General features: G+C 47.0%; 2 protein-coding genes across 15 annotated transcripts, besides 17 other annotated features; one reads left to right on the forward strand and one right to left on the reverse strand.

Moving 5' to 3' along the window:
- Positions 1-1,285: 1,285 nt before the first annotated feature.
- Positions 1,286-99,851, reverse strand: CMTM4 (CKLF like MARVEL transmembrane domain containing 4). Of its 6 annotated transcripts, none has more exons than XR_933209.3 (6): positions 99,448-99,851; positions 39,513-39,689; positions 26,512-26,610; positions 25,170-25,330; positions 1,782-1,948; positions 1,291-1,415 (listed from the first exon to the last, which is right to left on the reverse strand). XR_933209.3 is itself a non-coding variant. In XM_017022954.2 (5 exons), exons 1-5 carry the CDS (start codon positions 99,631-99,633, stop codon positions 1,906-1,908), a joined length of 666 nt encoding a protein of 221 aa, XP_016878443.1. In that variant the 5' UTR covers positions 99,634-99,851; the 3' UTR covers positions 1,286-1,905. The 6 variants fall into 6 exon arrangements, 4 of the variants coding, with proteins under 4 accessions (XP_016878443.1, NP_848933.1, XP_011521184.1 ...); XR_933210.3 differs by having other exon boundaries at positions 1,293-1,412; XM_017022954.2 differs by having other exon boundaries at positions 1,286-1,948.
- CMTM3 (CKLF like MARVEL transmembrane domain containing 3) lies at positions 7,104-17,000 on the forward strand. Of its 9 annotated transcripts, none has more exons than NM_144601.5 (6): positions 7,104-7,663; positions 7,839-8,060; positions 11,417-11,572; positions 12,543-12,638; positions 12,991-13,111; positions 15,717-16,995. In NM_144601.5, exons 2-6 carry the CDS (start codon positions 7,914-7,916, stop codon positions 15,743-15,745), a joined length of 549 nt encoding a protein of 182 aa, NP_653202.1. In that variant the 5' UTR covers positions 7,104-7,663; positions 7,839-7,913; the 3' UTR covers positions 15,746-16,995. The 9 variants fall into 9 exon arrangements, 8 of the variants coding, with proteins under 8 accessions (NP_653202.1, NP_001350852.1, NP_001350847.1 ...); NM_001363923.2 differs by having other exon boundaries at positions 7,104-7,590; NM_001363918.2 differs by having other exon boundaries at positions 7,104-7,557.
- Positions 7,697-8,536: a silencer, noted in NCBI's record as "silent region_7561". NCBI's record gives its function as "represses an Ori minimal core promoter by ATAC-STARR-seq in GM12878 lymphoblastoid cells {active_cell/tissue: GM12878}" and the evidence as "EXISTENCE:reporter gene assay evidence [ECO:0000049][PMID:35858748]".
- Positions 8,597-8,816: a silencer, noted in NCBI's record as "silent region_7562". NCBI's record gives its function as "represses an Ori minimal core promoter by ATAC-STARR-seq in GM12878 lymphoblastoid cells {active_cell/tissue: GM12878}" and the evidence as "EXISTENCE:reporter gene assay evidence [ECO:0000049][PMID:35858748]".
- Positions 12,108-12,919: an enhancer, noted in NCBI's record as "H3K27ac-H3K4me1 hESC enhancer chr16:66642903-66643714 (GRCh37/hg19 assembly coordinates)". NCBI's record gives its function as "activates a minimal SCP1, AML or CMV promoter by ChIP-STARR-seq in naive H9 embryonic stem cells {active_cell/tissue: H9 hESC(naive)}" and the evidence as "EXISTENCE:reporter gene assay evidence [ECO:0000049][PMID:30033119]".
- Positions 22,990-23,491: an enhancer, noted in NCBI's record as "H3K4me1 hESC enhancer chr16:66653785-66654286 (GRCh37/hg19 assembly coordinates)". NCBI's record gives its function as "activates a minimal SCP1, AML or CMV promoter by ChIP-STARR-seq in naive H9 embryonic stem cells {active_cell/tissue: H9 hESC(naive)}" and the evidence as "EXISTENCE:reporter gene assay evidence [ECO:0000049][PMID:30033119]".
- Positions 46,840-47,018: a silencer, noted in NCBI's record as "fragment chr16:66677635-66677813 (GRCh37/hg19 assembly coordinates)". NCBI's record gives its function as "represses an EF-1alpha promoter that drives an FKBP-Casp9 reporter gene in an ReSE screen in K562 erythroleukemia cells {active_cell/tissue: K562}" and the evidence as "EXISTENCE:reporter gene assay evidence [ECO:0000049][PMID:32094911]".
- Positions 54,094-54,388: an enhancer, noted in NCBI's record as "tiled region #8452; K562 Activating DNase unmatched - State 4:PromP". NCBI's record gives its function as "activates a minimal TATA promoter and a strong SV40 promoter by Sharpr-MPRA in K562 cells {active_cell/tissue: K562}" and the evidence as "EXISTENCE:reporter gene assay evidence [ECO:0000049][PMID:27701403]".
- Positions 78,038-78,241: a silencer, noted in NCBI's record as "fragment chr16:66708833-66709036 (GRCh37/hg19 assembly coordinates)". NCBI's record gives its function as "represses an EF-1alpha promoter that drives an FKBP-Casp9 reporter gene in an ReSE screen in HepG2 liver carcinoma cells {active_cell/tissue: HepG2}" and the evidence as "EXISTENCE:reporter gene assay evidence [ECO:0000049][PMID:32094911]".
- Positions 79,816-80,317: an enhancer, noted in NCBI's record as "H3K27ac hESC enhancer chr16:66710611-66711112 (GRCh37/hg19 assembly coordinates)". NCBI's record gives its function as "activates a minimal SCP1, AML or CMV promoter by ChIP-STARR-seq in primed H9 embryonic stem cells {active_cell/tissue: H9 hESC(primed)}" and the evidence as "EXISTENCE:reporter gene assay evidence [ECO:0000049][PMID:30033119]".
- Positions 94,756-95,435: an enhancer, noted in NCBI's record as "H3K27ac-H3K4me1 hESC enhancer chr16:66725551-66726230 (GRCh37/hg19 assembly coordinates)". NCBI's record gives its function as "activates a minimal SCP1, AML or CMV promoter by ChIP-STARR-seq in primed H9 embryonic stem cells {active_cell/tissue: H9 hESC(primed)}" and the evidence as "EXISTENCE:reporter gene assay evidence [ECO:0000049][PMID:30033119]".
- Positions 95,436-96,115: an enhancer, noted in NCBI's record as "H3K27ac-H3K4me1 hESC enhancer chr16:66726231-66726910 (GRCh37/hg19 assembly coordinates)". NCBI's record gives its function as "activates a minimal SCP1, AML or CMV promoter by ChIP-STARR-seq in primed H9 embryonic stem cells {active_cell/tissue: H9 hESC(primed)}" and the evidence as "EXISTENCE:reporter gene assay evidence [ECO:0000049][PMID:30033119]".
- Positions 96,116-96,795: an enhancer, noted in NCBI's record as "H3K27ac-H3K4me1 hESC enhancer chr16:66726911-66727590 (GRCh37/hg19 assembly coordinates)". NCBI's record gives its function as "activates a minimal SCP1, AML or CMV promoter by ChIP-STARR-seq in primed H9 embryonic stem cells {active_cell/tissue: H9 hESC(primed)}" and the evidence as "EXISTENCE:reporter gene assay evidence [ECO:0000049][PMID:30033119]".
- Positions 99,054-99,893: an enhancer, noted in NCBI's record as "H3K27ac hESC enhancer chr16:66729849-66730688 (GRCh37/hg19 assembly coordinates)". NCBI's record gives its function as "activates a minimal SCP1, AML or CMV promoter by ChIP-STARR-seq in naive H9 embryonic stem cells {active_cell/tissue: H9 hESC(naive)}" and the evidence as "EXISTENCE:reporter gene assay evidence [ECO:0000049][PMID:30033119]".
- Positions 99,054-100,083: a biological region, named in NCBI's record as "H3K27ac hESC enhancer GRCh37_chr16:66729849-66730688".
- Positions 99,364-99,653: a silencer, noted in NCBI's record as "silent region_7563". NCBI's record gives its function as "represses an Ori minimal core promoter by ATAC-STARR-seq in GM12878 lymphoblastoid cells {active_cell/tissue: GM12878}" and the evidence as "EXISTENCE:reporter gene assay evidence [ECO:0000049][PMID:35858748]".
- Positions 99,744-100,083: a silencer, noted in NCBI's record as "silent region_7564". NCBI's record gives its function as "represses an Ori minimal core promoter by ATAC-STARR-seq in GM12878 lymphoblastoid cells {active_cell/tissue: GM12878}" and the evidence as "EXISTENCE:reporter gene assay evidence [ECO:0000049][PMID:35858748]".
- Positions 100,324-100,383: a silencer, noted in NCBI's record as "silent region_7565". NCBI's record gives its function as "represses an Ori minimal core promoter by ATAC-STARR-seq in GM12878 lymphoblastoid cells {active_cell/tissue: GM12878}" and the evidence as "EXISTENCE:reporter gene assay evidence [ECO:0000049][PMID:35858748]".
- Positions 100,414-100,493: a silencer, noted in NCBI's record as "silent region_7566". NCBI's record gives its function as "represses an Ori minimal core promoter by ATAC-STARR-seq in GM12878 lymphoblastoid cells {active_cell/tissue: GM12878}" and the evidence as "EXISTENCE:reporter gene assay evidence [ECO:0000049][PMID:35858748]".

Raw genomic sequence — 123,376 nt, forward strand, 5'->3', positions numbered from 1 at the left:
AGTTAGCAGTTTTAACATACCTGTTTTAATAAGTTAATACATCAAGTAAAAACAAAAAGTATGCAGAGGGTTTAAATTACACAATTAGCAAAGTATGTCATAGATATACAGATAAACTTTGTACCCACTAAGAGAGAATATTCAGTCTCCTGTTTTTGTTTTTGTTTTTTAGTGAGACAGGGACTCACACTCTCAGCCCAGGCTGGAGTACAGTGGTGCTATCATAGCTCACTGCAGCCTAGAACTCCTGAACTCAAGCAATCCTCCCACTTCAGCCTCCTGAGTAGCTGGGACCACAGGGGTGCACCACCATGCCCAGCTAGTTGTCAAAAATGTTTTGTAGAGGCAGGGTCTCCATATGTTGCCCAGACTGGTCTTGAACTTCCAGGCCCAAGCAATCCTCCTGTCTCAGCATCTCAAAGTGCAGGGATTACAGGCATGAGCCACTGCACCCAGCCTTATGTGTTTTAATGTATCAATTTTTAAAGAACAACAATTCAAAAGAAAAGCCAAAAAGGATGTGAACAGTCACTTCTCAGAAAAGGAGATGCAAACGGCTCTTACACATGTGAAAAATGCTTAATCTACTCATAACCAGAGAAATGCAAATTCTCTAATGCAAACTGCCCAGAGAGACCTTGGCTTCTAAATATCATTCTCCAATGAAAAGAACAGAACTTTTTGGAGGAATGGGTGATTCTAGAGCTGGGATGCAGAGAATACAAAATGAACCTTGAGCATCTTACAGTGTCATAAAATAAGGAAGTGGGGCGGGGCGAGATGGGAGGCATGTTAAGTACACAGGAGCTCACTTACATACTGAATGAAGTCCCTAACGAAGGGGGCCTAGGGGCCAAATTGAAACAACTTAGCTAACAAAATTAAGTATGATGGGTTTTGTTTGTTTGTTTGTTTGTTTGTTTGTTTGTTTTTGAGACAGAGTCTCGCTCTGTCACCCAGGCTGGAGTGCAATGGCACAATCTTGGCTCACTGCAACCTCCGCCTCCCGGGTTCAAGCGATTCTCCTGCCTCAGCCTCCCGAGTAGCTGAGATTATAGGTGCACGCCACCACGCCCAGCTAATTTTTTTGTATTTTTTAGTAGAGACAGGGTTTCACCATGTTGGCCAGGCTGGTCTCAAACTCCTGACTTTGTGATCCACCTGCCTCGGCCTCTCAAAATACTAGGATTACAGGCATGAGCCACTGTGCCCGGCCAGTACGATGGTTTTTAATTATAACAAATGAATTAAATAAATAAATGAGGAAGAAAAAATTCTTCCTTACCGGAGGCATGTAGAGGAAATAGAGCCACCCTGCCTTCATTCCATAGCAGACATTTCCTGATGTCATCCTATGTGACAGGCTCTGGGCTGGGGCTGGGCTATGACAGTCCCCCTCAGGAGATCACAGTCTGCTGGCAGGATGGATGGTGACATCATGAGTGTGCAGTTAACTTATATACAGGCACCCACCCACTTCTCCTCTTTCAGCTTCTCTAGTTCAGTGCCATATTTTGCTTTTTCTCGGTACCCTTTTTGCAAATTGAGATATAAATTACATGAAATAAAATGCACCCATTGTAAGTATATAGTTTGATGTGTTTTGACAAATGTAGGTCCCTGTGTAACCACCACCCCAATCAAAATAAAGAACACTTCTTAGCACTCCAGGAAGCTTTCTCCTGCCCCCACCGCAGGCAACCACCGATCTGATTTCTGTTACTGTAGCTTACTTTTGCTTGTTCTAGAATTTCATAAAAATGAAATCATGGAGTATGTACCTTTTGAGTCTGGCTTCCTTCCCTCAGCATGCTGTCTGCAGAATGCATCCACATTGCTTTGTTTATCAATGGTTCGTTCCTTTTTCTTGCTGAGTAGTATTCCATTGTATGGATGGAAGTTTCTTTATCCCTTCACCTGTTGATGGCCATTTGGTTTCCAGTTCAGGCTATAAAAATTACGAGGGGGTCAGGCAGGGTGATTCAGACCTATAATCCCAGCACTTTGGGAGGCTGAAGGATCCTTTAAACCCAACAGTTCAAGACCAGCCAGGGCAACATATTGAGACCCCATCTCTAAATTAAAAATTAAGAAAAGAAATAAGAGGCTGGACACAGTGGCTCACGTCTGTAATCCCAGCACTTTGGGAGGCTAAGGCAGGTAGATCATTTGAGCCCAGGAGTTCAAGACCAGCCTGGGCAACATGATGAAACCCTGCCTCTACTAAAATTACCAAAAAAAAAAAAATTTAGCCAGCTCTGGTGATGCACACCTGTAATCTCAACTACTTGGGAGGCTGAGGCATGAGAATCACTTGAACACAGGAGGCAGAGGTTGCATTGAGCTGAGATCTTGCCACTGCACTCCAGCCTCAGCAACAGAATGAGACTGTCCAAAAAACAAAACAAAACAAAAAACAGAAAGAAAAAATATAAGGGGACCTCCAAAAGTTCATGGAAATTGAATTAAAATATAAAAATTTTTAAAAATGAATTTTGTTTCTCAACATAAGCTCCACCAAGGTCAAGACACTTTTTCTTTCTTCTTTTTTTTTTCATGGAGACATGATCTCATTGTGGTTTTGTTTGCTTGTTGTTTGTTTGTTTGTTTGTTGAGACAAGGTCTCACTCGCTCACTTTATTGCCCAGACTAGAGTGCAGTGAGGAGATCACAGATCACTGTAACCTGGAACTCTTGGGCTCAAGTGATCCTCCCATTTCTACCTCCCAAAGTGCTGTGCTATTAGGCATGAACCACCACACGTGGCCCTCAAGATACTTTTTAAAATGAGGATACTAGCCATTTAGTTCATCCCTAAAGAAATGAGGGAATTTAACCATGTCTATCAGTGTGGTCTTTTTTCCAGTATTAACTGGAGAAAACTAAGTGTCTTTTACAGATTTTTTTAAGATTAGGAAACGAAAAGAAGCCAGAAAGAGCCGAACCAGGACTCCACAGGCACAAGTGCCCCAGCTCCCCACATCCTCACCAGCAGCTGGTAGTGCCCCCTTTTGAAGCCATTTCAGTAGACATGCAGTAGTATCTCATTGTGGTTTTAATTTGCATTCCTAGATGTCTCATGATGTTGAGCATCTTTTTACACGCTTATTGGACGTTCATATATGTCTTTTAGTGAATTGTCTGTTCAAATCTTTGGCCCATTAAAAAAAATTGGGTTGTTTTCTTCTTATGAATGAGTTGCAGTTCACAGCCATCCTTTTGTGTGTGTGTGTGTGTGTGTGTGTTTTTTTTTGTTTTTTTTTTTTTTGAGATGGAGTCTCCCTCTGTCACCCAGGCTGGAGTGCAGTGGCACGATCTCAGCTCACTGCAACCTCAGCCTCCCAGGTTCAAGCAATTCTCCTGCCTTAGCCTCCTGAGTAGCTAGAACTACAGGGGGCACACCACCACACCCGGCTAATTTTTTGTGTTTTTAGTAGAGACAGGGTTTCACCATGTTGGCCAGGCTGGTCTCCAACTCCTGACCTCAGGTGATTAGCCCACCTCAGCCTCCCAAAGTGCTGGGATTACAGGCATGAGCCACTGCGCCCAGCCCAGGGCCACGTTTTTAATAACACCAATGGGAACCAGATTTCTCTCTGTTAGAACCCTCACCTGGCCTCCTCCTAGGGAATTGTCCGTAAAATCCAAACTCCAGGTTCTGGTCCTCCCAGTCTAGCCCTGCCCCTTTTCTGACCAGCTCCCCCCATCTTCCCCCACCCTTCCCCCCAAACACCTTGGCTCAGTCCTTTCTTTGACACTCCCTTCCTGGCTGTCCTCCCAACCAGCCAGACATCTGTTATCTATTACCAGGAACACCTTATTCAGGATTCTCTGGATATGTTTAGTGTTTATTCCACCACCATCACCAGCAGCAGCAGAAAAAGCTGGGGCCTTGCTGTACCCTAGGCACTGCTGTTGGATGAATAAATGAATGTCAAGAAAGGCTTCTCTGAGGAAGCAATACTGCACTATAGTCACTGAAGAATAAGGAGGAGTTAATTAGAGAAGAAGGTGGAGAAGCATTCTGGGTAGAGGGGTCAGCATGGACAATGGCTCTGTGGCAGGAGGGACCATAGTTTGTTCCAGGAACTGTAAGAGGTCCATGGGAGAGGCAGGGGAGGGAAGCACAGCAAAGAGTTATATTTTCCTTCTATACTAAGACCCTGTGCAGGTTGGGAAGCTCCCATGGTTTGTGTGTGTGTGTGTGTGTGTGTCTGTGTGTGTGTGTGTGTGTGTGTGTGTTTATCTTTGTGGGGAGGAGATGGAAGTGTTACAGGATCTTTGGGGTGTTAATTTTCTGGTTGGAAACCTCTGTGGCCAGTGGCACCTTTGCCAGAGTTCTTGTCTTGCATCCAGGAAGAATGAGGTACACAGACAAGTGGAGGGAGAACAAGTCAACAAGGAGGTTTACTGAGTGTTAGAAAGCTCAGAGGAGACTGACAGTGGGTAGCTCTTCTCTGTAGGGAGGTCATCCCGTTGAGTGTTCAGCTCTCAGCAGAGAGGAGGCCCTGGAGAGTGTGGCTCCTCTCTGTACCTGGTCCTCCCAACCTCTGCTCAGCTCTGGCTGAGACTGGGGCTTTTATGGGCCTCAGAGTGGAGGAAGTGTGAGCCCAGTTGATCTATGGGCAGCCATGGGTGGGTCAGAAAAGGAGGTACAAGTTCCCACTCTGGTCGGTCGGACTGGCAGCCTGGCCCCCAGCCTTCAGGCCCTCCCTGGCCCAAAGGTGGGGCCTCAATGGGACTTGCCCCCTTCCACCCAGGAATCTGTCCGCCTCCTGCTGCCATTCATGAAGCCCAGGCTTGCCCCAACTTTGCTCCCAGATCAGAGCACGTGTCCACAGCAGGAAGAAGCCAGGCAGCAGGAGAAGGCACTTCCGAGCCTGGGAGGGCAGGTGGGGGCCTTCCTGGGCCCCTAAGAGTACAGGGATGCCTGAGCCTGCAGCTGTGGTTTGGGCAGCTGTAGCTGTGGGAAAGGGGGTCCCAGGGCTCCTGTCTGCCCCATGGAGGAGGCCCCATTCTGCAGCTGCAGTTTGGGTAGCTGCAGCTGCACCTGGGAGAGCAGGACTCCTGCCTGCTCCATGGAGTGTGCAGCCCAGGCCATGCCTCCCTGCTGCAGCTGGGTGATGATAGCAGCAGGTTGTCTGGAGCCACGGCTGCCATCAAAAGTGATCAATGACTGGTGATTGTCATGAGTGGTACAAGGTCAAGAGATAATCAGGTCTGGCCAGGTGCGGTGGCTCACGCCTGTAATCCCAAACCTTTGGGAGGCCGAGGCGGGAAGATTGTTGGAGGCCAGGAGTTCAAGACCAGCCTGGCCAACATGGCAAAACCCTGTCTCTACTAAAAATACAAAAATTAGCTGGGTGTGGTGGCACAGGCCTGTAATCCCAGCTACTTGGGAGACTGAGGCATGAGAATCCCTTGAATCTGGGAGGTGGAGGTTGCAGTGAGCCAAGATCATGCCACTGCACTCCAGCCTGGGTGACAGAGCAAGCCTCTGTCTCAAGAAAGAAAAAAGAGATAACTAGGTCCACACGTGTTTGTGTCTTTCCACAGTGTCAGATTTTTATTCACCCTATACCCAAGGGTAAAAAAAAACAAAAGCCACAAGCTATCCCAAGGAGCCAATTTGCTTCTTCTTCTTCTTCTTCTTTTTTCTTTCATACAGAGTCTCACTCTGCCGCCCAGGCTGGAGTGCAGCTGGAGTGCAGTGGTGCGATCTCAGCTCACTGCAACCTCTGCCTTCTGGGTTCAAGTGATTCTCATGCCTCACCCTCCCAAGTAGCTGGGGTTACAGGCCTGTGCCACCACGCCCAGCTAATTTTTGTATTTTTAGTGGAGATGGGTTTTCGCCATGTTGGCCAAGCTGGTCTCGAACTCCTGACCTCAGGTGATCTGCCTGCCTCAGCCTCCCAAAATGCTGGAATTATAGGCATGGGCCACTGCACCCAGACCCAAGGAGCCAATTTTCCTTAGTACTTCCCGTTCACTCAGTAGTGAGCACATGGGCTCAAGCCACTCCACAAGTCAGTCAATATTGCAAACCATATATAATAGTATACTTAATCCACATGTAAATGTTATAAACATTCCACAACAAACAAAGTAGCATTTAACATCAAGAGAAAAAGAGATAGGAGAAAGGGTTAAGGAACCAGTTCCAGGGTAAGGAAGAAGACAAAAGGAATCCTGGTCTGGGCTTGAGGGTCTTGCAGAGTCTTTGAGGGGCAGAGCCTTGGGAGGCAGATGCAGAGTTCTTATGAACGGCAGTGGGATGGTTGTCAGTTAAGGCTGCTGGGCTGCTGTTTTGTAGTCACAGAGTGCTCTGGTGAGAAATGGTAGAGGAACAGTGTGCTTCTTTGTGTCCTTATGTGGTTGGACGCAGTCTTTATTTATTTTTTTTTTTATTTTTTGAGACAGAGTCTTGCTCTGTCGCCCAGGCTGGGGTGCAGTGGTGTGATTTTGGCTCACTGCAACCTATGCCTCCCGGGTTCAAGCGATTCTTGTGCCTCAGCCTCCTGAGTAGCTGAGATTATAGGCACGGTGCCACCACGCCCAGCTAATTTTTGTATTTTTAGTAGACACGGGGTTTCACTATATTGGCCAGGCTGGTCTCGAACTCCTGACCTCGTGATCCACCCACCTCAGCCTCCCAACGTGCTGGGATTACAGGCATGAGCCACAGCGCCTGACCTTCTATTTTTTATTAAACAAAACATCTTGCCCTTGTTGGCAAAGCACCCTATGAAATATAAAATGAAGTCTTTTTCTAAGATGGAGTTAGTTATGTCAAGGGTGCGCAGTACTGTGCCATAAGCTCTCCCCCGGCTGCCCAGAGAGAAAACCTAAGGGCCTCTTAAAGACACCATCACAGCAGTTCAGCGGGGAGCAGGCAGGAATGGTTTCGGATCTAGTGGTGGTGAGAAGTAGACAGAGATCAGAGAAAGTTATAGGAGGTGAAAGTGGGAGGACCTTGGTTACAGACTGCCGGTGAAGAGGGACAAGGACAACCCGCAGGTCTCCGCTAGTCAGGTGGAAGGAAAGGAGGGGGCAGTGCCCTTCGCAGAGGCACAGGAAGCTGGGTCTTGATCACGCTGAACTCCAGACGCTCTCTAGATGTGCACGCATGTGCGTGTGGAGTGTGTGTGTGTGTGTGTGTGAGAGAGAGAGATGTGTTGGGGTGGGGGGACTGCAGGTCAGGAAGTCCTGCAGATGTGCGTGCCTGTGTGTGTTTGCGCGCGCGCGCGCGTGTGTGTGTGTCTGTGTGTGTGCCTGGAGCTGCGCTTGCAGGTCTGAGAGTCCTCTGAGAATGGGTTGGGGGAGGCGGGTGCAGGACCGAGGCCTGGAACAGCCAACAAAGAGGCCCTGGAGGAGGGTGGGGCTGGCCGGGGACAGGAGGGGTGGCCAAGAAAGTCGCAAGAAAACTCCGGCCCCCAAGAAAAAGAGAGGGCATGGGTTGCGGAGCCGACATCACGGCCGGGGTCTTTGCTGTTTAGACGCCTGGGTTCCCGGATCCCAGACACGCGCACGGGCAGGAAGTTAGACCGGAGACAGCGAGTATAGACAGCCCTTCTGGATAGGGGCAGACGGGTGGGAGCTCCGAAGGGGTGCCGGGGCGGTGATCGGGAGGTCTCCAGCGGCCCGAACCAGGGTGAAGAAGAAGGTGGAGTCTGCGGAGGCCCCAGGCCGGGGAGGGGGCGGGTCGGGCCCAGCATCCCCCGCAGCCGGGGTCCGAGGGGGAGGGGCGGGCTGGAGGAGCGGGTGGGGGCGGGGCGGGGCGTGGCGGCGGGGGATGCGCCCCTGCGCGAGCCAGTGTCGCCTGCCCTCCTTCCGCACAGCCCGGGTTTCCGCTTCCCTCCGGGCGCGAGAAGAGGGGAGCCAGGCCGAGCCCCGGCCCTACCGCCGCCGCCGCCATGTGGCCCCCAGACCCCGACCCCGACCCGGACCCCGAGCCTGCCGGCGGCTCCCGTCCCGGCCCCGCGGTCCCCGGGCTCCGCGCCCTGCTGCCGGCGCGGGCTTTCCTCTGCTCTCTCAAAGGCCGCCTCCTGCTGGCCGAGTCGGTGAGTGCGGCGGGACCCTCGGCCGCCCCGCTAGGACTGCGCGGCTCCTTTCGGAGGAGGACGTCGGGGCGCGGGTGGGGTCCGGGGGCGGCCGCCGTGCTCCGATACCCCCTCTCCGCGCCGCCTCGGCCGACTTCTCTCGGGCGCCTGGCGAAGTTGGGTCGAGGTCCCCAAACTTTGGACGGCGGGGCGGGGCCCGAGCCCAGGCCATCCGCGGCGCTGTCCCCGCGAGTCCAGAGCTGGGGGCCGTGGGAAGTGGGTGGGGCCCGGGGATGTGGGTCCTGCTGTGTGAGCCAGGCGCCCCCGCCCTCTCTGGGCCCCGGGGACTCGGGCAACTCGGACCTCCGGGACTCCCGGGCCGCAGCGGGGTCCGCTTTCCTGCGAGCGGGTAGTGCGGGCCGGGGCCTCGACCTGCGGGGCCGAGCCGGCGGGGGGCCGTGCGGAGCGGGAGGGATCCCCCACCCCCGGGACTGGGTGAGGCGGCCCCGCGGTGACTTCATCGCCCTCCTCCCCTCCGCGGCCGGGCTCCTTCCTACTCCGCCCTCGCCCCCACCCCGGCCGGTGGGGCTTCTTTGTCCTCTGGACACCGGAGGCGCCCGCACTGTCCGCTGTGGGGTAGGGGTGGCGCTGGGCCGTTGGGGATGGGGAGGGAGAGGCCGGGCCGGAGACCGGGGGAGGCGGGAGGAGAGAGCGGCGCACGGCGGCGGCCACTTGTTGCTTAGATCCCAGGAACTTGGCGCTTCCTGCCCTTGTCCCCACTTTACAGATGAGAGCGCTCAGGCGCCTGATTTGACAGGTGGCTCAACTGAGGGGCCCAGTGAGAGCGGCCAGGAGGGTGGGGGCAGGAGGAAGGGGGATTCTGCTCCGGGACCTCTCCCTGGTCACTCAGGGCAGAGGGCAGAAGGTGGTCCTGCAGCCTCTCCCACGGTCAGCCCAGAGGCCACCTGCCCAACGCCCAAGTGAGACACCAATGCCACACTCCGAGCCCACACTCCCAGCCCCACCCTGGAGACCACTGGGAGCCACTTGAGGGGAGAAGCCTCGAATCCACCGTCCCCAGAGTGGCTTGAACCCCCCCATCCCCACCCAAGACCACCTCATAAGAGGGAGGCATATGTCCAGCAGGAGCATAGAGGCCACCCTGGGCCCAGCAGATGTCAGGAATCCAGGTCAGGGAGGATAAGGAAGGGTGAACGGTCAGCACTCAGGGTTCACAGGAGCCGCTGAGGGCACTCCTGCCTCCCTAGTCCCCTCACTCCCACCCCCAGGCCAAGCAAGTGCAGAGGCTGAGATGGACAGAAACAGAGAGAGGAAGTGGCCCCAGAAATCGCGGGATGAAAAAACAGGAATTGAGAGGGGAATCCCCAGAATTAGGCTTTGGGGTGCAGGCATAGGAGACAGGAAGGGGAGGGCCAGAGCTGGGTCAGTCCCATGGAAGGCCTTCCTGGGAGGCCCCAGCAGCCTCCCAGCCCGTCTCTATGCCTTAGTCTATCTTTCCAAAGGGGGCTCAGCTGCACCCAAGGCCATGTGCAGAGCAAATGGGGGTGCTCTGGGGACCCCCTGGGATCCCTGCAGTTCATTTGTCTGAAGCAGCCACAGTGCTTCCTGTGGGGCATCTGGGTGTCCCCATGGGGACTCCTGCACCCACTAGAAACTACTCAGCCATAGACATGTTCAAACGCAGCCACAGTGACAGAAACCAGGGACAGATGGCCTCCCCAACACCCACAGGGCCAAGTTGCTTAAGAACTCTACCTGGGCCGGGCGTGGTGGCTCATGCCTGTAATCCCAACACTTTAGGAGGCCGAGGTGGGTGGATCACCTGAGGTCAGGAATTCGAGACCAGCCTGGCCAGCATGGTGAAACCCTGTCTCTACTAAAAATAAAAAAATTAGCTGGGTTTGGTGGCGGGCGCCTGTAATCCCAGCTACTCGGGAAGGCTGAGGCAGGAGAATCACTTGAACCCCGGAGGTGGAGGTTGCAGTGAACTGAGATCGTGCCACTGCACTCCAGCCTGGGAGACGGAGCAAGACTCCATCTCTGGGGCGGAGGTAAGATAACTCTATCTGGGGGGTCAGCCAGCCCTGGGTTCAAATTCTAGTAGCCTCTGATTAGCCATGTGACAGAGTCTTCTCATCTGTCAAGTGGGGCTGTGCTCATGGGTGGATGTGAGGGTCAGAGGAGATGCCCGTGAGCCTCAGGGTACCAGGCACTGTGGAGCCCCAGGCTGGCCAACAGGTCACCTTGGCCTGCTCTGCAGCGTACCTGGGCTGCAGGACTGCCCAGGGCTCAACATCCTCCTGCATCAGCTCTTCCCACCTACAGAGTTGTGGGCAAGACCACAGTGAACATTTTGATTCTTGTAGTTCAAGTACAGCTGGCCCCACCTTTCACAGCTGGCCCTGTATGAATAAGGCAGCAGGGCCTGAGGTGTCAGTGCCAACGCACCCTCTGTTAGATGTTCCTTTCTTATCATTATGAAAATTTGCAAATACATTAAAACTCCAAAAGATTTTTTTGCTTTATCTATCTGTCCATCAAGGCATTTTATCTTTTAACACAAAATAAATTGCAGACATCAGGACATTTCAACTCTGAACACTTCAGGACGCATATCATTAAGGTTCAAGGTTTTTTCTTTTCAAGGTGAAATCTACATTCAGTGACGAGCACACGTCTTTGGTGTTGGGTGTTACTTTTTGGAAACTGGTTCCTGCCTCGCTTTGATTTCCCTCCGCAGGGCACTGAGTGGAGTGCATGTGCTTGGAAGGCTGGGGCTTTCTGACTAGGTCCTGTCAGGGAGCTGGGGTGGGGTAAGGTGAGGACTCAGGGCCATGCCCAGGACTGGGAGGCAGCATAGGTGTGAGCCTGGGCCATGCTGGGTTTTTTTTTTTTGTAGGGGCGGGTGCGGACAGGGTCTCTCTCTCTCTCACCCAGGATGGAGTGCAGTGGCCTGATCACAGCTCACTGCAGCCTCGACCTCCCCGGGCTCAGGTGATCCTCCCACCTCAGCCTCCCAAGTAGCTGGGATTTCAGGCACACACCACCATGCCCGGCTAATTTTTGTATATTTTGCCGAGATGAGGTTTTGCCATGTTGCCCAAGCTGGGGTCAAATTTCTGGGCTCAAGCAATCCACCTGCCTGGGCCTCTCAAAGTGCTAGGATTACAGGTGTGAGCCACTGTGCTTGGCCTGGGATTCTAATCTGGCTCTGCCACTTCCCAGCTGCGGGACTGTGAGCAGTTGGCTTCCCCTGCTGGAACCTCCTCTATCCTGACCACAGGGCCTGGCTCAGAGGAGCACTGGACAAGGAACATGAAAAGGCTCTGACTTCACCTCAAACTCCTTCCCCGCAGGGTCTCTCATTCATCACTTTTATCTGCTATGTGGCGTCCTCAGCATCTGCCTTCCTCACAGCGCCTCTGCTGGAGTTCCTGCTGGCCTTGTACTTCCTCTTTGCTGATGCCATGCAGCTGAATGACAAGTGGCAGGGCTTGTGCTGGCCCATGATGGTGAGGACAGGGGCCCCAGGAGGGAGGGGTGCCCTGCACAAAGTGGCCAGATGAGGAGTCCAGAGTCGTGCACTTGGGCCCTTATCCTTTCTCTAGTGTGCTGGAGTTTGCAGTTGGTTAGAACTGGATGGAGAGACCCAGCTTCAGATCATCCCAGCTCCACTACTCAGCAGCCCTGTGACCTCAAGTGGGCTGTGGTGCCTCTAGAGCAGGTCTGTGAGGCAGGGAACCCGGAGAGGGGTCTCTGGCCACCAGGTGGCGCCGGTGCTCCCCACCGGGCCTACAGGAATGAGCTGCCGCCACAGGAATTCAAGCCATTTCCACGTGGGCAGGACAGGTTAACTGAGGACTTGCAGGGCTTACCCAGACTTCAGCCATCGGCAACCCTGACCTCGTTTTATCACCTGTGAGGGCCCAGACCCCAGTGGACCTCGCTGAATGAAATGTGTCCTAGAGAAAGGGCAGCAAAGGCTCAACTTGAACCCTTGTCTCTTGACTTCATATCCAGCATCTGCTGCCTCAGGAGGGCTGCACCCTCTGTGTCCCCATCTTAGGGACGGATAAGCAGAAACTGTGGTCCATGAATGGATCGGCCACAAGAGTGTGACAAAGCCGAGGCCCAGAGCCAGATCTCCCCAATGGAGAGCGGGAAGGGAGCAGGTGGGGGTGTTTCCAACTTCTGCTTCCACCGCATCGCAGGGCAGGCTGCACCCTGATCCACACAGTTTTTTGCCCAGAGCTTAGGACAGCAGCCCCGCTGGACCCGGGATAGGGCAGTGTCAGCTGCTGGCAAGGCAGCAGAGGCACCTCGGGGGTGGGACAAGGGCCTAGGCATGTGGGTGGGGCCAGGATGGGATAGGAGCCCTCAGGTGCTAGGCCTGGGGCTGGGAACACGACCAGGCTGCCAGGCCTCCTCCCCATGCTGTGCTCAGCTCCAGGGGCTCAGGGCAGCATGCCCCTCTCTCCCCAGGACTTCCTGCGCTGTGTCACCGCGGCCCTCATCTACTTTGCTATCTCCATCACGGCCATCGCCAAGTACTCGGATGGGGCTTCCAAAGCCGCTGGGGTGAGCAGCCGCCCCACCCCTCTGGAAACTGCAGATGCCCCTCTAGCCCCTCATTTAGGGTGGGACCTGGGGCAGAGCCTTTCCCTGCTGGGGCCCCCCTGGGGTCTCATGTGGGTCCCGATGATGATTCCAAAGTCCTCTCATTAAAGACTGACTCTACCCGGGGTTTTGAAAGGCTGTTTGTCAAACCAAGTTCACAGCTCATTTTCCCACTTCCGTTACTCACAGGGGTCTGTGCCTGACACTCGGGCTGTTTGTCCAAGCAGATCTGAAATGGGCCGTGAGGCTGGGGCAGCAGCCTCCCGGAGCAGGGAGTCAGCCCTGTGATGCATCCCATCCACCCTGTCCACAGGTGTTTGGCTTCTTTGCTACCATCGTGTTTGCAACTGATTTCTACCTGATCTTTAACGACGTGGCCAAATTCCTCAAACAAGGGGACTCTGCAGATGAGACCACAGCCCACAAGACAGAAGGTAAGCGGCTGCCCTGATCACCCCAGCAGTGCTGCAACAGGGGCCTGCCCTCCCTCGGGGATGCCAGCTAGTTTGAGGCTGGGGTGGGATCATTTCCTCTCTCCCCATGGCAGGAAGTGTTTTCACAGCCCATTCTCACCTACCCTCATGCAGCACTGATCCAAAGCCAGTCCCATTCGCCTCGTGCACCCTCACCCCAGCCTTTCTAGGAGGGGCAAGCAGTGGGCATGGCTGAGCCTCAGGCCAGGCCGGCAAGTCTCCCTGGACGACCCCCCTGGGCAGCCAGTCACTCTCGGGCACCTGTCCACCTGGGATCCAGAGTGGCCATCCCCCAAACCCAGCCCCTCTGCTGTCTTACCCATCCAGGCCTGTCCTGGGAAGCTCAGAGCCCAGAAAGGAGTCAGACCCAGAAACCGTGGCAAGGGACAGATGATGTGTCCCGTACCAGGGGAGGGGCCAGATGGGGCAGCAATGACGACAGTAAAACAGGAGCCGATAGAGGGAGGGATACAGTAGCTGAAAGCAGGCCCACGCTGGGTGTCAGCTGGCCCGAGGCTCTGGAGGGGACACTAGAGCTGGGTACTGACAGATGGCAGTAGAGGAGTGTGCAGGCAGAAGAGACCAGGCCGGTGTAGGGAAGAAGGCTGAGAGCAGAGACAGCAGGCGCTTCTGCCTGGGGAGATGCTTCTCTGGACCAGGCGGATGTGCCCCTGTGCTGGCAGTGCCTGTGGCTGGACAGGTAGACAAGGGCAGCTCTGGAAGGGCCTGCAGGCCCCACCCTGTGGTTGGGATCTTCCCTAGGCAGGACCAGTAGGTTAGGCTTAAGAGCCACTGGTTTCCTAACAGCCAGGTGCTGGGGCCATGGGGATTTGTGAATCCCAGAAACCGTCCTTCTGCTGAAAATGAATGCCACTCATCCCATCCCGTCCCTTGGCAAATATTAGGTTAGAGCTCCCAGGCGGTTTCCTCAGGCTCTGCAACCTGCTCCCAGTTGCCCGCAGCAAGTGATCCCAGACAACCAGCCCAGGGACCAATTAGTAAACGTCAGTGGAAACTTGGGTGGTTTTATTTTGTTTTTTTTGTTTTACTATTTGGAGAGTTTCACATATGTAACAATTATTTTGCTGTAAAATTATTCTTGACTTATATGTTAGAATTGAATATAGCAGCCAGGCACAGTGGCTCACGCCTGTAATCTCAACACTTTGGGAGGCCGAGACGGGTGGATCACTTGAGGTCAGGAGTTTGAGACCAGCCTGGCCAACACGGTGAAACCCCATCTCTACTAAAAATACAAAAATCAGCCAGGCATGGTGGTGCCCGCCTGTAATCCCAGCTACTTGGGAGGCTGAGGCAGGAGAATCACCTATGGGAGGCAGAGGTTGCAGTGACCTGAGATCAAGACATCGCACTCCAGCCTGGGCGACAGAGTGAGACTCCATCTCGGGGGGAAAAAATTGAATATAGCAAAACCCACAAAATCTGACGAGTGCAGCCCAGGAACCGGAGTGAGGGACAGAGCTGGGGTTTAGGGACTAGGCTGCCCACACCCCAGCCCTGAGCCCAGCCATGAGCCAGCGACAGCTCATGGGGACTGACTGGGGTTCTGAGAGACAGAGGCTGGCCAGGGAGGGGATGAGCATCAGGAAGTAGCAACCAGCACTGGGGTGGGGTTGGGGGTTAGTGACTCTGGTGCTTTTCCTTCTGGGGTGGAGGTTCCAGAAGGCTCTACAGAGCTCCGAGACAGAACTGGGATTTCAGGAACCCTCGAGGTACACCTCATAGGCAGGCCCTTACCATTATAAAATTGTTTCTGATTACAATATTAAACAAGGATTGGGGGAGGGGGATTGAAGATATAAAATGGCTAAAAAGAGGCTTGCTGATTTTCCAGTATATTTTAGTTTGGGGGACAAGAAAATAGCTGTCCTCACCTTGTCCTGCTGAACCTGGGGGTGGGGGTAGAGCTGGAATGCAGAGGTACAGCCCTGACCCACCCAGCTGAGAAAAGCCCAGGGAGACTCCGGAGGGGCTGGGCCTGAGGAAGGGGCACCTGGGCTTCAGTCTTGGGGTGGAAACACCCCCACCTGCACCCGCACCCACACCCTGGAGGTGCAAGTGGCTTCTGCGGCCGGGCACGGTGGCTCACGCCTGTTACCCCAGCACTTTGGGAGGCTGAGGTGGGTAGATCACCTGAGGTCAGGAGTTCAAGACCAGCCTGGTGAAAGCCCATCTCTACTAAAAGTACAAAAATTAGCCAGGTGTGGTGGCACACGCTTATAATCCCAGCTACTCGGGAGGGAGGAAGTTGCAGTGAGTCGAGATCCCGCCATTGCACTCCAGCCTGGGTGATGAGCAAGACTCTGTCTCAAAGACAAAAAACAACAACAAAAAAAAAAGAGAGAGAGAAAGTGGCTGCTGCCTGTGGAGGGCCTCAGGCCCGCGGCCTGCCCTGATGCCAGCGATCACTGGGAACGGTAGAGTCAGCTGCAGGAGGCCTGCACCCAGGCTCCTGCCAGCAACCCAGCTGTGCTTCCCCAGAGACCGTTCCCAGGCACCGCTGCCCTGAGCCTCCTGCCAAGCATCCTCTCTGCTTTCCTTTCAGAAGAGAATTCCGACTCGGACTCTGACTGAAGGCCTGGCGGGTGCCTTGGCAACCTGAGCCACACAGGCCTCCACCCCTGCGCCTCACAGGGGTCGCTGGCGTTGGAGCGGAGGCCTGGACTTCTGAGTTGCAGAGGGGGCTGCGGACACAGCAGGCCCCCTACAGCCTCAGGTTCTGCCTGAGCCCAGCCTACCAGGCTTGCCCCTCAGCTCAGCACTGTTGACCACGCTGCGTATGAGGGCATCTTGGGTATCCCACTCCTTCTCCCCATTTCTGTCCCACAGGCCTTCAGCCCTTTAACGTCTCTGCCAAAAACCAGCACAAGGAGACAAAGCAGAGCCTTGTCTGTATCTGGGCAGCAGGTGTTCCATGCTGCTAGGTGGCGGGGGTCGGGGGTCTTCTGTTTCACTAACAGGAACAAAGACAGAAACCATGACAGGGCTGCCCCGCCAGGCCCCGGTGGGTTTGTCTGCACTTGGTGCTCCTGCCCACACCAGCCACTTTGGTGACAATGACCCTTCCAAGAATCTTTGGTTCAAGGAGCACCAGTTCCCTCTTCATTCTTGAAGCAGGGAGAAATTGACCTTTGCCTTGTCGCCCAGGAAGTGGGGCTCGGCACCCATAACTAACACCTCCCACCCTTGGAAACCATGTCTTCTGGGGGTGAGATGACCATTCTGGGTCTAAGACTGTTTCAAAGAAGAGCTCATAGACTGACTGGTCCAGAAGACAGAGGGTACAACAGTGGCATCACAGTGACAGTGTCATGGGGAGCTGGGCGGGCCCAGCCAAACCCTCCTTCTTCCTAGAGCCCAGCCAGCAGGCAGGAGTTCCTGGACCCTCAGGACAGTGAACTTCCAGACCTCAGGGCAGGTCTATGGGCCACTGCAGGAGATGAGACCAGCCTTCTGTGTTCACCTAACGATTTATACTGTGTATCTGTCTTTGATGGAATTTTGTAACTTTTTATATTTTTTTATGCAAAAGCAGCTTCTTAACAGATGGCATTTTCTGTGACTCTAGGCCTCACAAAAGAGCCAGAGTTCTGGACCCATGTTTGGAGCATTTGTAGCCTTATTCTCTTGCGTGTGAATCTCTTACCCTGAAAAAAAGCCATAATGAATTAAGCCAGACTGACCACTTGCTTGGAGTGTGTGCTTGAAAAAACCAGAGCAATACTGTTGGGTATTGTATCAGGCTTCAGTACAAACTGGTAACACCAATGTGGATCCTGACAGCTTTCAGTTTTAGCAAAAATACACGTGAAATCTGACTACCATTTAATCCTTTATTTCCCTAACCTTTTTGGCACCAGGGACCAGTTTCGTGGAAGACAGTTTTTCCATGGACTGGGGGTTGGCGGGTGGGTTGGGGTGAGGGTGGGAGGGGATGGTTTCAGGATGAGACTGTTCTATCTCAGATCATCAGGCATTAGATTCTCATAAGGAGCACACAACCTAGATCCGTAGCATGCACAGTTTACAATAGGATTCGCATTCCTATGAGAACCTAATCCCACTGCCAATCTGACAGGAGGCAGAGCTCAGGCGGTAATGCCGTTGCTTGCCACCCACCTCCTGCTGTGCAGCCTGGCTCCTAACAGGTCCCATGGTACCAGTCCACTGCCCAGGGGTTGGGGACCCCTGCTCTAGTTCTCACACTACCCTGTTTTATAAACAAAGAAACTGAGACAGAGGTCGGGTAACTGGCCCAGGGCCCTCTCACTTACACATCAGGATAGTGTCTCACGGCAGCCTCAGGCAGCCGGAACCCTGGGGCTCTCCTGGTTTGGAAGCTGGTTGCATAACAGCCCAGAGGACTACAGCCCTGGAGGACCCGGGTCCGCATTCTTATCCAGGCTGATGGGAAAAGACAAGACATTCCACCCAAACTGTCACACACCACATGTGCTGAAAATGGGTAAGAAAGCTGGGTGTGCAGGAGTGGAGAGGCCCCTGGTGGAATTTACATTCCACCTTGTAAGCCCTGGCAAAGCGGCAAAGCTGGTGTCACAGAGGCCTTGTTCCACCCTGAGGATCGTGGCTCTGTTCAACCTCCACACAGCAGCCCTATTTCAGGAACTGGATCCGTAACGTTTAAGGGGCAGAGGAGGCCACTCAGAGTGAGGAGAGACAACGACATCCTTACACGTCCATTTATTAAACAAGTTCCTTCATGACAATTTAATACAATAGTTATTAACGATTAGTGTTGAGAAAATTATTTCCCTCTACATACAAAAATACAGATTTGAACACTATGAAAAAGATCAAGACAAGTACCATGAAAAACTGGTCCTTCAAATGAAAGGGGGAAAATTGAGGGCAATGTGAGGCTTTGCCTGCTGTCGGGGACAAATCAATAGCAGCAAAGCTTTGGGGCCCCAACCCACTCCATACATACAGACTTGAACCCAAAAGCCAGGCCAGCCAGGGGACGCCCACCCAGGGCTTCCACGTCAGCTGAAAAACCAAACACATAAACCTAAGTTTGCCCAACGGGCATCGCCTCAGAAAGCCCACAGTTGTGTCTTTAAACTGCCGAAATGAAAGAGACTTGATGAGTAAAATGTGATAGTTGTTAACATTGCCCCCCAAAAGTGCCACCAGGTGAAGTACCACGGAGAAATCATATTGGAAAGTTACTACTTAGCCATCTGACTTGACTTCCTTGGTTATCAAATAATTACATATTCTGACCCTTCAGAAGGACACCAAAAGCTACAATTTTATGTTTCAATCCATCTGTACCTTCATTTGCAATGGCTCAGCTAGTTTACTCAAGGGTTTTGGGACCAGACATAACTCACGTCCTGCAGGAAGGAGAAGCAAAAGGAGCCGGTGAAGAGTACGTGTCTGTGTCTTGGTGTCATCTAGCTCCTCACAGCAAACAGCCTGTTTTGTTCAGGCCTGAAGCCTGGAAAAGGCCGCCGAGCCTAGCCAGAGCATCCACAACGAACCAATCTGAGATCCGAGTGGAAGATGAGAGCCCCGGAGCTGGCTGAGGTCCCCCAGGAAGCTTCCCACTCTGCAGTGGCAGGAAGGCCATGCCTCTGCAGGACGCTCGCACTGATTCTGGAAGGGGCCCAGGCCAGAGAATACACTTGGGCTCAGTTCACCAGCCCAAACCACAGGGGAAGGAGCCGGACACCGGCCTCTCACCATTTTACACCCAAAGACAGGAGGTCAGGGCTCTGATGCTACTCTTCTGTTTGTAAAATATGGAACCACTTTCTTTGTACTGTTTGAGGTGAGCAGTGGCTCCAAACTGAGCAAGTGGTTAAAAAATGCCAAATGCAATTATACTGACTTATAATTATTTCACAGAAATATACTCTTACTCTCAGACTATTTAAATAAGCAGGAACAAGATGCAGGAGAAGCAGCAGCAGAGAGGAAAGAGGAATAGCCAGGGAATTTTTTTTGTTTTTTTTCTTCTTTAAAATACATACGAAGTGTAAAGAGAAAATGGCCAAAACCTCAAAACTACCATTGTTGAAAACAATATTAAAAGGACACAATCTAAAATCATGCTACAAAAATAGTGTTATCTTGTTTAACTAAATGTACATCTTTTTTTCCAATTCCATGATTGACAAGAGTGCTTATGCGACGCATGGAAGGCACCAGAGGTGAAGTGATTATTTGCCTTAAAATATACAAAGAATTGCCTACTTTGAAAAAAAAATAGTCATACTTGTAAATAAATAGTTTAGTGTTTCTGCCATGGGTTCCTGAACCCCTACAAATTTCAACATATACAAATAGTTTCAATTCCTACCATTCTCTTAGAGGGAACCACGTCAAACAAAATCAAGTTAGGAAAAGCACTGATTTTATCCAAGTAGGTCAATTTGAGGCAAGATTCAAAAACTCATTTTAAAATGGGTTACAGAGTGAAAGAGTTGGGAACAGGCAGCCCCCTTTGGGCCTGGGTCAGCCTACGAGTCCATCCCAGGTGTCCTGCCCTCACATCTGCCAGCCCTCAGGCCGGCCAGGTCTCCCTTCAAACCCTGAGTATTTGCCTTCCTCACTTCTGCGAAGAGGGGAACAGAATCTTGAAGCTTGCAAAATCGATTCTGGAAAAAGCAGGCAAGCAAAGCAGGGCCTGTGGGGGGAAGCAGCGTGAGTCAGGCCTCACCCTGGTGCAAGGGCACCAGCAGGTCTCCCTCCTCTCCCCTCCTCACCATCCCTACGCGTCTCCTCACCATCCCTACGCGTGACTGACTTTCCTGATAAAAATGGGATACTTCCTACTGGGTGTCAGCACTGTCATCCTAAGGCAACTCAGACGTGATAGTTTTAGACTATGATCAAATCTCACACAAACCATTATCAGAATCTTGTTTCACACCATCTCTCTTTTCAGGCAGTTATGAAAAGAAACTCTGACCTGGCCCTAAATCCCATCAGCAAAGCTGACTAAGGTGGTCTGAGATATGTTCTTACTCCTAAACTCAAACTTTAAAAGTTTCAATAGCTCCCTGGGGGTCCAAGCCAAAGGCTCCCTGGCCTTTGTGTATTATGCATCCCAAAGAAAACACGCCACCCCAGGTGTCTAGATAGCAAGTCACCTGAATTAAAGCCTCAGCATAAAAAAACAAACATAGACAACAAACTTACCCTATGAAATAGATACACAGTTCAAGGACCCATCATCTGAACTTTTCTAGGCAAGTTGCCAGTGATTCAAACTCAGCAGGTTTGTGGGTGATTTTTTCCTTACTGTTACGTTTGTGGAGTAGGAAAAACTAGAAAGGAAAAAAAAATCCCAAAGGTTGAAAAACTGTATCCAAATGGAAAAAGAATATATTCCAGACAAAAGAAGGGAAAATACAATAGGACCCACTCCGCTTCAAGCTAAAGAGTGTACAAAATGCCACTCACTTGCATGAAGAAGAATTAAACAGAACATTCACTTTCGGAAGAAAATTTTTCTAGACCTAACAGATATTGACGGTATTTTCTCTCACAGTTTCTAAATAAAAGAAACATAAAAGGTCAAATATTTTAAATTACTTTCTCAACCAGACAGTTCTTGTGACTTGAATGATATCTGCTGAGAAGAGAAGAAACACAAGATTCTACAAAGCGCCAGGGAAGTTTACAAAGCTAAAAGCTGAGGGTGTCAGGCCTGCGTCCTGTCTGAGATGGCAGCCAAGCCAGCTTCAGAGTCACCTGCTGGACCCACATGTTCCTGAGCCAGATGCCAGGAGCTCACCCACAGGACGGGAAAGACCTGTCCCCAGCATCCCACTCTTGCCCTCAAGCTGACTGTGGAACGCGAGACAGCTTTCAAAGACAAGAGGACAGGAAGGCAGTTAACAAAGTACACGTTTCCAAGACAGCCTGAGCTGTCTAGTGCTGATAGCAGACAGGTGGGGTGTTCCAGGCCACTGCTTCCTCCCTTATCTCCCAGACCTGGCCGTGTGTGGACCTCACCAGCCTACCAAGCTGTTGGGCCTGGACGTGGGTGCTGATAAAATAAGACAAACCTGGAAAAAACCCTGGATTCTGCAACTTCACTAGGAAATAACAAGGCACCTAGAGACTTCACAAGCTAATGGCAGTCCCTGGAGCAGGAAGCAACTTGTTATTCTGCTCAAGAGAATCCACCAGCAGCTCTTGGCCTAGAAACTTTTTCCCCTTTCTGATACCTGTTTAACGTCATTATTACTCTGTAAACAAGATCTGGAGAAGATGACAGTCAGGCAGTGGCACAAAGACTTCATGACTGTTTTGTTTTGAACACAGATGAGACAATAGGAACCCTTAAATCATCACTGCCTTGCAGAATCACTAAATTGTTCAGGTGTCTCCATGCTCTATTCATCTCCTAGGTGCTAAGACCAACCCACAGAAAATCTGGCACAGAAAGGGATTAGACCTCAGTCCACCTCTCAGAGCACATGGATAGGTGACGGGTTTCTCATGTGAATCTACAAGAAAAGGTACGCCTGGGCCACACGCAGGACATGGCACCCACTAGGGTTGTTCAGGTCTCATTCACTGCAAGCAAGAATTCACGTACATGAGTGCACAAAGGTGTTGGAGCTTGGTCTCCTCAGGCTTAACCCAAGGCTGACTCACTAGGACAGCTTCCAAGAACCACAGATGTAACTGCAAACTTGAAGAGAGTCAGAATGTTTTCAACTGAGTCACGAAGCTGTCCCAGAAGCACCCGACATAGGGTGGAGGTCAGACACATTCCCTGGCTGCCCACAGGCGTGAGCCTTCCTGCCAGGGGACAGTAACAGGGCCCGAAGGGCTGGGGGTGCCGCTGGCTTCCCAGGGCCAAGCGCTCAGAGCTGGGCCGGACTTGCCCATGCTGGCTTCAGCTCACATTGCCAAGGAAGATGTGTATTGGGGCTGTGCAGGCTGCCACATTCTTGCTTTTTCTGTAGACAAAAGTCACCTCCCTCGGATGGCTGTTTACTTCAAATCAAACTTCTCTGACGAGATTTTAATCTGAAACTGCATCTGTTCTTCCCAGCTTTATGTGGGGCCAACAAGTATCTCCAGCCTTTCATGACTGTAATCCCTCTTTAAGGCAGGGAAAACATATTTCCCTCCCATGCCTTCAGCAGTGTGAAAGAAGGATATCAAAGAGAATCAGAGGGAAAAAATACCAAATCCACCCAATCAGTGCCAAAATAAACTTTCTCTGAGGACATCAGTGTTTGCATCCATCTAAAACCACCAGAGGTTCCACCAAATGCTTGAGGGTTTCAGCTGTACAGTGTCCAGGAAAAAACCCAAATGCACACAGCAACTGCAGTTTCTTCAAGTTTTGCTTTAAATGTGAAAACCAATATCGTCCCACCAGAACACTGAGAAAAACTAAGGTCGCTCAGCCTTCAAATGCCCCAAACCAAACTGATATTGGTCCCTATTGAAACTATTAAACGCAAAAACGCTTCCTTCAATTTGCCAAGAGGTCATTTTAAGGCCCCCAGATATCGATTGTCTTCTGTTTGCATATAGAGGCAATATAAGAAAAATATAGGCGTCTTCATATTCACCTTGGATAACCCTATTCCCTCCAGAACTTTCGTCACCACGTGGTCTATACATGATGACATGTGCAACCACACATTACATCAACTAGAAAGCGTCCATAGCACCACTTCCGGTTCTAGTGGGAGTTAATTAAATACAAGGAGAACATTTACAAAACCACCGAGGAGCCTCACGGCACAAAGGATATTAAATAGTTACAGGGACATAAATAATTCTGAAGAGTCTATCACGAAGATGCAAATTAACTCCTAAGTCACTCTCTGGCGTGTCATCCTTTTTGGTCATTCATCTGCATTTAGTTTCAGTGACTTCAGAACTATTTCTTGCAGCTGACAACATATCCTCAGGAGGCCAACCACCTGCCCCCCTCTTTCACCAGATGATCAAGTGGTTTTACTGAAGTGAGCTGGGAAAACTTGGGCAACAAGCCCACCTGAATGGTGTTCTTGTTTTCAATCTCACTTCAAAGATGGCCTTTTTTGGGGGCCAAGTAACATGATTCCCAGCAGGAGATTTCTGATAAAGCTCAGGATGGTCCTTCCAAGTGGGCCCCATTTAATGCAAGGCTGAGCCTTTGTGGCCCTATTTTAAAAGGAACTCTCAAAGAGAGATAAGCCCAATTTTGACTTTGCAAACACACTCAACAGACCTGACAGGCAGCACACCCAGCTGTGAGCTGGCCTGGCTGCCCTCTCTGTGGGAGCAGAGGGGAGACGAGTTGTTAACAGGCTAGCAGGGTCAGCCCCTGAGGCAGACGTGGTGCTCAGCCACATAGCCTGGGACACTGCTCCCAACTCAGATCGTACTGAAGGTGTTGGTGCAGGAAGCTAACCCCAACTCCGACCCCCAGCCCAGCAGTGTTGCCTGATCAACACTGTGAGCTCAGATGCTGTCCTTTTCTGGGGAATGAGACGCCACATGTCCATAAGGTGACGCTTTCTTGCACAGACCCCCCGCCGCCCCCTCGGAGTTATTTATTACACAGTACGCTGCTAAAGCTGTCAACATTTGTCAGCACTTGATCTTGGGGATTTCTCCATGTTACTGCAAAATCTTCCTGCCACAGTAAGTGCTTTTTGGTGAGGGCTAAACACAAAATGTTAGAGCTAAAGTGAGGTTTGTAAACATTAAAAACAGTTCAAAGAGGGAAAACCTGACAAACTAAAACAACTTTTTTCCATAAAAGATATAATTACTCTCTAATTTTTTAAAAAAACTACTGCATCATGGGGACTCACTGAACTCATTCACCACACACAATAATCTTCACTTTATCAAGAATCAATCAGAAACCTTAAGTAGCTAGGATTTTTCCCCCCAACAACTCCCAAGAATGATGTCTACAGTTATGACACTGAGGCGCCCAAAGCGACAATTAGTGCCTTCTGAAACATGGGTGGAAGGGTGTGTTCTGGTGCAAATTCAAGTATTTTCAAATCCTAGACGAATCTGCTCAGAATCATTTTAGAACTCTTTGCAGGCATTTAGAAAATTAGCACACATCCCTAAAATAGAGGGGTGTGTGTGTGCATGTGTGCGCGCACGCGTGTGCATGCTGTTTTTTAACACAAACACCTCCCACCTGCGGTTCATGAAGCCAGCAAATGGGCAAGTGCTTTGGCTGGTGGAGTAGGCTTGTTTCTTTCATGGCTTTTACCTGAGAAGGTAAAATGACTGAAAATCTGCAATTCAGCCTCAAAGTATTTAGGGTAGGCAGGAAACTGGAAAACAAGATAGTCCCCATAACAAGATGGCCCCCATATTCCTGGAGAAGAATCTGGGGTTCAGGAAGGTGATTCATTTGAGGAAGAATCAAGTGATTTCTCAGCAGAGTAGGAAACAAAAGGTCACCCTTCCTTGAGTCAGAGGTCCCTGGGAGCCATCCTAACAGGACATCAGCTTTCCCCAGCCCTGTGGCCTTTGGGCTGGTGCTGGCTGCCTGGGGGCCCTGGCATGGAAGATGAGGAGTGGGCTGGATCCCAGCACGCAGACTCAACACTGACTTGGAGCAGGTGGTGCCTAAGGCTGCCTGAGAACCACTGCCGACTGACCGTTCCAATGCTGTCCCTTCATTCCTTCATATTTCCCCCCTCTTAGCAGCCCCATTTAATCCAAAGTCTTGTTACAAATACACACGACAAGGTGGCTCAGAGTCAAAGGAAGCCTGTGCTTCAGGGCAGGTAAGACCTCAAGTGGACCTGGGCAGTGACGCCGGCTGCTCCACAGCCCCAAACGCTGAGGAACGTGGGCCTCCCAACTCCACCGCGGACCCGCCCACTGGGCCACTCGGGAAACCCTTTCCCAAAATGAACTTTTACCAAAGAGGACAAAATTCAACTGAATCACATGGAAATCTGACAGGACAAGGGAAAGAAAACTTGACTGAGAGACAGGCACGAGGACGGGAGGGAGGAGGATCCAGGCAGGTCCTCACGTGTCCAGGCGCTGGATCTCAGGGCGACTGTCCACATCCCTGGACTCCGTGCGGGCTCGGATGTAGTCATTGGTGCTCTGCTGGCGGACGCTGACTCTCCATTTCTGCACTGCCAGGAATGTGTTCACTGCATATGCCGCAGTCGCCAAGAAGCCAAATATCTAAAAACACACCAGCACAGTTAGTCCTCGGGCACGTGGCCTGGCCCCTCAAGGCTTCTGTGGTGACCCAAGCCACATGCAGCCCCTTCCTGCTCTGCCAGCTGATCATTACAACCCTGTGCCTTCATTCCTTGATCTCTTCCCCCTCTCAGCAGCCCCATTTGATCTAAAGTCTTGTTTCAAATACATATGACGGGGTGGCTCAGAGTCAAAGGGAAGCCTGTGCCCAGCCCTGCTGGATGTGTGGCTGTCACACCACAGCTGAGTCTCTAGTCATGTGACACACAGAAAATCTTGCCTGACCTAAAGACAGCCTAAGGTTTCTTTTGAAGTATTTTGGACGTATAAAAAAATAAATCACAAAAGTACCTCTTTTACTGCAACTTCAGGGCCTCTGGTCCCAGATGAGAAAATACAGTGCAGACAAAATGTAACATAGACAGAAAATCAGGGTTTCGCATGTGGGTCCCAAATCAAGCCACAGGGCCAATGTTCCACATCACAGCCCCCATCCCACACCTGCCTCTCATGGGGCAGCTCCAAGTAAGCAGCTCCAGAGTAAGAAGCACAGAGTTTTAATTATTAAGACTTACAAATCGCCTGAGTGGCACCTGGGAGAGCAGTTCGTTTAATCATTTATAAACCTTTTAATCCCCCCATTACAAAAAGGATAACTGTTCCTCATAAACTGAGAACAATACAGAAATGCAGGGCATGGAGAGGGGAAGTCCTACATTATCTGGTCCCCACCTGCCGTGGCATTTCCACCTTGAAATGTCATGTGACTGCTAAATGGTGTCATGACTGCATTCAAGAACCCTCCCTTCCCCAGGCAGATAAGGCTCTTAGACATCAAGGACTGTGTTGGAAACGAACCAAAGCAGGGGTTCTTGAACTTGAGAGCACATCTGTATCATCCAGAGGGTTACTTCAAATACATTTCTGACTCAGTAGCTCTGGAGCGGAGCCTAAGGATGTCTAACAGATGCCAAGGCTGCTGTTCTGGGGCCCATACTTTGAGAACCACAGCACTGAAGGGACTGGGACCCCCACTGGCCCAGTAACATCATCTTTAGCAAAGAAAAGCCACAGGAGGGGGAGCAGGACACATGCCAGGGACAGGCGAGCAGGTCACAGGAGGTCCCCAGATCAGCTTGCTTTAACCATTTGAGTTTGCTTACCACGGCAGCAATTTCTGCTCCGGCTCTATGGTTTAAAGCAGCCAGTACGATTGAAGCAATAAAGAAAAGGAAAGCGCTGAGTCCAGTGTTGACCAAATCCTAAAGGGAGAGACAAAATAAACCAAGTGAAAAGAACCATTCCATCTTTGCTCTAAAAGCAACTGGAGAACTTTCAAAATAAGACCCACGATACCCAACCTCCCTGGTGGCTCCATATTTCAGTCTCAATGTCACAGGGTTACTGGTCACACAAAAGAAGGCAAAGTTAACAGTTTATGACACTACTTGATAAATCACCACCACAAAATCTACATTTTCACCAACCCCACTACCCTTTCTGAAGAAATAGTAACCAAAATTGCTAACACTAATTACCATTTAGAGGTCTGGTGCCATCTTTTAAAAACCACACTCAAATCATCTTGCTATGGACAAAGCTCCCCAAGGATCCAAATGTACTAAAACTGGTGAAATCCCTCCAGCATTCCCTGCACTCACATGTGACATTCAAAACAAACTTTCACACAGAGAGCACACTTAGCCAGACTTCACGCTCTTTCTCAAGCAGTCTTTCAAGCCTCTATGTCACTAAAGCCTGGAGAATTTTCTCCTAAGCTTCTTGCACAGCATGCATCCACCGTTTCACAGATTTAGCTCGTCTTATTTGTAGAAGGGAACATAGCAGGGTAATGAAAGGTCACAGCTTGACCAGGGTCCAAACCACCCATATGACTTTGGACAAGCTACTTTGTTTCTGTGCTTTACGTGAGAATGTACCCCCTTCCTCCCAGAGTTGTTGAAGGAATTAAATGGAACCATACAGGTGAAGAGCCCAGCATGGTGCCTGGCCCACAGCTACAGTGGCCTACATATTTACTGTCACTTCTGTTATTACTACTTTGGCATGAGGCACCCAGTAGCCTGGGTCATACCAGAGTACCTCTAAAACCTCTATAGGAAAAAAATTCAGGAAAAAGCCCAAACTGCCTGAGTGCCAGGCTGATTACACTATCCACACCTGATGGATCCTCTGGTCTGGCCTAGCTCCAAGGTCGATTTCCTCTTTTTGAAGATGTAAAGATGGCTGGTGCGGTGGCTCATGCCTGTAATCCCAGCACTTTGGGAGGCTGAGGCGGATGGATCACTTGAGGTCAGGTGTTCGAGAACAGCCTGGTCAACATGGTGAAACCCCATCTCTACTAAAAATACAAAAATTAGCTGGGCATGGTGGCGCATGCCTGTAATCCCAGCTACTTGGGCAGCTGAAGTACGAGAATCACTTGAACCCGGGAGGCAGAGGTTGCAGTGAGCTAAGATCGTGCCACTGCACTCTAGCCTGGGTGACAGAGCGAGACTCTTGTCTCAATAAAATAATAAAATAAGATGTAAAGAGACAATGCTGGCATCATAACAGTGCTGAGTCTTGCAGCAGACACCCAACCTGCTCCTGGCTCATGGAAAGCTCTGCTCAGACGCATCTGCCAGCAGGATGGGTTTCAGCTATGACCTGCGTAAGCCAGGGCAAATTTTTCACAAATTCAAACCAGGAAGCGTTTAGTTACACTCAGCTCTGGGTAAGATGCTGTAGGGGTAAAAAAAGAATATAAAATATACTTCCCAAAGCAAAGACTATTCAGAAACGAGGGGAAAATACAATACACTGTGAGGTCAAACATCAAATAAAACAGTATCAACATTAACAGTGACTACATAAAAACAGAGATGCAGCAAAGGGCTAGAAAACAAACAGGCCGGGCACGGTGGCTCATGCCTGTAATCCCAGCACTTTGGGAGGCCGAGGCGGGCGGATCACCTGAGGTTGGGAGTTCGAGACCAGCCTGACCAACATGGAAAAACCCCGTCTCTACTAAAAATACAAAATTAGCCGGGTGTGGTGGCACATGCCTGTAATCCCAGCTACTCGGGAGGCTGAGGCAGGAGAATCGCTGGAACCCGGGAGGCGGAGGTTGCAGTGAGCCAAGACTGCGCCGCTGCACTCCAGCCTAGGCAACAAGAGCGAAACTCTGTCTCAAAAAAAAAAAAAAAGAAAAAGAAAAAAGAAAACAGTCAAAAATTTTAAAGTTGTAGGAGTATCAGTAGTTTTAAATTTGCTTTAGTAATGATCATTAACAGTAGTGAGTGAAGAATGAGATGATGAATGGGAACAGCAAATACAGGGAAAAAATATGTCAAAAAGCCTATTTTAAAAAGATAAAAAATAATCTTTCAACATGATCTGAGGCTAAGAAACCAGATTAAACCAGGGGAAAAAAACGCCAGCAACTGCTAACAAGAGCATAACATATCTGCCTCCTCAAATCCCACTGAATCATATTTAAATACTGAAGCACTTGCTTAAAAGATGAATCTAAATATAATTGAGCTTCTAGGACTGTGCTGTCCAATAGGGCAAACACTAGCCATATGTGACTGAAGTTAAACTAATTCATATAAGATAAAAAATTTCACTCTTCAATCACACTAGCCACAATTCGAGTGCTCAGTGGCCACATGTGACAAGTGGCTGCCTCAAGGGCACAGCAGATCAGAAAACATTTCAATTGTCAGAGCAGCTGCTATAGCACCACACTGCCCTGAGATCAATGACTAGGTCACAGAGAAAATGGGGAAAGAAGGACATATGAAACACTACCATGAGGGTGCATGCAGCCAACTCAACTGCAAGACCCTCTACAGGATAAATGACCCAGTTTTTCTAACAAGTCAACAGAATAAAAAGAAAAAGGGAGGCCAGGCACAGCAGCTCATGCCTATAATCCCAGCACTTTGGGAGGCCGAGGTGGGCGGATCACCTGAGGTCAGGAGATGGAGACCAGCCTGGCAAATATGGTGAAACCCCGTCTCTACTAAAAATACAAAAATTAGCTGGACCCCGTCTCTACTAAAAAATTAGCTGTGGCCAGGCGTGGTGGCTCACATCTGTAATCCCAGCACTTTGGGAGGCCAAGGTGAGTGGACAGCCTGAGCTCAGGAGCTCAAGACCACCCCTAGGCAATATGGCGAAACCCCATCTCTACTAAAACACAAAAAATTAGCCAGGCACGGTGGCATGCACCATGTAGTCCCAGTTACTCGGCAGGCTGAGGCAAGAGAATCGCTAGAGGCCAGGGGGCGGAGATTGCAATGAGCCAAGATCTCGCCACTGCACTCCAGCCTGGGCGACAGAGTGAGACTCCCTCTCAAAAAAAAAACAAAGTTAGCTGGGCATAGTAGCACATGCCTGTAGTCCCAGCTACTCGGGAGGCTGAGGCAGAAGAACTGCGTGAATCCAGGAGGCAGAGGTTGCTGTGAGCCCAGATTGCGCCACTGCACTCCAGCCTGAGAGACAGAATGAGACTCCGTCTCAAAGAAAAAAAAAAAGAAAAAAAAGGAAAAAAAAGAAAATCATATTGGGGGCCAGGCATGGTGGCTCCTGCCTGTAATCCCAACACTTGGGAGGCTGAGGTGGGTGGATTGTTTGAGCTCAGGAGTTCGAGACCAGCCTGGGCAACACAGCAAAACCCTGTCTCTACAAAAAAATTCAAAAAAATTAGCCAGGCATGGTAGTGCGTTCCTGTAGTCCCAGCTACTTGGAAGGCTGAGGTAGGAAGATTGTTTGAGCCCAGGAGGTCGAGGCTGCAGTGAGCGGAGACTGCGCCTCTGCACTGCAGCCTGGGGGACAGCGTGAGACTCTGTCTCAAAAAAATAAATAAATAAATGATATAAGGCAAAAAGGTCTAAGTATAAGGAAGCAAACAAAGTGCTCAATAGGGGAGTTGTTCAATAAAATGGTATTTCCATAATGGAACACTATGCAGTCATTAAAAATAATCACGTAGTTATATATTTAACATGTAAGGTACAATAATTTAAATGAAAAAGCATGATTTTAATGGTTCCATTTTTCTGCACTCACATATCACAACACACATGCATACGCAAAAGACTGTCTAGAGAGAACAGTTTAGAAGGATTTATACTCAAGTATTTTAAGTGGTTACCCTTCATTGGGTCATATCACGTATTTTTAAACAGCTTTATTGAGATATAATTCACATACCATAACATATACCCAATTAAAGTATATAATTCAATCACAATGTAATTTTAGAACATTTTTAGCACTCCAAAAAAAGCCTCATACGCATTAGCAGTTATTTCTCATTCCTCCCCCAACCCTAAGCAACCACCAATCTGCTTTCTGTCTCTATGGATTTGCCTATTCTGGACATTTTTTTTTTCCTGTGTGTGAAATCTGCCACAAATATTCTGGACATTTCATACAAATAGAATGACATAACATGTGCTTTGTGCCTGGCCTCTTCTGAAGGCGTGGCCTGCCCCTCCACACCAGTGGGATATCTCGTCAGGTGGGACGAGAGACTGAGAAAAGAAGTAAGACACAGAGACAAAGCATAGAGAAACAACAGTGGGCCCAGGAGACCGGCACTCAGCATACCAAGGACCTGCCCCGGCACCGGTCTCTGAGTTCTCTGTTTTTATTGATTATTATTTTCATTATCTCAGCAAGAGGAATGCGGTAGGAGAACAGGATGATAATAGGGAGAAGGTCAGCAAAAAAAACATGTGAGCAAAGGAATCTATGTCATAATTAAGTTCAAGGGGAGGTACTATGTCTGGATGTGCACGTAGGCCAGATTTATGTTTCTCTCTGCCCAAACATCTCAGTGGAGTAAAGAATAACAAGGCAACATTGCTGCCAACATGTCTCGCCTCCCGCCATAGGGCGGTTTTTCTCCTATCTCAGAATTGAACAAATGTACAATCAGGTTTTATACCGAGACATTCCGTTCCCAGGGGCAGGCAGGAGACAGTGGCCTTTCTCTATCTCAACTGCAAGAGGCCTTCCTCTTTTACTAATCCTCCTCAGCACAGACCCTTTACGGGTGTCGGGCTGGGGGACGGTCAGGTCTTTTTCATCCCATGAGGCTGTATTTCAGACTATCTCACGGGGAGAAACCTTGGACAATACCCGGCTTTCCAAGGCAGAGGTCCCTGTGGCTTTTAGCAGTGCGTTGTGCCCCTGGTTTATTGAGACTAGAGAATGGCGATGACTTTTACCAAGCATACTGCTTGTAAACATTTTGTTAACAAGGCACGTCCTGCACAGCCCTAGATGCCTTAAACCTTGATTCCATACAACACATGTTTTTGTGAGCTCAAGGTTGGGGCAAAGTGGCTGGGGCAAAGTTACAAATTAACAGCATCTCAGCAAAGCAATTGTTCAAGGTACAGGTAAAAATGGAATTTCTTATGTCTTCCCTTTCTACATAGACACAGTAACAGTCTGATCTCTCTTTTTTTCCCCTACATCTTCCACTTAGTATAATGGTTCTAAGGTTTATTCATGTTGTAGCATGTATCAGTACTCATTCCTTTTTATTACTGAATAATATTCCATTGTATAGATACACCACGTTATTTATCCTTCATCAGTTGATGGACATTTATTTCTACTTTTTGGTTATTATAGATAATGTAGCTATGAACCTACAAGCTTTTGTGTGAACAAGTTTTCATTTCTCTTGGGTCATCAGATGATTTTTTTTAAATTATCTATTATCTTCTAGTTTTTGGGGTTTTTTTGTTGTTTTGTTTTGTTTTGTTTTACAATAAGCACTTATTACTCACACAACTTGAAAGGCTTAATACTGGAATACTGCAAATCTTAAGTCAGCATCAAGCACTTGAGTTCCTGGGCCATGAAACAAATCAAGGCTGAACTGATCACAAATGAAATATTTGTACACAGAATCAGCTGGGGGCTGTCACTGCAATCCTGGTTGGCCCCCAAACCAATGTGCTAGGTGGCTGGCTCTAGCCTCTGTCCTATCCATCCAGGAGACAAGAACGTTTGCAAGCACTCGACCCATCCTTTGCACTCACTTGTGCTTGAATGGCCCCAGGATCAAAGGGACAATTATAATGTTGATGACAGTAGCAGCTACCATCTATGGAGTCACTGTGCCAATCATATCGCTCCCAGTGAATTCTAACCTAATTATGATCCAAAATGCCCACAAGACAGGACTTGTTATTTTGCTCTACTTTCATGGATGAGGAAACTGGGTCCCAGAAAGAATGAGTGTGCTATAATGAAAAATATTTAATCAAATCCTTGAATCTCTTGAGTGATATGAGCATCTTTTGTTATTCATAATGAGTCCCTTTCAATCATACCCGAGTTTATGCTAACGAAGTGACTTTTGTGGGAAGAGGGTGGTAGACAGTTTCAGGATAGGGGCAGGTCACCAGAAAAACCAGCCAGGTGATTAGAGAGTTGGAATTTTCAGCCCCATCCCCTGGACCTCCAGGGAAGTTAGAGGAGCTGGACATTGAGTTCAATCACCAAATGGCCAATCAGTCATGCCTACCTAGTGAAATCTCCAGAAAAAATACCTGAACGATGGGGTCTGGGGAGCTTCTGAGTGGAGCTCATTCTGACTCCATAAGGACAGAGGCTCCTGCATCTGAGGCCCTCCAGACCTCACCCTATGCATCTCTCCCATGTGGCTGTTCCTGAGTTGTATCGTTTAAAACATATCAGTAATTGTTTAAGTAAAGCCCCTTCCTGAGTCCTGTGAGTCACTGCAGAAAATGACTGAACCTGAGGGGTGGTGGAAACCATCGAATCTGTACTCAGCCAGACAGAAGTGCCTGGGCACCCCTTTTGCAGCTGGTGTCTAAAGTGGGGCCATCTTGTGGGACTGGGCCCTCGTCTGTGGGATCTGTGCTAACTCCGAGAGTTAGTGTCAGAATTGAACGGAATTGTTAAACACCCAGTCAGTGTCAAAGGATTACAGAACAGCTTGGTGTGGAAAATGTATTTGGTGTCAGAAAAAAAAAAACACAAGACTTTCCCTCTCCCTCTCCCCCTCCCCCTCACCCTCCCCCTCCCCCCTCCCTCTCCCTCTCCCCACAGTCTCCCTCTCCCTCTCTTTCCACGGTCTCCCTCTGATGCCGAGCCGAAGCTGGACTGTACTGCTGCCATCTGGGCTCAATGCAACCTCCCTGCCTGATTCTCCTGCCTCAGCCTGCCGAGTGCCTGGGATTGCAGGCGCGCGCCGCCACGCCTGACTGGTTTTCGTATTTTTTGGTGGAGACGGGGTTTTGCTGTGTTGGCCGGGCTGGTCTCCAGCTCCTAACCGCGAGTGATCCGCCAGCCTCGGCCTCCCGAGGTGCCGGGATTGCAGACGGAGTCTCGTTCACTCAGTGCTCAATGGTGCCCAGGCTGGAGTGCAGTGGCGTGATCTCGGCTCGCTACAACCTCCACCTCCCAGCCGCCAGCCTTGGCCTCCCAAAGTGCTGAGATTGCAGCCTCTGCCCGGCCGCCCATCGTCTGGGATGTGAGGAGCCCCTCTGCCTGGCTGCCCAGTCTGGAAAGTGAGGAGCATCTCTGCCCGGCCGCCATCCCATCTAGGAAGTGAGGAGCGTCTCTGCCCGGCCGCCCATCGTCTGAGATGTGGGGAGCGCCTCTGCCCCGCCGCCCCGTCTGGGATGTGAGGAGCGCCTCTGCCTGGCCGCGACCCCATCTGGGAGGTGAGGAGCGTCTCTGCCCAGCTGCCCCGTCTGAGAAGTGAGGAGACCCTCCGCCCGGCGGCCGCCCCATCTGAGAAGTGAGGAGCCCCTCCGCCCGGCGGCCACCCCATCTGAGAAGTGAGGAGCCCCTCCACCCAGCAGCCACCCCATCTGGGAAGTGAGGAGCGTCTCTGCCCGGCAGCCACCCCGTCCGGGAGGGAGGTGGGGGTCAGCCCCCGCCCGGCCAGCCGCCCTGTCCGGGAGGGAGGTGGGGGGTCAGCCCCCCGCCCGGCCAGCCGCCCCGTCCAGGAGGGAGGTGGGGGGTCAGCCCCCCGCCCGGCCAGCCGCCCGGTCCGGGAGGGAGGTGGGGGGTCAGCCCCCGCCCGGCCAGCCGCCCCGTCCGGGAGGTGAGGGGCGCCTCTGCCCGGCCGCCCCTACTGGGAAGTGAGGAGCCCCTCTGCCCGGCCACCACCCCGTCAGGGAGGTGTACCCAACAGCTCATTGAGAACGGGCCATGATGACAATGGCAGTGTTGTGGAATAGAAAAGGGGGAAAGGTGGGGAAAAGACTGAGAAATCGGATGGTTGCTGTGTCTGTGTAGAAAGAAGTAGACTTGGGAGACTTTTCATTTTGTTCTGTACTAAGAAAAATTCTTCTGCCTTGGGATCCTGTTGATCTATGACCTTACCCCCAACCCTGTGCTCTCTGAAACATGTGCTGTGTCCACTCAGGGTTAAATGGATTAAGGGCGGTGCAAGATGTGCTTTGTTAAACAGATGCTTGAAGGCAACATGCTCCTTAAGAGTCATCACCACTCCCTAATCTCAAGTACCCAGGGACACAAACACTGCGGAAGGCCACAGGGTCCTCTGCGTAGGAAAACCAGAGACCTTTGTTCACTTGTGTATCTGCTGACCTTCCCTCCACTATTGTCCTATGACCCTGCCAAATCCCCCTCTGCGAGAAACACCCAAGAATGATCAATAAAAAAATAAAATAAAATAAAATAAAATAAAAAAACACAAGACGAGTCACGCCCTAGGGCTCAGGGCTCAGCCAGTGGCCCCTGTGGGTAACTGCCAACTGTTCTCAACCCACCACAGCACCCAGCCTGGGTTCTGAGATAGAGGCCTAAGAGGCCTCCAGGGCCACAGAGCCCACTAAGAAAGGGTGACCAAAGCGGAAGAAGAAAAACAGGACAGTGTGGGGGCCCAGGATGCAAGGTGAGAGAGTATGGCAGGAAGGACAGAGTGCCCCATAGCAGACACCACCAGGATGTTGAGTGGGGTGAGAACCCAAGAGCAACCAGAGGATCTAGGAACACGGAGGCCCCGTCCCAGGCTCCTGACCAGGGGACTTTCAATGCTGCCAGACTGGAGTGGGCTGAAGATGAATTGCGGAAGACCACCACATAGTCAGGATGGTGGACTGGGGGAAGGGGCAGGGGGTGTGTTTAGCTGGAAAATACACATGGGAAGCTTTTGGGGTGTTGACAATCTCCTATTTATTGACCCAGGTGGTGGCTGTATATTAAACTCCATATTTACTTTCATAATTTTTTCAGAATTTGACAATAAGAGATTAGAAAAGTGAGATTAGGAGAGGGGGAAGTAGAGAAGGCAAGTGCAGACCTCCTCTTCTGGGAAGTGGGGCTGAGCTGGCCCTGGGCTCTGGGGCCAGTTGAGTGGGAGCCACTGGCAGGCTTTTGGGATGGGGGAGGATCAGACACGCCTTTTAGATAGCGCCACATCCCAGAAGGGAAGGGGAGGAAAGGAGGAGCCCCGTGGCACTAATCAAAGTAAACAGGGGTGGAACATGTGAGTGTATGAGCTCCTAGGACACAGAGAAAAACAAATATCGCCAGGCACGGTGGGTCACGCCTGTAATCCCAGCACTTTGGGAGGCTGAGGCGGGCAGGTCACCTGAGGTTGGGAGTCCAAGACCAGTCTGACCAACATGGAGAAACCCCCTCTCTACTAAAAATACAAAAAAATTAGCCGGGTGTGGTGGCACATGCCTGTAATCCCAGCTACTCGGGAGGCTGAGGCAGGAGAATCGTTTGAACCTGGGAGGTGGAGGTTGCGTTGAGCCAAGATTGTGCCACTGCATTCCAGCCTGGGCAACAAGAGCGAAACTCCGTTTCAAAATATATATATATAAATATATATATATATAAATATATATATATAAATATATATATATATCAAAGTCCCACAATCCATCCAAAAATAAACCCAAACCAAAAACTTGACATTAACAGAATCATTCAAATTCCATCAAATTATGCTTGTAGAAAATTATGCACTGTCCTCCTTATTTATCATTTCTCATCCATATTTATGTCAACCTGGGCTCCTGGAATGACCTGTGTTTTTAAATCTATACCAATCACACCCTATTTTAACCATCAGGCTGGCTCTGCTGGAGACAAAAATACTCCCAATACTCCCACCACCTTGTTACAGAAACACAACACAGCCAAGGCCAACCCTTCTGTAGCGAGTTGATGAGCTGAGATCGGCCGTGAGGAGCTCACTTTTTCACCCCTCTCAGAGAACACTGGACATGAGCTGCCTTTAATAGATACCATCTTGGCAGGGTGCAGTGGCTCACGCCTGTAACCTCAGCACTTTGGGAGGCTGAGGTGGGCAGATCACCTAAGATCAGGAGTTGGAGAACAGTCTGGCCAACGTGGCGAAACCTCGTCTCTATTAAAAATACAAAAATTAGCTGGGCACGGTGGCACATGCCTGTAATCCCAGCTACTCAGGAGGCTGAGACAGGAAAATCACTTGAACCCGGGAGGCAAAGGTTGCAGTGAGCCGAGATCGCACCACTGCACTCCAGCCTGGGCGACAGAGCAAGACCCCATCTCAAAAAAAAAAAAAAAAGGTACCATCTCCTCAAGTTCATGTAAGGTATATGCCCTTTTGTTGGGCAAACACACAGCCTTTATCTGCTCCAAAAGAGTGGAAAGTCTAGAACGGATCCCAAAGAACAGGATCGTGTTCTCAAGTGACCACATCACCAACACCCAACCACAGGCCCAGGCCACCACCACCCAGAGGAAAAGAACGAGTATCAACTTCCCTGGGGAGAGATGCACCTCAACATGACCGGTGACATGGTAGTGTGGTAGTCAACAAGTGGAAAATCTTTCATGATTAAAATAGAAAAAGCAGAATTCCAGAAAGCTCACTAAATAGGTATTTCTGGGCTGGGTGTGGTGGCTCACACCTGTAATCCCAGCACTTTGGGAGGCTGAGGTGGGTGGATCACCTGAGGTCAGGTGTTTGAAACCAGCCTGGCCAAGATGGTGAAACCCCATCTCTACTAAAAATACAAAAATTAGCTGGGCATGGTGGTACATGCCCATAATCTCAGCTACTAGGGAGGGTGAGGCAGGAGAATCGCTTGAACCCGGGAGGCGGAGGTTTCATTGAGCCGAGATCACGCCACTGCACTCCAGCCTGGGCAACAGAGCAAGACTCTGTCTCAAAAAAACAAAAAAAAAAACCCAAAAACAACAAAAAGTAGGTATTTCTGGGGATAAACGCTGGTATAAATTAGTAAGAAATCTGAAGCATGAAGTCTTTTAACAGGTTAATGGCTGTCAGATAAATGGACAAAACAGAATTAAGGGGGTCAAGTCAAACCTGGTGGAAGTAAACAGGGGAACAGTGTGGGTAACATAACAGCAGCGTGCCAGGACACCTCTTACTCAGGTGAGATGAACATTGCTGCACTGGCCACAGCGCCCACTGGTTTGAGGCCTTACCAGATGCCTTTACACCCATTACCTCATTTTATACTTAAAAAAAAACCCTGCAAAAAAAAAAATTATTATCTCCACTTTACCAGTGCTGACACTTCACCAATGTAGGGCTCTCAGTGACTAGCCCAGGGTCATGCACAGCCTGTTTCAGCAGCTACCTTGGACTTGAACCCAGCTCGGTCTGTCTGACTCAATGCCTATAGTCTTAACCTTTCCAGCAGCTGCTTCTTTGTCAAACAGGTCCTCCCGCAGGGTTTCACAGCCCAGCCCCTTACTCAACAAGTATTTATTGACAGGCCTCAGGAACACTAGGCAAGTAGGATAGCAATGAACAAGATGCTGACCTTGACCTTGACCCTGCATCCATAGTATGAGCATTTTAACTGGGGGAGGTTTGCAAAGTTCTCTTAAACAGTCTACTACATGCTCTGTAAGCATTTTCTTATGGATAACATAAACCTCATTTTAAAAATAGTTGAGACATTACAACCTGTCACAAAAACTCAGACAAAATGCTTCTAGTTATCTTGAGGTTTTAGAGCTTAAATTTAAAATACCACCACATTTTTCTCAGCTTCCAGTGCTAAGACAAAAAACAGCTAAGTTTTCAACTGATATCTACTTTTCTAGATCAGCAACTCTCCTTTTTTCCTCCTTTAGGAGTCTGTGCTGGTTAGGACAACCCAGAGAGCACCTGTAAGGAGGACCTTCCCCACCCAGGGCACACCAGGAGAGCAGCCCTGACAGGGAGGTGGCAGCTCCAGCCTCCTCCTTGGGGCCCACACTTTCTCATGGGCCCAGCAGCAGCCAAACACAGACAGAGCCACGTGTGGCTTCTGTGTGGCTCCCAATCTCAGGCAAGGGTAGCTGGTCTGAGGCGCTCTCCTCCTGCTTCCCCCTCAGCAGCTGAGGTGCCCACGGCGTTCTCATCCCACAGGCACAGCAGTGTGAGGCAGCCGACTGTGCTTACGTGGATCTCCCTGACTGACTCCCTTTGAGCTCTTGCACATGCTAATTTGTAAATAAATATCAAGAAAACCAAATGATATTAAAATCCTCTTCTCATTCAGCACAGTAAGGACACAGTCTAGGAAAGGGGGTCTAGGACTGACCAGCCCTGTGCTTCCCATCTGATTAACAAGGGTGGCCAAACAGAGCTAAGAACCCAAACCATGGGGAGAAGGGGCAGGTTTCCACTCAAGACTTTCTGATCAAACCACCAAACCCCCCCAGGTCCTCCTAGTTGCTTTGAATTTAATAATATTCCTAGGCTCTGTAAGTTACTGGCATTTTCATTCATATTTTCAATTCTTCCAGAATCAATATTTTTATAAATGGCTTTTAGGTCCAGTCTGAAAAGTATGTAAATGTCTACACTGTATTTTATTTCCCATATTCTCCAAATATCAACATGACCAGTCTTCTCAGATGATTGCAAAATTGAAATGACATCTTTAAGGTGGCCAAAATAATTGTTATGATGTTTCTCCCATTAGTTAAGATTCAGTTTATTTTGTAGTTTTACTTAACCCAGTAAAGAAATTTAAAATTTCACAGTTGAATTATAATAGAATATTTAAGGATCAAAATGAACTAGAACCAAACATGACCTGGAGAGATTCCAGCTTTTCCTTGGAGCCAACAGGCACGTGATCCTTTCATGGCCAGAGTGGCCGCTTGTACTCACTGTCAGATTCCAGTTGATCTGGGGGATCCTCATGTGCAGGTTGAGACTGAACATAATCAGCAAGACGCCAGTCACCACAAACGCACTGCAGCTCACAAACTCAAAAAAGTAGAGGCCTTCACACGGGGAGCATGCCATGATGGTCTCTATGCAGATGAATGCAATCAGGGCCAAGATCTAGGAAGAAAATTGGAAACATATATGTACGTATATGTTTAGTATACATCTGCGGACATACGTACCTGCCATGCTTATATAACACTGAACAACAACATACTGCCACTGAGTTTTCCTCTGGGACAGCAGTGTAACTGTCGGAAATCAGACCTGCTTCAATTCTTACCTAAAGAATAGGTGCAGGGGTCTTAATGGAAGGATCAAATTACTAATGTAAACAGTGAAGGCCCCACCACATACACTGAAATCAATCTGGTGTGATGTGGCCCCCGGGTGTAAACTGCTGGCCCTTGGGAGGAAGCAGAAACATCTCTACAATGTTTCTAGGTCTTCTCCTGCCACCAATAAGTAAGTGGGTGTTGCCTATGTGTGTTTCTAATTCATGGTCTCTACCACAATTATCCCAAACACTGGGAGAGCAGAATTCTGATGGTGTCTGACTTGTGCCATCTGCAGTTACCTTGGTGGCTCCTGCTAAAGTCACACAGGTTAACTGGGACTCCTGACGGCTTTAAAACAATGATTGGTATAATCTCCTTTTCCCCCAATTAGGTGGGAACAAGAGGCGCACCTAATTAATTCATATGGTTTTAAAAAATATATTTTTTGAACTTGATCACAACAAGATGGCAGCTTATTAAAAAACATTAAGAAATCTACCAATAATAGAATAAATTTCTAGGCTGGGCACGGGGGCTCATGCCTGTAATCCCAGTACTTTGGGAGGCCAAGGTTGGCAGATCACCGGAGGTCTGGAGTTCAAGACCAGCCTGACCAACATGGAGAAACCCCCTCTCTACTAAAAATACAAAATCAGCCGGGTGTGGTGGCGCATGCTTGTAATCCCAGCTACTCAGGAGGCTGAGGCAGGAGAATCGCATGAACCTGGGAGGTAGAGGTTGCAGTAAGCTGAGATCGCGCCATTGCACTCTAGCCTGGGCAACAAGAACGAAATTCCATCTCAAAAAAAAAGAATAAATTTTTTTCTGAAGGACCAAAGTACCATTCTGGCAATATGTCCTAAGAGTTCATAGATCATAAAATCAAATAGATATTGATAGAAATTACCAAGTGAACTTTTAAAGGGGGATTTCAGGAGAAGGAGGAGGCCCAAAGGCGGAGTTAATGGCCCTGTGATCAAAGAAAGGTTTCGAGCACCTAAAGCCAGATCAGTCTCAGGCTCCCGCTCCGCCCAGTTCAGTGGCATCTGAAGCCTATGCCGCTGCTTCCAGGCTGGCCTCCACCTCAAAAGTCAAGGAAGCAGAGGCAGGCAGCTCTGTGGTCCTCTAGAGACTTGTCCTTTAGAGCTTGTGGGAAATGCAGAATCTCTGCTTCCTCCCCTTGAACTACAGAATCAGAATCTGCTTTCTGATGAGATCTTCAGATGATTAAAATGCCAGCAGCATCCAAGGCACGGGCTGTTCTGGGGCCTTTCTCCACCTGCTGAAAGTCCTACTCATGCTTTCCAATGCTCCACTTGATGATGCCGCCACCTCCTCCCCATGTCTTCCCTGACTGCTTCTCCCTGCCAGACATCAGCTTATCCCACCCTCTCCCAGGAAAGCTGGTTCATCTGTGATTGCATTCTATCCTTACCATCTTGCAGCCTCTGCCTCCGGAGCTTTTAGGGGGCAGGGTAGTCCATCCCCATCTACCCCCAAGGCACCAAGCACAGTAACTTTCACATAGCTGGCAGATGGGGGCTGAATGAGCCATTAGAAAACCCACATCTACAATTCCTGGTTGCCTGGTCAGTGTCTTCAGGCGAATGGAAGAGTGGTTCTGCCTTTCCCATTGTCAATACTTCTACACAGAACCTCTTTCCTAACAATATGTGGTCTTTTCTAAGTCAACACATTAAAGACATGGGTCTTCTTGGTCAAAGGATACAAAATTTCAGTTAGACAGGAAGAATAAGTTCAAGAGATCTATTGTACAACATGGTGACTTAGTCAACAACAATGTATTGCATTGTATTGTTGAGAGGAGATTTTAGGCTGGGTGTGGTGGCTCATGCCTGTAATCCCAGCACTTTGGGAGGCTGAGGCAGGTGGATCACCTGAGGTCAGGAGTTCGAGACCAGCCTGATTAACACGGTGAAACCCCGTCTCTACTAAAAATACAAAAATTAGATGGACATGGTGGTGGGCGCCTGTAATCCTAGCTACTTGGGAGGCTGAGGCAGGAGAATCACTTGAAACCCGGGAGGCGGAGGTTGCAGTGAGCTGAGATCGTGCCACTGCACTCTAGCCTGGGCGACAGAGTGAGACTCCATCTCAAAAAAAACAAAAACAAAAGCAAACAAACAAACAGAGTAGATTTTAAATGTTCTCACCACAAAAAAAAAAAACAAAGGTAAGTATGTGAGATAATGCACGTTACCTCACTGGATTGAGCCATTCCACATTGTATACACATTTAGAAACATCATGCTGTACACAGTAAATATAGAGATTTTTACTTGTCAATAACACAAAAGATATGGGTCTTTAAATATACACACTGTGCTTCTCCTAATAGCTCTTCTTATAATTCTCTACTGCACCATAGACTTTAATTCTCCATCTGAATTACATGCCTAACTTGCAATCAATTCACAAAAGAAATAGTTCACATAAGGGAAACTCCTAAACTTTCCCCTTTTTTTCACCCCAGTAATCAGATCTAGTAATCTTGGGCAAGAAATAACACACTGTACTGATGAGTTACAAATGTTTCTGGTATGCTAACTTCAACCATATTTGTGTGGGAAGGTAACACCTACATTCTTAAATATTAACATAAAAATGGCTTCACGGATATGCAAATCTAATAGACCATTTGTTGTGGCAGTGAACAAAACAGACAAAAACTCCTGCTCTTAGCTCACAGTCTAATAAAGGAGTTGTTTTTTTTTAAATTACATTTAAAAAGAGTGAGTTAGTGATAAGAACGAAGGAGAAAAATGGAAGCAGGGAAGGTGAACAAAGCATAGCTGGGGCAAAGGTGTTCGAAAGTTTAGACACAGAGACCAGGAAGAGTGGCTCATGCCTGTAATCCCTTTGGGAGTACAGCACTTCAGGAGGTTGAGGCGGGTGGATTGCTTGAGGCCAGGAGTTCCATACCAGCCTGGCCAACATGGCGAAATCCTGTCTCTACTAAAAATACAAAAAGTAGCTGGGCATGGTAGCACATGCCTGTAATCCCAGCACATCAAAAGGCTGAGGTGGGTGGATCGCTTGAGGCCAGGAATTCCAGACCAGCATGGCCAACATGACAAAACTTTGTCTCTACTAAAAATACAAAAATTAGCCAGATGTGGTGCTGCACACCTGTAATCCCAGCTACCAGGGAGGCTAATGCATGAGAATCCCTTGAACCTGGGAGGCGGAAGTTGCAGTGAGTGGAGACTGTGCCACTGCACTCCTGCTTGGGTGACAGAGTGAGACTCTAAAAAAATTTTAACATAAAATAAAGTTTAGGGCAGGCGCAGTGGCTCACAGCTGTAATCCCAGCACTATGGGAGGCCGAGGCGGGTGGATCACATGAGGTCAGGAGTTCGAGATCAGCCTGGCCAACATGGTGAAACCACTAACTGGGCATGGTGGCGCACGCCTGTAATCCCAGCTACTCCGGAGGCTGAAACAAGAGAACTGCTTGAGCCTGGGGGCGGAGGTTGCAGTGAGCTGAGATCGCGCCACTACACTGCACTCCAGCCTGGGTGATAGAGTGAGACTCTGTCTCAAAAAAAATAATAAAAATAAATAAAGTTTAGACAGAGTGTCCCTGGAGGGTGCTATTTGAGACAGAGTTGCCGAACATATAAGGGACAGCTGTCTGGAGAAAGAGCACTGGAGGCAGAGTGGGGAGCAAGGTGAGATCCCTGGGAAGGGGGTCAGGTGGCCCCTAGGGAGAATCACAGGAGGGAGGTCAGACCCAAAGAGCGCTTGGGTGCAGTGAGGTATGCGGCTCTCACTCTGAGTGTGATGGAAGCACCAGAGAGTGGCAGGATCTCCTTTGGGTCTTAAAAGGGCCACCAGCTACTTTGCGGAGAACAGACTACAGTGAGGACAAGGGCAGAAGCCAGGAGGAGAGTGACAAGACCCTTGCAACAATGAATAGGGCTGACCTATTACCTTGCAGAAATGACTTCACAGGTGTGTGACTGCACAGGCTCAGTCAGAAAAGTTAGCATGGTTCCTGCCTTGCTCTCTCTTAGACCACTCATGATGGGGAAAAACCAGCTGCCATGTCTTGAGGGTACTCAAGCAGCCCTATGGAGAGGTATAGGTGCCAAGAACTAAAGCCTCCTGCCAACAGCCATGTTGAACAAGCCGTCTTAGACATAGGTCCTCCAGCCCCAGGCAAGCCTTCAGATGACATAGCCCTAGCCAAAAGCTTGACTGCAACCTCCTGAGAGAACCAGAGCAAAGCCACCCCCCAAATTCCTGACACACAGAAATGAAAAGAAAAGAAAGATCTGATTCTTGTTTGTTTGCTTTTTTAAGACAGGGTCTTCCTCTGTCACCCAGGGGGTGCAGTGATGCAATCATAGCTCACTGCAACCTTGAACTCCTAGACTCAAGTGACCCTCCTACCTCAAACTTTCGAGTAGCTGGAACTACAGGGGCACACCACCATGCCCAGATAATTCTTTATTTTGTAGAGACAGGGTCTCACACAGGCTGGTCTCAAACTCCTGGCCTCAAGAGATCCTCCCGCCTCAGCCTCCCAAAGCACTGGGATTACTGGTCTCAGCCACTGTGGCCCGCCTAAGATGTCTTGTTTTAAGTCACAAAGTTTTAAGGTAATTAGTTATGCAGCAATAAATAATATATCAGGGAGGGAAAACTCTTGTTGTTATAAAACATTAATATTCTACTCATTACTCATTGATTACAGGTACATACAAATCAAACACCTTATAGGCACTTCTTGTTTTTTATCATTTAGTTCCCCAGTACAACCTTATGAGGTAGATATTAGCCCCATTTTACAGATAAGGAAATTAAGGTTCTGTGACATATAGATAGCAAGAAGCGGTGCCAGGATGTAATAGCCAAGATTTGATTCTCAGTCTCTCCAGTTCTTACTGCCCCACTATGTTATTTCCCTATTAGCTTCTCACCCATAAAATTATACCTGCCTCCTTTCCAAATCTCAAATGGTCACTGTGTTCAAAATCCAAACAAAAATATATGTAAAAGGGCTCTACAAATGACAAAATGCTATATACAAAATAAGAAAATAACATGTTATAACCTACACCTATTTAAACCATAAAATACCTATTATATATCTTATTTTCCAGCCCACTTTTTCTGCTAAATAGTGTTTCCACAGGTATGTCCACATATAGATGTTACTTTTAATAATTACATGTATTCATATGTAATTACATAGACAGATACATAAATACACACATATACACCTCTATACACAACCACAATTTAATTGATCCCCTATTGATAGGCATTTAGATGGTTTCTAATACTCTGCTGTTACAAGCAAAACATTTTTTTGTCTGACATTGGACACAGCAAAATGTCAACATTTTCTCTAGCACAGTGAAATCTAATCACTGCTGAAATAAAAACTACCTATTGACCAAGAAGGGCTCAGATAAAGTGATACTAGAAGCCAACAACTTCAAGGGAACCAAAGAGTCAAAAATAGTTCAACTTATAACAACCTTGAAGTGAGCAAATGTCACGTGAACAAATTATACAGAGATGTCCAAAAAGATGTATATAAGAAAAAACTTTTTTGTTTACTAATCATGCGATTATGGATGCCCTTGGAGAGAGTCCTTTCCAGGTGGCAACTACAAACTGACCAGAGTAAATATTTTAATATTTGATAAGTAAACTGGGCCAGGTACAGTGGCTCACACCTGTAATCCCAGCACTTTGGGAGGCCAAGGGAGTTGGATCACTTGAGGCCAGGAATTCCAGACCAGCCTGACCAACACAGTGAAACCCCTGTCTCTACTAAAAATACAAAAAATTAGCTGGGTGTGGTGGCACATGCCTGTAATCCCAGCTAGGCAGGAGGCTGAGGCATGAAAATCACTTGAACCCTGGAGGTAGAGTTTGCAATGAGCCGAGATCGCGCCACTGCACTCCAGCCTGGGTGACGAAGGGAGACTTCATCACCAAAACAAACAAACGAACAAACAAAACCAGAATTGATATTAACAGGTTGTCAGATTTCCACAACTGTGGCAAATTATGATTGGCAGCATCTAAAAGCAGGAAGAGAAGGAAAGAGAGAGGACTGGCTGATGAAGTTACCATAATAGTCATCCTTCCACTCTAACTTTCTGTCACAGCTTCTTGTGCCAGGCAATAATGAAATAGCAATTTTTGGTTTTGTTTCGTTTGTTGCCAGAGTCTCTGTCGCCCAGGCTGGAATGCAGTGGTGAGATCTTGGCAAGTGCAACCTCTGCTTCCCGGGTTCAAGTGATTGTCCTGCTTCAGCCTCCTGAGTAGCTGGGATTACAGGCACCTGCCACCAAGGCCGGCTAATTTTTGTACTTTTAGTAGAGACAGGGTTTCGTCATGTTGGTCAGGCTGGTCTCAAACTCCTGACCTCAAGTGATCCACCCACCTCAGCCCTGCAAAGTACTGGGATTACAGGCATGAGCCACTGCACCCAGCCACAGTGGGCATTTTTGGCATTCAGCTAACTGGAAGTTGAGTGAGGGATACATTAAATTTGGGTTTAGCTGCCGGTTCCACGTGTGGTTAAGCTACCGTAGCACTCCCAGTGGAGGAATGGCTTTCACATATGCTCTGACACCACTGCACAGGCTCATCTGACATTATGACAATGGAACAGACCCCAAACTTCATGAGATAAACTGTCCTATGATGACCAACTAGAAATATGTGGGTAGTAGAGGAGAAATAGGGTTTGAAACATACGGAGCCAGAAGCTTGTCTGTGGGAAATTCTTCAGATCATCAAATGCATAAAATTGTAAGTACAGAATTCTATTGTCATCAGTGCCTAAATGAGAGTTGTGTCTTATCAGGAAAATACTCAGTAATGTAGTGTATGCAACTATAAATGCACTAAACGTTTTCTCCCTTTTTTGATGGGAGCCACATGAAATAGAATTTATCAGAATTCCAGGGTGTGTAGGGCACAAAACTGTGGCAGTACTATAAACAGCAAGTACTTCTTATTTTTATTATTATTATTATTTTGATATGGAGTTTCGCTCTTGCAGCCCAGGCTGGAGTGCAATGGCATGATCTCGGCTCACCGCAACCTCTGCCTTCCGGGTTCAAGCGATTCTCCTGTCTCAGCCTCCCAAGTAGCTGGGATTACAGGTGCCCACCACCACACCCAGCTAGTTTTTGTATTTTTAGTAGAGACGGGGTTTCATCATGTTGGCCAGGCTGGTCTCAAACTCCTGACCCCAGGTGATCCACCCACCTTGGCCTCCCAAAGTGCTAGGATTACAGGTGTGAGCCACCGCCCCCGGCCAACAGCCAAGTACTTCTGTGCAGGAGTTTGGAGTTTTATGTCTCCCAATGTACCAGATCGCATCTTGATACAGCTGATGAATTTTAAATTGACAAAGTCTGACAATCCCAAATAAAATGGCACACAAAATTGCTTCCAACTCACTGAAACAGCATGAAGAAACAAGTGTTCAGTGACAAACTCCTACACATGTTCATCAATAAACCAGTGAATGGGGCCTCAGAACATATTGACCGTATAATGACATGACGTTGCTCGAAACAATGTAGTGGCAACCTAAAATCTGAACTGCACTTGTGTACACCGAAATGTCAGGTAGACTTTGTATACTTTTTCAGAATTACTGATCATACTGAAGTTCAAATCTACGAAGGATCTATTGCAGTGGAGGCCAAAACAAAAACAGAAAGAAAATGCTTTTTAAATTTGTAATTTATTGTTTCCTGTTGGATGTCAAAAGAAGGCCCCCCCTTTGTCATTTAGTGTGTTTCTTATTTTAAAACAATATTCACTATTGTACCTGTCTTGTGTTTTTGTCTTTCTTTTTCCAAAATCATGAGTCTTAAGCTCCTCAAAACCTGTACCTACTGCTAGGTTTGGACAATGAGGTGTGAGTGGGGTAGACCCCTGTCGTGACCCTTGGCAGCAGCCTTTTGGAACTACAGACAGTTCCACCATGCTCCTTCCCTGCCACAGCAGCCTGCAATGTTCCAGACCCAGGGCGGGGGAGGGGAATGACCAATAAACACATCAACAGATGCTCAACTTCACTTCCAACAAGAGAAATGCAAACTGAGGTACCCTTTTCATCTACTCGATTCATAAAAATTATAAAGTGATATCCCATACTGGTGAGAAAATGTCAAATCAGGCCATTTTCCACACTGATGGTGAGGGTACAGACCAGCATGGCATGCAGACAGTGATCTCCCAATCCTTGTCAAAATTGGCCGGGCACGGTGGCTCATGCCTGTAATCCCAGCACTTTGGGAGGCCAAGGTAGGCGGATCACCTGAGGTCAGGAGTTTGAGACCAGCCTGGCCAACATGGTGAAACCCAGTCTCTACTAAAAATACAAAAATTATCTGGGCATGGTGGCAGGCGCCTGTAATCCCAACTACTTGGGAGGCTGAGGCAAGAGAATCACTTGAACCTGGGAGGCGGAGGTTGCAGTGAACTGAGATTGCGTCACTGCACTCCAGCCTGGGCAACAAGAGCAAAACTCCATCTCAAAGAAAAAACATGGCCAGGCACAGTGGCTCACGCCTGCAATCCCAGCACTTTGGGAGGCCAAGGCGGGTGGATCATGAGGTCAGGAGTTTAAGACCAGCCTGGTCAAGATGGTGAAACCCTGTCTCTACTAAAAATACAAAAATTAGCCAGGCATGGTGGCGGGCACATATAATCCCAGCTACTCGGGAGGCTGAGGCAGAGAACTGCTTGAACCCGGGAGGCAGAGGTTGCAGTGAGCCAAGATTGCGCCACTGCATTCCAGCCTGGGCGACAGAGACTCCATCTCAAAAACAAAAAACAAAAAACTGTAACTGTGCACACCTTTAGACCCAGAAATTCTAGGACTATGTACCCTATGAATAAATGCACATGTATGACGCTGCACTGTGTGTCGTATTAAAAAGTAACCAGGCCGGCTGTGGTGGCTCACGCCTGTAATCCCAGCACTTTGGGAGGCTTAGGTAGCTGGATCACCTGAGGTCAGGAGTTCGAGACCAGCCTGACCTATATCGTGAAACCCTGTCTTTACTAAAAATACAAAAATTAGCCGAGTGTGGTGGTGGGCGCCTGTAATCACAGCTACTCGGGAGGCTGAGGCAGGAGAATCACTTGAACCCAGGAAGTGGAGGTCACAGTGAGCTGAGATTGCGCCACTGTACTCCAGCCTGGGCGACAGAGCGAGACTCTGTCTCAAAAACAAACAAACAAACAAACAAAGCAGGAGAGCCATGGTGAATAAACAACAGCACATCTACATACAGTAAGAAACACAAGGCAGAGAGATGGGGGATTCTGTGGACTGGCGGGGAAAGGGTCCAAGGGATACTTAGAGAAAGAACAGAGTACAGCACACAAGGCATAAAGTGACCCCATTTTTGGTGAAGAACAAAAAATAAGCATATTTGTGTTTACAAACACATTTATGTGCATTGAAGGATTTAAGCTAAACAGTAAAAAATCAATACCTCTCTATGGATTAGGATTAGGTGGGGAACAGGGGAATCACAGAGATTTTACCTTTTTTAATTAACACTCCTGTCGTGTTTGAATATGTAAGAAATATACATATTCATACATATATGTATTTATAATACATGCATATAATATATACACATATATGTACACATTGTATATAACTGCATGTATGTAAATATATCACATGTATATATTATAGATTCAGGAAGAATCTATAGTAAAATATTGATAGTAAACCCATCTATATGGTAGAAATGTGGATAGGTTTATTTTCATTGAGCCCGCTTTCATGTTCCAAAATTTCTACAAAGAGTATATGTGTTTTTAATTAGAAAAAAAAATTAAATGCCCTATGTATGGACACTTTTTTGAAACATCCAGGTTATGAGTTAAATTTTAGTGACCTCTAAGAACCAATCCTTACTTGTTTTGAAACCATTCATGAATTTTTTTTTTTTTTTTTGGGACACAGTCTCGCTGTGTTACCCAGGCTGAAGTGCAATGGTGCGATCTTGGCTCACTGCAACCTCCACCTCCTGGGTTCAAACGATTCTCCTGCCTCAGCCTCCTGAGTAGCTGGGATTATAGGTGTGCACCACCACACCCGGCTAATTTTTGTATTTTTAGTAGAGACAGGGTTTCACCACGTTGGCCAGGATGGTCTCGAACTCCTGACCTCAGGTGATCTACCCACTTCGGCCTCCCAAAGTGCTGGGATTACAGGCGTGACCCACCACGCCCAGCCTGGTCAGGACTTTTTAAAAGCCCTTTTGACCAGGTGCAGTGGCTCACACCTGCAATCCCAACACTTTGGGAGGCCGAGGTGGGTGGATCATGAAGTCAGGAGATCAAGACTATCCTGGCTAATACGGTGAAACCCCGCCTCTACTAAAAAAAAAAAAAATACAAAAAAGTAGTCGGGTGTGGTGGCAGGTGCCTGTAGTCCCAGCTACTCAGGAGGCTGAGGCAGGAGAATCGCTTGAAATGGGGAGGCGGAGGTTACAGTGAGCCGAGATCATGCCACTGCACTCCAGCTTGGGCAACAGTGCGAGACTCTGTCTCAAAAAAAAAAAAAAAAAAAAGTCCTTTTAAAAAGTACACAGGCTTCACAATTATAGCCTGTTTTCACAAAAGAAAGTTCTCTTTTTAGTCCAGATTTAATCTTGTCAGTCATCTGAGAAGTCAAAAACTTACCCTGTTTTTCCATCTAAAAAAGCAATCTATGACATCACCTAGAAATACGTGAGCATTGCTTCTGATACACCATTGGGGGTAAGGAAGGTGTGCGCAGGGCCAACTGTGAGGAGACTGGGGAAGAAGTTGGACAAAAGAGCAAATGAGGAATGTGAACATCTATCTCTCTGAGTGCTACTCAGAGAAGTTCAGGATCCAGCCTTAATCACCCACACAAAACACCAGAGAACCTAACTTCAAACTATTGTTCTTTCTTTTTTTAAAAAAAAATGAGTCTCACTATGTTGCCCAGGCTGGACTCAAACTCCTGGCTCAAGAGATCCTCCCACCTCAGCCTCCCGAGTAGCTGGGATTACAGGTGCACGCCACCACACCCAGCTTTGCTGTTCTTTGATTACTCATTAGACATCTGTGTGAGAGAAGTTGTGAAATCATTTGATAAAAGTGGTATTTTTATTTACAGTGATGGTGACCCACTGCTTTAAATGCACTTTGTCTGTATTCACTTGAATCCAAAGCAACTCTCATCCTATAAAAGACAGCTGTCATTAGGGTTGTAGGAGTCATTAATGCTGGCTGCCAAATATTTGTGGTTCTCCACCATCCAGCACCTTCCCCGCATCCTTTGAATTTGTGTGGGGCCACAAGACTACTTCTGGCTAATGAGCTGCCAAGTGCATCACTTTCAGGTGGAAGACTTTGTTGCCAGTATGAGATGTTCCAGAGACCTCCCTTCACCACAGTGCCCAGCAAGCTCTGAAATGTAGCTGCTCTACCAGCAGTGAGGACACATGGGCTAGAAAGAGTAAGCAGAAAAATGAACCTTGGTTGTTACTACCTAGTATTCTTGCTTTTCCCAACTGCTACGAGGATGGTGCCTTCATCTGTTTGGGAATGAAAATATTTTTCCTGGATCTGAGTTTTTCCTCATCATTAATATCTTAAGAAATCTTAGCACTTTGGGAGGCCGAGGCTGGTGGATCAACTGAGGTCAGGAGTTCAAGACCAGCCTGACCAACATGGTGAAACCCCATCTCTGCTAAAAATATAAAATTAGCTGGGCCTGGTGGCGCATGCCTATAATCTCAGCTACTCAGGAGGCTGAGACAGAAGAATCGCTTGAACCCGGGAGGCGGAGGCTGCAGTGAGCCGAGATCACGCCATTGCACTCCGGCCTGGGCAACAAGAATGAAACTCCGTCTCAAAAAAAAAAAGAAATAAATCTCAGCCCCCAGGCCGAGCACGGTGGCTCACGCCTGTCATCTCAACACTTTGGGAGGCTGAAGCAGGCTGATCACCTGAGGTCAGGAGTTCAAGACCAGCCTGGCCAACATGGTGAAACCCCATCTCTACTAAAAATACAAAAACTAGCTGGGTGTGGTAGCGCAGGCCTATAATCCCAGCTACTCAGGAAGCTGAGGCAGGAGAATCGCTTGAACCCAAAAGGCAGAGGTTACAGTGAGCCAAGATCATTCCACTGCACTCCAGCCTGGCTGACAGAGCGAGACTCTGTCAAAAAAAGAAAAGAAAAGGAAAAGGAAAAGAAAAGAAAAGAGAAATCTTAGCCCCCAGACACTATGTTCTAAACAGTGACTGAGGTTGCTGGGCACAGTGGTGCACACCTGTAGTCCTAGCTACCCAGGAGGCCTAGGCAGGAGGATCGCCTGTGCCCAGGAGTTTGAGGCTGCCTACCGTGAGCTATGATCATGGCTGTGTAATAGCCACTGCACTACAGTCCCAGCAATAGCGTGAGACCCTGTCTCTTAAAAAAAGAAAAAGTTCCTGAGGTGGGTGTGGACATTTGCCTTTATGTTTTAAAAGTCCATTTTTTTTTTAAAGTAGTATTTAGGCAAGTACCATCCCTTTATTCAGCTAAAATTAACTGAGGATCTACTACATGCCAGGCACGATCCTAACTCTAGGGATGCATTGGTGAACAAGCTCCTTAGGGAGCAAATATGCTGCTTTTTTCTTTTGGTCTTGATTCCTTCTCTCTATCTATCCATCTATCTATCTATCTATCTATCTATCTATCTATCCCTGATTTTTTTTCTTCCTAATATATGCATTATTTCCATGACAGGTCATTTCAAATCTATTGAAGAGTATATCCCAATTTAATCATGACTTATATCACCTGGTGTCCTGCAGACTCCACAGTGGGAGCAGGTATGGTCCGTCCTCAGCAGCCTCCCCACTCCCTAAGCCTGGGCTCAACCTCAGCCTTGCACTGGGTTCACACCCTCCTATGAACATGAGTCAGGTCCAGAGCCCGACTCCCTCCTCATGGGGGGCAGGGGCAGGGCTCTCACTGGCACTCGTCTGCTGCCCTCCTCTCCTGAGTATGGCTTCTTTCAGGGCCCCTAATCCCTGTACATGTCAGGATCACAGACATGTATAAGAAAGGCCACGCCCCAGGCAAACAGGGTGAGGCCAGACAACTTCTCCCTCAACCCTGATCGTTTTGTGGCACTTGGAGACTCTCTGTGCTTAAGGTCTCAGTTCCAGTCCAGCCAACACACGCTATTATACACAAAAAGAACTAACCAGGTGCGTGGCTCGGTGCCCAGGGAGGTATCGAGACAAAAAGTGCTGCTGGGATTTGGAAGAGGGAGGGTCAATGAGGGCTTAGGCAGCAGCAGAGGCTTTAGGAGGCTTCCCAGTCAACACCAAACTCAGGTGGTCTTAGAGGAAAAACGGGAGAGAACATTTGTGTGAGATGGTGCCTAACTTTCAAGATGTGTTCCTTGGTTGGCTGGAGGTGGGTGGAAGGTTGGGATACAACCTAGTTCCTCACCAAAGTGCCTCTGTTTTATGTTTATACTCCCATTAGCAGTGGTTCCTAAAGTTTTCTGGCCAAAGAACCGAACACCTGTTAATAGCCTTCTCCTAAACTAATGTTCCAAGACTAGTTTGCAAACCATCGTTCGGGTTTATACATTGGGAAAGTATTTCTGTTGTGCTTTTAAAAAATTCTTTTTAAGGCTGAGACTACAGATGCAGCCTGGCCCTTTCCCTTACAGAGGAGCAGCTCCAAATGGACACAAGTGTGGAGAGTGGTGGGCCCCGCAGACATACAGCTTTGGGTCTTCTCATACTAAGCCCCATGCTGTTCCCACCTTAACTATATCCCTGGTCTTAGGGTATCAGGCACACCAGCATCTTAACAGTCCTGAAAAGCCTCACAGTAAAACCTGTTTACCTTTACTTAATACATGGATGTTACAAGAGCACAGATTTCTTCCCCCCGCACACCTCTTAACACTTTGCACAGCCATGTCTGGAGGTAAACTAGTTTGGGAAACACAAAAGGCATGTGCTGGTCAATACTCAGCTTTGTCACGTCATGCACAATTTACAGAGTAAAAACATGGAAGCTCATTTACCCAGCAGGGGAGCAACTATTAAGGACCCTGTTAACCTAGTGAAGACCTACGAAGCTGAGTGGTGACCACACGCGCACACACAGCAGGGTTCAAAGTGTCTTCAGAATCAGACGAAGCTCTAATCAACTCCAGCACATTCGAAATTCAAATGTCTCTATTCCTGCCAATACTGAAAAAATATCTGAAAGACGAGACAGGGCTTGTATTTAACCACAGACGAAAAAGGCTAGTTGTTAACGGCTGCTGGAAGACCTCAGAATGTGCAGAACAGAGAATCCAGAGGGGGCAGCAGAGAGCAAAGCAGGGACTGTGCTTCCGAAGCCAGCTCCTCTCTTAGCAACCAACAGGGGATGTTAAGATGGGCTCCTGGAGCCGGAACTACAGAAGAGGCACGAAGCCTCTCCGCACCATCTTTCACGGTGTTGAGATGGGGAGTTTTAAGCCACTCTTTATACACACGCTAAACAACAGATCACCTTAAAACATAAGTTCCCAGGCCAGAAGCCATTTATATGGTCTGCAAACGGGGGCAAATAGTTCTGCAATGCCAGGCACCTCCGAATAACAACGGCTTCCATTTAGGGAGCATCAATAAGGTAAGGAAGCTACAGGGCTCTGCACCAGGCACAGTCCAAACATCTCTGATCCTCACACCCCGACTCAGGAAGCAGGCAGCACCTCCATCGTGTGGCCAGGTCCCAAAGCTAGTTCCTCCCCTACCTCATTCTCCTAGATAAGATGCCTAACATATGACTTATCCAGAGTCTTCCCACCCCTTTCACCATGGGAAAAATCACCATGTATGATTTCTCTTCAAGGAAAGCAATACAAGACCTGGGGTAGCCAGTGCTGAGACTCTGACAAAGCCCACAACATGACTGCTCATTCTCAAAGGGATCTAGCTGTAGTAATATCTTAATTTTTCTAAGAAAAATAATCCATGAGTTTTTTCCCCTCCCAAGGGAGGCCATCCCATGAGGATGATAAACTTAAAATATCACCCTCCTCTCCCTTAAGACAATCGAGCAATGAGCAAATAATGTTTGGTTCTGAAACAAAGGAGCTAATTGCAAGTGTAAATTATTCAATCTGCAACCAAGGTGTTTGCATGTGATCTTTGGTTTCATTGCTTTTCTCTAGCAGTGCCCAAGCTAGGACCTGAGGGTAGCAAAGAAGTAATAGAAAATTACCTGCTCTGGAAGGGCAGAGATGGCCCTCAGGAGCTAAAGCCACCTGGGCTGGCCAGCAGGACTAATTAGTCAACAGTGATTAGTTGAGCAAAGGAGCCAAGAGGTGGAGGCAAGTAAGTTCCTCATTGTTGACAAGAAAAGGAGAAATGGGGTCAAAGGGAGAGGCTTCCAAGGACTCAGGATGGTGAAAGAAAACAAAGCGCAGGCAAGGCTGGGGTGCAGCAGACGGCAGCAAGGTGTGCACTCTCAAAGAAAGCCCGCCAGCCTCCGAGGCCACACTCCACTCTAAGTGGTGCTTACCGCAGACCCCTGAAGGCACCGTTTTCCACTGAGGACAGAAGCATTGGGTTGTTGATGCCCCAGAAAGCTTGGTTGGGTCTGGGTGTGGCCTGTGTCACTAAGGCCTATTCAATCAGTGTCCCTGACAGATGTTTCAAGCGGGTTCTCTGTGTAAACAATTTTGATATTTTGGAATTCTAAAGCCATAAATAAGAGTTGAACTTTGGACATTGCATTCAATTCAATTTTTTGGCAAGATTCTCACCTTCAACGTAAATTTTCATACTTAGAAGCATGCTCTAACGCATACATTAAATCCACAGGTTACCCATCAACAACGGCTGGATACTGTATCACAGGCTCCAATTAAAATAGGTTTATTTTTTGGTATCTAACTACTTAGAGCACACAAACAGGGTTATCCAATAAAGTGCGAAACATTTTCTTATTTTTAAAAGAAAATCCAGAAATCCTTATTATGTGGTTTGATGATATAACTGCACATGATTTCAGAAAACCACAGGACGGTCAGCATCTTTCTTGCCAAGAGATTGCCCACAGAATCTTATTGCGAATGCTACCCTGCTCAAAAAGTCAAATTTTCAGACCGTTTAAATTAGTAATGGAGCAAAAACAAAGCACATGTAGAGGACAGAGGAAACAAGCTGCCCTTAAAGCATAAACATCTGAAGCTGTTTAACTACACTGCTGCCATTAGGATCTTCTTTTCCCCTTTACTTTCTCATGGTCCTAGCTTCATAGATGAAGCTGAAATCCCAGAAAGCAGTGTCGCATCCCCAGAATACAAAAGCAAAACCTCCCCCTTTCCTTCCTCTTCCTGCTTTACTTCCTGGGTACTTCCCCAACCTAACAACTCTGGCCAACCACCTTAACTGAGAGTAAGGACACAGCATTTCTCATTGAATGAGAAACGAGCAGGCTGGGAGAAGCTTTTTGCTAAAGATTGATTTCAGCCAAAATAGTGAACTGCATATCATACATAAGAGGCCAGATGGAAGTCCATTGGGAAAACCCAGCTCAGTCGTGAGACCCACTACCCTGGCAACCCCCCAGGACCTCTACACCATCCAGAGAGAGAGGTCTTGGAACCAGTCTCTGGGAGAGGGAGATGCAGTGAGCTAAGGGTTAGCAGTACAGGCCCAAACCTATGACCCCCAGGGCCGCCATCCTTACCCCATAGGTCAGGGACTACTGTTCAGCATGGTGGTTATAATGGTGTCCCCAGCTCCAGAGACAGTGAGAACAGTGGAACCTAGAATGTGTGACACTGTGGCCTTCCTTAAAAAGTCTATATTTGCTGAGCCCTTCTACTATGAGTCAAATACAATGCTGGGCACTTCTATAAGCATTCTAGCCTTTAATTTAAAATTCATTCCATCCTGATAGAAACATGGTTGGTTGGGTTTTGTTTGTTTGTTTTTAAGACAGAGTCTTGCTCTGTTGCCCAGGCTGCAGTGTAGTGAGCAATCTCGGCTCACTGCAACCTCTGCCTACCGGGTTCAAGCAATTCTCCCTGCCTCAGCCACCCGAGTAGCTGGGATTAGAAGCGTGTGCCATCATGCCTGGCTAATTTTTATGTGTTTTTTTTTAGTAGAGACAGGGTTTTGCTATGTTGGCCAGGCCGGTCTCAAACTCCTGGCCTCAAGTGATCCACCTGCCTCGGCCTCTGAAAGTGCTGGGATTAAAGGTGTGAGCCACTGCACCCAGCCAGTTTTTAATTAAGATATAATTCACACACCATAAAATTCACTCTCTAAAATACACAATTCAGTGACTTTTAGTATATTCAAAGTTGTGCAACCATCACTATTACACAATTACAAAACATTTTCATCACCCCAGGAAGAACATGGTTTTTAATCCCCATCCTATTGACAAGCAAAGTGAAGCAAAGTTGTTAAGCAAACCAGCCAAGATAAGTCTTGTTAACAGCAGAGTTGGGGTTCAAATCTGGACCCCAGAACCCTCTACAGCACTAGGCACTAGTGATCACCCTCCACCTGCACTGGACTTCCACTGCTCCCCCTTGCCATCCTGCCTCCTGTCACATGGCAGGTGCTCTCCAGGGCCTCGCCTCTGCTGCCTTCTCATGAAACACATGCTTACCAACAGACTCCCTCCTCCAGACTCACACTCCCAAATTCACCCTTCTAGTCTGAATGTCTTTCTAAGCCCCAGACCCAGGCCATAACTGTTCCCCCACAAACTGGGCACCTCTACGTAATATCACCAGGCACCCACAAATGTGAGTGCAAAAATCCTCTTGCCGTTAGCATAGCCCGTCGCACAGTAGTTAAGGAGTGGGGCTCTGGAGGCTCACGGCCCTGGCCCGTGATCCCAGCTCTGCCACTGTGACCCTGGGCACATTTACTTCTCTTCTCTGAGCCTCTCTTTATAAATTGTAAAATGGGTTTTCTTTTATTTATTCAACTGTAAAATGAATTAAGGGGCAATTCTGATGCTAAAGGATTGCTGTGAGGATTAAATGTAAAATACTTTGCACCATGCCCAAGAGTGAGTATTCAGCTAAATGGCAGCCACTGTCCTTACTATGTGAAAGGGCCAACAGAGCCCTCAGATATATTTCCTGTCTTCACCAAGCTCCAGTCCAGTAAAGAAATGTGAACATGTAGAATGTACCCGAATTTCCTTTTTGTTTTTTGGGTTTCGGGGGGCTTTTTTGAGACAGAGTCTCACTCTGTCACCCAGGCTAGAGTGTTGTGCTCACTACAACCTCCGCCACCCAGGCTCAAGCCAACCTCCCACCTCAGCCTCCCAAGCAGCTGGTACCACAGGCACACACCACCATACACGGCTAATTTTTCTAATTTTTGTAGAGACAGGATTTCGCCATGTTGCCAAGGCTGGGACTCAAGCAATCCACCTGCCTCGGCCTCCCAAAGTGCTGAGATTACAGGCGTGAGGTACTGCGCCCAGCTGAACTTATTTCTTTTTTAAAAATAGCTATTATCGGCCAAAAAGACCTAGAAGTAATAACTCAGTGACAATAAGCACCCCAAGTACCCAGATTGAGGTCTCTAAATAATATTTCCTACTAAAAGTAACAAGGGTTTCTTAGAGAAATGGCTAATTCAGGTCTGGGACAGGACATCCACAGGATAAATATTATTTCCCACTAAAGGAACAGGGATTTCTTGGTAAAATGCCTGAGGTCTAGGACAGAAACGTGTGTGTGTGTGTGTGTGTGTGTGTGTTTATTTATGTGTGTGTGTGTGTTTATATATGTGTATATATGTATTACATACATATATACGAGATATAAGATCCAAATCTTAGTTTCTAAATACTACCATTTTTCACTTAAAGGAAGCAGGGCTCCCTGGAAAATCCAGGGCTGGGGTAGGAGAGTCCAAGATGAGTGTGAAACATCTTGTGCTCAGAGAATGAAGGGAACATGTCTAAAGGACACTGGAACCAGTGTAGAGGGGTTCCCATTGGCCAAATCTGAGACAACTTGAGCATCAAAATAAATAATTATAGTTTGGCCGGGTGCAGTGGTTCATGCCTGTAATCTCAGTGCTTTGGGAGGCTAAGGCATGAAGATACTAGAAACTGGAGACCAGCCTGAGCAACATAGTGAGACAGCATCTCTACAAAAATAAATTAGCCGGGAATGGTAGCCCACGCCTATGGTCCCAGCTACTCAGGAGGCTGAGTTGGGAGGATCTCTTGAGCTCAGGAGGTCAAGGCTGCAGTGAGCTATGATTGTGCCAATGCATTCTAGCCTGGGCAACAGAGCACAGTATCTGGGAGACAGAGTATTTGTCTCCAAAAACAAACAAAAATAATAATTAAGTATTAAAATCAATGAAAAAAATCCAAACTCATGAGTTCATACAAATTAAGAAGGGAGAAGGAAAAACTCTTTCCTACAGTTGAAAATCCAACCAACAAATATAGCAGGAATGGTGGATTTAAAAAACTGCCATTTGGCAGCTATCGTAATTCTTGATTCAGGCAAGAGTCATCAATGGACATTAAAACTAATGAATGAAAGGGTTTTTTGTTGTTGTTATTGTTGTTTCTTTTGAGACAGAGTCTCACTCTGTTGTCCAGCCTGGAGTACAGCGGCGTGATCTTGGCTCACTGCAACCTCTGCCTCTCAGTCTCAAAACATCTTCCCACCTCAGCCTCCCGAGTAGCTGGGACCACAGGCATGCCCCACAGAACCCAGCTAATTTTTTAATTTTTTGTAGTTTCACCATGTTGCCCAGGCTGTGAAAGGTTAAGAAGTTATAAGATATTTACATTGTCTGAAAGTATCTTCCCACACACAAAAAAATACTTATTAACTACATAGAAAAAAAAAAAAACAGTAACTCAACAGTGGAGAATCTGGGCAGACATCCCCTTAACCAGGTTAAGATCTCCAGTAATGAGTCAAATCTACATCATCTGCCTCTGATATGATGCACTGAAAGGACACATCGTCCCTTCTGTGGTGTTCCCGACACTACCACAAAATAACCAGAATCCAAACAGGAGACAGCATCAGACAAACCCAAATTGAGGGACAATCTACAAAATAACTCGCCTGTATTCTTCAACTGTCAATGACATGAAATGAAGGCTAAAGAACTATCCCAGACTCAAGGAGATTAAAGAGACATGACAACTAAATGACAACATGATCTAGGATTTTCATTTATTAAACAGATTTTTGAGACAAAGAGGGAAACATGAATAAGGTCTACAGATTAGCTAAGAGTACTGAATCAGTGTTAATTTCCTGATTTTTTTTTTTTTTTTTCAGATGGAGTCTCGCTCTGTCACCCAGGCTGGAGTGCAATGGTGTGATCTCAGCTCACTGCAACCTCCGCCTCCCAGGTTCATGCGGTTCTCCTGCCTCAGCCTCCTGAGTATCTTGGGCTATAGGCACCCGCTACCACGTCCGGCTAATTTTTGTATTTTTAGTAGACCCAGGGTTTCACCATGTTGGCCAGGCTCATGGCCTGGCCAGGCTCCGGACCTCAGGTGATCTGCCTGCCTTGGTCTCCCAAAGTACTGGGATTACAGGCGTGAGCCACCGCAGCCAGCCCTAATTTCCTGATTTTGGTAACTATAGTGTGGTTATGTAAGAAAGTAATCTTGTCTTTAGGACACTGAAGTTTTTAGAGATAAAAGAGACATCAAGTCTGTACTCTCAAAAGACTTAAAATATTCTATAAATATACATATACAGATATATAAACACACAGAGAGAGAGAGACAGTAGAGGAAGGATAAAGCTAATATGGTGAAATTAACATTTGGAGAATCTAGGTCAAAGCATATATTGTTTTATACTACTCTTGCAATCTTTCAGTCTGTAATTATTTCAAAATAAAGGCTTTTTAAATGACATGTATCAAATCTGTAAAAATCCACGAGTTTGGAGAAAAAACTCATTGTTCACCTTTAGAGGTTGCTAAAGCATTAGCTTGTTATTAGGAAAATTAATGAAGGAAAAGAATCAAAAGAATCAGCATTTACCTTGCCTTTCCTGTACAAACTGTATTTCAGGAAAATCAAACAGATGGTGAGGAAAAGATCTTTACAAAATTCCAGTTAATAAATGCAAAAGGAATGATTGAATTAGAAAATCATTGGCCAGGCTCCATAACCATGCCTATAATCCCAGCACTTTGGGAGGCCAAGGTGGAAGGACCACTTGAGGCCTGGAGTTCGAGACCAGCCTAGGCAACATACTAAGACTCCATCTCTACAAAAAATATTAAAAAATTAAAAATTAGCTGGACGTTGTGATACATGCCTGTAGTCCCAGCTACTCAGAGGGCTGAGGTGGGAGGATCACTTGAGCTCAGGAGGTCTAGGCTGCAGTGAGCTATGATTGAGAGAAAGCAAAGAAAGGGAAAGAAGGGAGGTAGGGAGGGAGGGAAGGAGGGAAGGAGGGAGGGAAGGAGAGAAGGAGGGAGGCAGGCAGGGAGGGAGGGAGGGGAGGAAACCATTATTTTGAAATGATCTGGACCCGGATTCTCAATCCATCTGAAAACCAGGAGTTAGAGGGCATTAATTGCTGAACTCAACCAAAAAAACATTCTTTTTCTGCCTGTTCATTTATCAAAGTCATGCTCCTAACTCCCATTCGAGTCGCACTTCCTCCACCAAAGCTTTCTGTGGCTCTTTCTTCAGCCCAAACCAGTTTTATCGCTCTGTGATTTCCTGTGGCCCTTGATCTATGCCAGTGGCTCATATACTTGGTTCATCCAGGGATCCTTTCAAAATCCTGATACCCACATTGGGCTCTAGGACAAGATTTCTCAAACTCAGCACTATTGGCATCTCAGACCGGATCACTTTTCATTGTGAGGGGCTGTCCTGTGCATTGAGGATGTTTAGCAGCATCCCTGGCCTCCACACCACTAGGTGCCAGTACTCCTCCCACCCCCAAGTGGAGAAAGCCAAAAATGTCTCCAGATACTGTCAAATATCCCTGGGGGGCAAAATCTCCTCCCACAGGGAGGAAGAATGGCTGATCTAGCTCGTGAGCATCAGTAGCTATTAAAGCCACCGATGCGGAATTTCAAACAGATGGATCAAGCACCCACCAATCAATCTTGGCTTCACTAAAAGCAAGACAATCAGCTGCTCCACCTGCTAGTGTGGATGCCGTAGGATGAAGCCAGCAGACCTGAGACAGCTTCTTTTCATCCCACCCCCAACCCCATCCCACAGTCAAGCTATATAGAGTAACCAGGTTACAGGAAACAGAGAAGTTGAAGGAGCATGTTAAAATCACACTAGAGGCTGGGCGTGGTGGCTCACACCTGTAATCCCAGCACTTTGGGAAGCTGAGGCAGGCGGATCACTTGAGGTCAGGAGTTTGAGACCAGCCTGGCCAATATTGCGTTGTCACTACTAAAAATACAAAAATTAGCTGGGCATGGTGGTGTGCACCTGTAGTCCCAGCTACTTGGGAGGCTGAGGCACAAGAATCACTTGAACCTCAGAGGCGGAGGTTGCAGTGAGCCGAGATCGTGCCACTGCACTCCAGCCTGGGCGACAGAGTGAGACTCTGCCTCAAAAAAAAAAAAAAATCACACTAGAGAAAGCCACCAGTCAAGGCCAAAATGGGAAATCTATATAACAAATTACCCCATTTCATCAGCAAACAAATGACATAAAGGGAGATGAGGGCTGTTGTAAGATTAAGAGAGACTTCAGACACAGCAAGCAAATGCAATCACGTATGGATCTTGTTTAGATCCTAATTCAAACAAACCAAAAGGGCATTTTGGAGATCACTGGGGAAAAGTGAACATAGGATAGTCAATGACATTAAGGAATAATTATGTTATTTTGAAGTAATATTGATATTGTGGATGTGTCATTTAAAATAAAGTTCGTAACTGATAGAGATGCATACTTCATATTTATAGTTGAAATGCTATGATATTGAAGACTTGTTTTAAAATATTACAACAAAAAAGGAGGGGAGCGTTGATTAAACAAAAATGCAAAATGGTGATAACTGTAAAAGCTGGATAAAAAGTATGTGGGCACTTGTACTATTATCTTTACTAGTGTATGTCTGAAAGTTTCCATAATAAAAATTTAAATTTTTTAAAAATGTTGAAGAACTTATATCCAGAACATACAAAAAACTCAAATCTCCACAATAAGAAACAACCCAATTAAAAAGTGGGTAAAAGATATGAGCACATCACAAAAGAAGATATATAGATGGCAAACAAGCACATGAAAAGATCCTTAACATCACTAGCTATTAGGAAAATGCAAATTAAAACTACAAGGCAGAGCACGGTGGCTCATGCCTGTAATCCCAGCACTTTGGGAGGCTAAGGCAGGAGGATCACTTGAGCCCAGGAGTTGGAGACCAGCCCGGGCAATCTAGTGAGACTCCATCTCTACAAAAAAAGAAAAAATTAGCCAGGCGTGGTGGCACATGTCTGTGGTCTCAGCCTCTTGGAAGGCAGAGGTAGGAGGATTGCTTGAGCCTGGGAGGTACAGGCTGCAGTGAGCCCTGATTATGCCACTGCACTCCAGCCTGGACAATAGGGTGAGATCCTGTCTCAAAAAAAAAAAAAAAAAAACAAAACTCCACCATAAAAGGTGAAATTTATTGCATGTAAATTAAAAAGAAAAATTTTCAATGTTGTAAAGTCTATTGATAAGGAGAAGCAGCATAGAACAGTCATGTTACAAAGCAATCTGTACTTGTAAATATATGCACACAGACATATGTGAACAAATACGGAGACAGTGTTACACACAATGTGACTAGTGTTCATCTCTGATGAGTAAGATACTAGGACATGTGTTTTTTTCTTTTAACTTAGAGGTATTTTCTAATTTTTCTTAAATTGGTATTACTTGTGTGATTTCTTTAAGAAGTAATTTAAAAACAAGCAAATAAAAAAATAACTGCAAGCTGCTCTGGGAAGCCTTTCCTCATCCCTCCACAATAAACCTCTCCCTCTGCAGGCTTCCTGCTGTCTCCTCAAATCTCCTAACACTTGGCTGCCCTGTCCCCATAGTCAGCTCTTCCCTCTCCTGCTCGCTGTGCTAAGTGAGGAAGTGCAGTTTACCGCACGGTGGGGCCTGTCTCCGGAATCGCGTCTAGCTGGCTCCCTGCTCTATCCCTCCCGAACAGACACTCAGGAAAATAGCTGAGTAATGACTGACCAACAGGGCATGAACAGGCATCTACGAAACAGTCATTAAACCATGTCCACAGGCAACTGGACACTATCCAAAGGTTGATAATTAATGTTCCATGTCAGCCTAAAACATGGGCTCAGGTGAAGGGCCACTTAAGTTTCTAGAAATTATTTGGGAGAAAACATACAAAGCTGGTTTATCACTTGCCACATCTGTGAATAAGAGACTTCAGATTGCTAATATGTAAGGTAATAAGCTTCAAAATTATCCCAACATCAGCCAGACTGGTGCTGCGGATGGACTGTAACCCGTATAAATTTCAGGTTCAAAGATTCAGCTACAGGAATATAGAGTAGGGAGAACAGACTTGATAAAAGCAGCCAAGTGAAAACAGACCTGGTGATTTTAGCTGACATCAGTCACACTGAGGCTAAACGCTTGTCAGTTAAGGATGAAGTAAAAGACTGTCATTTTTAGTGGGAAGTAGAGCTAAGCAGTCCCAAATCTTTTCTATAATGCTCTGTTTTCATATTCACAGGCAGAAAAGTCTGTTCGCTAATATGAAAAGATAGTAACATTAAGTCCAAATTTTATTAAAATGGATCCTTTTATATGATTCCTTGCACATGCCAGGAATATCCCAGAGTAATACTTAAAACATTTCCTTACTATAGGCCGGGCACGGTGGCTCACATCTGTAATCCCAGCACTTTGGGAGGCCAAGGTGGGTGGATCACCTGAGGTCAGAAGTTCAAGACCAGCCTGGCCAACACGGTGAAACCCCCATCTCTACTAAAACAACAAAAAAATTAGCCGGGCATAGTGGTGCATGCCTGTAATTCCAGCTACTCAGGAGGCTGAGGCAGGAGAATTGCGTGAACTCGGGAGGCAGACACTGCAGTGAGCTGAGATCGCACCACTGCACTCCAGCCTGGGCAACAGAGCAAGACTCTGTCTCAAAAAAATAAAATAAAATAAAAATAAAACATTTCCTTACTACAAAAACAAAACAAACAAAAAACCAAAACACCATGCCACCGTGATTCATCTCTACACAAGCCAGGGCCCCAGCAGCCTGCAAGCCAGGAGCCTATTTGGCTATCAGACAATAAAAACAGACAACAAAAACAAATTAGAAAGCTTCCAAGTATCATAAATTTGGAATTCCAGTTCCAGTTAATGAAGTAGGTACACTCCAGCCTGTCTGTCCCACTGAATGCTGCTATCAAACTGGAAACAATGCACAGAGCAGCTATTTCAGGACACTGAAAAACAAATCAAAGTAGGCAGATGGTGAAGATGCCCAGAGTTCAAAGCACCACAGAACCAACAGTCAGGCTCCTATTTTTCCTCCAGTGTTCCCCAGCTTAGACTCTAAGGAGCCTCAAACCCAGAAAAACCCAGAAAAGAGAGCCTGGTATAGATAGGGAGTCCAGGACAATCCTCTAGTTCTGGCCAGAAAAGTAGACAGGGGGATTTTCCTAACACTCATAGACATTGAACACAATCCTGGGTTTTATTTTCCTTTTAACTTTTTTTTTCCTTCATTCTCACTTAGATTTCAGACCCCAGACAACCCTGAAGTGTCAGAGGCAATGCAGCAGCAGGAGGCTACAGATGTCCACAACAGAGGAGTCGACTCAGAGGAACCCGAGTTCTTAGGGCATGAGCGAACCCCCTTGCTTTCCCCTTCCCCTGTCCTCCCACCATGTGGCCTAGGACATGGACACAGCTGTGGAAACTGTTCAACAGAGTAGGGTAACTAAAGAACCAGCTTTTGGGACACAGACCCGAAAGAGGAGTTCTAAGGGCTGGAAAATACCAAGGAACTGGCAGAAAGAGGAAGCAAACCCATAAAGTTCTATAAACTCCTGTTTATAAATCAAAACACCAAGCCCATAAAGCTTATAAACTCCTGAGCTCACCCAAAGTTGTATATATATGTGTATCTGACCCTAAACAGTGCAGTAAAGACGTTGAGAATGAACTATGGGATAGCTCACCACCTAGGTCCCAGACTGACCACTGGGTGGCATATACCGAGCAAAGATTCAAATAGCATCACAAAGGCTTTGAAACAGAATTGATATTGAACCTTCAACCCACAGAAGACTGACCAGAACTTCTCACTTGAACCCAGCCAGGTTGATTGCTTTCGAAAACAAAACAAAAATCAACATTCTTCATAGGATTTAAACAAGACCAGAGTCCCATAACATAATAAACAAATGTCCACGATATAATTCTAAATTACTTGGCATACAAAGAACCAGGAAAATCTCAATTCATATGGAAAAAGACAATCAACAGATGCCAATGCCAAGATGACACAGTTGTTGGAATTATCAGATTGTAAAGCAGCTATAATAAAATAACCCAAGATTAGCCAGGCATGGTGGTATACCCCTGCAGTCCCAGCTAATCAGGAGGCTGAAGCGGGAGGATTACTGGAGCCCAGGAGTTCAAGGTTACAGTGAGTGATGAGCTACCTTCTGCTATCCAGCCCATCCATTTTTATTTTGGATACTACGTTCTATGGTTCTAAGATTTTCATTTGCTTTTTTTTTTTTTTTTTTTTTTTTTTTTTGAGACAGAGTCTAGCTCTGTCGTCAGGCTGGAGTTCAGTGGTGCGATCTTGGCTCACTGCAACCTCCGCCTCCCGAATTCAAGCGATTCTCCTGCCTCAGCCTCCCAAGTAGCTGGGATTACAGGCAAGCGCCGCCACACCGAGCTAATTTTTGTATTTTTAGTAAAGACAGGGATTCACCATGTTGACCAGGATGGTCTCAATCTCCTGACCTCGTGATCCACCCACCTCGGCCTCCCAAAGTGCTGGGATCACAGGTGTGAGCCAACACACCCGGCCCATTTGCTTCTTTATATCTTCTATTTCTTAGCTGAGACTTTCTGTCTTTCTATTTGTTTAAAGAGTACGCATCCCTACTTCTTGGATTATTTTATATAAAGCTTAGAACAGGCCAGGTGCAGTGGCACATGCCTGTAATCCTATCACTTTGGGAGGCTGAGGCAGGCAGATCACCTGAGCTCAGGAGTTTGAGACCAGCCTGGCCAACATGGTGAAACTCTGTCTCTACTAAAAATACAAAAATTAGCTGGGCATGGTGGTGGGCACCTGTAGTCCCAGCTACTCTGGAGGCTGAGGCAGGAGAATTGCTTGAACCCGGGAGGCAGAGGTTGCAGTGAGCCAAGATCGCACCACTGCACTTCCAGCCTGGGTGACAGAGTGAGACTCCGTCTCAAAAAAAAAAAAAAAAAATTTCAGATAAAGGAAAATGAAGAGAACTCATAGCCAACAAATCTGCTCTAAATGAAACGCTATGAGGTTCTTCATGGAGAATGGAAATGATACCAGAGGGAAACTTGGAATATCAGTAGTGAAAGAAAAGCAACAGAAATGGTAAAAACCTCGGTAAACATAATATACAATTCTTCTCGAGTTATTTCAAGTATGCATGATGGTTAAGAGCAAAATCTGTAACAATGTTGGGATTTCAATGTATTTGACAACGAAAACAAAGTAGGAGGGTAAAGGGACCTATGTACTTGCAAGGTTTCTGTATTTCATTCTAAGTAATGAAATGTTAATTATAAGTAAAGTGTACAATATTAATGTTATAATTATGTGTATGTATAATGTAATTCGTAGACCAAACACTTAAAAAAAAAACTATATAAAGAGATACTAGTCAAAACTCAATAAATCAATTATAATGAAATACTAACAAATATTCAAAGACTCCAAAAGAAAAGAGGAAAGGGAAAACAGGAACAAAACAGAGGGAACAAACAGAAAATAAATAACAAAATGGTAGGTTTAAATTTAAGCATACTAATAATTACATTAAATATAGGCAGGACATGGTGGCTCACACCTGTAATCCCAGCACTTTGGGAGGCCAAAGCAGGAGGATTGCCTTGAGGCCAGGAGTTCAAGGCCAGCCTGGGTGACAGAGCAAAACCCTGTTTCTCCGAGAGAGAGTCTCCCTCTGTAGCCCTGGAGTACAGTGGTGCAATCACAGCTCAGTGCAGCCTTGACCTACCGGGCTCAAGTGATCCTTCCACCTCAGCCTCCCTAGCAGCTAGAATTACAGTTACATGCCACCATGCCCAGCTAATTGTTTTGGTATTTTTTTGTAGAGACAGGGTTTTGCCACGTTGTCCAGGCTGGTCTCGAACTCCTGACCTCAAGCAATCCATCCACCTCAGCCTCCCAAAGTGCTAGGATTACAGGCATGAGCCACCATGCCTGGCCAAGACCCTGTTTCTTAAAAAAAAAAAAAAAAAAAAAAAAAAATTTAATTAATTCAAAAGGGATCATAGATCTAAATGTAAAATGTTAAACAATAAAATTCAGAAGAACACATAGGATAAAATCTTTATAAGCTGAGAATAGTTTTTAGACATGACACCAGAAGCATAATCCATGAGAAAAAAAATGGATAAAATTTCTTCAAAATTAGAAACTTGGTCTGGGCACGGTGGCTCACACCTGTAATCCCAACACTTTGGGAGGCCCAGGCAGGCAGATCACCTGAAGTCAGGAGTTCAAGACCAGCCTAGCCAACACAATGAAACCCCATCTCTACTAAAAATACAAAACTAGCTGGGTGTGGTGGTACATGCCTGTAGTCCCAGCTACTCGGGAGGCTGAGACAGGAGAATCACTTGAACCCAGGAGGCTGAGACAGGAGAATCACTTGAACCCAGGAGGCAGAGGCTGCAGTAAGCAGAGATTATGCTACCACGCTCCAGCCTGGGTGAGACAGAGCGAGACTCTGTCTCAGAAAAAAAGGCCAGGCATGGTGGCTCATGCCTGTAATCCCAGCACTTTGGGAGGCTGAAGCAGGTGGATCACTTGAGGTTAGGAGTTCGAGACCAGCCTGGCCAACATGGCAAAAACCCGTCTCTACTAAAAACACACAAAAAATTAGCAGGGCATCATGGCACACACCTGTAATCCCAGCTACTTGGGAGGCTCAGGCAGGAGAATGGCTTGAACCCAGGAAACGGAGGTTGCAGTGAGCGGAGATTGCACCACTGCACTCCAGCCTGGGCGACAGAGTGAGACTCTGTCTCAAAAAAAACAGAAAAGAAAGGAAAGGAAAGGAAAAGGAAAGAAAGAGAAAGAAAGAAAGAAACTTGTTCTGCAAAGGAAATTGTTAAGAAAATAAGACAGGCCAGGTGCGGTGGCTCACGCCTGTAATCCCAGCACTTTGGGAGGCCGAGGCAGGCGGATCACAAGGTCAGGAGATCGAGACCATCCTGACTAACACGGTGAAACCCCGTCTCTACTAAAAATACAAAAAAATTAGCCAGGCGTCATGGCGGGCGCCTGTAGTCCCAGCTACTCAGGAGGCTGAGGCAGGAGAATGGCGTGAACCCAGGAGGCAGAGCTGGCAGTGAGCCGAGATCACGCCACTGCACTCCAGCCTGGGCGACAGAGCAAGACTCTGTCTCAAAAAAAATAAAATAAAATAAAAAAGAAGAAGACAAGCCACAGAGTTAAAATATTTGCAACTCACGTATCTGACAAAAGTCTTGTATCCAAAGTATATAAAGAATTCTCAAAATTCAATAGTAAGAAAACAAACTGCCCAATAAAAATTACTTGAACAGGTTCTTCACCTAAGAGATGGCAAATAAGCACAAAATGCTTGATATCATTAGCCATTTTAGGGAAATGCAAAATAAAGCTATTATGAGATGCCACTACACACCTATTAGAATGTTACAATGGCAGTCATAAAAAAGAATGAGATCATGCCCTTTGCAGCAACATGGATGGAGCTGGAGGCCATAATCCTAAGTAAATTAACACAGAAACAGAAAACCAAATACCACGTTTTCACTTATAAGTGAGACCTAAACATTAAACTCCTGTGGACATAAACACGGAAACAACAGACACCTCTGATTACTTGGAGGGAGGGAGGGAGTGAGGAATGGGTGGAAAAACTACCTATCAGGTACTATGTTCACTACCTGGGTGCAATATACCCACGTAACAAACCTGCACATGTACCCCCTGTATCTAAAATAAAAGTTGGGGCCGGGCACAGCGGCTTACGCCTGTAATCCTAACACTTTGGGAGGCCGAGGCAGGCGGATCACCTGAGGTCGGGAGGTCGAGACCAGCCTGGCCAACATGGCAAAATCCCATCTCTGCTAAAAATACAAAAATTTGCTGGGTGTGGTGACACATGCCTGTAATCCCAGCTACCCGGGAGGCTAAGGAAGGAGAATCGCTGGAACCTGGGAGGCAGAAGCTACAGTGAGCTGAGATGGCACCACAGCACTCCAGCCTGGGCACCAGAGCAAGACTCCCTCTCAAAAAAATAAAATAAAATAAAAAATAAAAAAATAAAAGTTGTAAAATAAAATAACAAACGTGAAGGTTTTATAAAGCAATGAACTAGGGACCTGCTATGTACTACATTTCAGGTTGTGATATTAAATGACTCCATTTTCTTTGTAGAAATGTGTCGTCATATGTAATATCACACCTACATACATAAGATGCATTTACACACAGTTCAAAATGCATATCAGCTTCCCTTACATTACCTTTTGATATTAACATATGAACTTTACAAAGTTTAAAAAAGAAAAAAGGGCCGAGTGCGGTGGCTCATGCCTGTAACCCCGGCACTTTGGGAGGCCGAGGTGGGCAGATCACGAGGTCAGAAGCTCAAGACCAGCCTGGTCAACATGGTGAAACCCCGTCTCTACTAAAGATCCAAAAAATTAGCCAGGTGTTGTGGTGTGTGCCTGTAATCCCAGCTATTTAGGAGGCTGAGGCAGGAGAATCGCTTGAACCAGGAGGCAGAGGTTGCAGTGAGCCGTGATCACACCACTGCACTCCAACCTGGCTGATAGGGCGAGACTCTGTCTCAAAAAAAAAAGTAGTTACCATCTTTGGAAATAATATTTCTTCTGTTTTCTTTGCTTTATATGAACCAAAACTTTTCCCTGTTTTTTTGTTTTTTTTGTGAGTTTTTTGTTTGTTTGTTTTGCTTTTGGTTTTTGAGAGACAGGGTCTCACTGTCACCCAGGTTGGAGTACAGTGGCAGAATTATTGCTCACTGAAGCCTCCAACTGCTCAGCTCAAGGGTCCTCCCACCTCAGCCTCCTGAGTAGCTAGGACTACAGGTCACACCACCAACAGAGCTATTTTTTTTTTTTTTTTAATTTTGTGTAAAGACAGAGTTTCGCTATGTTGCCCAGGCTGGTCTCAAATTCCTGGACTCAAGTGATCCTCCCACCTCAGCCCCCCAGAGTGCTGGGATTACAGGCATGAACCACCATGCCCAGCCCCATTTTCTGGTTGGTTTGTATGCTTGATTCTATACAAACTAAGTTCTGCTTATGGCCATTCTGATGCCTTGCTGGTGTTTTGTAGAGTTGCTATGACCACAGAACTTATGGATTGTTTTTGGAAATATCTGTCCATGTTTTTGCTTTTTCTTTACTATTCTTAGAATATACTAAAATTTTTTGTTGATCCTAAAGTAAATATACATAATTTGATTTAACTCCTCATTTTTGGCATTTGGAATGTAATAAAATCTGGATAACTTTAAAGTGTCATAATATTATGAGTAAGATTTGAATTGTTGAACTTGGAAATCTAGAATGTCATATATTTTAGGATCTCTGAGGAAAACAGATGACAACACTTCACTGTCCCTAAATAAGCTTTTGACTATTACCTTAAAATCACCATGAGTTTTGAAGAGTTGAGAAACTTGCTGGTATTTATTTCTTTATATTATTCCTAATAAAATTAATTTCTCATCTGCGTCAACAAAAAGAATATTACAACAGCTTTAAAAAAAAGGACTATGAAGGGCTAGCCAAGAGGCAGAGCGACTGGAACTCCCATGTACTGCTGGGAAGAATACAAAATGGTATAGCTACGCTGGAAAACTGCTTAGCTGTTTCCTGTACAGTGAAACACGTACTCTATGACCCAGCAATTTCACTCCTGGGTATTAACCCCAGTGAGATAAAAACCTACATTCACAGAAAAAAATGGTATGAATATTTACAGTAACTCCATTCATAATCACCAAAAGTTGCAAATAACTCAAATGCCCTTTAACAGGTGAATAAAGAAACTGTGGGACATGCCTACAATGGAAAACTACTCAGCAATGAAAAGGAATGACTATTCATAAAATACAACATGAATGAATATCAAATGCATTACACTGAATGAAAGACAGTCTTAAAAGTACATACTTATGATTCCATTTCTGTGACATTCTGGAAATGACAAAACTATACTGATGAGAAACAGATGAGGTTGCCAAGAATTGGATGTAACTACAAAGAAAGGGAACGAGGAAGTTTTGTGGGTTGATGAAACTGTTGTTCAGTATCCTCATTATGGTAGTGGCTACACGAATATATGTGCATGCTAAAACTCATAGTACTGTACACCAAAAAAAGTCAATTTACTACATGTTAATTAAAAAAAAAAAAAAAAAGAGCATGTGAAGACCACCAACATCCTTGGCATGTGCCCAAACCTCTATAGCTCAAACATTTGCTGGATTTTTTTTTTGAGACAGTCTCACTCTGTCACCCAGGCTGGAGTGCAGTGGAGCAATCTCAGTTCACTGCAAGCTCTGCCTCCCAGGTTCACGCCATTCTCCTGCCTCAGCCTCCCAAGTAGCTGGGACTACAGACACTCGCTACCATGCCTGGCTAATTTTTTTTTGTATTTTTAGTAGAGATGGGGTTTCACTGTGTTAGCCAGGATGGTCTCGATCTCCTGACCTTGTGATCCACCCACCTCGGCCTCCCAAAGTGCTGGGATTACAGGCGTGAGCCACTGTGCCCAGCCATTTGCTGGATTTTTTAATGCTCTCAGAAAGAAAATGGTGCACACTCCTTTATTAGATTTGTTTAATTCAAACCTATATGACGAATTCTAAATCAGCCTTAACTATTTGTTTTAGATTCAAAGTAGAGAATAAAGCCTTCAATTTTGCCACTTAATCATGAAACAAAAATAATGTAAAGAAGGAAACAAAGCAATTTTCAAAATGGCAGCCAAAACAAAAGCAAGAGAGAGTCTACTACATGGAGCCAACCAGAGAGAGGCTAAAGCATAACAAAGCATCATGTTCAGATCTTAGTTGTGTATTTAAAATTTGTGCACTTCGGCCGGGCACGATGGCTCACGCCTGTAATCCCAGCACTCTGGGATGCCAAGGCGGGCAGATCACCTGAGGTTAAGAGTTTGGGACCAGCCTGGCCAACATGGTGAAACCCCGTCTCTACCAAAAAAAAAAAATACAAAAATTAGCCAGGCTTGGTGGCATGCACCTGTAATCCCAGCTACCCAGGAGGCTGAGGCAGAAGAATCACTGGAACCTGGGAGGCAGAGGCTGCAGCGAGCCAAGATCCAACCTGGGCGACAGAGCAAGACTCTGTCTCAAAAAAAAAAAAAAAAAAAATCGTGCACTTCTCTATACGTATATTGCACTTCCATAAAAAGTTCTTAAAAGTAATAATGTAGCCAGGCACGATGGCTCACGCCTGTAATCCCAGCACTTTGGGAGGCCGAGGTAGGCGGATCACGAGGTCAAGAGACTGAGACCATCCTGGCCAACATGGTGAAACCCCGTCTTTACTAAAAATACAAAAATTAGCTGGGCGTGGTGGCACGAACCTGTAGTCCCAGCTATTCAGGAGGCTGAGGCAGGAAAATCGCCTGAACCCAGGAGGTGGAGGTTGCAGTGAGCCAAGATCGGGCCACTGCGCTCCAGCCTGGCAACAGAGCAAGACTCCATATAAAAAAAAAAAAAGTAATAATGTAAATCTGTAATTTCAAAAACCACTCTGCATCATACCCTGAAGCAAACTGTGGTATGTGTAATAACCCATTTTTACAAGTATGCGCATGGGAACAAAGTCCAAAACAATGTAGACCTAACTGTTAATGGGAGTCCTCTCTAGCTGAGGAGAACACCAGTATTTTTACTTTTTTCTCTATTTTTCTACATCAGTCTGACTTTTTAAAACAAGGGACACAAATTTTTTTGTAATCAGAGAGTAAGTTTTTGCCATTTTGGAAAATATTCAAGATAAAAAAACTGATATTTATATTACAGACAAATTTATGTATGACTTGACTGTAAGCTCCTTGACGTAAAGCAGCTTTGTAAGCCTCATACAGTACCAGATTCCCAAAAGACACTTCACCAGATGTGCGGCTGGAGAATGAAGAATAGAAACAGGGAAGCCTTCTCAAAGAGAAGGGCTAACTTCGGGAGTCTCCAAATAGAGGGGAAGGAATCAGGCAAGCGGCACGGGTGGCTGGATGGAAGGAGACCTGTAAGTGATGGTGAAGAGGCCGAAGGCCTCCTGAGATGGAAACAAAGACGGGAGTGGGCCCAGGGGAGACAGAAAATTTGGAAGAGGTGTGAAGGAAAGGGTAGCACTCAGCAAAGACTTGTGATGGAGAGAACAACAATGGTTTCATAGGAAAACATCAGCGGGCTCACTGATCCCTTCTAGAACTAACCATTCCATTCTCATCCCTTATCTTCTCCTCCTCTCCCCTGAACCTCCAAGGAAAGTGACTCCAGACTGTTGCTTACACAGCTTGTCATGCTCAGAATCCTTAGCACACAAGAGGAGTGGGCACCTGACCCAGGGGCACCAACCCACAGGCTGGCCAGGCACCTATAACTTGGCCTAGCTGGGAAAACTCTACCCAAATAGACCATCAGATGCCCTCTGGCATTCAGTGAAATTAGCAACATGATGAGAGGACAGACAGACCAGTAATGAATATTTCAAATATATAATCTCCAGCCTGGGTAACACAGGGAGACCCGGTCTCTACAAAAAAATATTTAAAAAAAAAAATTAGCCAGGAGTGGTGTGGTGGCACACACCTGTGGTCCCAGCTACTCAGGAGACTTACAGAGGATCACTTGGACCCGGCAGGTCGAGGATGTGGTGAGCCATGATCATGACTGCACTCCAGCCTGGGCAACACAGTTAGACCGTGTCTCAAAATACACACACACACACGTATATATAATCTATCAGGATATATTTATAACACATATGTTGGTGCAAAAGTAATTGTAGTTTTTGTCATTAAAAGTAATGACCAGGCCGGGCACAGTGCCTCATGCCTGAAATCCCAGCACTTTGGGAGGCCGAGGCAGGTGGATAACTTGAGACCAGCCTGGCCAACATGGTGAAACACTGTCTCTACTAAAAATACAAAAAAAAAAAATTAGCTGGGTGTGGCAGTGTGCGCCTGTAATCCCAGCTTCTCAGTAGGCTGAAGCAGGAGAATCACTTGAACCCAGGAGACGGAGGTTGCAATAAGCCGAGATTGAGCCACTGCACTCCAGCCTGGGAGACAGATGGGAGGAGACACAGCAAGACTACGTCTCAAAAAAAAAAAAAAAACCTAATGACCAGAACCGTAATTACTTTTGCAACAACTTATATATATATAATATGTATATATTATTATATATAGGCTGATAATATAACCTATGTAATATATAAGTTAGTAACATATCTCAGAAAATGTAATACCTGCAACTCCACTAAACAATCTTTTATTATTCCTCTGATTCTTAAGGGTCACTTTTGAGTTACACTTTTGTTTTTTTTGAGATGGAGTCTCTGATTGCAGTGGTGCGATCTCGGCTCACTACAACCTCAGCCTCCCCGGTTCAAGCGATTCTCCTGCCTCAGCCTCCCAAGAAGCTGGGATTACAGGCACGTGCCACCACACCCAGCTAGTTTTTTGTTTTGTTTTTTTTTTGTATTTTTAGTAGAGACGGAGTTTCATATGTCGGCCAGGCTAGTCTTGAACTCCTGACCTCAAGTGATCCTCCCACCTCAGCCTCCCAAAGTGCTGGGATCATAGGTGTAAGCCACTGCGCCTGGCTTTTTTTTTTTTTTTTGAGACGGAGTCTTGCTCCCATCACAGTGGTGCAATCTCGGCTCACCACAACCTCAGCCTCCCAGGTTCAAGTGATTCTCCTGCCCCCGCCTCCCAAGAAGCTGGGATTACAGGCACGCGCCACCACACCAATTTTTTTTTTTTTTTTTTTTTTTTTGTATTTTTTAGTAGGGACGGAGTTTCACATGTTGGCCAGGCTGGTCTAAAGTGATCCTCCCACCTCAGCCTCCCAAAGTGCTGGGATCACAGATGTGAGCCACCACACCCAGTCTTTTTTTTTTTTTTTGAGACAGAGTCTCACTCTGTCATCCAGGCTGGAGTGCAGTGGCACAATCAGAGCTCACTGCAGCCTCAACCTCCTAAGCTCAAGCAATCCTCCCACCTCAGCCTCCCAAGTAGCTGGGACTACAGGCTCACACCACCATGCTCAGCTAATTTTTTTATTTTTTGTAGAGACAGGGTCTCCCTGTGCTGCCCAGGCTGGTCTCGAACTCCTGGATGCAAGGGATCCACCCACCTCAGCCTCCCAAAGTCCTGGAATTAGACATAAGCCACTGCACCCGGCCCACGTTATACTATTATTTACAGAAAATGCCTCAGTGTGCACACTGCAGATTCACAATGTTGTACTGTACTTTTGTGCAGCTACTTAACAGTGAAATGTGGTTTGTTCCACAGGGCCTCTTAATATGGCATTCCTTAAAGCAAGAGATTGTGTTTCCCACTGCAAACAAGCCAGACAGCAATGTTTTTTACATACTCCTTGCAGTTTACTTACTTTAAAACACAGTATTTTCCTCAGCCAGTGTTCTCTTCTTGGCAGTAACCAAACAGGGGATTGACATTTTATTGAGAACACCACCTTCCTTTGCATGTTTGCAACTTCCGCTCAGGTCCTGAAATAGTCTTGGTCGTGGGATTCTTTGAGGTCAATGGTGGCCAGTCCTTGGTTATCTGAGACAAAGTGCCATGTGCTGTCTTCCACAATGGGGCCATGGCCACTGCATTCCACCAGCCAGTTTTTGCCCCCAAGTTCTCAGAGCAAGGCAGCCAGTGCTCATCAGCCCCTGCCAGACAAGCTTGGTGGGCAGATCCCTCTCATGCCCAGTTGGCAGAGGAGGAAGCACTTGGTTGGCTTTAGGCTAGTGAGGCTAGCATGGAGCTAGGCAGAGCCAAGTTCTCTTTCAGATGCAGTTGGGTCACAGTCTGGTCTGCGAAGGGAGGACATAGGCCTTTGGGACCCAGGGGCCACAGGCTGCACTTGACCAGATAGATGGAAAAGCTGAGTCCCTTTGGATTCATGAGTCCCCAAGATTCCTGAGGCCCAGCTGCTTGGCCCTTCCAAGGCTCCCTCAAAGGCCTGGCTTACTAGTGAGTCCTGCAGGAAACCCAAAGGAACCCAGGTATCTGCTCCTGGCAACTCAGGCCAACACTGCAGAGACAGGGACGGACATGGCCCAGGAGCAGCCCAGATGGTCACAAAGGCCCCTCGGTGCACACACCCAGACAGGGACAACTACAGCGGAAATTCTAACAGGTTATCTGCATTAGTCTCTACTGCCCATCACACAACATCAACTGCTTGACAGATATGCTGATGGTAACTTAGGTTCTCAGTGGAAACTAATTTCCACTGGAATTAGGTTCAAGTGGAATTTCAACAAATGGATGCTCTCATCGAAACGAGTCAGCAAGCTACCTGTGTATCTGTGTTCATTCCGTCATTTGGTGTTGAATACATCATCATCTACAGACCTCACAGAGGACCAAGTGCTGAAAGGTGTTACATATTCTTTTTTTTTTTTTTTTTTTTTTTTTTGAGATGGAGTTTTGCTCTTGTTGCCCAGGCTGGAGTGCAGTGGCACAGTCTCAGCTTACTGCAACCTCCACCTCCCGGGTTCAAGCAATTCCCCTGCCTCAGCCTCCTGAGTAGCTGGGATTACAGGTGCCTGCCACCACACCCAGCTAATTTTTTGTATTTTTAGTAGAGGTGGGGTTTCACCATGTTGGGCCGGCTGGTCTCAAACTCCTGACCTCAGGTGATCCACCCGCCTCGGCCTCCCAAAGTGCTGGGATTACAGGCGTGAGCCACCGCACCTGCCTGGTGCTACATATTCTTTTCTTTACTTAAAAAAATTTTTTTTTTAATTTTTTTTTTTGAGACAGAGTCTCACTCTGTTGGCCAGGCTGGAGTGCAATGGAGTGATCTCAGCTCACTGCAACCTCTGCCTCCTGGGTTCAAGTGATTCTCCTGCCTCAGCCTCCCAAATAGCTGGGATTACAGGCATGCGCCAACATGCCCGGCTAATTTTTGTATTTTTAGTAGAAATGGGGTTTCACTATGTTGGCCAGGCTGGTCTCAAACTCCTGACCTCAGGTGATCCATCCTCTTCGGGCCTCCCAAAGTGCTGGGATTACCGGTGTGAGCCACGCCCAGCCAACAGCCAGAATTTTAACAAAAATTTTTTCCTTTATATTGATCTGATCTGAGACACAATGGTAGACTTTATTATTCATTAAAAAAAAAAAAAAAAAAAACCTGCAGGCCACCTACAGAACTCCATGGAGGCAAAGACACAAAGGAGAAGTTCTGCAGACCCCTGGCCCTGCTGGGCTCCCTGCGACCTAGCAGTTAGTCATTTCTTGTGGGCTTCACTCATTTAACCAGCCTGACAGTCCCTAGGCCCCCAACCCAAACCAACAGCTGAAGCTTTTCCAAAGCATCTAGTGAAGGTGAGACATGGACATGCACAGTGACTCCTCAGCCATCTTTGAGCAACACACCACCAGCAACCACTTACCACCACCTCCACCAGCGCCACACACTGCAGGACCGAACAGCCGTGCAAATTATTTACACACGACAAGTGGGGGCCTGTTTCCCCAGTTCCAGCTCTAAAACCACACTATTTATTTTTTAAATACTTATTTTATTTTTTTAAGATAGGACCTCACTCTGTCACCCAGGCTGGAGTGCAGTGGTGCGATCATAGCTTGTAACCTCGTACTCCCAGTCTCCTCGTACTCTTCCCGCCTCTGCCACCCAAGGAACTGGAACTATAAGCACATGCCACCATGCCCAGCTAAAAAAAAAATAAATAAATCACACTCTAACGGGAATGTAGACAAATTTGCTGTCAAATTATCCTGTTCTCACTTTACTATCATAGACAGTAAGGCAAAGTTATATCCAACACCAGGATTTTGTTGCAATACAAACTTTGGGGCTCTCAGTCAATTAATTGCCTGCCCCAGTACATTCACTTGGGCAATTGCCTGAGTTGGTTAAATACTTGCTCTTTACACAGAACATCACAAAGAGTTGATGTGTCATATACGGTCTTTCCTAAACTACTATTCCAAAAAACGCCTAAGGCTCTTCATAATTCTGTCTCTCCCCATAACCATATAACGGACAAGAAAGATGATCACAAATCACAGAACTGTCCCACATCTTGCCTCACAGAAAGGATCAAACCTCCATCCCTATGGCAGCAAAAGTAAAGCATGGGGAAAGAATGCGACCCTGAGGCTCAGCTCCCAGGGCCACCAAACAACGGGGTAGCTACAGGAAAGTCCCAACTTCTCTAGGGGTCAGATTCCTCACCTGTAAAACAAGGGAGGCGCACAATAACTTCACGATCCCTTAGAGTCTAAAACTCTTGAGTTTCTGACTGGAGCCACCTTGACCCTTCGTTATTGATTTATATCATGTATTCACCTTCAACATGAATTAGTTGTTTCTTTTCTTCCTTGATTTGTGACTTGTTCCAAACTTCCCAACACCATCAAACTGAACTTGGCTGAGCCGGCAAATGCTTACCAAGTGATCACCACTGTGAGCACTTTACAGAAGAAAACTGGGCCTCTGCCATGCAGATGTTTATAAACTTACTACAGTAGAACATAAGTATTCCTTATTATCCAAATCTGTTCAGAAAGCCAGTGCCCAGAGAGTCAGGGACATATGTAATGTAAAATAGTGCTTCATCGCAGGACACCAATCAGAACAGAGAAAAACCAGTGACAGCCAGGTGTGGTGGCTCATGCCTGTAATCCCAGTACTTTGGGGGCCAGGGCAGCTTGAGCCCAGGAGTTCAAGAGCAGCTGAGGCAACATGTTAAGACCCTGTCTCTACAAAACACAAAATTAGCCAGGCGTGGTAGCACACCTGTAGTCCCAGCTACTCTAGAGCCTGAGGGTCTAGGACCACTTGGGACGAGGAAGGTTGAGGCTGCAGTGAGCCATGATTGTGTCATTATACTCTAGCCTGGGAAACAGAACAAGACCCTGTCTCAAAAAAATATATAAAAAAGAAAAGAAAAACCAGTGACGCCAGGCATGGCAGGACCAGAGGAAGACAGGTGGGGGCAGGGAAGTAGGGAAGGGGACATGAGGCCCTGCCTCACCCTGGCCCACTGACTTCTGGGGCATCTGTAGGCTGGGCAAACGGCAGCAGCGGCCTTGCAGCAGCAGCGTGTTATTGTGGGGAACAAGAGCTTCCAGCCAGGCTGAGGCTGGCAGATTTACGTGGAGAGAATCTGAATGGGAAAGTGACTGGACCAGAACCTGGCTAAATTAAGCGCCCATGGACATTTTAACAATAACAACACTCATCAAATGTTTCCCACGGCCACCTCATACCAACCCTATGGTGACAGGTAGTCTTATCTGTACTCCTACTCCTAATCATTCTAGCCTGACACAGGCCCTTAAAGGCCAAGCTGAGGCCTAAAGGGCATGGTCCTAAGTGTAGGTGGTCAAGATTTTTTTTTTTTTTGAGACAGAATCTCACTCTGTTGCCCAGGCTACAGTGCAATGGCATGGTCTCAGCTCACTGCAATCTCCACCTACTGGGTTCAAGTGATTCTCCTGTCCCAGCCTCCTAAGTAGCTGGGATTATAGGCATGTGCCATGATGCTCTGCTAAGTTTTATATTTTGGAGTTTGGGTTTCACCACGCTGGCCAGGCTGGTCTCAAACTTCTGACCTCAGGTCATTTGCCCGCCTCAGCCTCCCAAAGTGCTGGAAGTACAGGTATGAGCCACCGTGCCCGGCCTCAAGATCTATTTTCGTGAAGAAAAGTGACCAGGGTCAGGTGTGGTGGCACGTGCCTATACTCCCAGCTACTCAGCAAACTGAAGCAGGAGATCACTTGAGCCCAGGAATTCAAGGTGCAGTGAGCCATGATCACACCACTGTACTCTAGCTTGGGCAACACAGTGAGGCCTCATCTCTAAAAACAAAAGAAATGAAAAGCAAAGCCATCAGGGGAAAAAGAGAAAAATGAAAATCCAGAGAGGAGAGCACAAAGCCATAAAGAATGCTCCTCCAGCAACCCGGAGATGCAGGGCTCCCCTCTCAGGCTAGAGGAACAGAGGAAAGGGAGAGAAAGAAACAAATGAAATTGGGAGGTTCCAACATGATGAGCTGGATAAAAATCCAGCCCCCTCTCGCCACATAGTCCCCATTTCAACATAAATTGTGAATGCTTTCGAAATGAACCAAAAATACCAAGTATCTTTGATGGAAAACTAGGCCTTGTTAGAACATAACTTTCCAAGTTATCTGATCCTATGGTATTTGCACCTTTCATTGTCCTTGAGCTATTTGTAACTCTGTTAAACTGTACATAACTGACAGCAATGCAAATGATCCTCATCTATAAATAGGCAAATTAATTCTGTCTGGTGGAGAGACAATTGATTCAACTCCAAGCCAGAGTTGCATGTATTTGAAATTGATTTCATGGAACATGTGTGTGCATGTGTCTGCTCTTTGAATTTTCCTTTGGCTGGTTGTAATGTCCTACTGTTTCCCTCATTAATTAATAAAATACTTTACATTTGTATGAGTCATGATTTTATCTTTAAAAAATTATTCTTTGGCCAGGAGCAGTGGCTCACGACTGTAATCCCAGCACTTTGAGAGGCTGAGGTGGATCACTTGAGTCCAGGAGTTCAAGACCAGCCTGGGCAACATGGCGAAACCCCATCTCTACAAAATGTACAAAAATTAGGCATGGTGGTGCACGCCTGTGGTCCCAGCTACTTGGGGGGCTGAGGTGGGAGGATCACTTGAGCCCAGGAGACAGAGGTTGCAGTATGTCAAGATCATGCCACTGCGCTCCAGCCTGGGTGACAGAGCAAGACTCCATCTAAAAAAAAAAAAAAAATTATCCTTTAATATCTACAAACAAGTTAAAGTCCAAAACAAGTGCCAATACTCTGTATTCGCTGTTCTAAGAAGTAAAGAAAAAAATTCTAGGTCAATAATTCATCCAACCCCAAACACTTTGAAGTCTGCTGGCAAGAAGGATGACAATCAAGTCTCAATTTTCACTTCTTTACCCCGCTCCATGGGAAAAGATGGCTTCCAGCTTCCTCATCACTTTTACTGGTTCTGATTTTAGCAATTCTTAAATTTTATCAATAATCCAAGGAGAAAGAAGAACTGAGGGCCCCCCTTCTCCCCTGACTCTGAGAGATGTGACCCCTGAATTATGCAAAAAGGGTTCTCTTGAGGCTGGAGACCCCCCCAGGAGCAGAGCCAGCAGAGGGGAAAACAGAAACGGACCAAGTCAATGTAAGATGGGACTGATGAGGCCGGGCATGGTGGCTCATGCCTGTAATCCCAGCAGTTAGGGAGGCCGAGGTGGGCAGATCACTAGAGGTCAGGAGTTCGAGACCAGCCTGGCCAACATGGTGAAACCCTGTCTCTACTAAAAATATAAAAATCAGCCGGGCGTGGTGCTGGGTGCCTGTAATCCCAGCTACTCGGGAGACTGAGGCAAGAGAAACGCTTGAACCTGGGAGGTGGAAGTTTCAGTGAACTGAGATCACACCACTGCACTCCAGCCTGGGTGACAGTGCGAGACTCTATGTCAAAAAAAAAAAAAAAAAAAAGATGAGACCGATGAGTGATGCTGGAGCAATGCTCACAATCCGCCTAATGGTTACAGAAACAAACTCACACGGGGGCTCTGGCCTTGGAAGGTAGACTGCACAGCTCCCCACCAGCTAGCCAGTTATTGACCCCAATAGGCTTCTGTTTCTGCATCTGTAAAATGGCAACATTAACAGTGCCTGCCTGATAAGCTTGCCATGAACGTTAAATGAGGTAACACAAATAAAACACTTAGCAATCTGGCACATAGCAATGCACACTTCAGTGCTACCTTTAGTATCATTTATTGATTGAGAAATGAATTTAATGTACTGTAAACTAAAAGCAAGAAATATAATAAATCATAACTGCCGGCCAGGCACAGTGGCTCATGCCTATAATCTCAGCACTTTGGGAGGCCAAGGCGTATGGATCACTTGAGGCCAGGAGTTCCAGACCAGCCTCACCAACATGGTAAAACCCTGTCTCTACTAAAAATACAAAAATTGGCCAGGTGTGGTGGTGGGTGCCTGTAATCCCAGCTACTCGGGAGGCTGAGGCCCGAGAATTGCTTGAACCCAGGAGGCAGAGGCTGCAGTGAGCCGAGATCACACCACTGCACTCCAGCCTGGGTGACAGAGTGAGACTCCATCTCAAAAAAAAAAAAAAGGTCGGGCATGGTGGCTCATGCCTGTAATCCCAGCGCTTCGGGAGGCCAAGGCGGGCAGATCACGAGGTCAGGAGATCGAGACCATCATGGCTAACGCGGTGAAACCCCGTCTCTACTAAAAATACAAAATATTAGCCAGGCGTGGTGGCGGGCACCTGTAGTCCCAGCTGCTCGGAAGGCTGAGGCAGGAGAATGGCATGAACCTGGGAGGCAGAGCTTGCAGTGAGCCGAGATCGTGCCACTGCACTCCAGCCTGGGCAACAGAGCAAGACTCCGTCTCAAAAAAAAAAAAAAAAAAAAAAAAAAACCATAATGGCCACCTCCACCTCTTAACTCTCTCTCATTTAGTTATGTCCTTTCCATCTCCACTGCCAAAAGACCAGTTAGTTAAGCCTTCTTTTCTCACTGGATCTACTCAAAGTCTCTGACCAGGTCCTGCTGCAATAATCTCACCCTTCTCAAAGCCATTGCACACACCTTCTAACCTAGAAATATCCAACAGAAATACGTAAGCCACACATGCAACTGAAAATTTTCTAATAGCCATATTTTAAAACGTAAAAAAGTAGAATTTGGATAGTATATTTTATGCAATCCAATATATCCAAAATATTGACCAGACACAGTGGCTCACACCTGCAATCCTAGTACTTTGGGAGGCTGAGGCAGAAGGATCACTTGAGGCCAGGAGTTCCAGACCAGCCTGGGCAACACAGTGAGACCCTGTCTCTATAAAGGAAAAACAAATGAAAAATATTACTTCAATATATAATCAGTATAAAATTATTAATGATAGTTGACATGCTTTTTTTCCTATTAAATCTTTTTTTTTTTCTTTTTTGAGACCGAGTCTTGCTCTGTTGCCCAGGCTGGAGTGCAGTGGCCTGATCTTGGCTCACTGCAAGCTCCACCTCCCGGGTTCATGCCATTCTCCTGCCTCAGCCTCCCAAGTAGCTGGGACTACAGGCACCCGCCACCACGCCCAGCTAATTTTTTTGTATTTTTAGTAGAGATGTTAGCCAGGATGGTATTGATCTCCTGACCTTGGGATCCACCCGTCTTGGCCTCCCAAAGTGCTGGGATTACAGACGTGAGCCACCGCGCCCAGCCTTCCCTATTAAATCTTTAAAATCCAGGGTGTATTTTGTATTTATGCATATCTCAATTCGTACCAGCCACATTTCAAGCGCTCAATAGCCACAGTTATAACTGTTCCCCATCTCTTTTAGAAAAATCCAATTTCATCAGGCTAACAAATCGGCCCCTCACCAGCCTGGGTCCCCCTCATCTTGCCCCATTTGTCAAATCACTTGCCCTTCCCTTCCATACCTTTGCCTGGTGAACCACACTTGACTCACCTCTTACCACGCCTTTCTGGGCTGGACCCTAGCACCTGGGATATTCCTTTGCCACAGGCACACCCTCCTTATTCCAGGCATTGGCCATTCAGCATCTTACAGCAATGTGCCCCTTTCCCAAATGGCCACAAGTGCTTCCTGCCAAGCCCACTATCGCCAGGCCTCTATCACAGCCCCTGGCTCAGGTGGTCCAATGGTTTGTGTACTTTTGTCTGCCCCACTCCAAACCCTTACTCCCAAGAGCTCTGGGAGCTCTTTGGAGGCAGAGATTTTTGTCTTATTTCTAATAGTACCTGGCCCACCCTAGGCACTCAAATGTATATAAAGTATGGATTTTTTAAAAAGGGGTGAATGATAGCATTTTTACTGACATCTAGTTACTGATCTTGATTTAACTTTCAAGTTATTTAGCCAACACTTAATCTCAAGTTATACACATTTCTAGGGCTTGGCCTGAAAATGGGTGAAAGAAAGTAGACAAGCTGAGGAAGCAACTACCCCTGGAAGAGCCATTGTTTCTGGGTTGTTTTTCTTTTTTTTTTTCCACTGGCACAAAAATCTTTTAGCCTTAAACTGTTTTTCACAGTGGTGCTGGAATAAATGGGAAACCACAAAAATGAAGGCTTCCACTGCACCAGTCATCAAATCGCAGTGGCAGTAAAGAAAACATCCAGAACTATCCACACTTGATTAAACTTTGAACATTTTAAGTGTTTATTAACTCATTTAATTCTCAAACTTAACCATTCATTTGAAATTGTCAACAACAAAATGCTGGCTTAACAGTATTTCCCATAGCCTTCTCTAGCCTTCACTGAAGATCGCCAGCCTCCCTTTGCAGGCCTCATGGAACGGTTGTTCTTTTATTTTAATCAGAAAGCTTTAAAAAAAAAATCACTATGACCCTCAGCTTCAATGCCAGTTGTGACTTTTTCTTTGCCTGAAAAGTGTCTCTTGAAAGATACTTGCTTGACAGATACAAGCCTCTCTCTTTCTGAATGTGTTAATCAGAAAGCAGACAACTTCAATAATAATTACAGAATCCTGGTTTTCATTTTACACTTTTCTAGGCAAAAAGATTGGCAAAGCCTCTTATGGTTTCCCCAACTTTTACAAAAATCTGTCTCCTAAGCAAAATCTTCTGTTTCCTAGTAGCAGTAGATAGTCTACTTAAAGTTAAAAAAAGAAAAAGTAATTACGATGGCATTTTATTTCCATAGTTTCTCTCCAATATTTTCCACCTCAAATAGAGTCTAGTTGTGTGTGTGTGTGTGTGTGTATATATATATATATATGTATATATATATACGTATATATATATATACATATGTATATATATATACATATATATATATATATAAATTTTCCCCATGGATTCCATGTTTTCAAAAACTTGACCTTACAAACTACATTAATAACCCATTTTTTTCTTTTCTTTTTTTTTTTTTTTTTTTTTTTGAGACGGAGTCTTGCTCTGTCACCCAGGCTGGAGTGCAGTGGCGTGATCTCGGCTCACTGCAAGCTCCGCCTCCTGGGTTCACATCATTCTCCTGCCTCAGCCTCCCGAGCAGCTGGGACTACAGGCGCCCACCACCACGGCCAGCTAATTTTTTGTATTTGCAATAGAGACAGGGTTTCACCATGTTAGCCAGGATGGTCTCGATCTCCTGACCTCGTGATCCGCCTGCCTCGGTCTCCCAAAGTGCTGGGAGCTACCACGCCCGGCCCATTTTTTTTCTTTTATTAAACAAACACATACATTCAACTGTCTATTCAACACCTATGTGCCAGACCCTGGTTTAGACACGGGATACAGCAGGGAACTTGAAAGCCAAGTCTTTGCTCTCATGGAGCTGACCTTCCAGCTGGATGGTCAATGCTCTGGAGGAGAATCAAGCAGGGTGACAGGGGTCAATAGTAAGGCAGAGTGGGGTGGGGGAGTGTTCTATTCCAGATGTGGGGGGATAGGGAAGGTCTCTTTTGAGCGGGAACCAGAAGAACAGAGCCAAGTGGGAATCTCTCTGAGCCTATTCCGGTGCAGGAGGCTGCCTAATTTAAAAAATAAAAATAGCTAAGCGGGCATTTTCAGGAAGAGAGTGAGGGATGAGAGAATAAACCCTGAGTGCAAAGACGAAGGCAGGTGCATATTAATCAAAAGCTTACTGAAAGCTCCTGATCAACCTGAAGTAATCGGTATTATAAAATTCCAGCCAGAGGTAAGAAATTTTACCTCATTCTGCTTAATGTAAGCAGAAATCTGCCTTATTCTGCTTACTGTGGTTTAGAGTATAGACTGTTTGAAATATAATTAGTACCCAGGCCCTCTTTTTTTCGTTTTTGAGACAGAATCTCCCTCTGTCGCCCAGGCTGGAGAGCAGTGGCATGATCTCGGCTTACTGAAACCTCCACCTCCCGGGGTTCAAGCAATTCTCCTGCCTCATCCTCCCGAGTAGCTGGGATTACAAGTACCCACCACCAAGCCTAGCTAATTTTTTTTGCATTTTTAGTAGAGACTGGGTTTTACTATGTTGGCCAGGCTGGTCTCAAACTCCTGACCTCAAGTGATCTGCCTGCCTCAGCCTCCCAAAGTGCTGGGATTACAGGCATGAGCCACTGCACCCCTCAGCCCTCTTTCTCTCAATCCCCCATTACTACCTTAATAAACTCTAGTGATCCCAGGACCCCACTCTGAAAACCAGTGATAGCCCCCATCTCGAGAAAAGGCCACACACGAGAGGCACTGCAATGAAGCCTGAACACCCCCCAACCCACTGCTTTAAGTTGAGAATTTTTCACAAAAATCCTCCCCCATCAAGAAGTTAAACTGTTTAAAAATAGGATAGTTTCCAAATACTTAAACAAGCAGTATCTTCTCCCCCAGGAGGTGTCACTTTCTGAGCTTGAGCCCTTCTACTTATTGGCCTCTTCTCCAGCCTGCTGCAGCCCTGCTCTAGAGCCCTGGACCACTTCAAACTGAGGTCAAAGTTTAAGTCAGCTGACAGGCCGAAGCCATCCCCCTGAGCAGGGGTTCCCTGCTCTCTTCCTCTCCACCTCTCCCAGTCTATATCCTTCCTCCTTCCTGGAGCCCTGAGGCTAATGAACCCAAATCCCATCTCATCTCACCCTGCATGTTACTTCTCTTGTACACACAGCCTGTTCTCCAGGAATCACCTTATTTTCCAAATAAAAATATCAGGGTATATTGTGAGCACACGGGTACTGTCACATGAATTGCTGTAATTTCAATGCTTAGAATACTTCACAATTTATAGTAAAATAATTATTTAAAATTTAGGATTATACTTATATATGGTCTGATGAGGCAGCACAGGAAATTGAGACTGTCTGGGAAAATTTATTATCTGTGATCCCTTCTGCTCTATTCTCTAATAAGTAACTTTATTTTCCAAAGGAATCCCATGTCATCCTGCAAAAGCATTTGGGGTTACTTCCAGAAACAAGGATGCGAGAGTCAGTGATAACAGCTATAGGCTGAAAACTCCATGCTGGTATTTCCAGGCTATTTCAATGGCTCAGGGAAGACTGCTGTGGGGGAAGAAAAAAAAAAATCAACCCCAGCTTCCAGACATACCTCAGTCCTTAATGGGGTAGGCCACACGTGTGGTGCAGCTCAAGTCTGTACAGCACGACTTTAGGCTGGAAAGAGCTCTCTCCCAGGCACCCAGGTATGCATTCATTCTACCGAGAGAGAAGCATCCTGACACACAGCCCTGTCCTTACCTCTAAGCATCCTTTGGAGTGCCATAACCTGGGAAAGATTCTTACTGATTTCTTTTTTGTTTGTTTTTTGAGGTAGGGTCTCACTCTATTGCCCAGGCTGGAGTGCAGTGGTGCAATTTTGGCTCACTGCAACCTCCGCCTCCCAGGTTCAAGCGATTCTCGTGCCTCAGCCTCCTGAGTTGCTGGGACTACAGGCATAGGCCACCACACCCGGATAATTTTTTGTATTTTTAGTAGAGATCTTGTTTCACCACGTTACCCAGGCTGGTCTCGAACTCCTGAGCTCAGGCAATCTGTCCACCTCGGCCTCTCAAAGTGCTAGGATTACAGGCATGAGCCACTGCGCCTGGCCTGATTTCTAATTAAGAACAAAGTTCTGGAGCCGGGCATGGTGGCTCATGCCTGTAATCCCAGCAGTTTGGGAGGCCAAGGCGGGTGGATCACGAGGTCAAGAGATCAAGACCATCCCGGCCAACATGGTGAAACCCTGTCTCTACTAAAAATACAAAAGTTAGCTGGGCGTGGTGGCACGCGCCTGTAGTCCCAGCTACTCGGGGAGTCTGAGGCAGGAGAGTCCCTTGAATCCAGGAGGTGGAGGTTGCAGTGAGCCGAGATCGCACCACTGCACTCCAGCCTGGTGACAGAGCAAGATTCCGTCTCCAAAAAAAAAAAAAACAACAAAGTTCCAGCCAGGCACAGTGGCTCACACCAGTAATCCCAGCACTTTGGGAGGCCAAGATGAGCACATCACTTGAGCTCAGGAGTTCGAGACCAGCCTGGCCAACATGGGAAACCCTATCTCTACAAAAAATACAAAAATTAGCCAGGCGCCTGTAATCCCAGCTACTCAGGAGGCGGAGGCAGGAGAATTGCTTGAACCCAGGAGGTGGAGGTTGCAGTGAGCCAAGATTGCGCCACTGCACTCCAGCCTGGGTGACAGTCAGACTCTGTCTCAAAAAAAAAAAAAAAAAAAAAGTTCCTCCAAAGTTGTGGAGAAAGAATTAATTTAGCCCTGTGGTCCAGGAGGAGCCATTAGGACTTACAGAGGTCACCATTTCCCAGTTGTCTGTACTTGTGGGTAAGCATACTAGAAACCTGGAATAAACTGAGACCTTCAGATATGCTTTGGGAGGAAATGTCAACCAAGTCTGTATTTTTTTTTTAAATGTTCAGAAATGTGGTGGTCTTGTCCTTTGATGTAGTAAAAGCACTCCTTGAAATTTAACCAAAAATAATAATTCAAAAGAAGAATCCAGGCTACACTCATGAGGACATTTATTGACGCATCTTCCTAATAGCAAAAAAACTAGAAAACATAATCACCAGACTTTGCCACAGGGGATCATATGTAGCCTTTGGAAAGGAAAAAATTTCCAAGTCCTTTTCATTTGAGTCTGTCATAATACGATGATTATTTTTCTAATTTCTAATTTTCTTTAATGTTACAACATTTTCACTAACAAATGAGGGTAAATTCCTTTCAAATGGAAGAAGTTTTCCATTAGCATCAACAAATTTATTAAGCACCCACTATTGTGCAGAATGCTTTTTTTTTTTTTTTTTTTACAGAAAAGTGCATTTTAAAACAATTTAAGCTTCAAGTTTGTCCAAGTGGTCTGTATTATCTAAATCATTCTTCCCAAGGGCCTCCAAATTACAAAGAAAGTCATGAAAAGTTAAAGATTACAGTCAGTATATGAGCTTTAAGGCTATACTAAGGTAAAGCTAGTAACATCTACTATTTTAGTAATTTTTGAATAGAAGGTACTTGCATGTGGTACAAAATTCAAGGGCTGGGAGCAGTGGCTCATGCCTGTAAACCTTGGACTTTGGGAGCTGAAGGCAAGAGGATCGCTTGAGCCCAGGAGTTTGTGGCCAGCCTAGGCAACATAGCGAGACCGTCTCAAAAATAAAATAAAATAAAATAAAATACAAAAGGTACAAACAGTTATACAGCAGAAAATGTCTCCCTGACACCCTGGCCCTCGGCCACCCAGCTCCCCAACTTGTATCATTCCAGAGATATTCTGTATCACTATCAGTCTGTTGTCTGTTCTGGTTGCTATAACCAAATACCGTAAAAAGGGTAATTTTTTTTTTTTTTTTTTTTTTTGAGACGGAGTCTCGCTCTGTCGCCCAGGCTGGAGTGCAGTGGCGCAATCTTGGCTCACTGCAAGCTCCGCCTCCTGGGTTCACGCTATTCTCCTGCCTCAGCCTCCTGAGTAGCTGGGACTACAGGCGCCTGCCACCACACCCGGCTAATTTTTTATATTTTTCATTGAGACCGGGTTTCACCGTGTTAGCCAGGATGGTCTTGATCTCCTGACCTTGTGATCTGCCCGCCTCGGCCTCCCAGAGTGCTGGGATTACAGGTGTAAGCCACCGCGCCTGGCCAAAATGGGTAATTTATAAATAGAAATTTATTGCTCATAGTTCTGGAGGCTGGAAACTCCAAGATCCAGGTGCCAGCAGATTCAGTATCTGAGTGAGGGCCCATTCTTCACAGACGGCACTTTCTATGTGTCCTCACATGGCAGAATGAGCAAGGACACTCCCTTCAAACTCTTTTAAAAGGGCACTAATCCCATTCATGAGGGCTGAGCCCTCATGACTTAATTACTTCCCAAAAGGCTCCACCTCTTAATACTATCACACTGGGTGTTAGGTTCCAACATCTGAATTTTGGGGGAATGCCAACATTCAGACCATAGCAACCTCCAACAGGCTTTGATGACGTGGTGTCTTGAGACGCTGAGCTAGGGAGCATGGTGGGCTCACCAGCACTGTAATACTACCATTATCCCCAACTTACAATCCCCAAGTGAGAGACCTGCAGGAGATCTGCTTGTGGCCTGAGTGAACAAGTAGCTTGCCAAAAGTCTCATGGCCGATAAGAGATACGAAGTCCATCATACTCTCAGAAACACTCCCCTCAACACACACACACACACACACACACATTCTACCCTAAACAAGGGTGACTTCATGTCATTGTTCTCTCTCCCTGGAACATACCTCCATAAACCATCACTAGCCCTTTGCCTGGCTAATATAAAGTTTAGAATCAGCATTCTTCTATCTACAAAAAAACCTTGCTAGGATTTTGGGATCGTATTAAACCTATAGATCATTTGTGGAGAACTAATATTTTAACTATATTGAGTTTTCCAATCCTAATGAACACAGAATGCCTGTCTACTTATTTTGGTCATCTTTGATTTCTTACTTCAGTGTTTTGTAGTTTTCAGTGAGCAGATTCTATACATGTTTTGTGAGATTTATATCTAAGAATTTCATTCTTTTGAGTGCTGTTATAACTGATATTGGTTTTTTTGTTTTAATTTCCAATGATTTATTGCTAGGATATAAAAATACTATTGGTTATCGTGTGTTGACCTTATATCCTGTAACCTTGCTAACTCACTTATTAGTTCTAGGAGGTTTTTTATAGATTCCCATGTGATTATCTACCTAATCATGCCATATGCGAATAGGGACAGTTTTATTTATTTCTGATCTGTACGTCTCCTATTAATTTTTTTGCAACGGCTAGGACTTCCAGTATGATCTTGAATATGAGTGGTAACAGTAAACATCATTGCCTGTTTCCCATCATGGGGGAAAGCATTCATTCTTTCCCCACTGTAACATTATATATTACAGTATAATGTTAGCTGTAGATTTTTTGTAGATGCCCTTTTTCAGGTTGAAGAAGTTCCTTTCTCTTCCAAGTTTGCTGACAGCATTTATTATGGAAAAGTACTGAATTTTGTCAAAAGTTTTTTTTTTCTGCATCAAATGATAGAATCATGTGGCTTTGGGTTTTGTTTTGTTTTTGAGAAACGGTCTCACTCTGTTGCCCAGGCTGGAGTGTAGTGGCACGATCGCGGCTCACCGCAGCCTTGACCTCCTGGGCTCAAGCAATTCTCCCACCTTAGCCTACAGCTGGGACTACAGGCATGCACAACCATGTCATGCTAATTTTTGTATTTTTTGTAGAGAAGGGGATTCACCATGTTGCCCAGGCTGGTCTTGAACTCCTGGGCTCAAGCAATCCACCTGCCTCGGCCTCCCAAAGTGCTGGGACTACAGACATAAGCCACTGTGCCTGGCCTGTTATTTTAAGTTATTAATATGGTGTACACCTATAACATTTACTTTCAAAAACTGCACCAACCTTTTTGTTCCTGGGATAAATCAAATTGGTTTGGTGTATTATTCTTTCTCCATTATGCTGGGTTTTATTTTCTATATGGTATTTTGTTGAGGATTTCTGTGTCTGTGTTCATATAAGGAATATTGGTCTGTAGTATCATTTTCTTGAACTGTCTTTGTGTGGTTTTGTAAAACACATGTACGCTCTACATTTAACAACTTCTTTTGAGATCGTGGATTATAATTTCACTATTTTTAATCATCAAAAAAACTTAAGAGTAATTATAACTTTGCTTTTCTGCCAGAATTTATTTGACTCCAAGTCCTTGATCAGGAAGACAACTCCTAAAGATAACAATCTTCCTAAAGGAAAATGGGACTGTTTTACAAGGAGCCACAGAATGGTGGATCTGAGAATCCAACATAGAGAAACCCACTGCTTCATCTACCATTATGCGCTTGTATATGCATGACTTCAGGGATAAATGGGAGCCAGAAGTACAAAGGAATCTTCAGTAGTAAACAAAACGCAGAACCCTTCACGGTTTGACCAGGGTCATTGTGTGTCTGCCTGGTCATTTGACCAGCTCTTACGAATCAGGAACCCAGCTGAACCTCAGTTGAACCAGCCCCTCCAACAGAACTGAGGGGATTTGGGGCTGATAAGCTCAGTGCTATGTCTACAGCCAGTCATTTCTCAAAGTTGCAGCTTTGTAAATGTAGCTATATTTGTGTTGCATATGATTTCTATAATGTATTACTGCCCCACCCCTGCACATCCTCCAGAGAACAGTAACCAGCCAGGGATTGTGCTGACTGGCTTGAGATTTAAAAAACTAACAAGGTTTCCACCAAATAAAAGAGATGCCATTACCCACCCCTGAAGTGCAAATACTCACATTTGTTTTTGAGTTACGTAAGAAAGCAACTATCAAACATTAACCTCTTAATTCTTACAATTCCTAAAATGGTCAATTAGTCATTACTACCCATACTGTACAACTGAGGAACCCAGATTCGATGAGATTAAGAGACATCAAAATCAGCTGAGCTAAAATTTGCATTTAAACATTTCCAGGCCAGGCGCAGTGGCTCACACCTGTAATCCCAGCACTTTGGGAGACCAAAACAGCAGGATTGCTTGAGCTCAGGAGTTCGAGATTAGCCTCTAGTTTGAGGCAACATAGCAAGACCTCGTCTCTACAAAAATAAAAAAAAAAATAGCAGGGCATAGTGGCACATGCCTGTAGTCCTGGCTATTCAGGAGGCTGAGGCAGGAGGCTCCCTTGAGCCCAGAAGTTCGAGGTTACAGTGAGCTATGATCATGCCACTGCATTCCAGCCTGCAGTGACAGAACAAAAATCTGTCTTAAAAAAAAAATTCCTATTACCCATCTTTTGTTATTAAAAAGTCCTATACAAATACATTGTCAGAAAGTCATCTAGGCATGGGAAGGGCTCAAGAAAGGGATGTGGATCAGGTGCGGTGGCTCACGCCTGTAATCCCAGTTTGCGACCAACCTGGGCAACACAGTCTCATTAGACTGTCTTTATTCATTTAAAAAAAAAATTCACACAAGGAGGAAGAAGATAATTTAAATCAGTTGTTTAACCACACTAGACATTCTCCCCAACTAAGAGATACGTACAGGTTTCATTTTGAAAAGATATAGGCGGAGGTAAGTGACTCATGCCTGTAATCTCAGCACTTTGGGAAGCCGAAGAGGAAGGATTGCTTGAGCTCACGAGTTTGAAACCAACCTGGGCAACACAGGGAGACCCTATCTCTACAAAAAATTTAAAAATTAGCTAGGCATAGTGGCATACACCTGTAGTCCCAGCTAGTTGGAGGGCTGAGGTGGAAGGATCACCTGAGCCCAGGAGGTCGAGGCTGCAGTAACCTATGATTGTACCACTGCACTCCAGCCTGGGCACAGAGCAGGACCTTGTCTCAAAAAGAAAAAGAAAAGATAAAATCTATGCAACTGCACCGTTTAATTTTTTCATAATGTTTCAGATTAGCTTTAGTATCCAATCACATTCCATTAAAAATACCAATTTAACTTAAATCATAAGGAATTAAACTATCTTTAATTCAAACACATAATTATGTTTTTGGTGATATTTTCACACAGTTTCTTTAGAGACAGGCATTGTTAGCACTATGACAGCTAACATTTATTGCACATCAGTTAGATACCTAATACGGTAGGTACTAACTTACACATATTATTTCATTTTCTTAATCCTTTGAGGGAGGTATTGGCAGTCTCATTTTACCGAAAAATCTCAGCTTTAAGGTTGACTATTTATCGAAAGCTGGTTGCTAGCACCTGTGTGAGGTTTTGTTGTTTTTTTTTTTGAGATGGAGTCTTGCTCTGTCACTCAGGCTGGAATGCAAGGGCACAATCTCAGCTCACTGCAACCTCTGCCTCCCAGGTTCAAGCGCTTCTCCTGCCTCAGCCTCTGGAGTATCTGGGATTACAGGCACTCGCTATATGCCTGGCTAATTTTTTGTATTTTTGTAGAGATGTGGTTTCACCATGGTGGCCAGGCTAGTCTTGAACTCCTGACCTCAAGTGATCCAGCCACCTCGGACTCCCAAAGTGCTGGCATTACAGGCGTGAGCCCGGCCTGTTGCAAGGTTAACACTGAAAGGATATAGAAAGGTAAGTCTCAAACTTTAATGTACACGTGGATCACCTGGGGAATCTTGTTTAAATGCAGATGACTCAGAAGTTCTGGGGTAAGGCCACTGATTCTGCATTTCTAACAAGCCCTTAGGTGATGGCAATGCTGCTGGCCTAAGGCCAAACTTGGAATAGCAAGGATCTACAGGTTGCAATAGGCCACAAAAAACACCACCAAAAAGTCTACAGCCCAACGCAGGGGCTCACGCCTGTAACCCCAACACTTTGGGAGACCAAGATGGGCAGATCACTTGAGGTCAGGAGTTCAAGACCAGCCTGGCCAACATGGGGAAACCCCATCTCTACTAAAAAATAGAAAACTTAGCCGGGCGTGCTAGTGGGCGCCTGTAATCCCAGCTACCTGGGAGGCTGAGGCAGGAGAATCACTTGAACCTGGGAGGTGGAGGCTGCAGTGAGCCAAGATCTTGCCACTGCACTGCAGCCTGGGTGACAGAGCAAGACTCCATCTCAAAAAAAAAAAAAAATCTAAAAAAACTAAATTTATGGCCAGTCGCAGTAGCTCACGCCTATAATCCCAGCACTTTGGGAGACTGAGGCGGGTGGATCACCTAACGTCAGAAGTTTGAGACCAGCCTAGCCAACATGACGAAACCCCGTCTCCACTAAAAATACAAAAATTAGCCAGGCATGGTGGCAGGCGCCAGTAATCCCAGCTACTCGGGAGGCTGAGGCTGGAGAATTGCTTGAACCCAGGAGGCGGAGATTGCAGTTAGCTGAGATGGTGCCATTGCACTCCATCCTGGGCATCAAGAACAAAAGTCTAACACAAAGAAAAAAAAAACATACACACCACTAAATTTATTTTTAGACATGGGATCTTGCTACGTTGCCCAAGCTGGAGCACAGTGGCTACTCCGAGGCACCATAATAGCTCCCTGTGACCTTGAACTCCTAGGCTCAAGCAGTCCCCCCACCTCAGCTTCCTGATTTTTAAAAGTCAAATTTTTCTCCAAACCGCAGAGTTAGAACTTACTCATATTTCTTGATGGATTCTGAGTTTTGTAACATCTCAGAAGTATCTTCATAATGACTTCTTATTTTCTTTTCAGTTTAAATTTAGAGTCCAATTTCTTGGAGTTTTGTGGGATTTTCATCAAGGCTGGGAAGCCAACTACACCAAAACCATTTGAAGTTGCCATACCCTTCAAGCAGGTCCCTTTCCTTTACTCACCCACATATAACCTCTCAGAGTTTAAGTTCTAGAGATTAACAAACAACAGAGTTAGGCGAGATTCTGGGGGCTAGGCCCAAAAGTTCTTCCGGATGAAAAGTACAAATCTAGGCCAGGCGTGGTGGCTCACGTCTGTAATCCAGGCACATTGGGAGGCCGAGGCGGGCAGATGACCTGAGCTCAGGAGTTCGAGACCAGCCTGGGCAACATAGTGAAACCCCGTCTCTACCAAAAATACAAAAAATTAGCTGGGCATGGTGGTGTGCGTCTGTGGTCCCAGCTACTTGGGAGGCTGAGGTGGGTGGGTCTCTTGAGCCCAGGTGGCGGAGGTTGCAGTGAGCCAAGATTGTGCCACTGCACTCCAGCCTGGGTAACAGAGTTAGACCCAGTGTTTAAAAAAGAAAGAAAAAGAAAGAGTGAGAAGAAAGAGAGAGGGAGAGAGCGCGAGGGAGAGAAAGAGAAAAGAGAAAAGAAAAGAAAAAAAGAAAAGAACAACGCTACAACAAAACAGTACCTTACCAAAAAGTAATGATAAATGCCACAGGCTTCCATCCCTGGACTTAGGTGATAAACTCCTAGCAATGCAGTAATAACTAACAGTCTACAAACTAGATTTCAATTCTTTTACTAGATCCTTTTAGGGACAAGTTCTATTTACTTTCAAACTCCCACAGTGCAAACAAAGCAAGGTATTTGACCAAGCCCTGCTCTTTTCTTATTCATTTCTAATTATCTGTACGGGCTGCTGGCACCCCATACTCAAACATTGGCTAGCTGCCTCTTTTAAAAGGCAATTGCAGGCAGGGTGTGGTGGCTCACGCTTGTAATCCCAGCACTTTGGGAGGCCGAGGTGGGCGGATCATAAGGTAAGGAGTTCGAGACCAGCCTGGCCAGGCCAACACAGCAAAACCCCGTCTCTACTAAAATTACAAAAATTAGCTGGGCGTGGTGGTGGGCGCCTGTAATCCCAGCTACTCGGGAGGCTGAGGCAGGAGAATCGCTTGAACCCGGGAGGCAGAGGTGGCAGTGAGCCAAGATTGTGTCACTGCACTCCAGCCTGGGCGACAGAGCTAGACTCCATCTCAAAAAAAAAAAAAAAAAAAAAAGGCAATTGCACACCTCCCTTCACCTCCTACATTCTCTTTGCTAACAGCAACGCCAAACTAAAAACCAATGCATCTTTGAAAACATTCCAGTTTACCAGATAAGGTAAATTTAAAATTCTGAAGACAGATTATCTGATCCATTTTTCTTTCCATAAAGCCCTTCAAAAATACCCTCTGGCAGTCAGCAGAACAAGCCTTTCACCCAAGAGAGACATAAAATAGCCTATGATTCTGTCATTTACAAACGCCAGGACATTTATTTAAAGGGTATCCACACATTATATTATTCCCAAGGAATGCTTATGCACTCAAGTAGGAAAAGGAGGACCAGGCCTGGCACGGTGGCTCATGCCTGTAATCCCAGCACTTTGGGAAACCAAGGAGGGGTGATCGCTTGAGCCCAGTAGTTGGAGACCAGTCTGGGCAACATGGTGAAACCCCATCTCTACTAAAAATACAAAAATTAACCCGGCATGGTGGAACGTGCTTGTAGTCCCAGCTACTCGGGAAGCTGAGGTGAGAAGATCGCTTGAGCCTGGGAGGTCGAACCTGCAGTGAGCCACGATCGCACCAGTGCACTCCACCCTGGGCGACAGAGACCCGGTCTCAAAAAAGAGAGAGAGAGAGAACAAGAACAAGTGGCTTCTCTGGCTATGAGAAGTCTATAAAGTTTTGAGGCCGGTGGCCTCAGAAGGCCTACCTGTGACAGAGAATGTTGGGGGGACACACGGGTTTTTCTGAATTAGAGCATGCCCACAACAGAGCTAAGCAATTGCCCGCAGAGGCATGTTACAAAACCACAAAGCAGGAACAGAGCTGAGAGGCCCCTGCCCAGAACACCCTGGAAGCTAAAACACAGGACCCTGAGAAATGAGCTCTACTACAGACAAGTCCAACAGAAAGTTCTCTGTTTCTGCTACCTCCAAAACTGGCTGCCCTCCCAGATTTAACTCTGGGTACCAATTGGGCAGTGCCAGCCACCGTGCTGGGCGGTGGATTCCGGGATGCCAAGTCTGTCTTCTTGGTTAGAAGGACACAAACCTCTGCAGTGTAGAGAATTGTGGGCATATCTGGGCTCCTCCACTGCATCAGGGCTACCTGCCTCCATCCAGCAAATACTTACTAAGCGCCTACCATATACGCCTGGCACCCAGCTAGACATCAAGTGGGAACCAAACCACAGTCCCTCGTCTCCGCAGGCAGAAACAGGCACCGTCCGGAGGTTGCGCGGGCCGGGAAAACCTGCCACAGGTTGCTAAGACCAGCTGTACCCAGGAGACAGCAGGATTCCCAGCAGCACCCAGCCCAGTAACGCCACAGACTCCCGGGAGCGAGGGCGGAGCGGACAGGTAGGCCCGAAGGCAGGTGCTCAGGTAGGAGGCGCACACCTGAGGCTGCCGGCCTGGGAAGGGCAGGCTCTGGCCGAAGGCGGGGTCCCCAGAGAAGGCTGCAGAGTGGTCCCGGGACCCCACGAGGGAGAGGGGGCGCGAGGAGCGGGCTCCGGCCTGGGCAAGCGGGTACGCGGCGGAGGCCCCGCAGCGGGGCGGGGAGGGAGGCGTGCGGCTAGGCCGCCCTCGGGCACCTGGGGCCCCGCCCGGCACCTACCACTTGGGCGACCTTGAGGCGGCCGAGCGCGCCGCGCAGGTAGTCGGGGTCGCAGCGCAGGCCGGCCAGCCCGCGGCGCTGGCTCACCGGCTCGGTGGTGGGCTGGTACGGGCTGCTGGCGCCCGAGATCATGGAGGTGCTCGAGGCCTCGCCCTCGAAGCCGTCCAGCTCCTCGCCGCTCCGCATGCTGCCGCCCGGCCCGGGCCGCCTCGCGCGGCTGGCTCCCGGCGCCAGGAGCGGGCGGACTCAGCGGGGCCGCCGCATCGCCGCCGCCGCCGCCGCCGCCGCCGCCCGACTGACTGCCCGCGGCCCGCCCGCCGCCGCCGCCTCTCGCCCGCCGCCCGGCTGCGGCTGCGGCTCGGTCCGCTCGGGCTCGGCTCCCGCCGCCTCGGCAGCGGAAAGGGAGGGAGGTGGGAGCCAGGAGAGGGAAGGAGGCGGGAGCGGGCGCGCCGGGCCGGGAGAGGCGGAGCCAGGCCGCAGCCGGCCGCTCGGAGGCGCTCCGCGGCTCGAGCGAGGTGGAGGCGGCGGCGCCGCGGGCCTCGGGGAGGGGCGGGGCGAGGCGGGGCGCCGGCTCCTCAGGCCCCGCCCTGGCCCCGCCCCCACCTGCGCCTAGAGCCGGGGCGGGAGCCGCTGGTGGGCGCTGGCGATCCCGGCACGCGGGGCGATGGGGTTCAGGCAGCGGGGTCTTGGGGCTGAGGAAAGGGTCGAGGTGGACCTGGAGGCCATGGAGTTGCTTTCCCAGACGCTGCCTCAGGTTCTCCTTTGAAGAAAGTGGGGTCCTCGACGCATAGGGTGGGGAGCTTCTCGGTAAAGACAGAGACGGGCTGCGCCACCCGGGTGCCGGGAACGGTGCGTGGCCAGGGTGGGCTTGACTCAGACTATTGGGCCGACGAGAGGTGGGTAAGTGCCTGTGTTCTCACGCTGGGCGCCTGGAACAAACCGGTTCCGAGGCCAGGGGCGGGCGGGGCAGGGTGAGGAGCCGCCCCACTGCAGGTTGTCCCCGCCGGCCTGACCCAGGCGACTGACATGTTCCTCTCCTCTCAGCTGAAAAGCTTTGCTAGCTCTGTCTACGCATAAAGTAAGGTTAAACACAGATTTTGCCCCGAAGGGCATTAATTAGGGACCAATTTACAATTCAAGTGTGAAGGCTAATTTTAAGCTAAGTAAAACACTGACTAAGAAGTGTCGCTTTGATATTGAACCCTTCCACAACCACAAATACCGAGAGCTTGCCATGTTCTAGGCACTGAGCAAGGCGCTTGAAGAACGTATCGTTGTTATTTCTATTTTACAGAAGAAGAGACTAAGGCTGCAGACTGGAAGTAGCTTGTCCAAGGTCACACAGTTCATTGGTGGGCAGAGCCCAGGTTCCTACTTTTTCTTTTTTTAAAAAAAAGTTATTTATTATTTTCATCATCATTATTTTTGTAGAGATAGGGCCTCACTGTGTTGCCCAGGCTGATCTCGAACTCCCGGGCTCAGGGGATCCTCCTGCCTCAGCCTCCCAAATTGCTGGGATTACAGGTGTGACTGACCATGCCCAGCCCTCAACTTTTTCAAAGATAGGAAGGACAGTGACTCTAATACTGTTGTCCTTCTGTATGGGGGCAAGAGAGGGAGCTTGTTTTCAGGACCCCCTCAAATACCAAAATCTGAAGATGCTCTCAAATCCTTTATATAAAATGGTGTAGTATTTACATATAACCTACACACATCTTCTCGTATACTTTAAATAATTGTTCTACTGTATTACTTTTTATCTATATTTTTGTGTGTGCGTGTGTGTGTTGTTTGGGGGTTTTTTGTGTGTGTGTTTTCTGAGACAGAGTCTTGCTCATCACCCAGGCTGGAGCGCTGTGGTGAGATCTCTGCTTACAGCAACCTCCACCTCAAGCGATTCTCCCACCTCAGCCTCCCGAGCAGCTGGGACCACCACGCCCAGCTAATTTTGGCATTTTTAGTAGAGACAGGGTTTCACCATGTTGGCCAGGCAGATCTCAAACTACTGGCCTCAAGTGATCTACCCACCTCAGCCTCCCAAAGGGCTGGGATTACAGATGTGAGCCACCGTGCCCCACCTGTTTTTCTGTTTTGTTTTGTTTTGTTTGTTTTTAAAATAGACTTTTCACTCTGTCATCCAGGCTGGAGTACAGTGGTACAATCATAGCTCACTGTAACCTCGACCCCCTAGACTTAAGCAATCCTCCTGTCTCAGCCTTCTAAGTAACTGGGACTACAGGCATGCCACCACCATGCCTGGCTAAATTGTTTTTTCTTTCTTTTTTTTTGGAGATGGGGTCTCATTATGTTGCCCAGGCTGGTCTCAAACTTCTGGTCTCAGCAGTCCTCCCACTTCAGCCTCCCAAAGTGCTGGGATTACAGGCATGAGCCACCACATCCAGCTTATTTTTTATTGTTTTTTCCAAATAATTTTTTTTTTTGAGACGGAGTCTCATTCTGTCACCCAGTGGCATGATTGCTGCGCACTACAACCTCCACCTCCCAGGTTCAAGCAATTATTCATGCTTCAGCCTCCTGTGTAGCTGGGATTACAGGTACCGACTAACACGCCTGGCTAATTTTTGTGATTTTAGTAGAGACGGGGTTTTGCCATGTTGGCCAGGCTGGTCTTGAATTCCTGACCTCGAGTGATCTGCCCACCTTGGCCTCCCAAAGTGCTGTGATTACAGGCATAAGCCACTGTGCCCAGCCTATTTTATTCCAAATTTTTTTTTATCAGCAGTTGGTTGAATCCATAGCTGCAGAAACCACAGATATAGAGGACTGACCCTAAATCAACAAATATTTATTGGGCACTTACTATGGATTAAGCAATATACTAAGAACTTGAGATAGACAATGGTGCTAGACGGTGGTGACATTGAGTGGTTGGATGTAGACTCTTGCCTCTGCTTTCTCCCAAAATCCCAGTGAAATGACAGTTACAGGGATTTTTTTGAGGGGGTGGGGTTGGGCATTAAACTGTTGGGATAAAGAATGGCAAAGGAGGCAGGGCACCATGGTGCATGCCTGTAATCCTAGCACTTTGGGAGGCTGAGGTGGCAGTTCACTTGAGGTCAAGAGTTCAAAACCAGCCTGGCCAACATGTTGAAACCTTGTCTCTACTAAAAATAAAAAAAAAAAAAAAAAAAAAAAAATTAGCCATACATGGTGGCGAGCGCCTGTAATCCCAGCTACTCGGGAGGCTGAGGCAGGAGAATCACTTGAACCTGGGAGGTGGAGGTTGCAGTGAGCTGAGATCACCCCACTGTACTCCAGCCTGGGCTACCAAAAAAAAAAAAAATGGAATGGGAAAGGAGACAATGGCAACAAAATGTTGGAAGCTGGGAAGCAAATGGGCAACTGTAACTTAGCAGATCCAAGAAAGCCAAACCCTAAACTGGCAGGGGAAAGGCTGAAATATTATGCAGCACAGGTTATATCACAGAACAAAAGGCTCAGGAATGGGCAGCACCAAGTAAGTGTAGAGTTAGGGGGTGAAGGCAGGAGTAATAAACAAGAAGAGCAAGTGAAAGTCTTTTAAAGAAGCAAGTGGATCCCTAGATCCCTTTTCACACCCATCCCCCAAGACTGGAGCTTTGTTCTCTGGAGAGGGTGAAACAGAAGGCCTCTTAGTTAGAGATCACTAGGCACAGTTCAGGGAAGGAATACTGTACTAAAAACAGGTGGAGTAAGTGAAAGTTTGCTTAATGAATGAGACCCCCAGACATCCTTCCCGAGATCATGGTAGCCAAGACCTCACATTCTCTCTGGAAAACATGATTAGCACAAGAAGAAAGACCCAAAGATCCTGACAATGGAAGTACCCCAAAGTGGAGCCCAGCCAGATCACCCAACACAGAATCCCACAGTTGAGACTTCTCACCTACAGGCACAGAGCTTCCAATGAGCTTTTGAGGACTCTACTTTGAAATATAAATGACAACTAAGAGTCACCAAACATTTGAGGAAAGCCTATAACATAACAGAGGTCAAAACGAAGAAAAAGATATGTCATTAAATGTTTACAATGGTATATATATGTGTGTTCATATATATACCATTTTATACACATGTATATATCAGTATTCTCAGGTAAACTGAGAAGATACTGTAACCATAAAAAGTTTAGAATAAGGCTGGGCATGGTGGCACATGCCTGTAATCCCAGCACTTTGGGAAGCCGAGGTGGGTGGATCATTTACAGTCAGGAGTTCGAGACCAGCCTGGCCAACATGGTGAAACTCCATCTGTACTAAAAAAACAAAAATTAGCCCAGAGTGGTGGTGCATGTCTGTAGTCCCAGCTACTCAGGAGGCTGAGGCAGGAGAATCGCTTAAGCCCGGGAGGCAGAGGTGGCAGTGAGCCAAGATTGTGCCACTGCACTCCAGCCTGAGTGACAGAGCAAGACTCTGTCTCAAAAAAAAAAAAAAAAAAGTTTAGAATAAGGCTGAGTGAGGTGGCTCACGCCTGTAATCCCAGCGTTTTGGGAGGCTGAGGTGGGCAGATGGCTTGAGCCCAGGAGTTCGAGACCAGCCTGAGCAACATAGCAAGACCCCATCTCTATTAAAAAAAAAAAAAAAAAAAAAGTTTAGAATAAGATGTTACCAAAAAGGAATATTCAGAGAAAAAAAAAAACCTCTTAGACAAGCACATGAAAATATGCTCAATGTTATTAGTTGAAGGAAATTAGGGAAATGCAAATCAAAACCACTTCATAACTGCCAGGATAGCTATAATAAGAACAACAGGAAATTACAAGTGTTGGTGAGGATGTGGAGAAACTGGAACCCTCATACATTGATGGTAAGAATGTAAATGGTGTAACTGCTGGGTTGAAAGTTTGGCAGTTCTTCAAACAGTTACATAGAATTACTATATGACCCAGTAATTCCACTCCTGCGTATATACCCAAAAGAACTGATAATGGGTGGCCAGGCACAGTGGCTCATGCCTGTTATCCCAGCACTTTGGGCGGCCAAGGCAGGTAGATTGCTTAAGTCCAGGAATTCAAGACCAGCCTGGGCAATATGGCAAGACCCCATCTCTACAAAAAATACAAAAAACTAGCTGGGTGTGGTGACACATGCCTGTAGTTCCAGCTGCTTGGGAGGCTCAGGTGGGAGGATTGCTTGAACCTGGGAGAGGAAGGTTGCAGTGAGCTGAGATTGTACCACCGCACTCCAACCTGGGTGACAGAGTGATACCCTTTCTCAAAAACAGAAAAAAGAAAAAAAGAAAATAAAAGAAAGAAAAAAATTGATAATAGGTGCTGAAACAAAAACTTGTATGAGACATGCCAGACTCCATGATACAGGCCTGTAGTCCTAGCTACTCAGAAGCCTGAGGCAGGAAGAACACTTGAGCCCAGGAATTCAAGGCTGTAGTTTGCTATGATTGCACCTATGAGTAACTACAAACTCCAGCCTGGTAACACAGCAAGACACCATCTAAACAAACAAACAAACGAAACCTTATTTTTATGCCCTTATATAAAAAGAAACACAAAAAAACCTTCTTCATGAAGGTTTGTAGCAGCACTGTCCACAGTAGCCAAAAAGTAAGCACAAGCCAAGTGTCCTCCATTACCCCATGAAACAGGAGTTCGAGACCAGCCTGGCCAACATGGTGAAAACCCATCTCTACTAAAAATACAAAAATTAGCCAAGCATGGTGATGGGCGCCTGTAATCCCAGCTACTCGGGAGGCTGGGCAGGAGAAAAGCTTGAACCAGGGAGGCTGAGGTTGCAGTGAGCCGAGATCATGCCACGGCACTCCAGCCTAGGCAACAGAGTGAGACTCTGTCTCCAAAAAAAAGAAAAAAAGAATGTGTTTGAGGGCCAGGCATGTTGCTCATGCCTGTAATCTTAGCGCTTTAGGAGGCCAAGGCGGGTGGATCACCTGAGGTCAGGAGTTTGAGACCAGCCTGGCCAACGTGGCCAAACTCCATCTCTACTAAAAATACAAAAATTAGCTGGGCGTGGTGGTGTGCCCCTGTAATCCCAGCTACTCAGGAGGCTGAGACAGAAGAATTGCTTGAACCTGGGAGGTGGAGGTTGCAGTGAGCTGAGATCGTGCTACCCTGGGTGACAGAGCGAGACTCCATCTCAAAACAAAAAAAATGTGTTTGAGGCCCAGTATGGTGCCTCACGCTTATGATCCCAACATTTTGGGAGAAGCCGAGGAGATGATCGAATCACTTGAACTCAGGGTTTCAAGAACAGCCTGGGCAACATGGTGAGACCCTGTCTCTACAAAAAAATGAGCCGTGTGTAGTGGCGCACCTCTGTAGTCCCAGCTACTTGGGAGGCTGAGGTGGGAGAATCACCTGACCTCCAGAAGTCAAGACTGCAGTGAGCCATGATCATACCACTGCACTTCAACCTGGCCAACAGAGTGAGACCCTGTCTCAAAAAAAAGAAAGATTTTTTAAAAAACAAACTTTGCGGCTGGGCACAGTGGCTCACGCCTGTAATCCCAGCACTTTGGGAGGCCGAGGTGGGTGGATCACGAGGTCAGGAAATCAAGACCATCCTGGCTAGCACAGTGAAACCCCGTCTCTACTAAAAATACAAAAATTAGCGGGGCATGGTGGCGGGCACCTGTAGTCCCAGCTACTTGGGAAGCTGAGGCAGGAGAATGGCGGGTGAACCCAGGAGGAGGAGCTTGCAGTAAGCCAAGGTTGCGCCACTGCACTCCAGCCTGGGCGACAGAGCGAGACTCCGTCTGAAAAAAAACAAAAACAAACAAAAAAAAAAACTTGGCATTTGTTGGGACGGATAGTCCCTGCCAGCGGGGACATGGAGAGCCAGTATTGAAACCAGTAAGTGCAATGGAATATGTGCTGAGTGTTGTTGGGGGAAGGAGGGTGTTCATGACAGTAGGGACATTTCCAGCAAAAAGATTTAATTGAGTCTGTGGGTCAGAATTTCAGCTGAGATCTGAAATACAAACAGCAGTTATCTAAGCAAAAGGGTTGGGGGAAAATACTGCGGGCAGAGGGAACAGCATGTGCCAAGGCCCAGAGACAAGCACCAGCAAGGCGCACTGAAGAGAAAGGAGTGCAGAATTCAAGTGTGGGAAACTGGCAGAGGAGACCTGAAGCTGAAAGGCAGCTGAAGCTGAAAGGACCTCATGGTCCACAGAAGAGGGTAGGTTCCACACAGGAGAGGGCTAAGCCTGAGAGTGGCCCAACAAGGCCTGCCTTGAAGGGTGCTCTCTCTGGCTTCAGTGCAGTGATGGATTGAGCAGAGGCAACAGTGGAGGCTGTCCTCCAGTACTTATTAAACTGTTTCCCGTTCCTGGACACTAGCCTAAGTTTATTTTTAGTTCTAGGGACAGACTCAAAATTTTCACTTCTGGTTTTTAAAAGAAGTTTGCAGACTTCCAAAGGGTGTTGTTGGGAATCCCACACGGATCCTTAAATAGTAGACAAAACCTGGTATCGTGGTGCCTTCCTTGCCGTTGGATTGTAATACATCATGAGTCCCTGGGTGTAGCTGTGCCTCCGGGTGTCTACGGGTGCTGAAGACAAAATGAAGACGACACAGAAACAGACAGCCCTTGGCCAGGTCCCTGGGTTCCAGGGTCTAGTCCCCATATCCAAGCTGACTCAGGACAACCAGACTCAGAAGAGACTGATGAATAAGCCAGATGCTACTTTGTTAATTACTGCCGGAGGATAGACTCTGCCAGAGTGCTGATTCTTATCTCAGACCCTATGCTGGAAGAGCTTCTCAGGGCAGCCAGCTGATGTGGAAGGACATGCCTGGGCCTCAGGAGGCTTAGGCTGCTGCCCAGGGTCTTTTACAACAGCGTCTTTCTCACCCCAGGCAGTGCTTAGGCACTAGCAAGTTCCTTATCATTGACCCTTTTCTCTACACAGTCAGCACCTGTGTGTTCAGAACATGCTCATGTTTAGCATCTTTAGGTAGGGGCTAGTCCCCGGGATACCTTGGTTCACCTGGATCAGGTTTGTCCCTCAGTGTCTCATTTAGTCCTGGGCTTGAGGGCAACTACCTCCAAGTCTGGAGACCACTAACTGTACCCTCCTACACACACACACACACACACACACACACACACACACACACACTCACACTCTGACTTCCCTGAGCATCAGGACTCATGGAGAGTCCTAACCTCAAAAGCATTGGTCTAGACTGGGTGCAGTGGCTCATGCCTATAATCCCAATTCTTTGCAGGGCTGAGATGGGAGGATCACTTGAGGCCAGGAGTTCAAGACCAGCCTGGGCAACATAGCAAGACCCTATTTTTAGGAAAAGTAAGAAAAGGAGAAAAAAAAAAAAAGCATTGGTCCTACAAAGACCTTAGATTCTAAATTTCACGAAGGGCTAGGAGCAAAACACCTTCCCAAACTGTGGTCTCTGCGTGTTCTGTGTCTGGAGCCAGTGCCTAATCATGGGGAGGAGAGACGGGTTTGTACTTCATTTCATCTCTCACTGAGGCCCCTCCTCAGTGCATCCTTACAAACGTGGGGGAATGGGGATAGCTTGTCCTGTAACTTCTGTTAAGCAATAGATTTGATCTACTACATTTCATATACTCAGTAATTAGCAGAAGCCCAGCCGGGCACAGTGGCTCACACCTGTAATCCCAGCACTTTGGGAGGCCAAGGCGGGCAGAGCATGAGGTCAGGAGTTCGAGACCAGCCTGGCCAACATGGTGAAACCCCATCTCTACTAAAAATACAAAAATTAGCCGGGCACGGTGGCATGCGCCTATAGTCCCGACTACTCGGGAGGCTGAGGCAGGAGAATTGCTTGAACCCAGGAGGTGGAGGTTGCAGCGAGCCGAGAATGGACCACTGCACTCCAGCCTGGGTGACAGAGCAAAACTCTGTCTCAAAAAAAAAAAACTAGCAGGAGCCCTTAAAGACTTCTACCTCAAACAAAATTATATAGACAGGGACAGTAAGCAGAAGATTTCAAGCATAAGGTATATAGTAGGAAGACTGATTAAGTTTATCATTAACAATTATCAATGTTAAAAGCATGAACCAAAAACACAAGAACATTTTTAATTTAGTGCTTCAAGACTAACAACTTGGTATGAAATGATTCTATTTCTTTTTTTTTTTTTTTTTTTTGAGACAGAGTTTCACTCTTGTTGCCCAGGCTGGAGTGCAATGGCGCGATCTCAGCTCACCACAACCTCCGCCTCCCGGGTTCAAGCAATTCTCCTCACTCAGCCTCTCGAGTAGCTGGGATTACAGGCATGTGCCACCACGCCCAGCTAAGTTTGTATTTTTAGAAGAGACGGGGTTTCTCCATGTTGGTCAGGCTGGTATCGAACTCCCAACCTCAGGTGATCCACCTGCCTCAGCCTCCCAAAGTGCTGGGATTACAGGCATGAGCCACCGCGCTCGGCAAATGATTCTATTTCTAAAAGGCCTTTTAAAGAAAGGTACCAGGCTGGGCGCAGTGCTTTATGCCTGTAAATCCCACTACTTTGGGAGGCTGAGACAGGCAGATCACTTGAATTCAGGAGCTCGAGACCACCCTGGGCAACATGGTGAAACCCCGTCTTTACAAAAAATACAAAAATTAGCCAATCATGTTAAGTGTGCACCTGTAATCCCAGCTCCTCGGGGGACTGAGTGGGGAGGATCGGATCCGTTGAGTATACAAGGTAGAGGCTGCAGTGAGCCATGATCCACCCACTGTACTCCAGCCTGGGCAACAGAGCAAGATCCTGTCTCAAAAAATAAATTAAAAAATTTAAAAATAAAGGTGCCAGTATGTCTTGATGTCTGAAGGATTAGACTCAAAGATGTAAAAATCAAAACCCACTGTTTCGTGTTTGAAAGAAGCGGATGTCCCTGTCCCTCTCCTTGGTGGCAGGGCCCTGACCAGACTCCTCCAGCAATGTTCCCACATGCCTGGAGGGAGGGACCAGAGCCTGGGCCAGTTCCAGGGAGGAGTGGTTCAGGGGTGAGAGTTAACTGCTGCTTCTGAAGGAACTTGTCCCTTCAGCCGGAAAAATGCTCTCCGAGTCTCTAAAAATAGTGCTCGCTGGGATTTTCCAGTTTGACATTCCTTTTATTACAATGACCAAAGACAATCCAAGCCAGTCCACCCTGGGCCTCTAACCAGAGCCTCCAGGGAATCCCAGCTTCTGCGGGACCCCAGTTTGTGGTTCCTGCTGCTTCCAAAACATAATGATTTGGGGAGAATTCACCTGCTCAGCAGCCGCCTCGCTTCTCCCTGGCTGCCCTCCACCTTCTCTCTCCATGGCAGAGGAAGTGGCATGGGTTTCTGGGGAAGAAGGCCGAGAGTGTGGCCATAAGGAAATGTGGGACCTGCCTTCACCCTCCAGGACTGGTGTCCATGCTGGGCCTGGCTAAACTAGCCATGTGAACCCTAGGGAGCTGCTGAGGTAACCAGGAGGCAACAGACACCTCGCCAGGCATTTGCGGCTGCCCCACCCCCCGGGGCCAGGCACTGGGCCATATCCTGGGGCTTCACGGCTCTCACAGAAGAACTGCGGTGGGAGGGAGTTATAAACCAAAAGTATCTGAGACAAGTCTCAATCAATTCAGAAGTTTATTTTGTCAAGGTTGAGGATCTGCCCAGGAGACCGTAAAGTCCGTGCCTTTTTCTGAAGATGATTTTGAGGACTTCATTATTTAATAATTTTTTGAGATGGACTCTCACTGTCGCCGAGGCTGGAGGGCAATGGCACGACCTCGGCTCACCGTAACCTCCGCCTCCTGGGTTCAAGTGATTCTCCTGCCTCAGCGTCTCGAGTAGCTGGGATTACAGGCGCCTGTCACTGGCCAAAATGGCGAAACCATCTCTACTAAAAATACAAAAATTAGCCAGCTGTGGTGGCATGTACCTTTAATCTCAGCCACTCAGAAGGCCGAGGCAGGAGAATCGCTTGAACCCGGGAGGAGGAGATTGCAGTGAGCCGAGATCCAGTTCGTGCCACTGCACTCCAGCCTGGGCGACAGAGCGAGACTGTCTCAAAAAAAAAAAAAAAAAAAAAAAAAGGGCCCCAGGACTTCAGAAAGGGGTGAGTGGTCTGGCTTCTTTCGCAGATATGGGCAGGGTCGAGAAGGTATGTGAAGGGCAGGGGCAGGGACAGAGGGACAGGAAGGTTGGGAACTGATTCTGAAGACGCCTGCAGTCCGTGGAGCCATGAGAGCTGCATTTTGCTCCTTAAGCAGGGGACTGACGTGATCAGATTTGGACAAAAACAAAAAGTACTAATGAATAATTCAAAGTCTTATCTCCCGGTGTCAAATGGGTAGTAGAAACACTGTTGCCGTGAATAATGTATAGAGCCCTTTTAAAGGGAAAAAGGTCTCAGGGACCCCAAGAGAACATCTGCAGACATCCAGGGCTCCCCAGACCCATTTGGGCAAACCCTGGAGCAGCCAGAATTGCCCCAAGAGTTCAAGCAGCCAGATTCATGAGCCCTTGAGCAAAGCCTCGAAGGTCAGACTGGCCTCAGGTGAGCTATCAGAGTGGGCAGGAAAGCATAATGGGAGGACACAGCAAGGGCAGAGGCCAGGAGGCTGGGAGGCTGGGGGAGGAGGAGTGAAAGGGTGGCTGGAAAAACACTCTGATTTTATTTTTAATTTTTGAGATGGAGTCTCACTCTGTTTCCCAGGCTGGAGTGCAGTGGCATGATCTTGGCTCACTGCAACCTCAGCCTCCCTGGTTCAAGCTTTTCTCCTGCCCAGCCTCCCGAGTAGCTGGGATTACAGGCGCCCATCACCATGCTTGGCTAATTTTTGTATTTTTAGTAGAGATGGGGTTTCGCCATGTTGGCCAGGCTGGTCTTGAACTCCTGACCTCAACTGATCCGTCTGCCTCGGCCTCCCAAAGTGCTGGGATTACAGGCGTGAGCCACTGCACTCAGCCAGGAACACACTTAGTAAAGTAGTGAGGTTGGAGAGGTGTTAGGGGCCACTGTGAAAGGCGTGAATATCATACCACTTTGGCTGTTAGTATGCACACATGGGAAGACATGAAGGTTAATTAACTAATGTATTTATTTGAAAACAATCTCAAAATTACAAAAAAAAAAGATAAGTATAGTATAATGTTTTTCCCTGAATCATTTGAGAGTATGTTACCAACCTAACAGCCCATCATCCTCAAATACTTTAGTATTTTCTACAAAGAAGGACATTCTCTGCTTTTACCAGAATGTGCATCAAAATCAGGAAATTATTTTTTTTATTTTATTCATTTTATTATTTTTTGAGACTGAGTCTTGCTCTGTCACCCAGGCTGGAGTGCAGTGGTGTGATCTTGGCTCACTGCAATCTCTGCCTCCTGAATTCAAGCAATTCTCATGCCTCAGCCTCCTGGGTAGCTGGGACTACAGGTGCACACCACCACACCCAACTAATTTTTGTATTTTTAGTAGACACAAGGTTTCACCATGTTGGCGAGGCTCATCTCAAACTCCTGATCTCAACTGATCTGCCTGTCTTGGCCTCCCAAAGTGGGATTACAGGCATGAGCCACCACACCTGGCCAGGAAATTATTCTTGATACCTTATTACCATCTAACCCTCACATTCCAATCAAGTTCTGCCAAATGTCCCTATAATGTCTCTGTAGCAAAATGAAGCCATTAAGGATCATGTGTTGCTCTTCTTGTTGTCATGTCACCAGTTTCCTTCAGACTGGAACAGTTCCTCAGACCCTCCTTGTCTTTTATGACCTTAACACCTTCAAAGATGTAATGCAGCCAAGTTATTTTGTACCATGTCCCTCAGTCTGGGTTTCTCTGATGTTTCTTTGTGATTAGATCCTGGTTATACATTTTTGGCAGAAATCCCCCAGCAGCAACACTGTGTTCTCTGTTCAGTCTATCAGGAGGCACATAACTGCTATGTGTCCCATTATTAATGATGTTCACTTCCATCAGGTGATTGAGCTTCTGGCCGCCAGACTTCTCCACTGTAATACGCTTTTTCCCCCTTGTAATGAACAAATCTGACACTTTGTGCATCAAAATAAATACTGATAGTAATGGATTATAACCCATTGAATAAATCATGTAAATTTGAAGTTTTGATGAGGAATGGAATGCTGTTTCACACTGAACTTTCAATTTACTAATTTATTTATATAGCTTCATGACTTCCTATTTTATTCAATGGGTTATAATCCATTATGATCTTTTTTTTCTTTTTTTGATGTTCAAATTGTCCCTGGCCAGTGGGCTTCTCTCAGTCTCTCTCGAAGAGACAGGGTCTTGGCTGGGCGCAGTGGCTCAACGTCTGTAATGCTAACACTTTGGGAGGCTGAGGTGGGCGAATCACTTGAGGTCAGGAGTTCAAAACCAGCCTAGCCAACATGGTGAAACCCCATCTCTACTAAAAATAAATATAAAAAAAAATTAGCCAGACATGGTGGCGGACACCTATAATCCCAGCTACTTGGGAGGCTGAGGCAGGAGAATCACTTGAACCTGGGAGGTGGAGGTTGCAGTGAGCTGAGATTGCACCACTGCACTCCAGCCTGGGCGACAGAGTGAGACTCCGTCTCAAAAATAAATAAATAATAAAAATTGGCCAGGCACAGTGGCTCATGCCTGTAACCCCAGCACTTTGGGAGGCCAAGGTGGGCAGATCACCTGAGGTCAGGAGTTTGAGACCAGCCTGGCCAACATGGCGAAACTCCAACTACTAAAAATACAAAAATACAAAGATTAGTTGGGTGTGGTGGCAGGCATCTGTAATCCCAGCTACTCAGGAAGCTGAGGCAGGAAAATCACTTGAACCCGGGAGGCAGAAGTTGCAGTGAGCCAAGATCATGTCATTGCACTCCAGCCTGGATGACAAGAGCAAAACTCCATCTCAAAAATAAAATAAATAAGATCTATATAGTGAAACCCTGTCTCTACTAAAAATACGAAAAATTAGCCAGGTGTGGTGGCGGGCACCTGTAATCCTAGCTACTTGGGAGGGTGAGGCAAGAGAATCGCTTGAACCTGGGAGGCGGAGGTTGTAGCGAGCCAAGATCGTGCCACTGCACACCAGCCAGGGTGACAGTGGGAGACTCCGTCTCAAAAAAATAAATTAAATTAAATTAAAATTGAAAAAAGAGACAGGTCTTGCTGTTGCCCGGGTTGGAGTGCAGTGGCTACTCACAGGCGCCATCATAGCTCACTGCAGCCTCAAACTCCTGGTCTCAAGAAATCCCCCCCGTCAGCCTCCTGAGTAGCAGAGACTACAGGCATGCACTACCATGCCTGGCTCCTTTTAAGAAATTTTTTTCATGCCTTTATGCATACAGCTCCTGTCTTTCGACACGTGTCTATGGTTCTTTGAGCCCTTTCTTACTTTCTGGCACGGATGTTCCAGGCTCATCTTACACTTTCCCTGTCTCAGCCCCAGAATCTACCATTTCCCCAAGAAACCCCAGGTTTTTTATTTTTTTTTTTCCTTGCTTCCTCATCCTCTGCCTCTCAGCCCCTTTTCTTTCTTTCTTTCTCTCTCTCTCTTTCTTTCTTTAGAGATGGAGTCTCGCTCTGTCACCCAGGCTGGAGTGCAGTGGCGTGATCTTGGTTTACAACCTCTGCCTCCCGGGTTCAAGCAATTCTGCCTCAGCCTCCCAAGTAGCTGGGATTACAGGCACACGCCACTATGCCTGGCTAATTTTTGTATTTTTAGTAGAGACGGGGTTTCACCATGCTGGCCAGGCTGGTTTTGAACTCCTGACCTTGTGATCTGCCCGCCTCGGCCTCCCAAAATGCTGGGATTACAGGCGTTAGCCACCAAACCTGGCCCTATTTGAGATGGAGTCTTGCTTTGTGGCCCAGGCTGGAGTGCAGTGGCGCAATCTCAGCTCACTGCAACCTCCACCTCCCAGGTTCGAGTGATTCTCCTGCCTCAATTTCCTGAGTAGCTGGGATTACAGGTGCACACCACCATGCCCAGCTAATCTTTGTATTTTTGGTAGAGACGGGGTTTCACATGTTGGCCAGGCTGGTCTCGAACTCCCAACCTCAGGTGATCGACCCGCCTCAGCCTCCCAAAGTGTTGGGATTACAGGCGTGAGCCACCATGCCTGGCCTATTTATTTATTTACTTACTTATTGAGATGGAGTCTCGCTCTGTTGCCCAGGCTCGAGTGCAGTGGCACAATCTCAGCTCACTGCAACCTCTGCCTTCTGGGGTTTAAGCAATTCTTCTGCCTCAGCCTCCCAAGAAGCTGAGACTACAGGTGTGTGCCATCCTGCTGGCCAATTTTTGTTATTTTTTGCAGAGACAGGGTTTCTCCATGTTGGCCAGGCTGGTCTCAAACTCCTGGCCTCAAGCAATCTGCCCACCTCAGCCTCCCAAAGTGCTTGGATCACAGGCATGAGCCACCACACTCAGCCCCCAATTTATTTTATGAGAGAGTGGTATTTAGAAACCAAGATCATGGCATAAGGTGTGCTCATTGCTATTGGGCTGTTGCTGCTCCCAGGCCCTCTCAGGGCAAAAAGCTAAGGGATATATGTGTGCAAACACATATACATATGGCACACCTCTACATCTACAGGGTCTTACTCTGTCACCCAGGCTGGAGTGCAGTGGCCCAGTCATGACTCACCACAGCCTTGGCTTCCCAGGCTCCAGCAATACCCCAGCCTCAGCCTCAAGACAAGCTGGGATTACAGGTGCATGCCACCATGCCTGGCTTATTTTTATATTTTTTGTAGGGATGGGGTTTCACCATGTTGTCCAGGCTGGTCTTGAACTCCCAGGCTCAAGCAATGCACCCACCTGGGCCTCCCAAAATGCCGGGCTTTACAGGTGTGAGCCTCTGTGCCTAGCCTTTTGAAAATTTGTATGCATGAGTGTATTGAAGACCATGGGCTAGGAATGGTGGCTCACGCCTGTAATCCTAACACTTTGGGAGGTGAAGGAGGCAGGATTGCTTGAGCCTGGGAGTTCAAGACCAGTCTGAACAACAGGGCGAAACCCCATCTCTACAAAAAAATACAAAAATTAGCTGGGTGTGGTGGTGCATACCTCTAGTCCCGGCTACTCAGGAGGCTGAGGCAGAAGGACTGCTTGAGCCTGGGAGGCAGAGGTTGTGGTGAGCTGTGATCGTGCCACTGCACTCCAGCCTGGGCAACAGAGTGACACCCTGCCTCAAAAAACAAAAACAAAACAAAAAAGGCAAAAAACAAAAAACCCAAAACCATGAGTTCACACTGATACCTCCAATTCCAATCCAATGCCATATACATTTAACTTATTTGACCAATGCCTGTATGCAGCCCCTCTTCCATCACCTCCATCCCTGCACAGATGCCCTCCTTACCACATGACCCTGCCCTGGGCCACCCCACTCAGACACCCCATGCCTGCTCTACTCCTTGTAGATGCCCTCCTCATCTACCCTAGCTGATACCCTCTCCTCTCCACTGGGGGAGTCTACTCATGGGTTTGCTCTCACTCACTCTCTGACACTCTGCACTCCTGCCCCATCTCCAAATAAGTATACCCTCTCCACCCTGCTTGGGCTAATACTGTATGCCAGGCCATTCATCCATTCCTACTCATGGGGACACTCTCCACCCTGCTCAGGTTCCAAACCCTCCTTTGGGTCTCCACAATTCCCCACTCCACCCCCAGGCAGATACCTGCCATGCTCTGCCCACCTAAAGGCTTCGGGGCTTAATTGTTGGGGGAGAAGAGCTTGACAAAGATTTTGGTTTTTATTTTGAGCAGAGAGAAGCTGACTGTGGCATTAAAGACATCAGTTAGCTTGTCTGTTGTTCCCAGAATACCAGCCCAGTAGGGGGAGGGCCTACCTTGTTCACCTCCTTGTCACTCACATTTTGAGCGTCACCAACCCATGCCCACAGTTCCCTGGAAGATGGCTATGGTTATTGAGCAGAGGCAGGGAGAAGGCCCCAAGAGGCCACATACCTCAAACACGTGTTTGGATGCCCACACATGCAGATGGCAGAAAGCTGCCTTGCCCAAGAAATCAGGCAGTTGCCAGGTGATGGAATTTATGGTGTGCTGAAAGCTTGTCTGCCCTAAAATAGCTCTCTTGCTCAGTCTCAACTAGCAATTTATTTCTTCAGATTTAAGACCTGCTGTTTAGCACTGCCTGGGCTACCAGCTAACTAGCTAGGGAAAGGTAGGCAGATTGGGTAGAGGAAGGCTGCAAGACAGCAGCAATACTTTGTTTCTTATTCCCAACTCTGTTCCTGACTTTGTGTAACCTTGGCAAATAATTTCTAAGGCCTTTTCCTTTTTTACTTTATTTTTTTTTTGAAATGTAGTTTCGCTCTTGTTGCCCAGGCTGGAGTGCAATGGTGCGATCGCGGCTCACTGCAACCTCCGTCTCCTGGGTTCAAGTGATTCTCCTGCCTCAGCCTCCCGAGTAGCTGGAATTATAGGCAGGCACCACCATGCCCAGCTAATTTTTGTATTTTTTTTTAGTAGAGACAGGGTTTCACTATGTTGGTCAGGCTGGTCTCGAACTCCTCACCTCAGGTGATGCACCCACCTCGGCCTCCCACAGTGCTGGGATTACAGGCGTGAGCCACTGCGCCCGGCTTTTTTTTTTTTTTTTTTTTTTTTTTTTTTTTTTTGAGATGGAGTTTTTGCTCTTATCGCCCAGGCTGGAGTGCAATGGTGCAATCTCGGCTCACTGCAACCTCTGCTTCCCGGGTTCAAGCGATTCTCCTGCCTCAGCCTCCCGAGAAGCTGGGATTATAGGCGTGTGCCACCACGCCCAGCTAATTTTTGTATTTTTAGTAGACACAGAATTTCACTACATTGTCCAGGCTAGTCTTGAATTCCTGACCTCAGGTGATCCACCTGCATCGGCCTCGCAAAGTGCTGGGAATACAGGCATGAGCCACTGCGCCCAGGCTCGTTTTTTTTTGTTTTTGTTTTTGTTTTTGTTTTTTTTTGAGTCAAGATCTCACTGTGTCACCCAGGCTGGAATTCTCAGCACCTCAGCCTCCAGGGTAGCTGGGACCACAGGCATGTGCCACCATGCCTCGCTAATTTTTTTGATTTTTTTTTTTAGAGACAAAGTCTCAATGTGCTGCCCAGGCTAGTCTCAAACTCCTGAGCTCAAGTGATCCTCCAGCCTCAGCCTCTCAAAGTGCTGGGATTATAGGCATAAGCCACATGCCTGGTCTCTCAAGCCTTTTCAAGAACTGAGGCCTGTGTGTCACACAATTTATTCAGGGCTGGTTCTGTTTGGGGACACTGTCTGCAAGCCAGGCACTGTGCTAGGCACACATCCAGCATCCCTATAAAGGAGATGAGGATTTTCTCACTGGATGCTGAGATTCACTGAGGTTAACTGACTTCTCCATGACTACACAACTGTGAAGTTCTGGGGCCACGACTCAAACCCAAGTCGACCTGAAACAAGTTCCCAGCTGAGACAGCCCAGGTGTTGGGCCTGGGGCTATGGATTACAGTTTTTCTTTTATGTCAGAGCAGTTCTGATTCGGCTCAATGCCAGAAATTATTTACGGTTCCAAGTGTGGGGAGAGCCATCTGGTACAGTGGCTGGTTTGAGGCTGTTCTTGATGATGATTCCTATGAGGACTCAGCACCAGCAGCAGGCAATGTTTGCTGAACTCCCCTTTGTGGCTAGGACTGTACTATCCATAGGCATCAGGGAGAAACCTGCTCCTAGGGGGAAAAAACTCCCAGCATTGTCCTAGTTATGACAAATTCACCAATTCACAGTGCTTATTTCCTCTGGGGCAGGGATTGTGAGGGGGAAGAGAAGGTGGGGCAGGAGAGATAAAACAGAGGCTGAAAGGTACTATCACCAGAGTCCAAATTCCAAGGCTCATAAAAACATGGACCTTTATCAAGCCTCAGAAACCCGGCATGTGAATGTTCTCAAAGGGTGTTCTGTGGGACCTGGAAGATGCCCACAGTCAAAGACGTGTCAGACCTACCAGTCACCCATAGAACAAATCAAACCCAAAATCTGTCTAATGCAGTGGTTACCAGACTGGGAAAGGGATGGGGGAAGAAAGGATGAGGAAGGCTGGTTGATGGGTATAAAGTGACAATTAGATAGGAGGAGTAAGTTCTGGTATTCTATCACATAGTAGGATGACTATGGTTAACAGTAACGTATTGGGCCGGGCGCAGTGGCTCACGCCTGTAATCCCAACACTTTGGGAGGCCCAGACAGGTGGATCGCTTGAGTTCAGGAATTTGGGACCACCCTGGACAACATAGTGAACCTCATCTCTACAAAAAAATACAAAAATTAGCCAGGCATGGTGACATGCACCTGTAGTCCCAGTTACTTGGGAGGTAAGGTGGAAGGCTCACTTGAGCCCAGGTTAAGGCTGCAGTGAGCCATGATTGCACCACTGCACTCTAGCTTGGGTGGCAGAGCGAGACAGTCTCAACATAAATAAATAAAATAAAATATACCTTCTCGACACCCACATATTTTCTATATACAAAGCTTAAACAGTGACAGTGTTGTGTCCTATATACTCCAAAGTTTAATTCCAGGCTAGCATTTGTTAGATGATTTTGAATAGGTAAAAAACAGATTCACAAACTGTGCCAAATATTTTAAATATCAAGGGCAGATGTTAACAGGCCACAGCTGCACTCCCACTCTTTAAAATAAATTATTGCCCTAAAAAGGCATATAAATTGTTGAACTCTTCCCAGAACAAAAACTTACATGCTTCACATTAGGTTTGCCTTTTCTAGCAGAACTTTAAATAGTTCTTTGAAGATCCTGCTTGGGTGAGATTTGTGGGGAGGCAGGGCAGGGAGGATGGAGGAGCTTGATGATCACTTAGGAATGTCAGTTAATTCAGTTCTACACAAGAAATAAGTTTGTTACAGAACATTACCCATGAAAATATCTTGTCATTAAATGAATTTTTACATAGGAATTTCTTTTTTCTGTTTTTTTTGAGATGAAGTTCACTCTTGTTGCCCAGACTGGAGTGCAGTGGCTCAATCTCGGCTCACTGCAACCTCCGCCTCCTGGGTTCAAGCGATTATCCTGCCTCAGCCTCCTGAGTAGCTGGGATTACAGGCGCACGTCACCATGACCAGCTAATTTTTGTATTTTTAGTAGAGACGGAGTTTCACCATGTTGGTCAGGCTGGTCTTGAACTCCTGACAACTTCGTGATCCACCCACCTTGGCCTCCCAAAGTGCTGGGATTACAGGCGTGAGCCACCACGCCTGGCCAGTTTTTTGTATTTTTAGTAGAGATGGGGTTTCATCATGTTGGCCAGGCTGCTGTCAAACTCTTGACCTCAGGTGATCCACCCCTCATTGGCCTCCCAAAGTGCTGGGATTACAGGCATAAGCCACCGTGCCTGGCCAGGAATTTTTTTTTTTTTTTTTTTTTTTTGACAGTGAGTCCCACTCCATAACCCAGGCTGGAGTGCAGTGGCACGATCTCAGCTCACTACAACCTCCACCTCCCGGGTTCAAGTGATTCTCCTGCCTCAGCCTCCCCAGTAGCTGGGATTACAGGCACCCGCCACCATGCCCAGGTAATTTTTGTACTTTTAGTAGAGACACGGTTTCACCACGTTGGCCAAGCTGGACCTGAATTCTTGATCTCAGGTGATCCACCCACCTCGGCCTCCCAAAGTGCTGGGATTACAGGTGTGACCCACCACGCCAGCCAAATTTTCATAGTAATTTCGTAACAAGGTTAGAAACATTTGAAAGGTTAGGCTTGTCCCATCTGAAATACTGCCCAAGGTTGGGGAAAGGAGTTCTTGACCCACACAGAATCCACCCCCAATTCCTGGCCTCAAACCCCTGCTTTCTCCTCTCCTTTCCGGCTGTGAGTCCCTCAGCGTCAAGCGCAGGGAGACACTTTCGGCCGTCTCACTGTGAGCCAGCAGGGTGTGCTGTTCATCTCCAGTGGGAGTGTCAGCCGCTTCCTTCCTCCAGCTCTCACCATCACTGCTACTGGCCTGTCATCTGTCTCCTGGTCAGAACACACCATCTCTGCCTTATCAATACAGACGGCATCAAGACAGCACTTGGCATCCTTTCGGCTATCTGCAAGCCTTGCAGGGTAAGGAATACAATACTAAATACCTCAGAACTCGGTTGTGGCATCCTGTAGGAGCAGCACCAGGCATCATCACAGTGAACGGTCACAGGATATCCATCCCTCTACGCTCTGTTGTCTTTAGAGATGGTATTTACACCACAAACTGAAATGCCACAACCAAAAAGGGTAGGGGCTAAGAATGAGGTTGCTGGATCAGTGTTACTCAGAGATGACGTCCTAGAGATGTTTTCAAGGTCATTAATCACACTGAAGACCTACCATATGCCAGGCACATGTGTACCTCCTCTAATGTCCACAATGACTAGAAAGAAATTTTATCCCTACTTTACAAAGATGGGAAAAGGAGGCCTGAGAGGGGTGAAGTTCCCCAATTTTGGTTGTTTTCTTGTTTTGCTTCTTGATCAATTTCTCATCCATCTGAACTGCACTTGCTTGATTCAAATGTCACCAGAGAATGAACTAGGACTGGAACCCATTAGTGCCCATGCCCTCCCCAACATTCCAACTGCCTCCCTCCACGGGTTGCTCCCAATCCAGAGGTGGCAGAAGAGGAATTCCAGAGAGGTTAGTGGTGTGTGTAAGGGCCCCTAAGGCAGGTCTAGAGGCAGGCCAGCCTGCTAGCCTCACAGGCACACCTAGGAACATTTGCACTGGTGAAAGTCTGTCTCAGAGCCTGCCAAGGGCTCCTGCCGCAGGCAACACCTAAAGCTCTTCATACCTTAAGAGAAAGGAAATTCCAAGATTAGGAGTGGCAGACACCTCAATTTGCGTTTCCCAGAAAGATACCTGCGACTGCAGCCCCTTCTCCCTTTGTAGAGGATATTGGGTACTTTATCTGCCATTTCTCTCCACCTAGCAAGAGTGACTCTTCCATCCATCATGGCAAGGGGAAAAGGTTGAACAGCAGCACACAGCTGCTTACGACCACAGATGAAAACACTCTCGATTGATACATTTTCCCCATCTGCTTTATTATTTATTTTTTTGAGACGCAGTCTCACTCTGTCGCCCAGGCTGGAGTGCAGTGATGCGATCTCGGCTCACTGAAACCTCCGCCTCCCAGGTTCAAGTGATTCTCCTGTCTCAGCCTCCTGAGTAACTGGGACTACGGGCTTGTGCCACCATGCCTGGCTAATTTTTGTATTTTTAGTAGAGATGGGGTTTTACCATGTTGGCCAGGCTGGTCTCGAACTCCTGACCTCGTGATCTGCCCACTTCAGCTTCCCAAAGTGCTGGGATTACAGATGTAAGCCACCGTGTGCAGGCCCCCAACTGCTTTAAATGAGCACAGAGTATCAGCATACCACCATGATTAGCTGAAACTCAAGCTAGACTGCCTGGGTTCAAATTCTGGGACCTTAGTAGCTACTTACCTTATCCATGTCTTAATTTCCTCAATCTGGAAACTAAGATGGACATCAGCAGAGTTGTTGTGAAGTTTAAATCAGTTTGTATAAACCACCTAGAAGAGTGACTGGTGGCTGGGCGCCATGGTTCACACCTGTAATCCTAGCACTCTGGGAGGCGGAGGCGGGCGGATCACCTGAGGTCAGGAGTTCCAGACCAGTCTGGCCAATATAGTGAAACCTCGTCTCTACTAAAAATACAAAAATTAGCCAGGCGTAGTGGCGTGCATCTTTAGTCCCAGCTACTCGGGAGGCTGAGGCAGGGAGAATCGCTTGAACCCAGGAGGCAGAGGTTGCAGCGAGCCGAGATTGTGCCACTGCACTCCAGCCTGGGCGACAGAGCGAGACTGCATCTCAAAAATAAAATAAAATAAAATAAAAATAAAATAAATAAAAATAGAAGTGACTGGTATACAGCAATCTCTAATGTAAGCGTTTACTATTACAATGTTAATGCCCGTATTATCAAATAAAATAATCCTCAACACATTTATTCACCAAACTTCCTAACTTAATTTTAAGACAAAATGTAACAATGAATTAATAATCTGTACAAGTGCTGACAGGCACGCAGACTGGTGTGACCTCTATGGAAGGGATTTTGATAATATCTAACAACCACAGACGCGCATTTACCTTTTGAGTAGGTAGGCCCACTGCTAAGAATTTACCCTGAAGACACATCTCCAAAATAAAACACAAGATATGCAGAAGGTTACTCACTGCAGCATTAGATGTAATAATACAAGACTGCAAACATCCTAAATGCCCATCTGCAGGAGACTGGATGAATAAACAAGGTACATTATACAATTGAATAGGATGTAGCCATAAACAAGAATAAACATCTCCATGAACTAATATAAACCAACTTACAGGGAATGCTAAGTGAAAAAGTAGACATGGTGCGTCCACTCAAAAGGCCTACAAGTAATAGCACTCAGTAAAATTAAGTATGCCTATCGTCCAGATCTTGGTTTCCAAAAACCAATCTCCCACTAAAAGAAACCAGGGCTCTAGCCGGGCACGATGGCTCACACCTGTAATCCCAGCACTTTGGGAGGCAGAGGAGGGTGGATCACCTGAGGTCGGGAGTTCGAGACCAGCCTGGCCAACATGGCGAAACCCGTCTCTACTAAAAATATAAAACTTAGCCAGGCGTGGTGGCACATGCCTGTAATCCCAGCTACTCAGGAGGCTGAGGCAGGAGAATCACTTGAATTCGGGAGGTGGAGGTTACAGTGAGCTGAGATTGCACCATTGCACTCCAGCCTGGGCAACAGAGCAAGACTGTCTCAAAAAAAAAAAAAAAAAGAAAAGAAAAGAAAAAGAAAAAAAGAAACCAGGAACCAGGACTCCTTGGAAAAACGGCTGATTCCAGGTCAAAGTCAGGGAAAATGCAAGGTGAGCCTGGAACACCTTTTTGTGCCAGAAAGTAAGAAAATGCTCAGAGATTAAGGGGAGCATATCAAAAGGAAA

The sequence above is a fragment of the Homo sapiens genome, chromosome 16 (genome assembly GCF_000001405.40).
Source record: "Homo sapiens chromosome 16, GRCh38.p14 Primary Assembly".
Taxonomy (NCBI): domain Eukaryota; kingdom Metazoa; phylum Chordata; class Mammalia; order Primates; family Hominidae; genus Homo; species Homo sapiens.

Coding starts and splice junctions, on each gene's coding strand:
- CMTM3 (NM_144601.5), top strand. CDS start 7,914: ATGTGGCCCCCAGACCCCGACCCCGACCCGGACCCCGAGCCTGCCGGC. Junction 11,573..12,542: donor GCTTGTGCTGGCCCATGATG/GTGAGGACAGGG, acceptor CTCTCTCCCCAG/GACTTCCTGCGCTGTGTCAC. Junction 13,112..15,716: donor CACAGCCCACAAGACAGAAG/GTAAGCGGCTGC, acceptor CTTTCCTTTCAG/AAGAGAATTCCGACTCGGAC.
- CMTM4 (NM_178818.3), bottom strand. CDS start 99,633: ATGCGGAGCGGCGAGGAGCTGGACGGCTTCGAGGGCGAGGCCTCGAGC. Junction 39,690..99,447: donor GCCTCAAGGTCGCCCAAGTG/GTAGGTGCCGGG, acceptor TTTTCTTCCTAG/ATCTTGGCCCTGATTGCATT. Junction 20,467..25,169: donor GAGATCCAGCGCCTGGACAC/GTGAGGACCTGC, acceptor TTTCCTTTCTAG/TTTTTCCTACTCCACAAACG.